At 43.6% G+C, this 120,935-nt stretch overlaps 6 protein-coding genes across 18 annotated transcripts; 2 read left to right on the top strand and 4 right to left on the bottom strand.

Annotated features, from left to right (window-relative positions):
• Nucleotides 1-3,054: 3,054 nt before the first annotated feature.
• On the bottom strand, nucleotides 3,055-6,734 carry LOC128503305 (patr class I histocompatibility antigen, B-1 alpha chain-like). The gene is made up of 7 exons (XM_053473349.1): nucleotides 6,703-6,734; nucleotides 6,206-6,296; nucleotides 5,567-5,830; nucleotides 4,789-5,067; nucleotides 4,213-4,485; nucleotides 3,800-3,898; nucleotides 3,055-3,287 (listed from the first exon to the last, which is right to left on the bottom strand). Exons 2-7 carry the CDS (start codon nucleotides 6,267-6,269, stop codon nucleotides 3,220-3,222), a joined length of 1,047 nt encoding a protein of 348 aa, XP_053329324.1. The 5' UTR covers nucleotides 6,270-6,296; nucleotides 6,703-6,734; the 3' UTR covers nucleotides 3,055-3,219.
• Nucleotides 6,735-10,485: 3,751 nt separating this feature from the next.
• LOC128503894 (uncharacterized) lies at nucleotides 10,486-20,526 on the bottom strand. The gene is made up of 11 exons (XM_053474089.1): nucleotides 20,398-20,526; nucleotides 20,319-20,359; nucleotides 20,000-20,124; nucleotides 19,051-19,308; nucleotides 18,614-18,895; nucleotides 17,900-18,028; nucleotides 13,514-13,675; nucleotides 12,102-12,386; nucleotides 11,623-11,904; nucleotides 11,016-11,132; nucleotides 10,486-10,552 (listed from the first exon to the last, which is right to left on the bottom strand). The coding sequence occupies exons 3-11, from the start codon at nucleotides 20,055-20,057 to the stop codon at nucleotides 10,515-10,517; spliced, it is 1,611 nt and encodes a 536-aa protein (XP_053330064.1). The 5' UTR covers nucleotides 20,058-20,124; nucleotides 20,319-20,359; nucleotides 20,398-20,526; the 3' UTR covers nucleotides 10,486-10,514.
• An 8,724-nt stretch (nucleotides 20,527-29,250) lies between these two features.
• Nucleotides 29,251-39,328, top strand: BRD2 (bromodomain containing 2). 5 transcript variants are annotated; one of them, XM_053472689.1, is made up of 12 exons: nucleotides 29,251-30,382; nucleotides 32,845-33,145; nucleotides 34,496-34,633; nucleotides 34,963-35,101; nucleotides 35,213-35,418; nucleotides 35,585-35,950; nucleotides 36,136-36,264; nucleotides 36,350-36,556; nucleotides 36,870-37,105; nucleotides 37,303-37,610; nucleotides 37,788-37,910; nucleotides 38,001-39,328. In XM_053472689.1, exons 1-12 carry the CDS (start codon nucleotides 30,351-30,353, stop codon nucleotides 38,132-38,134), a joined length of 2,319 nt encoding a protein of 772 aa, XP_053328664.1. In that variant the 5' UTR covers nucleotides 29,251-30,350; the 3' UTR covers nucleotides 38,135-39,328. The 5 variants fall into 5 exon arrangements, with proteins under 5 accessions (XP_053328664.1, XP_053328665.1, XP_053328663.1 ...); XM_053472690.1 differs by having other exon boundaries at nucleotides 29,252-29,521; nucleotides 37,761-37,910; XM_053472688.1 differs by having other exon boundaries at nucleotides 29,252-30,382; nucleotides 37,761-37,910.
• A 12,159-nt stretch (nucleotides 39,329-51,487) lies between these two features.
• On the bottom strand, nucleotides 51,488-56,495 carry LOC128503263 (RLA class II histocompatibility antigen, DP alpha-1 chain-like). Of its 2 annotated transcripts, none has more exons than XM_053473302.1 (5): nucleotides 56,342-56,495; nucleotides 55,067-55,312; nucleotides 53,780-54,064; nucleotides 53,307-53,459; nucleotides 51,488-52,924 (listed from the first exon to the last, which is right to left on the bottom strand). In XM_053473302.1, exons 1-4 carry the CDS (start codon nucleotides 56,478-56,480, stop codon nucleotides 53,314-53,316), a joined length of 816 nt encoding a protein of 271 aa, XP_053329277.1. In that variant the 5' UTR covers nucleotides 56,481-56,495; the 3' UTR covers nucleotides 51,488-52,924; nucleotides 53,307-53,313. The 2 variants fall into 2 exon arrangements, with proteins under 2 accessions (XP_053329277.1, XP_053329276.1); XM_053473301.1 differs by having other exon boundaries at nucleotides 53,311-53,459.
• A 1,118-nt stretch (nucleotides 56,496-57,613) lies between these two features.
• On the top strand, nucleotides 57,614-65,167 carry LOC128503036 (H-2 class II histocompatibility antigen, E-S beta chain-like). The gene is made up of 6 exons (XM_053473046.1): nucleotides 57,614-57,741; nucleotides 60,753-61,028; nucleotides 61,429-61,716; nucleotides 63,329-63,442; nucleotides 63,529-63,561; nucleotides 64,129-65,167. Exons 1-6 carry the CDS (start codon nucleotides 57,675-57,677, stop codon nucleotides 64,152-64,154), a joined length of 804 nt encoding a protein of 267 aa, XP_053329021.1. The 5' UTR covers nucleotides 57,614-57,674; the 3' UTR covers nucleotides 64,155-65,167.
• Nucleotides 65,168-69,195: 4,028 nt separating this feature from the next.
• Nucleotides 69,196-118,158, bottom strand: COL11A2 (collagen type XI alpha 2 chain). 8 transcript variants are annotated; one of them, XM_053472718.1, is made up of 67 exons: nucleotides 117,897-118,158; nucleotides 101,801-101,965; nucleotides 101,508-101,718; nucleotides 101,101-101,263; nucleotides 99,293-99,424; nucleotides 97,728-97,841; nucleotides 96,854-97,063; nucleotides 95,944-96,081; nucleotides 95,426-95,614; nucleotides 94,555-94,614; nucleotides 94,051-94,092; nucleotides 93,548-93,610; nucleotides 93,363-93,437; nucleotides 92,835-92,921; nucleotides 92,663-92,719; nucleotides 91,992-92,045; nucleotides 91,575-91,628; nucleotides 91,327-91,380; nucleotides 91,189-91,242; nucleotides 90,456-90,509; nucleotides 90,321-90,365; nucleotides 89,880-89,933; nucleotides 89,749-89,793; nucleotides 89,545-89,643; nucleotides 89,402-89,455; nucleotides 88,511-88,555; nucleotides 87,838-87,891; nucleotides 87,607-87,651; nucleotides 87,296-87,349; nucleotides 86,957-87,064; nucleotides 86,818-86,871; nucleotides 86,675-86,728; nucleotides 85,877-85,921; nucleotides 85,135-85,188; nucleotides 83,645-83,689; nucleotides 83,132-83,185; nucleotides 82,680-82,733; nucleotides 82,486-82,539; nucleotides 81,962-82,069; nucleotides 81,771-81,860; nucleotides 81,017-81,070; nucleotides 80,074-80,181; nucleotides 79,686-79,793; nucleotides 79,447-79,500; nucleotides 78,780-78,833; nucleotides 77,965-78,072; nucleotides 77,723-77,776; nucleotides 77,581-77,634; nucleotides 77,316-77,369; nucleotides 76,738-76,791; nucleotides 76,531-76,638; nucleotides 76,181-76,234; nucleotides 75,686-75,739; nucleotides 75,360-75,413; nucleotides 74,968-75,021; nucleotides 74,744-74,851; nucleotides 74,336-74,389; nucleotides 74,204-74,257; nucleotides 73,635-73,742; nucleotides 73,493-73,546; nucleotides 73,045-73,080; nucleotides 72,525-72,578; nucleotides 72,069-72,318; nucleotides 71,815-71,927; nucleotides 71,661-71,729; nucleotides 71,260-71,493; nucleotides 69,196-70,299 (listed from the first exon to the last, which is right to left on the bottom strand). In XM_053472718.1, exons 1-67 carry the CDS (start codon nucleotides 118,003-118,005, stop codon nucleotides 70,153-70,155), a joined length of 5,607 nt encoding a protein of 1,868 aa, XP_053328693.1. In that variant the 5' UTR covers nucleotides 118,006-118,158; the 3' UTR covers nucleotides 69,196-70,152. The 8 variants fall into 8 exon arrangements, with proteins under 8 accessions (XP_053328693.1, XP_053328687.1, XP_053328685.1 ...); XM_053472712.1 differs by lacking the exon at nucleotides 96,854-97,063 and having other exon boundaries at nucleotides 101,801-101,968; XM_053472710.1 differs by lacking the exon at nucleotides 97,728-97,841 and having other exon boundaries at nucleotides 101,801-101,968.
• Between the last annotated feature and the right edge of the window lie 2,777 nt (nucleotides 118,159-120,935).

Below are 120,935 nucleotides of genomic sequence, written 5' to 3'. Positions count from 1 at the left end.
TATACAGCGCTGGGGGTTATATTACTGTATACAGTGCTGGGGGTTATATTACTGTATACAGCACGGGGGGGTTATATTACTGTATACAGCGCTGGGGGGTTATATTACTGTATACAGCGCTGGGGGTTATATTACTGTATACAGCGCTGGGGGGTTATATTACTGTATACAGTGCTGGGGGTTATTACTGTATACAGCGCTGGGGGGTTATATTACTGTATACAGTGCTGGGGGTTATTACTGTATACAGCGCTGGGGGGTTATATTACTGTATACAGCGCTGGGGGTTATATTACTGTATACAGTGCTGGGGGTTATATTACTATATACAGCGCTGGGGGATATATTACTGTATACAGTGCTGGGGGGTTATATTACTGTATACAGCGCTGGGGGGTTATATTACTGTATACAGCACTGGGGGTTATATTACTGTATACAGCGCTGGGGGTTATATTACTGTATACAGTGCTGGGGGGTTATATTGCTGTATACAGCGCTGGGGGTTATATTACTGTATACAGCGCTGGGGGTTATATTACTGTATACAGCACGGGGGGGTTATATTACTGTATACAGTGCTGGGGGTTATATTACTTTATACAGCACGGGGGGGTTATATTACTGTATACAGCACTGGGGGGGTTATATTACTGTATACAGCGCTGGGGGTTATATTACTGTATACAGCGCTGGGGGGTTATATTACTGTATACAGCGCTGGGGGTTATATTACTGTATACAGCGCTGGGGGTTATATTACTGTATACAGCGCTGGGGGGTTATATTACTGTATACAGTGCTGGGGGTTATTACTGTATACAGCGCTGGGGGGTTATATTACTGTATACAGCGCTGGGGGTTATATTACTGTATACAGTGCTGGGGGTTATATTACTATATACAGCGCTGGGGGTTATATTACTGTATACAGCACGGGGGGGTTATATTACTGTATACAGCGCTGGGGGGTTATATTACTGTATACAGCGCTGGGGGTTATATTACTGTATACAGCGCTGGGGGTTATATTACTGTATACAGCGCTGGGGGTTATATTACTGTATACAGTGCTGGGGGTTATATTACTGTATACAGCGCTGGGGGTTATATTACTGTATACAGCACTGGGGGTTATATTACTGTATACAGCGCTGGGGGTTATATTACTGTATACAGTGCTGGGGGGTTATATTGCTGTATACAGCGCTGGGGGTTATATTACTGTATACAGCGCTGGGGGTTATATTACTGTATACAGCACCTGGGGGTTATTAATGTATACAGCGCTGGGGGTTATATTACTGTATACAGCACTGGGGGGTTATATTACTGTATACAGCGCTGGGGGTTATATTACTGTATACAGCACTGGGGGTTATATTACTGTATACAGGGCTGGGGGTTATTACTGTATACATCGCTGGGGGTTATATTACTGTATACAGCCCTGGGGTTATATTACTGTATACAGCGCTGGGGGGGGTATTACTGTATATAGCACCAGGGTTATTACTGTATAATGCACTGGGGGGTATTACTGTATACAGTGCTGGGGGGGGTATTACTGTATATAGCACCAGGGTTATTACTGTATAATGCACTGGGGGGTATTACTGTATATTATTGAGGAGGAGGTTGCACTCAAAACAGTTACCTAACGCCTCTCCTCACCAGAAAAGCCGGACATTCTCAGGGGACGCGCCCCCCCCCTTGGCTTTCCGGTATCTTCTGTATGTTTACTGGGCTTTCCAAATAGTTGTATTGAGGCTGATGTGATAAAAATAAATCGCGTATAAACCTCGCCAAAAGGCCGGGGCTGCTGTATGCAAAACAATAAGTGCAAAATGTGCGCTTAACCCGACACAAACACCATCGGCCAAAGACGGGGGACAAATTGCAATCTCGGGCCTTCACGCTTCCCCCCCCACAGGAACTCACTTGATCTTAGCCAAAAGACCGGGACGCAATATAAAACCTGAAAGCTTACTTGGTCCTTGGCCATGATCTCTAGTCAGCGTAGCTATAAGCCAACATCTCATACAACATCTACCACAGCTGCAGGGAGGCTATTCCACTCATCCACCACCTTCTCAGTAAGGAAATACTTTTGTTACACAGAAAACTATGAAGCTAAAACCACTAAAGGTTTAATTATAAAATAAAATCACTTGAAAGGCCGCAGTCCTATTTTTCTGAGTTATAGAGAAAAGGCTCAGTAGTCTCTTGTTGGGTGATTATAGTGGAAGGATCTGGTTCTTCATGCGCGGTGTAGATTACACTGGGCATTTCTCTATACAGTGGCGCCCCCTTTTGGTGGGAATTTTTCTCTTCTTTTCTGAACTAAAAGAATCGACCTGATTTCCCAGAAACGGCGTGTCTCCCAAGAACCAATCCAGGCACGATTTTGCAATGACATCACTAGTTACTAGGTAGATGCTTTTCTTGTGATGCAGCCAGAAACCTGATTAAATAAATCTTGACAGGGAAATTCCTGCTGTTATTTCTACTCCTCGTATCAAATTAAAAACATATTTTCAGAGCTTTTTTCTTTTCAACCCAGTTGTAGTTTTTGCCTCATAATATAATGTTTTCACCCCGACTCCTTATCATACTGCTTGTGAGAAACAATAGAATGACTCAATCTCAATGACCCAGCCAGGCACTTTAATGAAAGTCCATGAAAAAAACAGACTTCATTAGCATCGCCATAAAGCATCAGCTCAGTGTGGTGTTTGAGCTGGGTAAGTCACCCAAAATTTCACATGATCGACAGCAACGGCGGCTCCAGGTCTGCAGATAATGGGAGTTTATTGGAACAAAATGAGATAAAACCAGACATTACTGTATACAGCGCTGGGGTGGTATTACTGTATACAGCGCTGGGGTTTATATTACTGTATACAGCACTGGGGGTTATTCCTGTATACAGTGCTGAACATCTGGACCCTTAAATTTGCCCCCATTAGAACCTGGAGACCCATTGTTTTGGTTATTGTGGTTATTGCCACACAGGAGATGGGCTTTATGAAGAAAAAGACAAGGAGAAAAATGCAGGTTAATCCACCATTTATATTTAAATACTAAAGAAACTCTAGAGAAGCAGGAGTAGGACACGTTTCACATATGATGCAGGCCGTGGCCACCGATACTCATTTCTGCCAGATCCGACGGAGACGTTACCGCGACTCGTGGCACTTTTTCCAGCCCAAAGCCTCTTCAGCCATTGTCACGTCTGCCTCGTGCGTTGCCCCGGAGAAAGATGACCCCATGCTGATTTTTCTTTACTGAATTAATGAAAAGGGAGACAATTAAAATTCTTGTGCCCACAAGTTGGTGCGAGTATGGATAATATGTGAAACCAGTTACATTTGGTACATTCGGTATCACTAATGTAAATTTTCCTCAGATTTTTTTTCTAACCAAAAAAACAGGATATTTAAAAAAAAAATGTCTGCCCATCATATCCAGCATTTTAAAAGGTAAATTATATTTTATTTGCTGTAGTTGATCCTTTAAAGTAAGGACAGTTGAGACGGAGAATTCACCACCATTGGTAAAATGAGTAAAGACGAGAACGTGAGAATACAGGTTTTTAGAGGTTAAATTAAGCCCCAATATTATACCGGTAAAGGAAAAACAAAGTACAGCTGTGTGTATCGAGTCAGCGGGGACACACTGAAGGACCTGCCAATAGCCACCCGTCCATGGGCATTTGCCCGGTTTGGCCAGTCCAGGCCCGATCTTAGGGATACTCCTGAAAAAGTGAAAAATTCTCATATAAAGAGACAAATCTTACGTGGCATCTTCTTGTACATAAAGAATCCAGCAGCGATGATCACCAGAACCAGCACTGGGACCCCAACCAGCTCGTAGAGGAATGATCTCCTAACGGGATCTGGGGACATCGAGAAGGTGAAGAATTACGGCGAGCGGACAATAAACCCTTATGAGGGATTTTTGTGAAGAATGCTGTATTCTGGTGCAAAGAAAGTGGTCTTATCACCATAGCAACCAATGGAATGGCCACACTTGAACCACCCATCAGCGGTGACCCTGTGTCCTACATGTAGGATCAACCAGGGGCATGACCTCTGACCTTCCCCCAGGGGCCGAGATCCCTAGTTATGTCTCTGAAGAATAGATGTATACAGAGAGAGCTCATTTTGTTTGGTTTCTTTAACGTGTCCGATGTCCCTTCGTGGCACTTACCCCACCTAGTAACAAGAACGTTCTGCAGGCCGCAGTGATCCACGTGGCAGGCGTAGCTGTCTCCATCCTGAGGCATAACCTCCACAGTAACTCGGACCTGATAAGTACCGTCTGAGTTGGGAAGGATCTGTTTGGCCTCCTCTGAGTAAAGCTCATCTTTCTCGTTCCTCATCCACGTCACATCCACGTGCCGGGGGTAAAACCCATACACCCAGCAGTGGAGCCTAGTGACCCCACGTGTGCTCAGACTTGTCACCGTCACCTCCGGTGGAACTGATCGAAAAAGAAGAAACGTATTTTACAATATCATTAGTTTATAGACAATTCTAAGAGGGCGAAGGCTGTGTTCAGTTACTGGCAATAGAAGCGGCATAGCTGGCTCCTTGCCGTCAGACACGGTGTAACAATTCACACACAGAGCAGGCAGCCTCCCCTCCGAGCAAACTGGATACAATGTAACCGATACAATGTAATTAACTCTCCCAACACAGCTAAACCAGCATGCATTATGGGGTATTTGCTGGTTTTGTGATGGGTAGGGTTTGTACTCAGCACATTTCGGGGGAATTTGCTTACTTTTCTTCTCCAGTTCTTCTTTTCCATATCTTATATATTTCTTCAGCCACTCGATACAAATCGTTTCCAGGCACGTCTTGTCCCGCTCCGACTGGCGGCTCCTTTCACCGTTCCATCTGTCTGTGGTTATTCTTGCCCGCTCCGTGGCCGGTTCATACAACATTCTGTCCTTATCAAAGCGGATATGTTCCTTCCCTTGGTAGCCAAAAAGATAATATGATCTGGAGCTACCATCCGCATCCAGCTCGCAGCCAAACAGCACCTGGTAGACACATAAACCTGCGTGGAACAGAAAATGAAGGCTTCATATCTAAACGCCGGTAACAGTCCTGCCTGTACAGCTGCATTAACTTCTGCTGAATATACTGGAGTAATACCATGTTCCATTCATACATTCCTCGTCTCCTGGCTACATCTCGTTTGGGGCAATTCCCTCACAGTCAGATCTTCTAAGAAACTTCCCGGAAGGCTCATTATTACAGATCCTGTTTGACATTCAGGTGATTCTGGGTTTCAGGGGGTAATATCTCTCCTACTGCCCCCTGGCCAACCTACATGTACGGTCTTCATTTTAGGTAAAGGCTCATGCGCAAAGACCCACCAGCGGTTTGAGGAGTTAATAGGATGGTTGGCGCTATAGGACCGGATAGGTATCGGGGTGAGATATAACTCATCTACAAGTCATTCTTTAGTGAATAAACCCCAGGGCCCCGTGGGGCTCCATGGCTGAGGGACATTCGCCAAGGTTCTGCCTCGCGTTGGATTCGGTTTCACTCACCCTGGGTCTGGTTGGAAATGCTCATTTCAACCTTGAAATGTTCCCGATATTCAGCCACCCAGGTCTGACGCTTCTTAGTTTCTGTCTCCCAGTATCTTGGGCCCCCAAACAATGACATCCACTCTGCTACCGGCTGGGCCTGTCCGCCGTCACTGTCATATCGGTCGATCTGTTTGTCATCTACATATCCAATCACCGAGAAGAAAGGCGGCCTCGAATCAGACGAAGACAGTCCCGTGAAGTAATAGTTCAACGCGTGGCTTCCTATGGGAGAAGCAGAAGGTTAGCAGTAGATTAGGTGTATTCTAGATAATTGAATTCAATCTCCCCCACCTTTACTGAGACGGGGGTAGAACAGCCTCCCAGTAGATGTGGTAGAGGCTAATAGAGTGAGGTAATTTAAACATGCATGGGATAGGCATATGGCGCCTGATTGGTCTAAGACGAGACCAATGAGTTTGAGTGTGTACAGCAGGAATAACAGGCAGACTAGATGGGCCGAATGGGGCCGATCTGCCAGGAAATTCCTCCAAAGACAGGATGTGGAAATGTTCTGTCCCAGCAGCTTTAAATTATTTAAGTAAATAAGTCACCGTATCTTCCTCCACCTCCTGCGCACATCGACAAATGCCGTCTCACCTGTGTGATTTTCGCACACTGCCACGGGGACCAAAATCAGCAAAATAATCTTCATGCTTCTCATCCAAGTGAACGGCCATGAATAATTTCCCTGTAATAAACAAGAAAAAAATCAACTTCCTTATTACCCGGGAACATGTGATGAGAAACCTCTTCGGTCCCGGCTGATAAAATATATCCAGGAAATGGAGATCCAACCACAAGAGAATGAAATCCGTCCCAGCAGCCCGGACACGATGCTGACAAAGGACCAGCTCAGACACGACACGTTCCAGTAATAAACCATCGTTTTCTGCCCTCTCTATAACCAAGAGAACAGAGGATTATTACTCTACTGAGTGGGTGGTAGATAAGTGGAACGGCCTCCCAGCAGAAGTGGTAGAGGTTAATATAATGAGAGGCTTTAAAGACGCATGTGGCTGCTGAATGAAGATGAGACCAAAGCCTGATTAAGGCATCTGTCGCAGGATGTATCAGAAGAGGATTTTTATACCGACCTTCGCAGCAGAGTCTGCTTCTGCTTGTAGTGTTTGGGAGTTCAGTAATTACAGTAATAATAGCCGAGTAATGAAAGCAGCCAATAGAGAGTCTGCTGCCTGCCTTCTGATCGTTTGATAGAACACCAGTGCCATCTGCGAGAGCGTCCGGTAACGCAGGCTTCGGGACTTTTAGGGCAGGATGGAGTGTGGAGGATCGCCGGGAGGAGGTGGTCCAGAGCTTTTCATATGGAAGCATGAGAATAAAAAAGAGTGCATTCGGGGCAAGATTGGAAGGAAACAGTATTTAACCCCTTAACGACAATCCCCGTACATGTACGGGCTGCCGTTAAATAGCTGCATCGGCGGCTTTGCAGCATCCACGGAAGCCTCCCAAGTGAGGCTGACCGTGGATTCGGGGAGGGCAGCCCTTGGCAGCCCTCCCCGGAAGAAAAATGGCCGCCGCCGCACCGATCATGAAAGATCGCGGCGGCGCCCGGCTAAAACAGCTTAGGAAGCGATCTGAATCGCTTCCTAAGCATAAATGGTGTTACTGACATGCCTCGATATCGAGGCATGTCAGTAACACAACCCCCCGACCCCGATCACCTTGTGATTGCTCCGAGGAGCAACCACAAGTGCCATCCTGTAAATGACGTTGCCGTCATTCACAGGATGGCATCAACAATAGAAATGAGTTCATAGAGGGTCTATCCAGACCCTCTTGTGAACTCTCGAGCTCCTCCTGCAGGTTGAATGCAGGTACTGCATCCAACCATGCAAGGTCAATGGAGCCCAGCTCACTAATGAGTGATTAGTAAAAAAAAAATAAAAAATTAAAAAAAAATTTTTAAAAAAAATTTAAAAAAATGTTTAAAAAAAATAAAAATAATATGGTAACATAAAAATCCCCACTGTCACCAAAAAAAAAAAAAAAAAAATAAGCAAGTCCTAAAATTCTTTATCTTTACAAAAATTCCAGCATGGAAAGAGTTAAAATATTGGCATTACAAATGCCCATAGGGTGTCTCGTATTAAAAAATGCATGAGTGGATGGGATAAATTGAATTGGCCGGGTTCAAAGGTGTCCCAAATATGGGACATGGGGGCAGTAGGATCAGATGTCTAAATGGCCAAAAAATACACACCTCACAAAGGCGGCCTTTTACCTCCCAAATAACCCAACAAACTCATGCATGTGGGGTATCACTGCGCTCAGGAGATGTTGCTGAACACATATTGCGGTGTTGTTTGACAAGGACATATACCAGGAGCGATAAATTTATACCTGAAGTACAACGTGTGTGAAAAAAATACAAAAAAATTTACTACCATAAAGTTTCACAAAGGCTGGTGGTAAAATTAGTGCATGGAAAGGGTTAAATTACCAGCATGTGAAATACCTTGGGGTGTCTAGTTTTTAAAAATATATGACTTGATGGGGTAAATTGCATTGGCCGGCTTCAAAGATACCCGAAATGGCACATGGGGGGAAGAATTACCAGATTTGGAAAAAAAGGTTTTGAAATAGCAAAACGCTACCTGTACTTATTGCCCCATAACGTGCAGAAAAAAGCAAAAAAAACATAAAAACATTGGGTATTTCTAAACTCAGGACAAATAGTAGAATCTATTTAGCAGGTTTTTTTCATTCGTTTTTGCAGATGAGTAAAAGTTTTTTGTTTAAAAAGTGAGAAAAAGTAATTTTTTAACAAAAAATCCCCATATTTTATCATTTTTTTTTATAGTAAATTAGATGATATGATAAAATTAATGGTATCTAAAGAAAGCCCTGTTTGTCCTGAAAAAAACAATATATAATATGTGTGGGAGCACGAAATGAGAAAGAAGAAAATCACAGCTAAACAGGAACACCGAAAAATGTTAAAATAGCCATTGTCCCACAATATACTACGAGTAATAACCCCTATTGTCCTTAAGGGGTTAAAATCCTGCCAAAATATCACGCTGTGCAAAAAGAAACATTTCCGGTGGCACTATAACATAGGCGATCTAACTGTCCGGATACGAGAATGCGGAGAGAGGCACGTTATATGTATATGTCCATTTAACCCCAGGTCCAGGGGGTTAATACACGGGTGACCGGAGCAGGTCCCTCAGAGGTCCATCAGGCGATTAGGGTGCAAAACGTTAACAAAGGAACCGGCGATTCTCAGACTCCGGACGCAGATCACCGGCCCCTCGATACGGGAAGAAGTTATCCGAGAGGAAGCGAAACCAGTGGAGCGTCCCACGCATCCTAAACTAAACACAAATCAATGATAAAGAAAAAGTTTGAGAAAGTTTGGGTTGGCGCTAAAGCTAAAAGCTGATATGGAGCTGCTGCTCGGCCCGGGTACGGCTTTCAGGGGCTTCTTTTAGTATTATTGTATTTAATCCCAGGCTTTATATTTCTGCAGTTTGGGCAAAATACACCGGATAACCGTACGTTATTAATGGAGGATTCGCGTGGTGAAGTTTAAAGTACGCTGCTGTCCTCCCGACCGGCCAGGGGTTTGGGGTCAAACCACACCGGCTTCTCTGCTGTTACCTCCATGTGTAATTATATATCTATCCGTTTCATTAGGGGTTTTCTCACTCTTCTAGGCATTTTCTTCCACTGGTGCCATAAAGTGAAGATTTCCTACAGAACGGTCACAGGAAGGTATAATATACCTGATGAACAGACCTAGCTAGACTCAAAAGCTTGCAATCCGTTAGCCATAAAGGCATCATCTTATGCCTGAATTTCAAGGACGGTGACTGTGCACAAGCTGTCCTTCAATTGTGAATAAGCCACAGAACAGTGAGGACATTAACCACCAAGACACACAAAGACATAAAACAGAGAGACGTTCAGTTTTATCTCCTTTTTACAGATTTATTCTCAAATCACCAACCATTCGGGGTATGCATGACCTTGTGACACGCACAGAACGCACTCATGGAGTCATGTTTCATTTAGTCCGCTACACGCGAGTGATCCCGCCATCCCACAAAAAGACATAAATATAAGAGAAATGGCTGTATTTTGAGAGATACAAAAGGGGTTTAGCCGGACGTCTAAAAGCAGCGGCGCGTGAGGCACTCTTTGGGATACGCAGACATAGAATTAGATCAATCATCATAAACCCCAAACGTTCAGTTTATTGGGTCGCAGAGCAGGTTTCAGAAATTGGATTCAGTTCAAAATAAAAATAGGTCATTTGAAATATAACACTTGTAGAGTGCCTGAGCTGGTGAAACGGATGACTTGCTTGAGGTCGCGCAGGCCTTAGTAGAGCGGGTCCGATCGGTGGGGCGATGGCGTCGGTCGGGGCGCACATATAAACAGACCTGTGCTGCTTATGGAGAGCAGAAGACCGTAGAGAGAGACCTGCTCAGGAGAGAGGATGAAGCTCGATATCGGAAGCCTGTGGAGAAACTCAGTACAGTTCTTCCCCCCCGACACAAATTCTGGAACTTTCTGGAGAAATGGTTTCATTCTGTGACCTGCAAGATTCAGAAAAAAGTCTGCAAAACATCTGAAACAGAAAGAGTCAAACTATAAAAAAACATGGCTCCAACTAACACGTGGTGTCAACAGCTATTACCCCACTATTCCTTCAACTGAGGCACGATCAACGCCCCACAATGGAAGACTACCATTCAGAGATAACCACACTTGCACTCACAATCCACTCAAGAGAAAGCCTCACTTCCCCATTAACCCCGCCCCCGAGGAGCGGCCCTTCATTAACCATAGGGCACTGTTCCTCCCCTAACTCTGCTGAGCACCTGCTTTAACAAGCTTTAAAAAGCTAGAGCTGTAAGAACTCCTACCGAGGAAAGCGTTAGTCCTCATTGTTGTATCCAGGGAGTGGAGTGTATCCTGTAAATGAGAAGACGTGCGGGGTGAGAATACACATTTATACAAACATTTCATATACATACAAACGTATCATTGCTAGCAGGTTCTTCAGCACATGACAACGTATGAGCCGTCACAGTAAATAAGGCGTATCCGTTGACTAGAACGGGGTTGCTACCGCGCATGTGTAGGAAGCATACTTAAGTATGCTCTGAAGATGTTTAGATTCTATCACAGCCGTTTATCTGTTGAAACATGCAATCTCCTGTAATCGCGGAACCATTTTTATTTACAATCAGCCACATCTGTTGTTTTCAAACTCGTATTAACCTGAGCGTGTAATCTGGTGAAGAGGAACGCTATGGGTAGGACGGATCTGCGTCTATAAGGGAGAATCTCCTGCAGCTTCTTCTCAGAATGAGGTTTTATATATATGTTCATACATATATATATATATTATATATATGATTTGCTATTTTCTCACCACTTCTCTTGGAATTCTTCCAGCACCAAAATCCCACCAAGGCGAATATTATTCCTGCGCAGAAAACTACAGTAGCCACGCTGATCTTAATGATTTGAGCGGACGTTAATCCTTGTTCTACACGAAGGATGGCAAAAAAAGACAAGTATTAGGTGATACCCTCCAAAATGTTGCAAGCCCTTTGAGTTTAGCTGTATATATACCGGTATATACCGTATATATAAATATCGATGTATATATTTTTGCACCAAATTTGTATTCACTATAGAATATATTACTATGAGATGTGCTTCTTTGGACACATTGTTGCAAACTGCATAATGTATTATGAGATGCTGATTGTAGGAATAATTATAAAATATCGTCACATTCATTGATTGGTGGTATGATGTCACCCTTATTAAGTCATGTGTGTGCAGTATGTGTGCATATATAAAAACACCTGCCTTGACGAAGACCCCCTGGTGGGCATAATAAAGCCAGAGGCGGATGATGAGGTGGGTAGGGCAGAAGAATCAGAAGGGTGCTATAAGAATGAAATGTAAATGGGGGTCTATAGGGTGGTGTGTGGGGTAAAAAGATTGAGTCTCGTGTATTTCACACTCACTCCAACTCATGTCCATGACAACGTTCTCCAGGGATGAATGCTCCACAACGCATGTGTACTTGTCATCAGGCAGCGCATCTCTCAGGTCTTGTAGGGCCACGATCTGATACGTCCAGTCCCCCCTGGGGATGGCGTCTGTGTTGTTGCTCGTTATAGTGTCATCATTCTTCAACCAGGTCACAGAGATGGAACTGGGATAAAATCCCCAAACATGGCAAACCAGTGTGTTCTGGGTCCTGTCGTGCACAGGCTCAGCCAGAAAGACCTTCATGGATGGCTTAGCTATGGAGAGAGAGCAAGACATAGAGTCTGAGGGTGGTGTGAATGTATATCTCGGAGACTCCATACAGTCACCCGCCAGTCCCTTCCATATACCCCGCTTCCTATACCCAGCAGGTAAGTGAAATAAGTGAATGATAAATACCCCCCGGGCGATACGAGTGATAAAGTCATTAAATCGTTGGATGTTCTTCGCCTACCTGTTCTCTCTACCGTGTTTTCCCAATACTCCACCGCATCCTTCTTACACTTGTCCTCTTTCTCCTTCATGAGCGTCACCATGTATTCGCTGTTTAGTTCGGCACAAAGTTCTACAGCCAGCTCGCTCATTTCTCTCGGGCAGTTTTGACACGGAAAAAACCTCCCGTCTGTCTTGGAGAAGCTCGCCATGAGCATCCGGTTAAAGCTCAGCCCGTATTCAAAAGTAACATCCCCTTCTTTCTCGTCCCCAAAGCTGCAGTATGCTTTCTCGTCAACCACGAACCCTACAAAGAAAAAAATATATAATTTCACAACGACGGAGGAATGACTTAAAAAACCCCAAAAAGCTGTTTCTTGAGCTCGTATGACCCGTGGGCTGCACATAAGCCTCGCATGTTCCTCGTGTCACTCAGACTTGTGTCGTTATTTGACTGACCTGGCATTCATGGTTCTGGACCACGCTGTGTTCCCCTCCGTGTATCACCCTGGCTAGGCTGGCCGGTCAGATGGAGGATTGGCAGTGGACTTACTATTACTATGTGAGGCTGTTTGCCAGCAGGTCCTCCTGAAACCATTAAAGGTCATCCAACAAAGATCTACAACTTCTTTTCACCGCAAGACAGAGACACGGGGGGGGGGCACCTCCATATAAGCAGATCAAGCAGTTGTTTGGGGGCCCCCAAGTTGGCCCTGCCAGGCGATATGAGGCTCGAGAATCTTCATACACAGAAGTTCATTCTAAGCACACCTAAAACCCAGCGGAGACAAACACGTCCCCCCTATCTCTTCCTAAATGTCCAGATCTGTGGTGAGACCTCATGGACCTTCTCATCATCACCATCTTTCTGGGTTCCATTTTATTTTTGTGCCTTTGAATTATTTGTCCGGGGCTTCAAACATTATACCCAGCCGGATTGCCTCGCATTAACTTCATAGAAACATAATCTTTTGGAGCCTCGGAGGTCTCTTCTTCAGATCTCGTTGTTACTAAAGTCTGAATTGATTTACTGATTTGATCTCATCTGTTTCACTGCCCCAGCAGCCTATTTGTATAAACGCATTTAAGAGATACTTCATTTTGTAACATGTCAACAAAAAAGAGAAATCATTTGTCTCAAAAGCTTGCACTCTAAACAGCCAATAAACGTATCACATTGACTCCTGTATTCCCTTGGCTATCATGGTGCTGGCGGCCATGAATGATTCCAGAGGGTGAACGAAACCCCGCACAATAATCTGGGATAAAATCCAAAAAACAATGACAGATACCCCTGAGGATTCACGGCTTGCAGGGGATCATGGGAGTTGTAGTTTAACAGCAGCTTGCATGCCACAGGTTGTCAACCCCCCATTTCCACTAGATATGCATATGCAGAGGCTGTATGTGTATGAATATATATAAAGCGGGTACCTGTTACGGAGGAGAGTATATAGATGATTATATAGATGTACAGTAACAGCAGCGGCCGCGTCCCCCTCATCTCGGCTGTACTACAAAAATCAGGAACTGTTCCGCTAAAAGTACCGCTCCCGCCAGCCAATGGGAAAGCAGAACGGTTCTCGTCATCAGTTACTGGGGAGAGGCAGCACTGGACGTGCACAGTACGGTTCTTTACAGGGGTGGATATTAGAGAATGTTTACAGGCACAGCTGGGTAAATGCTAAAGGGCAATTTAAATACCCCCCCCCGACAGCTACCACTAAAAGGGTAAATAGAAGTGATGAGGGGAGACTGAGGCATCTCGATATGTCCGGCTAGGGCCTTAGACTGAATGGAAGAAAGTTTTACTTTACTGAGAGGGTGGTAGATACATGGAACAGCCTCCCAGCAGAAGTGGAGTTTTAGGGCTAGCGAGCCCTCATACCCAGCAAACATTCTGCGCTTCTAGAAAAGAGGGGCTATCCTTCCTGAACAGAGACACTTGGGAGGTATGGCTGTACTTTGGTAATAATGTATCTGGTAAAAAACTTTACAACCCAAATCATTAAGAGGTAAATTGCCCCACAATCTACCCCACGTGGCACAAAACAGCGCCCCCTGGAGACGAAGCCAGACTTCCCTGCGACCTCCTGAGAATGTAAAAGAGAACTACGAGAATTTCTCTATGATCTGGAAATTCCCAAACACTTTGTGGGGTTCGTCTGGAAATCCGTCAGACGTCTGCATTCAGAATTCTCTCCAAGTTTTTTTTCTTGTTAATCACATAAAATGTAATCAGTGTCGTCTTTTTGAACATCGGGGAGAACATGTGACCATTTATTTTAATCATTTAACCGAAATTGGTCATAACGTACTTTTTGCCATATTGCATTTTTCTATTTATTAATCATAGATAACGAAGACTCCTAAGGTGCGCGAAATTCCTGAAATGGAAGGCGATACGGAAACAACATTCCTCTCCTCGAGCGTAACCCCCAGCGCTGTATACAGTAATAACCCCCAGCACTGTATACAGTAATATAACCCCCAGCGCTGTATACAGTAATAACCCCCAGCACTGTATACAGTAATATAACCCCCAGCACTGTATACAGTAATATAACCCCCCAGTGCTGTATACAGTAATATAACCCCCAGCGCTGTATACAGTAATATAACCCCCAGCGCTGTATACAGTAATATAACCCCCCAGCGCTGTATACAGTAATATAACCCCCAGCGCTGTATACAGTAATATAACCCCCAGCACTGTATACAGTAATAACCCCCAGCGCTGTATACAGTAATATAACCCCCAGCACTGTATACAGTAATATAACCCCCAGCGCTGTATACAGTAATATAACCCCAGCGCTGCATACAGTAATATAACCCCCAGCACTGTATACAGTAATAACCCCCAGCGCTGTATACAGTAATATAACCCCCAGCACTGTATACAGTAATATAACCCCCAGCGCTGTATACAGTAATATAACCCCCAGCGCTGTATACAGTAATATAACCCCCCAGCGCTGTATACAGTAATAACCCCCAGCGCTGTATACCGTAATATAACCCCCAGCACTATATACAGTAATATAACCCCCCAGCGCTGTATACAGTAATAACCCCCAGCGCTGTATACAGTAATATAACCCCCCAGCGCCGTATACAGTAATAACCCCCAGCACTGTATACAGTAATATAACCCCCAGCGCTGGATACAGTAATATAACCCCCAGCGCTGTATACAGTAATATAACCCCCAGCACTGTATACAGTAATATAACCCCCAGCGCTGTATACAGTAATATAACCCCCAGCACTGTATACAGTAATAACCCCCAGCGCTGTATACAGTAATATAACCCCCCAGCGCTGTATACAGTAATATACCCCCCCAGCGCTGTATACAGTAATATAACCCCCCGCGCTGTATACAGTAATATACCCCCCCAGCGCTGTATACAGTAATATAACCCCCAGCGCTGTATAAAGTAATATAACCCCCAGCGCTGTATACAGTGATATAACCCCCAGCGCTGTATACAGTAATATAACCCCCAGCGCTGTATAAAGTAATATAACCCCCAGCGCTGTATACAGTAATACCCCCCAGCGCTGTATACAGTAATATAACCCCCAGCGCTGTATACAGTAATAACCCCCAGAGCTGTATACAGTAATAAACCTCCCAGCGCTGTATACAGTAATATAAACCCCAGAGCTGTATACACTAATATAACCCCCAGTGCTGTTTAAAGTAAAAACAGGCATTTTGTTCCAATAAATTCCCTTTATCTGTAGATCTGGAGGCGCCGTTGCTGTCGGTCATGTGATATTTTGAGTGACTTTCCCGGCTCAAACACCACACTGAGCTGATGCTTTATGGCAATGCTAATGAAGTCCACAGACCTTCAATCAGAGTGCCTGACTGTGTAATTTCCCATAGCCAGTATGATAAGGAGTCAGGCCCGTGAGACTACTATGGCATCCAAGATGCTGAAGCCATCACAATAAAATGCTTACGACCAACAGAGGGCCGCAGACTGTACTGCATGACCAACAAAACAACATGGAGTCAGTGATCGGGAAAGCGATGGAGAGAAAGTAATTGTGGAAAGCACCTGGGAGTCACACCCCGGGCGTCTTCCTCGTAGTTACTTTTAGTATCGGCTATTAATGGCTCTTATGTATATTTTATACCGACCAGGCTGAGGGGCAGCACCAGCTACGACGTATCGAGACCCGAGCACCTCAGTTATAAGAAGTCCGTATTCTGTGTAAGGGTCCCAGAGATCTCAGAAGTTGACAGATAGATCAGAGCTTTACGTTCCAGGTCATCTGGTTGCGTGGATTTTTAACCCCTCCCCACCCCTCCATTGTTTCGTTCTTACTGAGTGTTGAGTAACAAATTTCTGCGTATTTGCTGGGATTAATTACACGGTTATGTCGCCAGGTACTTTATATAGATCTGCATTATCCACGCTGGGCGGCCAGAATGACAAAAGGTCCTGGTTTCAACATTGGACACGCTTCCCTCCCCCTCTCTATTGCTCAGAAAGAAGTGGTTCAATAATCCCCTACAGAAGAGTAAGGAGAGGTGCTTTCTGCTATGGCAAGTAATAATGTATCTGTGGCTACAGGCAAAAGTATATGTATATATATATATATATGTATATATATCCCCTACCCCCTTGGCATCTCTGGTTTGCTGCCCTTTATGTAAGGCTGGACCTCTTGACCAAAATACGATCGGCCGCCAAGTATGGCGGCCGGTACATTGTAGGACGTTGGCTTCATGGGTCTGGTGAGCCAGGAATCCTCTGCAGCAGCTCCTTGTTAGCTATGAGCTGCACCTCGGCTCTCCACGAAATAAACCACAAACAACATGCAACATATTCTCACGGGCTGTTTTATTAGGAATGTAATAAGTGCATGAATTCTGGGTTTCATTCATTAACCTCCGGGTTAAGGGAAGTCTGCACTCAACGGTAGACTACAACTTGACATGGAGACACACACACGCCTTCACACAGCTCCGAGCCGCTCGCATCACAATTTGTAAACAGAATTTTTTGATTTTGCTATATTTTTTAAACATTTTCCTTGATTTATTTACACTTTCGCTGCCCCTGATACGACGCCTGGCATTATGAAGGTCTGGGTAGGGATGAGAAGAGCCTGGTGAGCCTCTCGGGTTTAGTCTGTAGGGTACAAAAAAATTACAAATGATGGAAAATTAGATGGAAAATCCAACCCGAGTATTTTAAACATCAAGAAATCCTTTTATGACATAGAAAGCCACGGCCGCAGCAATGAACGATGATCTGTGATCTGGATAATAAAGTTAGACCTGAGAAAATGCTTCGGTGCTAGTACTCCCAGCAGAAGTGGTAGAGGGTAATACAGCAAGGGTATTAAACATGCATGGGACAGGCATACGGCTCCTGAATCTAAGACGAGACCAACGACTGATTAAAGCTTTATATCACATGTGAAGATTCTAGAATGTCTTGGCGCAGATATGAGGATAATGAGCTTGCTAATTAGGCACGAAGGGGCTTTTGGTGTCAAAAGAGAACCAACAGACATCTGATCAGGAAATATAACCCCTGTAATCTGATTCTCTGTTAACAAAAGGCTTCTTCAAGCTGCGTCCTCTCGGCGTCCAGTCCCGCTCTAGTGAACCCTAACTGGCAGACGACCAGATACAAAGCCGAGCTCACGATACGGAGATATAACGTTCAGGAGGTCCAATCTCACACGGTGTGTTCCTACCGAGGGGATAACCTTTAACTTCCTTTATCTAAAGGACTAACCGTGTAATAGTCCCGCTTTCGGCCCTCCTAGCACACGCTAGACCGTACTCACCGTTGTTTCTCTGCTTCCTGGCCAGGGTGAGGAACGCTACGCCTACCGTGAGGCACAGGATCCCGAGAGCCAAGGCCAGGCCACACAACACGTTCTCTAATAAGTCAGATGGGACGGGGTACATTGGAACTAGTGGTAAAAAAATAAAATGGTTAAAGAAACTGCTTCCCAGACAACAGCGGACAAGTGACAGACGGAAGCTTACGTCTCGCTCCGGATACATTTATAAAGCGATGTGTGTCAGGAAACTAGAAAGTGTTACCAATACGGCGGGTTTTTACGTTATTCTGGGGACTAAGGACACACTCAAGGCTCTGTGTTTTCATGGACAACCTAAAGGGGTTTATTCCCTAAAGCAGGAGTTGGCAGAATGGCCGTGGTTTCAACTCACTGAATTCATAATGCTACCATGGCAGGAAGGCTTAAGCTGGCCCTGCACAATGTATAGTTCAAGGTGACTGTCAAGAAATCGCACTATTTTGACTATGCATCATATAGGGTCAGCCAAGCTCATCCAGTAGAGATTCTTACTGGGGTTGACCCTTCGTAATACACAGTGATGATTCACAAACCACAACCCTCCCGCAAACCCTTGCTTTCGTGAATTAACCCCGAAACAGTAGAGTATTATTTTTCACAAGCGAGTCCATAGTTGTGATGGTCCATGGTTTTTGGCCCTCAGCGAATCGCCAAAGAGGACATCACTGCCCTTACCCCAAAACCCAACAGTGGTGTAATTCCCTTCAGCCGTGTGCACCATGCAGGAGAACTCATCTTGATGGTGAGGAGTGAAGTTGAGGTAGGAGAAGACCTGGTAGGTCTGGTCCAAGGCTGCGGAGTAACCCGTGACTCTCACGCCTTCTGTCACCTCCTCGCCCTTCTTGGTCCAGGTGATGGTTACCACAGGAGGGAAGACATTGCTAACAAAACAGATGAGTGTGTTGGGTTCACCCATGGTGAGGGGTCGTGCGGTAAAAACCCTCACTTCTGTGTTAGCTGAGAAGAGAGATAATACATTGCCAACGGTCAGCCTTTTTATGTACTACTAAATTCACTTAAGAAATAAAGAGTTTCAACCAAATAATGCAAGAATAAAAAAAGTCGAGAAGGGTTGAATTACGGACGCATATTTTTAGGATACGATATCTGACCTTTAGCCTCTGGGGTGAAGTCTTCTAACTTGTTGGTGGAATTGTTCAGAAAGTCTTTACATAGTTTTAAACTTTTTGATATGGTGCTGCGGTTGGGAAAAGTGCTGCCAGCCCACTTGTTAAAATCTGCCATGCGCGGGGCTGTCGAGCCATCAGAAAAATTGTAGGTGAACATCAGATCGTCGTCAAACATTTTTAGCAGGCCGGAAACAGGGGCATCGGGCTGGCAGAAGAGGACCTCTGTTAGCAGATGAGTATCTGGGAAAGATGGAGAAAAAAATAAAAGAAAGAGGTGAGAGGCGAGTAACGGGGATTAAAAACTAAAAAAGAAGTTGTTGGGGAGGGGGAACGAACTAGAAAATCTATAGATCTAAATGGGCCAATGAGGGGGCTCCTTATTCAGACCTAAACACCATACGTTATCTCTGAATGCGTAATGGGATGGGGCATTAAGAGCACTGGCATATTTATCTTAGGCCACCCAAAAGGTCGATCAGGCTCCCTGCAACGGCCCCCCTGCACCTGCTGACCTGGGCCTAGTCAGTCTAGGCTGGAATACGCCACTGATAAAGTGATAATTGATAATTTTGTTTAATTTGGAGAAATTAAATGATATTTTCTAATAATTTAGAAAATAAACTTGTGTCCGCAAAATAACCATGTGAATACAATTCCTGACTACGAAGCCCCCTATTTCCCATACATTACCTTATGCATATGTAAAACTGTATGTATGCCTAATCATTTCTAATAATCATACGTTTGTGCAGTAAACACAAATTAGAAAAGTATTGTTCATATTTACCGTGCAGTATTTAATATGGAAAATCAGAAGTCATTGAATTACATACAAAGGCAGATTTATTTAAAAGAAAATTCCCCTTAGAAATAAACATTTAGCATTTTTTTTTAACAATTTGACATTTTTTTGGAATGTAACTTTATTTACCAGCTTGACCCCTGACGGCCACCAGGGGGAGCAGCAGCACAGCGCAGAGACGCCACATATTGTTTCAGAGCAGCTTCAGGACTTCCAATGCCGAAGAGGGGATATCTGCACACTTCTGGTGTCACCTATGGAAGATGTGGTGAATTGTGATGTATAGATAAAAACTATATGTCCAACAGCATCAGGTCAGGAAACAACATAATGACTGCAGAGACTTTACTATACACAAACCCAACAATACATTGTAATCCATTTCATAAGTGTGTTCCCTTCTTTCTAATTAGACATTCAATTGTTACATTTCCAAGATATATGTTACCTGAACTGTATGTGGCTCATATGGATACACACAGCAGCCGCATCTCCGGGAGTATCTGAGTCAGGGGACTATATGGAGCTTTCAGTTTCATTTACCCTTGGTGCAGTTGTCCAATCATTCGATGATGTATAGGCAAGCTATAGGCACGCTATAGTCCCCATATAGGTGCTCCTTCCAGGTTCTCCTAAAAGCACCGATCACTACTATACATTCTATATCTAAAAAACACTTTTACAGTTTATTATATGACAATCTGCCAATCACAGGAGACCTTTAAAATATCCTCCAATGAAAAGTTTTCTGGGGATAGCATCACCTATTGTTAGGCAGAGACATGTCTGTTGCTGCTTTATTTCTGTTTCTGCATGTGTTGGCTCCCCAGCATAATACCTCTGTGTCTCTCTGCCGCCCTCTGCTGGTGGGCTGATACTTTCACACACTTACACACTCATTCTAACACACACTCCATCTGACATATCTACACTCATGCTAACACATTCACATTAACATGCATTCACATATACTCACTCAACGCCCCCCCCCTCGTTGGGGGGCTTGTTCCTCATCCCCTCTAGTTCCTATACCAATGATTTCCATCCCTTTGAGTCTCATCATTGTATGGTAGGGATCACTACAAATAAGAAATCTAACATTGATTTTGTTACATGAACCCAGCAAGCGAGCACATGAGACCGCCACTCCCCGGCCACGCTGCTATCACACAACATTCTCACTGTGCGGGATGACAAATCCTGCATTATAGGAGAGCAAATGAATGGTGTAGTATGGTATAGTATGGTGTAGTATGGTATAGTATGGTGTAGTATGGTGTAGTATGGCGTAGTATGGTATAGTATGGTGTAGTATGGTGTAGTATGGTATAGTATGGTGTAGTATGGCGTAGTATGGTGTAGTATGGTGTAGTATGGTGTAGTATGGTGTAGTATGGCGTAGTATGGTATAGTATGGTGTAGTATGGTGTAGTATGGTGTAGTATGGTGTAGTATGGTATAGTTTGGTGTAGTATGGTATAGTATGGTGTAGTATGGTATAGTATGGTGTAGTATGGTGTAGTATGGTGTAGTATGGTGTAGTATGGTGTAGTATGGTATAGTATGGTGTAGTTTGGTGTAGTATGGTATAGTATGGTATAGTATGGCGTAGTATGGTGTAGTATGGTGTAGTATGGTGTAGTATGGCGTAGTATGGTATAGTATGGTGTAGTATGGTATAGTATGGTGTTGTATGATGTAGTATGGTGTAGTATGGTATAGTATGGTATAGTATGGTGTTGTATGATGTAGTATGGTGTAGTATGGTATAGTATGGTATAGTATGGTGTTGTATGGTATAGTATGGTGTAGTATGGTGTAGTATGGTGTAGTATGGTTTAGTATGGTGTAGTATGGTATAGTATGGTATAGTATGGTGTAGTATGGCGTAGTATGGTATAGTATGGTGTAGTATGGCGTAGTATGGCGTAGTATGGCGTAGTATGGTGTAGTATGGTGTAGTATGGTATAGTATGGTGTAGTATGGTGTAGTATGGTATAGTATGGTGTAGTATGGTATAGTATGGTATAGTATGGTGTAGTATGGTGTAGTGTGGTGTAGTATGGTATAGTAAGGTGTAGTATGGTATAGTATGGTATAGTATGGTGTAGTATGGTGTAGTATGGTATAGTATGGTGTAGTATGGTATAGTATGGTATAGTATGGTATAGTATGGTATAGAATGGTATAGTATGGTGTAGTATGGTGTAGTATGGTGTAGTATGGTGTAGTATGGTATAGTATGGTGTTGTATGGTGTAGTATGGTGTAGTATGGTATAGTATGGTGTAGTATGGTATAGTATGGTGTAGTATGGTGTAGTATGGCGTAGTATGGTATAGTATGGTGTAGTATGGTGTAGTATGGTATAGTATGGTGTAGTATGGCGTAGTATGGTGTAGTATGGTGTAGTATGGTGTAGTATGGCGTTGTATGGTATAGTATGGTGTAGTATGGTGTAGTATGGTGTAGTATGGTATAGTTTGGTGTAGTATGGTATAGTATGGTATAGTATGGTGTAGTATGGTGTAGTATGGTGTAGTATGGTGTAGTATGGTGTAGTATGGTATAGTATGGTGTAGTTTGGTGTAGTATGGTATAGTATGGTATAGTATGGCGTAGTATGGTGTAGTATGGTGTAGTATGGTGTAGTATGGCGTAGTATGGTATAGTATGGTGTAGTATGGTATAGTATGGTGTAGTATGGTGTAGTATGGTATAGTATGGTGTTGTATGATGTAGTATGGTGTAGTATGGTATAGTATGGTGTAGTATGGTATTGTATGGTATAGTATGGTGTAGTATGGTGTAGTATGGTGTTGTATGGTTTAGTATGGTGTAGTATGGTATAGTATGGTATAGTATGGCGTAGTATGGTATAGTATGGCGTAGTATGGCGTAGTATGGTGTAGTATGGCGTAGTATGGTATAGTATGGTGTTGTATGGTGTAGTATGGTGTAGTATGGTATAGTATGGTGTAGTATGGTGTAGTATGGTATAGTATGGTGTAGTATGGTATAGTATGGTATAGTATGGTGTAGTATGGTGTAGTGTGGTGTAGTATGGTATAGTAAGGTGTAGTGTGGTATAGTATGGTATAGTATGGTGTAGTATGGTGTAGTATGGTATAGTATGGTGTAGTATGGTATAGTATGGTGTAGTATGATGTAGTATGGTGTAGTATGGCGTAGTATGGTGTAGTATGGTATAGTATGGCGTAGTATGGTGTAGTATGGTGTAGTATGGCGTAGTATGGTGTAGTATGGTGTAGTATGGTGTAGTATGGTGTAGTATGGTATAGTATGGTTTAGTATAGTATAGTATAGAATGGAGTAGTATACTACACCATACTATACCATACTACACCATACTACCCCATCCCTTCCCGTTCCGTCAGACTTTCTGCCTCGTACGCAACTTTCAAAACCTCTCTGAAAACCCACCTGTTCATGGAAGCGAACAACATTCCTTCCCAGTACTCCCAACCATCACCATAATCAAACCATCAACAGCTTCAACAAATCATCGGAACCAGATCAACTCATCCCCATCCAAGCCGTCCTCTCCTATTGTCTCACTTCCCCCTCTACCACCTCTAGGGCCCTCTTCTCCTTTGCACCAGTGTGTTATTGTATGTGTTGTTGTATGTGTTATTGTATGTGTTATTGTATGTATTATTGTATGTGTTATTGTATGAGTTATTATATGTGTTATTGTATGTGTTTCTAAATTGTTCTACTGACTGTAAGAGCGCTGCGGAATCGGCCTGCGCTTTATAAATAAATGTAACGTAGTATGTTGTGTAAAATAAAGGCACAACCTCCGAAGTCCTGTCTGGGTTTCAGATTATGTTCTCTTGGAGATCCCCGGTTTCTCTGTGGTTTTTGTTTGTTTCCCCTTTTCCAAACGCAGCTTGTCAAAGCCGCCTGCTGAGCCGTTCTTACATTTCCATTCAATGTATTGTTAACAACAAAAAATGTATGTAACCTCGGTGCCAGAGAATTTAACCCAAACATTATGAAACTGGACCAGACCCGGACCGGAAGACCAGGTGCTGCGGCGTGCGAACAGCGGCCGGACCGGCCTTTTTATCCTCAAATAGCATTTTGCCGCACGTATCCAGCTGCACTCAGTGCGTATCCAGCTGCACTCAGTGCGTATCCAGCTGCACTCAGTGCGTATCCAGCTGCACTCAGTGCGTATCCAGCTGCACTTATATCATCAGGCAGCCACTGGCCTTAAAGCACCAGCGCTGCCCTATCATCACCAGTCCAGCGCTGGACTAGAGGAGTGCACTTTGCTAGTAACACTTAAATAATTTATGATAACGACATAGTGAGCGTCACAAAGCAATAATGACGTAACTGATATGCATTAACATGGGGTATATAAAAAAAAGATATGACAATAATAATAATATTTATCAAGATAACCAACAATCCTCTGCATGTGTGGCGTTTGTTATGATCAATGAAAGCCTTTGAAATGTACTATGGAAATCTATAAAAAAAACAAAAACTGATGAATGGTTTATTGATTTGCTGTTTGGATTTTCTTTTTAATTGCATTTATTGCTGTTGTGTTGAAACATATACATTCGCTGGGGGAGGGGAGTGTATATATCTGTTCTAAGTGTCTCTGGTGACGGTTCCTTTTTCCTCCCCTGATGCCCCTCTTTTCTAGGAGCTCAGAATGTTTGCTGGGTATGAGGGTTCTACAGCCCTAAAAGCCCCAATAATGTGTATAGGAACATGTTTAGAAATTAAAAATAAATTAAATACAATATACTTCTAAATGCCTTACTCAGTAATACCTATCAACAGTCACAAAGCCACATAGAAAGTCTTGTAAAACCACTCCCATTTTGTCAAGCCACTCCTCTTTGACTAGGCTTTAACCGGATGCAGTGCCGTATTTACCTTCAGTGCTACCCTCGCCCTAAGCCAGCCCCCCCCTGCACCACTATTCTTACGTCAGAGCGTTGGGATATGATGTCATATCCGGCACTCCAGCTTTTAAAGACACTCACCACAGGACAGCGATGGACCACTTGCCCTTGGCTTAGGTCCTAAGAAAATGTTTAATGTTGGGCAGAGGCAGAGGTAGAGGTCACGGGCAGAGGTCACCAGAGAACTACCTGGAAACCCCAGATATAGGAAACCATATACAATGATCACCAAGTCTAGCAAATATTACTGGTAACACTTAGCATCTCCTTCTACGGATAAATACTGCATAAAAAAACCCCACATCTCCGACTCTGAAATAAAAATATATTAAACTTTAAAAAGGGGAACCGTGGTGAAAGAACTCGGACCATTTTCTATGAAAATTCCCGTTTCCTAAGAGCCTTGTGCGATGTGATACGCCTGCCACCATCTGGTAAGAACAGATATCAGGGGTGATTAACAAATGTGTAAAGTGTGAAAATGAGGATAAAATGGACTAAACTGTGAACGTTTTGAAGGTTAAAAACTTTTGCAACAATTTATGTTCCCAGAATTTGTCATTCACATCAAATTATAAGGCAAGGTTTTTTTCAGTGTAATGCTTGTCTTATATTCAAGGTCGTCTTATATTTAGATCTGACTACAAGACTAAGATCCAGATCCTCCGCAGCGCTGCAGGGGACCCGGATCCTCCTCTCCGGCAGCCGGGCAGACAACCTCTGCTGCTGCCTGCCCTTCTGCCGGGGCTTCTATGACATGACCTTGCAGTGCTCCACCATAGAAGCCCCAGCGGGCTGCCCCCTTCAATGAATCACAAAAAAGTGCCAGGGGCCCCCTGTAAGATTTATGGTGAGGGCCCTCAATCTTCTCCTACACACACATAACTACACACACACGCTAACATACATACAGTAGCACACTAACATGCATGCAAACACGCTTACACGCAGTGATATACTTACACACATAGTAACATATTTACACACATTTATACACTTACTTACACACACCCATCCCCCGGCCCTCCTAGCTTTGTTGTCCATCCACCAGCGTCTGAGTGCCGGTTTGCACGGCCTTAAGTGGGGTTTGGGGGCTAACATTGCGTTTTCAGCACTTTTCACTTTAGGGACACAGTTCCGAATGTGAGGCTTCCACGGATGCCCACACGGCTCCTCTGCTCTGCGCATGTACAGTGAATGAGCTCAGTGTGGTGTCTGAGCAGGGAAAGTCCCCAAAGTATCACATGACTGATAACAATGGCCGCCTCGAGGTCTGCAGATAAAGGGAGTTTATTGGAACAAAATAAAATAAAACCAGGTTTTTGTCACCGACTGATATTACTGTATACAGCACCGAGTATTATTACTGTATACAGCACCGAGTATTATTACTGTATACAGCGCTGGGGGTTATTACTGTATACAGCGCAGGGGTTATATTACTGTATACAGCGCTGGAGGGTTATATTACTGTATACAGCGCGGGGGGTTATATTACTGTATACAGCGCTGGGGGTTATTACTGTATACAGCGCTGGGGGGTTATATTACTGTATACAGCGCTGGGGGTTATATTACTGTATACAGCGCTGGGGGGGTTATATTGCTGTATACAGCGCTGGGGGGGGTTATATTGCTGTATACAGTGCAGGGGGTTATATTACTGTATACAGCACTGGGGGTTATATTACTGTATACAGCGCTGGGGGTTATATTACTGTATACAGCGCTGGGGGGTTATATTACCGTATACAGCGCTGGGGGTGTTATATTACTGTATACAGCGCTGGGCATGAAAGGAGGCATATCCCATCCGGATCAGACATCGTGTTTATTAGGTTTGTTAGGTTGTGCTGTAGAAAGCCTCTCGCTGAATATGAAATTAGGTTTCAGAGTTTTGTAAATCCCCAGCCTGGCAAAGAAAGGCGACAGAGAGAAGCATGCGCGGGGTGACCTTGGTGTGAAACACATGTAGACATTCACAGCTTTCTGGTAGTAGGTGACCACAGCTATTAACCCCCCCCCCCTGTAATGCTTGTAGGGGCCAATGGGAGATACAAACCTTACGTTTATTTATCCTGTAAGCGTGGAATGGAGTGACAAACAAATGCGTCTTCAGATTGCTAAGAATCCCAAAATTGGACAGAAACATTTATTTATTGTTGTGTCTGAGAATGTTTATAAAATGCTCTCCGCTACACATAACCTCTCGCTGGCAGAGAAGCAGGCAGGGGGCTGTAGCTCAGAGTTCTGGTGGGCGGCCGCGATCAGGTACTCTGCAGCTGCGTTTTTCAGCCTCCCCCCCCCTGGGCCACACGCTTCTACCTGTCCTACTCCCGGCAGGTATCCGAGACACCCAGCAGAGGGAGACAGAGAGTATATGTGCAAGTATATGTGTGAGAGAGCTTGTGAGTGTTAGTGTGTGCGCCGGCGAGCCAAGGGTTAGAGGGGACAGTGTGTACTTGGTGGGTATTACAGTCTGTAGCCCAGGACTTCCCTCTATCTTCCTAGGGCAAGAAAGGACACCAATCTACAGGGGGGGCCTATTCCACTTCCTACCATTATTATTATCTGTTATTTATATAACGCCAACAATTTACTCAGCACTTCTTACTATACATATATTCCAGCGGTATGACAAGACTAAGACAAACCGATTAGTTTAGGTGCCCCCCAGCTGCACAGGACCCCCGGGTACTCCTGCAGCCGCCATGCTTTCATACAAGGAGGGAAGAACAAGCGGTAAAGATAGAAAGGGCTCAGAAAAATAGATATTCAGCTTTTTATTTCACGCTTATCTTTACATGAAAAATATCAACGTTTATTAAATATAGAAACGGCAGATCAGCCCCGTTCGGCCCCCGTCCAGTCGCCCGTTTCTCCAGCTTTGGAGACTCCGACCTTAATCAGTCATTGGTCTCGTCTTAGATTCAGGAGCCGTATGCCTGTCCCATGCATGTTTAATACCCTCGCTGTATTAACCCCTAACGCTGTATCCATCCAATAGCGGGAGCGGATCCTGTGATCGTTCACCTGGTAAGCGTACAGCTTCTCACATTCAAGTAAAGCGCAGGCTGCCCACATTAACCATTTGTCTCCCGGCCCACACAAAATGCAGCCCCACAGTATGTGGACTAAACCCCCAGCAGGAAATCAGCTCTGTACCTATTGCCATGCAATAAAAGGCCAGGGCGCCCCCCCTCGTCAACTAGCATATGATAAGAGAGCCGGCGGGGCGGCATTCATATGCAGAGATAGACAGAGCTTCAGAAACCACCATGATTGTTAAACTGATTTCCCTACGGCTGCATGTGAATACCCGCGTTATCGGGGAAGGGTTTCCGCGACGCGCATGAACTAGGGGGACTTTAAACCAGAAGAAAAAAAAAACACGGAAAAGCCGGATGCCCTGGGCAGGAACACAGAACCTGCCCGCAGATCAGACCCATCCGCCCGTCTACTCGCCCGACTCGAGCCTTATTCCGTCGCTGGTCTCGTCTTAGATTCAGAAGCTGTATGCCTATCCCATGCATGTTTAAATCCCCTCGCTGTATTACCCTCTACCACTTCTGCCAGAAGGCTGCTCCATTCATCTAAGCTCCCGGATAGAATGAATATCAAGATGGTTATGTAAAACGAAAATAAAATTACTTCTGCAAAATACAAGAGAAATTGCGTCTTAAACTCGTATTACAACACTTCAAAACACATATTTTAGTCCAATACATGCAAACTCCCCAGTTTCCTTGCGTAATCATATTGGCTAAATCATGATTAAAATACACAAAAAACCCGGAAGCCACGTAGATGGATACAATCCGCATTGTACCCCCGGGGCAGATGACACACACGCGAACGGTAATCACCGGTGGGTTCGTGTAAGATCCGTGTAAAGCTGATCTGGGTGGAGTTTACACGAACGCAGAATCCCATTCCAAGTTCCTTTTACAGGACGTTCGGATCCATTAATTCCAGGCACCGATCCTTTGGCTGATTGCTCGTTGGGGGAAGGTTACCGGAGGGGACGCAATAGAAGAAAGAAAAAAAAATTTATTGCGTTTCATACCCGCCCTATGGCGTTTATTAAAACGAATTCGCCGAATATGGCCGTAGTCGGTCACCGGGGATCAATTGGTTATGCTCAGATACAACAAGGTTTATCGACGAGGAGCTGTTAAAGCGATGGGGCGGTAGCTGGAAAAGCACGTACTGAATGCCTGAGGAATATGGCGATCGAAAGCCTAACAAAGGGCAGGCGCCATCTTGTAGCTATGACTGTGCACAAACGGGAGGAGAAGGAGGGGGGAGAGAGAGGAAAGGGGGAGGAAATCATGAAGATGCAGCCGGTAGGTGGCGGAAAGGATCACTCATCCGGGGGCCGGGGCCTCCCTGGAGTTGCGGGAGAGGAGAGCCAGAGGAGGAGGATGAAGAAAGACAGCGTTGTTGCTTCTGAGCTGCCTCGCAACAAAATGGCGGCGGGTCTATACAGGCGGGGGCGGCGTTTGCCTGCGGGGTCTAAGGCCACTTTTTTCGACTCCAAACGCCACGGAAAAACTGTCATTTTTACAAGCGGAATTCGTTTTGCCGAAACACGGGACTCGTTTTACGTCAAGATATTTCGTTTTGTGCCAGGGTGAGGAGGTAGTGGCATGAAGAGGATTGGGATAACCTGAGAATCAATTGGGATATATGGCGCCTAAAGGTGAGGATATAAACTTAGAACTGACCGGCATCTTCCCGCTTGTTTTTGGGACCGAGGAGTTTTAGACGAAATTAGCGTTTTGTCTTTTAAAGATGTGGAACACGCATTTTGACGGAATCTCTATATCTGATAGGGAGCAAAATGGGGAGAAAGCTCTAGACTTGATATGCCGTCCCTGTACGCTTTTTATTTTTGAAAAATGTCCTTTCACGTATTGCTTGATTAAACGGTTTCTGTAACTGCGCAACAAAATGGCGCCGTCTCCTTCAAGGCGCCAGAAGGGGAAAACAACGGCAAGATCGCGTGACTTGTTAGGAACGCCCACGTCTAAGCTCGGCAGCCTAGTAACAGCCAGTTGGAGAGTTCGTGGCGCATGGACTCCACGGAGCAACAGCCAATGAAAAGTAAAGCAAATTTGGGTGACGTGGAAGCCCCGCTGAGTCACTAGTCTTGGAGTTTTCTAAAGAGAAGGGCGCGTTCTCTTTTGCTGCTGCAGCTGTTTTTCACCTCACGACCGCTAGGGGCGTGTGAGTAGCCGGCTAAATAGAAGCCAATGAGAAGCCTTCTTTGTTTGTATGGGCGGATGAGGTCAATGTGGATAAGCGAATCGACCAACTGGGATGCTTGCTTTGCTGAGGGGGCTGACTATCTCCAGCCAATCCTTAGCCGAACATGTATTTATATAAGACCGGCCGCCGCTTTCGAGGCGCCATTTCGCTGAAGCGGAGAGTCGGAGTGGGAAGGTGGAGAAGCAGAATTAGTTTGCTCAAAAGACACCGCTGCGCCCCCAACCGGAAAGCGGGCGTTAAATCAATCCGTATCCATCCGCATGGAGACGGCCATTAACCCGGCGTTTAAAAGGTACACGCTCAGGATGTCATCCAGTGCAACATTTAACCTTGGCTATTTTTGGCTTTTTACTTGAGATGCTTTTTACTGAAATCGCTGGGATTCTGCAGCTGACCCCCCTCCCTCCAGCTACCATAGAGATGGCGTCTCTTTTCCGTAACAACTCAACGTAAAATCCACATCCATCCTCGTCCCCCGGGCCTCTGGACCTCCGGCTGGTATAAAATACAGATAGAGGCCGCGGTACTCCTACGAGTCCTGCCTATATCTCATGGCTGCGGGTGTGGGGAGCGCTCGCTTCGGAGGTTTTGCTGGCTGCGCCCTCTCAGCTCTGCGGCGCCGCCATTTTCTTCCGGCGGCCCAGACTTATATATCCCCGAGGGAGGGGGCGCTGCGTATCCCGGCAACGGGGAATCCCTGCCTCAGCCGGCCCTGTATGCGCTGCTTCTGTTAATGTGCGGCTTGCGGTAATGTTTAACAGTAGCCATGGTGATTATTTTTCAATGTTTTCATTTTATTTTTTTCCTGCAGATACAACCTTAGTATTATGAATATTTTGTGTATATAATATACACACATTTTAAATATAGCGCCTTTATTTACGCATACAGTATTTAGTGTGTAAAATATATACACTTTGAATACTGTATTTGTGTATATTATATAGAACAGTGTTATATTTTGTAATGTTTCAAGAATAACTGTGTGTGTGTGTGTGTATTACACATGCGTTTTATTTATGATCGATTGTTTGTGTGGACTGCTCACTCTATCCAGGCCAGAGTTAGAGATTGGTCTGAAAATACGCTGCAGGTTTTGTAGAAGTCATGAGGATCCCCAGTCCTAGATCATGCCCTGTGAAGGGTTAAATACATGACGGTATATTATGAAAGCATTACTGCCGCTGTGTTTAGATCCTGTGCAGCCGGACTTTAGTGATGACCCTATGGAGTGTTTAAAGATCACTGAACTAAATCAGGGGTCACTTTCCTGAAAGCCCCAGTTTGACCTTGGTCTGGTAGCTGGTGGGAATTTAAACTTGTTGGTAATCTTGTAGTTCTGTGTAGTTTACACGCAGAGGAGTGGTTTATACCGGGAAGGTCCTACCTGCCCTGCTGGCCCATATATAATTAATTTCTGCGGTTACTTAATAATAGCAAAGAGCGTATTCTCTGTGGGTCGTGGTCTAAATCGCTGTCATTGTGATTTCTATAATATCGTTAAATCTCGCAGATAGGGGTCGCGTCTCTGCCGGCTGCAGTTTCCAAACCACGTCTCATAGGGTGTTTATTATTTTAATAGCTGGCTTTGGCGTTGCGTATAGACGGGGCTCTGCGTCTGGAGCGGTTACTAGGAGGCTGTGTTTACCCGGTGACCCCCTGTACGTGGAGCTATTGGTAGGGGAGACGTGTTAATGGTTGTATGTTGTGTAAGGCTGGCTGGACGGAGGTGAGCGGTGATGTGTTCTGGGATCACAAGGTGTGAGTGAGGTCACTCTGCATTCAGGAGTGTTTGTTTAGATCCGGAGATGGGGGAGGGGAGGCTGATGAGTCAACACTCACTGGCTGTATAGGAAACAAAGGCTGAAGCTCCATGCCGCTCTCACTGAAACTATACGGTTAATAGTACAACTTCCTATAGGACGTATTACCTGTGCGTAAAGCTACCTATAGAGGCTGCGGATTGGCTCTTCCCTGGACACCCGGCCATCAGACATCTACCCAAACTCGTTAGAAATGAATGGGGCGATCTCTTGCCATGTCCCCTGCTTTATTTTTTTACCCTGGAGTCATTTCTTAAGACATTGAGATTTGCTCGTAGTTCTGCGTTTTCCAAGCTGTATATAGCTGATGTTTTATTTAAATATTGCACCCGTGGTCTTCATAGATTGCATTGGTCAGGCTTTTGTGAACTACAAAGATGTCTGGTTTTAGGGATCCCTTTAGATCGTAGGCTGATCGTTAACAGCTTCGTGTTTCATGTTCTTTACGCAACTGGGTTTGTTTACGATGACGAGGCGATCACCGGAATCTATACTGAATGAACGAATTCGCAGGAGCTCGCGGTCATTCATTCATCTATTTGTTACCATCTGTGTTACTTTACGGCTTTATAACCATTTCTGGTTTAATATTCTGAAATAATTGCACTACAGCCAGTACCTGTTACAGAAATACATAAATTCACCTGAAGTATTGCCGTTCCTTTGCTTGGAAAGCGGTTTTTCTGCCACCGATGGTTTCTTTCCTATCTGTGGTACGGAGTATTTAGTGATGGCGTCGGATCTCTAAGGCTCGGGGTTTATATGATCGTTCCCGGAATGATTTCCTTTCATCTTCCATGTAAACGGGTGTTTAGGAGCTAACGTTCTGCTCGGTGATGTTTGTAGGATGCGTTCTTATGGCTACGATCAGGAAGTGAGGAAAGGCCGTAAACCCTATCCATGTCTGACGTCTTCAAACCTTTGTTCGCAGGCCTGCTTTGGATATTAATAATGGTATGATGGGACAGACTGTGGAGGGAACGCCAGGAAAACGTATCCGTAAGCCCTCTCTGCTTTACGAAGACTTCGAGGGCCCTAACATGACGTCGGGTGTCTTTCACCACATGGTGCCAGCGAATCCTCCGCCGCCTGAGGTCAGCAATCCCAAGAAGCCCGGCCGTTCCACCAACCAACTGCAGTACCTTCACAAGGCGGTGATGAAGTCTCTCTGGAAGCACCAGTTCTCCTGGCCTTTCCGCCAACCCGTGGATGCCGTGAAGCTGGGTTTACCGGTATGTTTGTGAATGCTTTAGGGGGGATTTCAGGATAGGTGTTGGAAGTTTGTATGTTCCCTGTCTGAAGCAGAAACGCCATATTGTGAATAAAGGTATCTTATGTTCCCAACTAGAGATGCATTCAATGACTTTATAACACAGGAAGGTAGAGCGGCTCTAATTCCCTGAACACGTGCTGTGAGAAGCCTTAAACCCTGAAGTCTGTATATTTTCACTGCCTGGTGACAGCTCTGGGATTGGGGCAAATTTTCAGGAGTCTGGTGCTGAATAGGTCTGATTTGTGAGGACCACGTTGTTATCTTTAGGGTTGTTAATGCTCATTCATGCACAGTGCGGACAAATGAGTTAATAAAGCGGAAACCATGAGGTTTTTTTTGTTTAATTTTGGACTACGTTTGATAAGGATTAGGGATTCACTCATACCTTCACCCGTACGGCCTTCCCATACATGCTACAAATGTGTGGATGTCTCCATGCACACCACGTACCTCTGACGCTGTAGCCACCGCCCTTTATAATGTGAACTGGTTAATTATTTTGTGAGATGCAAATTTCCAATTAATGCGTTTTGCAGATCTGCACTTCCACGAATTTGTACAGGACCCAAAGTGTGAAAGTTTTAAACGCTACACATACTGAGATGTCTTGGATTAGAAGTTTGAAGTTACATTAAACTGGTAGGTGTCCTATTACTTAGCTTCTAGATTGCAGTCCTAATTTTCCCTGTGCCGGCTCTTAGCCTCGTCGTTCACCATTTGATGAGGTTTCAGGGTCCTTTGACGCGTTCATCCGGTAGATCTGCCCCTGCTCATAGTTCTACCGATTGCTTAGTAGCCGAGTTCTTTTGTCCATCTAGGTTTTCGGAGGCTTTAGGTTTTTTTTTTCACCTTTAGTAAACCAGGCTCCTTGATTTGGTAACAGTGTGTTTAAGACTTCTATGCGAGGGTTTTCTTATCCAGTGTTTATAAAGCCGTGACGTGCTTTCCAGCTGTATCATCGCTTGGTGGGGGTTTCTTGGGTAAGACGTAAAATATCCCCAGAGCTGTCATCAGGTCCCATGTACGCAGAAGCCGCCTGTGTGTTTACGTGGTGGGCATGTGCATTCCAGGGTCTGTTGTACATTTCAGGGAAGATGCAGCCGTTATGTGGATGGAAACACTTTGGTTTCTGGGGTATCTGTTGGCCGGTGGAAGAGTAGCTTATGAAGACTTTTTGTATGTTAGACAATCAGTGTCTCTTGCTTTAAAGCGTAACTATATCTGCTAGGTAACACTGATTATAACTATCCGATGTGGAAAAGACCTTTGGTCAAAAGTAGACTTTTGTTTCTGAATGTTGTCACTACAGGATTATCATAAGATCATCAAACAGCCAATGGATATGGGGACCATAAAGAAGCGGCTGGAGAATAACTATTACTGGAGTGCGCTGGAGTGTATGCAAGACTTCAACACCATGTTCACCAACTGTTATATTTACAACAAGGTAAGACCCTGCTGTGCACGTTTGCTTACAAACCCTGTGCGTGTGCTACATGTTAGTGTTACGTGTGCTGCGGTTCCTTACAGAGGAATGAAGTGTTTTATGTGTAACTCCCCAGAACTCTACATCGTGTATGTAGTCCATGTGATCCTTGTTCAGGATGATCGTCCACATGCTGCCGAAGCTTGTTTCTGTGTCACATGCACTTCTAGGTGCTTTTAGTTTAAAAACAGTTTAGGTTTATTACAGTGAAAGAGGCGCACGCTAAAGACTTCACTGCTTTTAAAAGCGATGGCCTTCCTCCCAACATCTATCGTTTCTTCACGTTGTAGCCGACTGATGACATTGTTCTGATGGCTCAAAGCCTGGAGAAGATGTTCCTGCAGAAAGTGGCCCAGATGCCCCAGGAGGAGCAGGAGATTCCGAACACCGCTACGAAGAGCAAGCATGGAAAAGCCTCTAAACCCCCAGGTAAGAGATGCTTAAAGTGACAGCGCTTCGTGTGGCATCAAGAACCAGAGAAGAATGATAGAGGTTTGCAAAACAATTTCATGGTAACTGAATGGTATTTTTTACTTGCAGCAGTCACTGGAGGCATTACAACAGCCCACCAAGTACCCGCTGTCTCCTCCATGTCTCAGTCTTCAATTTATCCGAGCTCTCCAGAAGTGCCCACCACCATCCTTAGCCTTCCGCACCCTGCTGTTGTTTCCAGTCCCGTTGTTAAATCCATGCCGTCTCAGACGCTGCTGCCTGTAGTTCCAGCAACCACGCAGCCAATCACAAAGGTATGTGGACACTGAATATTTTAAAGTGATACTTCAGGGATTCAGGGGTTTTTTTGTTTTAATTTATTTGTGGGGGGTCCTGACCTTAGTTTCAGTAAAGTGGCTGTAGTCACGTAATCGCCCCTTTTTTAATTTCTTCTTCATTATCCTGTTTTTCTGTTGACAGAAGAAAGGTGTGAAGAGGAAAGCTGACACTACTACACCAACCACCACAGCTATTATTGCCACCAGTGGAGATTCTTCCCCCATAACACCCGACATCAAACCTGCCAAGATCCCAGCTCGCAGGGAGAGCGGGCGCCCCATCAAGCCCCCACGCAAGGATCTACCGGACTCGCAGCAGCACCAGACATCCAAAAAGGGTAAATTGACAGAGCAACTCAAGTACTGCAATGGGATCTTGAAGGAACTTCTTTCCAAGAAGCACGGAGCCTATGCATGGCCTTTCTACAAACCTGTGGATGCTTCGGCCTTGGGTCTGCATGATTACCACGAGATCATCAAACACCCCATGGACCTGAGCACCATCAAGGTGGGAAGAGGCTGCGCGCCTGGGTTACTCAGTAGACTGTTACGAGTCTACCACTAACAAAAGGGTTTTTAAAAACTATTTGCTATAGAAGTCGTCTTTTAAACTGCTTTATATCTAAGGCACAGCATGGTTGGGGGGGTTCTACGGATTAGGAAAAATATTCATGGATCCTTCCTTATCTGCAGAAAAAAATGGAGAACAGGGACTACCAGGATGCCCAAGAGTTTGCAGCTGATGTACGGCTTATGTTTTCAAACTGCTACAAGTACAACCCTCCGGACCACGATGTTGTAGCGATGGCAAGGAAGCTGCAGGTGAGGACTTGCTTCCTTCGGCAGCGGTCACGATATTCTTTGCTTTTCTACCCTTGTCTATAACTCGTTCCCTCTGCGTCTCCAGGACGTTTTTGAATTCCGTTACGCGAAGATGCCCGATGAGCCGCTGGTGGTCGGTCCTCCTGCAGCCTCCACGCAGCTGCCGCCTTCTGACTCCAAGTCTTCCTCCGAGTCGTCGAGTGACAGCAGCAGCGAGAGTTCAGATGGCAGCGACAGTTCTGACGACTCTGAAGAGGAAAGAGCGAATAGACTCGCAGAGCTACAGGAGCAGGTAGTACCGGAAATGTCTCTTAATTATCTGCCGGTTCTATGTTCAACCCGACGCAAAAAGACTTTCAAAACACGGCTTGGGTTTGGCCGTAGACTTGGGTAGAGTCTGCGTATAGTGACTCGCGTAAGCTAGATTCTTCCTGATTTTATAATGCAGCCCATAATTACATAGCACCGAGAAGTAATTAATGCAGCATTTATGATACAGTAATTGCTCTAGGTGTTGACCCCCCCAATAAGTTATACGCAAAGAGATGGAAAGTCCTTGCCCTGTAGAGCTTACAATCTAAATTCTGCGTTTGTTTTTTATGTAGCTTCGGGCAGTGCATGAGCAGCTAGCGGCGCTCTCCCAGGGTCCAATCTCCAAACCCAAAAAGAAGAAAGAACGTAAAGAGAAAAAGAAGAAGAAGAAATCGGACAAGAAGAAAACAAAAGATGACGATGAGTGGCGCTCCAGCAAGTCCAAGCCCTCCCAGGCCAAAAAATCCAAGAAATCCTCCGGAGGGGGTGCAGCGAGCACCAGCAGCTCGACCACTCAGACTGTCTCAAAGTGAGTGAATACGGTCTCTGAGGGATAGCTGGATCGAGCCTTTTGTTCGTTTAGTTCTTATTTTGAAAGTTTTTCTGTTAGAGCGAGTTTAAACGTAGATAAACCCACGCAGCTCTGCTGTTCTGTTGCTATTATAGCATTGAGATGAGCGAGAATTTATCTTAATGGCCCTTATTTTTTTTATTTCCGCCACTCAGGAGTTCTAAGAAATCTTCTTCGAAGTCCCTGCCGTTACTTCCACCTGTGCTTTACGACTCGGAAGAAGAGGAGGAATGCAAGCCCATGACCTACGATGAGAAGCGCCAGCTCAGTCTCGATATCAACAAACTTCCCGGGGAAAAGCTGGGTCGCGTGGTTCACATCATTCAGTCGAGGGAACCCTCGCTGAGAGACTCAAACCCCGAAGAGATTGAAATTGATTTTGAGACTTTGAAACCCTCCACCTTGCGAGAGCTGGAAAGATACGTGATGTCGTGTCTGAGGAAGAAGCCCAGGAAGCCCTACAGTAAGTACCGTCTGAGCTAAATGTAAAACATATAATAATAATAATAATAATTAAATTAATGACCACAGACTCCTTAGACCGTATATCTGTGCTGATTCCAGGTTTGTCCTCTGTGTCTGTGTTAACATTTTCCTTATCTGCTCTCCTCAGCTTCCCTTAACTCTGTGCTCTCTCCAGCACTTAAGAAGCCGGTGGGGAAAACAAAAGAGGAGATCGCTTTGGAGAAGAAGAGAGAGTTGGAGAAAAGGCTACAAGATGTCAGCGGGCAGTTGAATTCTGCGAAGAAGCCCCCGAAGAAGAGTGAGTAGTTGTCGCCCGGGTGTTGTGTGTTGCTCTCCGTGTCTCCTTGAAGAGCTGCCGGTAACATCTTCTTGTCTTTGTGTTTCTTAGCTCACGAGAAGGTGGAATCGGCCCAGCAGGTCTCCGTGTCTCGCCTCAGCGCCTCCAGTTCCAGCTCGGACTCGGACAGCAGCAGCAGTTCCACGTCGAGCTCCTCGGATACCAGTGACTCCGATTCAGGCTGAAGGACATCGAATCCGCTGGCGCTGGGGAGGTTTCATGGATATATTTTTCAAAGGAGGTTCTAAATGGATCTGCAGGAACAGAGCCCACCTGAACCAGACTTGGCACCCTTTTGGGGGTTAAAAAAAAACAAACAAACTGAGGCCTTTTGGAAATGGGAATAGGTGGATTTGCTGTTCGGTTGTATAAATGGACGACCGCGCGGCTGGGTTCCCACTCGTAGAGCTCGAGGCATCAGCCCTCCACCCTGTGCTTATGAAAGGAGCTTGTGGGGAGGCACAAATGAGGCATTAAACTTGTGTATGATGGGGAGGGTGGGGGTACAAACCTGGTGCGTGTCCTTCTTACGCTGTTTACAATGTTCTCAAAGCGCACAGATATCGGGACGGGGCAGGGTCCGGCTCCCCCGAGCTGAGCGCTGCCTCCAAGCGCAACAAGGCTGTTCCAGGACGGCTCCTCTGATGTAGCGGATGACTCCGTGCAGTGTTATTAATCTTCCTCTTTAGGTTTTCTGTTGCGTTACGGCACACTACAGCCAAGCTCTTGTTTTAACCGTTCAGCTGCTAGAGGCTTGCTGGCCTGTGTGCTTCGAGCGAGGAGGAGAGAGGGCTGCATGTGGTTTGAGACACTTTGACTTTATTGTTTAAAGCACTTTGGAGAGTTTTAAACCTGCAAGTGTTTTGTTCCTTTGAAGCTGGTGGACTGACGGTCTCGCCCCCTTAAGCCCTCTCCTGCATGACGTGTTTTAGGTGGCATTGGGTAGTTCTGTCCCTCACCGGATTCCATCGTCTGTATCCGGATCCACCGTACAGAACGCGAAGCCTTTATTGTGGTTGCATTTCTTTTTGTTTTTTGTATTTATTTTAAATGAGTCTGAGAAGGAACGCGCGTCTTTCCTCTTTTGTTTTATATTGTAAAATAATTGCAGAGGGCCACCTGTTGACACAGGGGCCGGTGTAGATGTAAGATTTTATAAACCCTGTATATAAATATTCCGAGTTGCACAAGCAGCATGTTTCTCAATGTAAAGGGTGACTTTATTTTTTACCTGAAAGTTTTTTTTTTTTTGTTTGTTTTTTTTTATTTCTAATATTCTGTCTGTCACTATGATCTGTTTTTTCTTTTTTTTTTTGTCTCTTGTATCTGTTGAAACCCTTTAGTTCAGAAACATGTAAATAAAGAAAATTATACTTGCATTTAACCTTGTCTTGGTCTATTTAATGTGTCGCCAAACAGTTTGTGTGAAACTGCAAGAAACTGCTGGGCCGATAAACCGGGGAATGGATGCAACGAAGAGAATCCGCAGCGGTTCTCAGCATTAAATTCTAAGGGCGTTTGCACCATTAAAAAAAAAATGACCGTCAATACATCAAACGTAACGTTTATTTCACAATCGCATACTTTCTGCTATTTGTGGGGTAAAAAAAAACTACATGCCATCCGGATCCAAGTTCTCTCTGAGGTGAGTGATTACAAACCAGGCATGTAAATTAACTGTTAAATTATGTTGGCTGGGCAGTGTGTTTTGTGTCCCTAATAGGACTCGGGAGTCGGGTCTTGTTAATGTGAAAATGCCATGAACTGCGCATGGACACACACACCCCAAGCAACAGTTTAACCTCATAATGTGCCAGACATGTCAGCTGTTGAGGGGTTAAAAGCAGTTTTACTTCCAGAGAAATGGCATGATTTGAGATACGACGTACACATGAGGAAGTTTGTGTTTATACCAGTAGACCTGAGACAATAGTTATGGAGGGTTTGGGGTCCCCGGGTACTATAGGGTCTTAACCGTTCCAGGTGTGTTAGCTGTCCGGTGTCGTGTTGGGTGAGCGTGTGAGAGATACTGGGTCACGTGTAACGTTACCTAGGGTCTTCATCCCGCGTGCAAGACGCTGACCGGTTTCTCTCGGGCAAAATTCCATCCGGTGGCTTTAAGGCTGAGGACGCTTAGAAGCTTCTAAACTGCTAAACATTTACAGATTCCTGGGGTTTTCATAAACTTAAAAATCTGCTTTTATACATTAACCCTGAGGAAAAAAACACAAAAAGCAAAGCCTTTCACCAAAACACAGCCGTCCGGGACAGAATGAAGATCCGAGACGTAAAAGGACAGATTGTAGGCAGCGTAGAAAAAAAATCCAGAAATTGTCTCTTTCTCTGGCTGTTAAATAATTCAGATTGCGGCTGCCTCCGTATTGTAGAATATATGATGTCTTGGAGAAACTTTAATGTAGGACAGACGGACTTCTGCGGACAGCTGGACTCCCCGGTGTGAAATCGCGTGGCGTCGCTGCGTGTACGTGATACCTAAAATGATTTATTAATATTATATATTGCTTATGGTGCTGACAGAACTAGAACTGATGGTTACATAAATAACGATGGCGCACTAATATTCATATTGCCAGCATATTCAAGTAAAGAATGAAAGATTCAGACCCAGGAGCACCCCTGAGAAACCACACGGGGGAATTAGCCGCATGCATTCAGCGCATGTCACTGATTTGTCTTTAAAACACGTGAGCCAAAAAATAGGTCTAAGGATGAAAATACCACCGGGGTCTAAAGCCCCCTCTAGAAACAAAGAATCTTCCCGGTTCGCCCCATCTAACCAAAGCTAAGCTCCTTGTGTTTGGTGCTCGACGCGAGACAAATGATTTTCATACGATAAATTAATTTGTACGTTATAGATATTTATTGGTTTTGTGTATGATGTTGCTGATAATATCAATTACTTTATACATTTAAATTCATTCCACAAAAATATCGATAAGATGACCATTCGGAGACTTAAACCAATGAACCGGCTGACGACCGTCGCAATATCGCACTTGGGTGGCGATGGGCGCTGCAAGACGGACCGGACCCCTTCTGTGGTTGATGATAACATCCCGGAAACAGACAACCAAAAGGAGAGCGGATAATTCCGCCGGAGATGACGTAAAAAGAGTCTTCAGCGTGAAGCCGGTTCTGTGCTTCCCTTAAAGAGACAAAGCCCACCTGCTCAGGATGGGATTCACTGTCACTGATGGGAGAAGAACGTCAAGAGACATCGTCGGACTTTATTAGCTGAACCGCAGCTCAGTGTGATGTCTCGGTAAGAAACGCCATCACACCTGGAGACGAAGTCTATGAGAACAATATGAAGCGTAAAGAATGTGACTCTTCGCCTAATTCTAATGAATCCTCTTCCTGCCATCACATGTTCTCTGGGGCCAATAAGTAACCAATCCTTAGTACCTAAGTTTAAAATGTAGTTGTGTTTACTGTATGTGGTTCCTATATGCTTCATATAGGTCAATCCACCACATAGTAATCATCTATGGCACCACATGGTGGCCATATTATCCACCCAATAGTTTAATATTACTTACATCACCTATCATTTACTTTATACAGCTAACACGGTCTCAATCCAGTTCATTGTAATTACCAAGAACCCACCATTGCCCCAACTCTCATGCTCTCTTTCATTCTCTCACGCTCTCTGTCTCATTCTTACTCTCTCCTACTCTCAATGTCTCTTACCTTCTCCGCCAAAGGCTTCTGTGTCTCCCCAACTCCACTTCTTCTTCTCTGCTTTCCCCCTTCTTCTATTTCTTCCGCTTCCTCTTCTTTCTTTAGTGATGATGCTCTCCTGGCTCAACGCTGCGTTACTCTGACCTCCTGACAGTGACGGCAGCTCCCGGGGGCTGCAATGCGCCTGGTACTCAGCATAAAGATGGGTGCATGAATAAACAATTATACCAAACAGGTGAGAAACAGCCAAACTCACTAAAAAGGTCAGGGGTGTAACTAAAAACCACTGGGCCCTGGTGCGAAAATTGCCCCCCCCTCCACAACAGCTGGTATGTGCCATCAATGCCACCAAACAACTTGTCTGTGCCTTATTTGCCCCACCTTCCAACATACACTCTGGCACAAATATGTAGATGCACTTACAGAACTTACACACACACTTACTCATACTCACATTCGCACACACAATTATACATGCATTCTCACACACACATTCACAATTGTACATTCATGCTCACACACACAATTACATATCCATGCTCACTCACAATTACATATCCTTGCTCACTCACAATTAAACATCCATGCTCACACATACACACACACATCGCTGCTGACACACACACACACAATTAGACATCCATGCTATCAATCAGACATACATAGACAAACATTCCTGCCCCCACTTACCTCTCACCGTTCCTGCAGTCTCGATGACCCCAATGCGCTTCTTTTATTTTTTTTCCCAGTGCCGGTTCAAAGGAGTTTAGAAAGGGCCCTTACGACCTGGAGCGATGTGGTCCAGGCGGAAAGGGACGTTTCTAAACTATTGTGAATCGGTATGAGGGGACAGGAACAAGGGATTGCAGGGGTCGCACCGTGCCCCCTATAGGCATGGGCCCCGCATGACCGCTGCAACCCCTGTAGTTATGCCAGTGGGTGAGTTTGTTTGAGGCAATTTAATGCTAATACACCATAGCAAGACAGAGCATATATATAACAGAATGCCATCCAGTGGTGACACCTTAACATAGCATTAATGCCGAGCACGTTACACGGTATTATAATGCCATCTAGTGGTGACACCTAAACATAGCATCAAAGCTGAGCAATTACACAGTATTATACTGACATCTAGTGGTGACAATGAAGCATAGCATCAAAGCCAAGCAGATTATGCGTTATATGCTGCCATCTAGTGGTGACACCTAATAATAGCATCAAAGCTCACAGTATTATACTGCCATCTATTGGTGACAATTAAATATAGCATCAAAGCCGAGCATATTACACAGCTTTTTCATGCCATCTAGTGGTGACACTAGAACATAGCACCTAAGCCAAGCATATTATACGTTATATGCTGCCGTCTAGTGGTGACACCTTATCATAGCATCAAAGCTGAGCAATTACATCGTATTATACTGCCATCTATTGGTGACAATTAAACATAGCATCAAAGCCAAGCAGATTACATGGCTTTCTAATGCCATCTAGTGGTGACACTAGAACATAGCACCTAACCTGAGCATAGTATACGTGATATGCTGCCATCTAGTGTTGACACCTAAATATAGTGTCAAAGTCGAGTATATCCCATGGTAGTATAATCACATGTAGTGGGGATACCTAAATGTAGTGCCAAAATCAGCCATGTTGCACGGTATATACTGCCATCTAGTGGTGACACCTAAACAGAATCAAAGCTGAGCACATTATGATATCTGCCATGTAATATGCTAGGCTTCGACGCTTCGTTTAGGTGTCACCACTAGATGGCAGTACAATGCTCGGCTTTTGGTGCTAAGTTCAGGTGTTACCAATAGATGGCAGTATAATACAATGTACCTATTTTGTCGAATATAAGTAAAGGTTTTTTTCAGAGCAAATGCCCTCAAAAATACCCATCTTATAGTGGAGGTCGTTATATAATCCAACCTCAAATAGCGGTCTAACTATAAGACTAAGATCCAGATCCCCCGCAGCACTACAGGGGACCTGGATCCTCCTCTCTGGCAACCTCTGCTGCTTCACGGCACTTCCGTTGGGGCTTCTATGTCTATGTGCATTGTGCAGACATCCACCGCCTGCCCCCACTAGAAATCAGGGAGTCTGGAGTACCAGTCTGGGGATGCATTGGTAAGTCTTGGGGGGGGGCAGAGTGGCATATAGGTGGTATAAGGCATATCTGGGGGGCAGAGTGGATAATTGGCGGCAGATGTGCATAACTGGGGGTCAGGTTGGCAAATAAAAGGAAATAAAAACAAGAAATGCTTCTTTCTCAATCATAGTTTTTACTAAATATGAAAAAAATGTTTATATGTGAATTAATATTTACTAGTAAAACTTTGTTTGCTGTAGGGTAGTCTTATATTCAGAATTTTTATTTTTTCCTAAATTAATATTAAATTTTTGGGGCGGGGGTCTTATAATAGGAGTACGGTAATTTGCTCGGCTTTGACACTATATTTAGGTACCACCACTAGATGGCAGTGTAATACCATGTGATACGCTCGACTTTGAAGCTATGTTTAGGTGTTACCACTAGATGGCAGTATATACCATAGAATATGTGATATGCCCGACTTTAAAGCTATGTTCAGATGTCACCACTAGATGGCAGTATAACATAGTGCGATTTGATCGGCTTTGGGGCAACGTTCACCACTAGATGGCAGTATAATGTCTTGTGCTGTGCTCAGATTTGACACAACGTTTAGGTATCACCACTATATGGCAGTGTAATACAATGTGATATGCTCCACTTTGAAGCTATGTTAAGTTGTCACCACTAGATGGCAGTATTACATAGTAGAATTTGCTCGGCTTTGACGCTACGTTTACAATTCACCACTAGATGGCAGTATAATACTGTGTAATATGCATAGCTTTGATGCTACGTTTAGGTGTCACCACTAGATGGCAGTAAAATACAGTATAATGCATTTGCTCGATTATAAAACGACCCCCCCCCAATTTGAATATAAGACTGGAATACTATGGCACTAAATCAATCAATGAATAATAATATAAACTCATGACTTCACTGCTCCTGATAACTAATACTAGCCAGCCTCATTGAGCTTCTTCTGTAAGAAGGGCTTAGGTGACCTGGTTGATTGCAGCCTCTGTTATGTTATTGTCTTTGTTCTTGGAGGCTTCACACACCACATTGTGACCCTGCTCTCCTTTAGTCCAGGCCCCTCAGTTTACTTTGGTCATCTCACCAAGAATTAAAGAGATGAGCCCAAAGGCCCTGCATTCTGGGGGCCCCGTGGTGAATCACATTGCTGACAGCAATGTAACTCCCCACAAAAACAAATTGTCCTTTTAATGCAAATGGATATATGTTCTACCTGTAGTTCATAAGTGCATTCTCTGACAATGCCTCTACCTGGTAACAGATGATCCAATTCCATCCCAGTGCTCTAATTGGTTGTCTGGGTTTAATAAGTACAAGAAGTCATGTGATTTCCCCTAACTCTCAGGGTGGAGTTGTTTGGTTTCTTGTTTTATTTGTTCCCCGCACCCCAAAATTTCACCGTCCTGTTTACAGCAGCATTTTAACCCCCCTGCTCCGATCGCTGCCAACAAAACCTACCTGCTGCATCATAAAAGTCGCCTCATAGCTTAAAGTCTACAAACAAATACAGGCTTGCCTGATTCTCGGTGCTTTTACTGTTTATATGACCTACTGTAACTGCAATTTATAATGTCATAATAAAAAAAATAATAAAAAGAAAAGCAAAGGCGAAGGAAAAGGAGGTGTTTTAAAGGGGTAAAAAAAATACGGAGGAAACATTTATGAAGGAGACATATGAGGGGTGAAAGGAGTTTTACATTTTAATGCCCTTTTTGTGAAAAGACTTGATTACAGATCTCCCAAGTGCCCCGATGAGAAGTGACAGTCCTTGTTTGAGATCATCTGTCCCTCTTTCCTCCCCTGATGCCAACTCTTTTCTAGGAGCTCAGAATCTTTGCTGGGTGTGGGGGTATCACAGGGTTCTACTGCCCTAAAGATCCCAATAATATGCGTGGTAAAGCCCCACCCCTAGGCAGGACTTGGAAAAGACCCTATATAAAAGTGACCCTTTTTACCCATTAGAAATGTTGGGAGGAAAGGCTGTATTGGCCATCTGGGAAACGAGATAAATCCCCGGCGGGCTGGTGTCTGACGGCCCCGTTTATATCAACTGCTGCTTAAGCGGCAAATGCCCTCTTTCAGCGCGTGGCTGCAAGAGATGATCATTACTTCGCAATAGGTCCCGGGTAGGTAGATTGGCCCCTGGCACATAGGTTTGACATACCGTATTTGCTCGATTATAAGACGACCCTGATTATAAGACGACCCCCCAAAATCTGAATATTAACTTAGGAAAAAAAGAAAAAGCCTGAATATAAGACGACCCTAAAGGAAAAAAGTTTTACCAGTAAATGTTAATTCATGTAAACTATTTTTTTTAATAAAAGCTATGATTGAGAAAAATATTTTTTTTTTGTTTTTATTTCTTGTATTTTCCAACCTGCCCCCCAGTTACGCACATCTGCCCCCAGGCTTGCCACCCCAATATGGCACTGTGGCCCATGATATGCCTTTTAACCCTCTATATGCCACTGTGCCCCATGGTATGCCTTTTGACCCCCTATGTGCCACTCTGCCTCCAGAAATGCCTTATACCCCTATATCCCATTCTGGCATTTAGGGGGTTAAAATGCATATTATGGGGCAGAGTGGCATATAGGGAGGTATAAGGCATTCCAGGAGGCAGAGTGGCATTAAGGGAGTTAAAAGGCATTATATAGAGCACTCTGCCTCCAGAAATGCCTTATACCCCTATATGCCACTCTGGCACTTAGGGGTTAAAAGGCATATTATGGGGCAGAGTGGCATATAGGGAGGTATAAGGCATTTCAGGAGGCAGAGTGCTCTATTAAATGCCCCCTTAACGCCACTCTGCCTCCTGAAATGCCTTATACCTCCCTATATGCCACTCTGCCCCATAATATGCCTTTTAACCCCCTAAGTGCCAGAGTGGCATATAGGGGTGTAAGGCATTCCAGAAATGCCCTACACACACACACACACACACACACACACACACACACACTTACTTACTTACCGGTGCTTCCAATTTCCTGCTGTATTGCCGGGGCAGCGGGTTAACGTCTCATTCCGCGGCAGCCGGAAGGAGGTGGAGTTGGCAGCGGGGGGTTTGTATGCGTCCGTCGCAAATACCTTCCCCGGCTGTCAGAGATCAGGAACTCTGGAACTCTGATCTCTGACAGTCGGGGAAGGTATTTGCGACGGACGCATACAAACCCCCGCTGCCAACTTCACCTCCGGAAGCACCGGTAAGTGGGGGGGGGCGACGACAGGAGGATCCAGGTCCCCTGCAGCGGTGCGGGGGATCTGGATCTTAGTCTCCTAATCAGACCTCTATTTGAGGTCTGATTAGAAGACGACCCCGATTATAAGACGAGGGGTATTTTTCAGAGCATTTGCTCTGAAAAAAACCTCGTCTTATAATCGAGCAAATACGGTAAATAGCAGCGGCTCTCGTCCTGGCCAAGGTTGACGTTGTTGGCCACCATGATGAGACACGATGGTTATTTTTGGACCTCCAGCTCCGTTTATAGACCCGTTTGGGACTGTAATTTCATCTTGATATTTCCATCCCTCCCCCACACAAAGCCTCAGCCACTCGCTTCCTTCTGGACCGTGAAGTTTCGTTGTGCAATTTAAACCTCAGAAGACGCCTTCAGAAGCTTCGGGAAGCCAAACAAGAACATAGATAGAGACATGCAGACATTTCCATACGTAAAACGCACCGTGATAAATATATTTAACCTCCGTGTCACTGAGCTGGTTCAGGAGAACATGTGTGGGATGCTGGGCATTACACATTACCCTGGTCATGGAGGCACAGAAATGATTGGGGGGTAAAAAGGGATTTGGAGTGGAAAAGAAACAGCGCTGGGGGTTATATTACTGTATACAGCACTGGGGGTTATATTACTGTATACAGCGCTGGGGGGTTATATTACTGTATACAGTGCTGGGGGTTATATTACTGTATACAGCGCTGGGGGGGTTATTACTGTATACAGCGCTGGGGGGGGATTATTACTGTATACAGCGCTGGGGGGGTTATTACTGTATACAGCTTGGGGGGGTTATTATTGTATACCGGTCTTGACCCAGAGAAGCTATGCTTCACCCGGCAATCTCCAGGTCAAACATGTAGCAAAGAGCACCCTTCTACTATATAGACCTGGGGCAAGTTTCTCCTGATGCCCGTTCATCCCATTTATACTGGAGCACACTGTAGGTGGAAGTCCGTGCAGCAGGTGGCACAGACGTCTCCACTAACATTTCCCCTTCATAGTCGCATTACCCCCTTCATAGTCGCATTACCCCTGCTGCTGGGAGGCAGAAATGTGTGTCACACTCCAGCACTCATGTGTAAGCTTGTGATCAGAGCCCTCCTTACCTAATGTATCGGTTTGTCTTTCAGTTCTAGTTTTTTTCATACTCTATGAATATATATGTATCATAACAAGCACAGCGTAACTTGTTGGGGCTTTAAAATAATAATAATAATAATTTATATTGAGGTCTCCACCAGCGGCTGCCCCTTTTCCCCATGTTACAGATTATCATTACAGATGCCCAATACAAACCCAAAAAGCAGTGCTGTATATTTTTAGTTAATCATGGAATATATTCATCATTTAATTTACATTTTTTGAACGTTCTTCTCATCATGAAATCTTTATTATTACATAGAGTGCTATGCAAGACTCAGTTTAAGCAACCTGCTACTGTGTCTTACCCGGCAACTGATGACCGCCTGCCAGGGGCAGCTCCCATTGGCTGCCCGTCTAGGTAGGAATGAGGTCGCGGCTTGGGGCCGCGGCGTTTGTTTGTGGAAGCTGTTGGCGCGTTTTGTGCCAGGGGATTTTCAGCTTCAGAAAGTCCCTTCCTCATAAAGCGAATCACGGTTCATTAGAAATTGCAACCGCTCTTTTTTGTGTTGCGCAAACAGAGAAATGAAAGTAGTGGCTTTATTCTGCGTGTCCTATTCAGGGATCTGTAACCAACAGGAAAAAATTCAGCAGGTCCGAAAAGACAGATTAAAAAAAAAGAAGAAAATAAAGGTATAATAAAGGTTATTGGGGAATAATACAAAGGGACAACGCACTAAAACCAAAAAGAGCTTTTAATCCAAGGAGAACGATTCATCCCAGTCAGGTAGCTCCAGATATGCCAACGTTAGACGTTTTAGCCAACGTTTTGGTGAAGCCTCCACTAATCGCAAGTCACCAAGTTATGGGCACCATTCCCTGAACACTCCTTTAATTGAACTGTTAAAAAAAGAACTATTACAAAGCAAGGGTGAGTCTAGCGTTAGTGGCACCTGAGCGTCGTATTTCTTTGGAGGCCACCATAACCAACACGCATACACACTAACACACAAACTCTAACGCCATACGCTTACGAACACACACATTCTTTCTCCTGCTCCTCCACTTCATCTTCCAGCAGCCACTAACCCTAGGCTCACTTCTGACACAATATCCCGACACACACACTTACACTGAAACTCATACATGCTAACACCAGATAGTAAAAGACACACACTAACACCACATTCCTGTACACGCACACTGGGGTAAACAATCTGTTTTTTATGCCTGTAATATAGTATGTCCTAAAAGTCACCTATTTTATTCCCGAGAAGAGCTTTGTCTGCTCTTACTGTATACAGGTTTATACGACAAGCCATGTCAGACCAGAAACAGCACTCAGTAAAGATCCCCGCACCATTTAAAGATACTGGCTAACTTATTTCCGCTGTAGGATTATTATTAGCCATAAACTACTTATATTTATATTGGGATAAGTAAAGCAGCGGCGTGTCGTGCCCGTAGTATTCAGAGGGCGGTGGTTGCAGGTCAAGGTGATATCCGTGCTGTGAAAGAGATTGCTCTTCTATTGAAGGTCAGGTTAAGGTTTTCTCCCCATGAATATGGCTTCACGCAGCCCCGCGGATTGTGTAATAATATGGATAAGTAGCAGTAGTTTGTCCTCTGACTGATGACAATTATTTTTGGAACATCCATTGTTTGGTAAGAAGGGGAAAAAAATATTCACTCAGGGCAGCTCCTTACCGCGTGGATATATTTATTCACTCGAAACGCCAAAGAGCCCTAGGCAGGTACAAGACATCCACCCTCCGCTCTGCTCAGTGTGTGAATCTGTGTCGCATGAATGGAAAAAGTGCAAGCTGGGTCTAATTTTGTTTCAACGAAACATTTGACGATATTGTAAGTTAAAGAGGGTAAGTATTATGGTATCACCAAGTTCCCACCAACACTGCCATACATCCTTGGTATGCGGTAGGTATCTGCGGTGACACTGTCTATACTGTCTATATAATATACATTAGCTCACAAAAATATTTATATTGGGGAGTGAATATAGCAGAAAAGCGGAAAATAGTAAATGAGCGGTATAAAGGAGAATATGCACATACGGCATTAGCCCTTTTTCTCAGATTTAGGTTTCAGTCAGCACTCCACTGTCTGCAGTTGAACGCTACTTCTGATGTGTGGGCTTAAACGTGTGTCAGAGTGAATCATTCAATTCCACGTAGCCCCAAAACAGTACAAGTATGGGTAGACTGTCAAAATACACACATATACACATACATACACTTACACATACTTACACATACATGCACTTACACATACTTACACATACATACACTTACACATACTTACACATACATACACTTACACATACATGCACTTACACATACTTACACATACATACACTTACACATACTTACACATACATGCACTTACACATACATAAACTTACACATACATGCACATACATACACTTACACATACATGCACATTCCCGCTTACCATTACACACAATGGCATCCACACGCTTACTTGACCTCAGACACGCTTGTCCTAACATACACACACACAATGCCAACACAATCTCTCTCCCTTTTCTCCTTCCCTCTCCCCTTTTTATTTATCTCTCTTCTTTATCGCTATTGCTCCTATTTTTTATCTATCGCTATATCTCTGATTTCTCATGATCTCTCCAATTTTTCATTGTCTCCCCCACTTTTTCCAATCTCTGTCCTTTCTCATGATCTCTCTTACCTTTCTCCCTCTCCTTTTCTCTTGTTTTAGTCCGTGATGGGAGTGCAAAGTCTGTTTCTTCAGACCTCTGCTCTGGTGCTCCCCTGCTGGAGGAACAGACCTTGCTCTCACTTAATTTTGGGCCGGTTGGAGGGAGACCTGCACCCGACACCCACAGCTCCAATTATTGACTGTGAGCATTGTGTACTCGTGTGTTTGTGGATGTTTATGAACGCTGTGAGTGTCCGAGCGATGTTAGGTATTTAGGTGTCTGGCTGTGAGTTGTGCGAATGCTGTTAAGTTTCTGAGCGTCTATCATGCTGAAAATATTTTATTTGTATTTGTTCTTCGTATTACTAATAATAACTGTGAAGCCCATTTACAAATGTACAGCCCCAAATAGGTGTTTTTTGTTAAAATCCATCCCTCCGCCCCATTGAGTGTGTTGTAAGCTCTGCAGGTCACTGGGAGTCGTAGAGAAGTGCTGTCTATATACTAGAAATGGCTGACAGGAACTACAACTCCCATCATTCTTACTGGGAAACGCAGGCTGCCCAGACCTGATACAGAGTCTACTGTCGGGATATTATTAATTATTATTAAGTGTGAATAAAGATTGTACAGAAATCCTATATGAAAACATGCTGTAGAATTATAGAACAAACAGATTTTGAAGGAAAAGGGATTTTATTTATTTCATTAGTTCCGTTATACGATACAAAAAAGAACATTTGCAGATCATTAAGTACTGTTCAACCGTCTCCGCTAACCGGGGGCATTAATCTCAGCATTAAGCTATAAGCGATAGTAAGGACGTCCTTAACATTTTATTCTATTTACAACAATGATGCGATTCATTCTGTTTTGTGTCCTAATCATAGAATTACAGTTTTTTAGATGCTGTTCATTTTACAGCCTCCATGATTCTGCGGGTTCTGCGAGCAATTAACGCTCATACAGAGAAACGAGACAGAGCCCAGAAAACGGCCGTTTCAGTTCTGGTATCGTTTTGAGAATGATATCACATGATCAGCGATAAATTATTTCATCCCGGAATTATTTGGTGACTCGGACCTTGTAGTAACTGCCGCTTTAAGGTTGTCCCATCGCATCTGATACAGATAAGTGTGAGAATTTCCCAATTAGAATATGTGCTGAACGGCTGTTAGAATATTTTGGGTCACTATCACAACCTGAATGTTTTTATTTTTCACTTGCAGTTCCAGGTAACCACAGCTGTGGTCTTTAGGCGTCATCTCCACCAAGACTGGATCCTTTCTGTGCAGTTTTTGATGAATGTCAGACAGGACTGTATAGTTTACATGGAAGAAGATGCCTGCCAAACGTGTTCTTGGGTCATTCTATTCCCAGCCTTCCCTGTTATGCAGGTAAACGCTGTGTGATTGCTTATGATAGGCAGATTTCATTGTATTTAAAATAGCGTCTTAACAAATATTGCAAAAAAAAATACATAAATGTTAAAATATATGACTCCTGCCCCATTTTAAGACATGTTCTCGCCATAGACAAACATCCGCTGGAATTAGGAGAGCAGTTTGTTAAAGGAGCGAAAACAATGCAGCAAAATACCTTAAAGTGAGCTTAGCCTGCTCACTTATTATCGCTGTTTGATCATGCGCTGGGATTAATACGATGCCTGTATGCATGGGTCAAATATTTTATTTGGGCTCAATTCACAGAGAATTGGGCAAATGCGCTGTCAGAGAAGGACGATGAGATTTACCCTTTAACTACAGAAGCAAATAAACATTTCACACAAAAGCCGCATTAATGGTATCCTGTACGGTGGGTAATCAATGTACTAATTAAAGGGCCATACATAAGATACTGGAAAAATGAGGGGGGAAATGGAGTGTTTAATATTTGTAATGCTGCTTCTAACAGAAAAGCAAGACGTTTAAGAAAAGAAAAAACCCTCCAGAAATGTAATCACAAAACAAAGAGGAGCCTCCTCGGCTGGGTGTTGCAGCATTTGGTTAGTGAGTGTAACACCGCGCATGTATTTTCAGTATTTGGGTGACTTTGTGTAGAGTTTAGGCAGATGTGGCCCCGAAGCATCAACGAATATTGTAAGAAAACCAACCCTGTGAATAGTAATAAAAATAACCTCAGTATTGCAAGTAATCATTTCCATAAAAATACCCAAATTATTCCACAATACGGTACAGTGATGTCAGATAAAAGCCCATTACTCATACATGTGATTGGCGCGGGGGTTGTGTGAATATTATACGGTACTTTGTATAGTTATCCCCTTTGTGTTTAATTTTTTTTTTGATTGGTGCGTGTGCTTTACAAGAGGGAAATGTTTAGATAAAGACAAAGTGTTTTAAAATAACCTTTCGAGACTCTTTAAGACTATCGCGTGTTACGATTGGATAGATTTCTATGCCCTGGATGAGAAGGAGCCCTGTTCTAGTATCGTCCTATTTTAAGCCGCTACCCCCCGGCTGGGTTCTGCGTTACCTACAAATCAGTAACCGCTGCCTGGATTGCTGCGTCTAAGAGCTTTAAAAATCAATACGATCCCAGCGACGATCCCAACGATTCCGACAGCCAGACCCAGGCCACAAATGATATTCTCAGATGTCTCTGGGTGGGGAGACGAGGTCTCTGGTCCTGAAATTAAGGAACATGAGCTTTATTACAAATAATCAACAAATCTTAATATTATTTACTCAGTGAAAACACTAATTATTGGAAATCAACGGGATATAATTATCTTACAGACTCTAGAATTGCTTGTTAATAAATAGGGTCCATCACGTGACCTCCCCAGCTGTCGCAGCTCTTCCTTAAATGTCTGGAGTCTTCAGTATTATATTATATATCAGTATTATATAGTATAAATTCAGTTTTATGCCAATGCTGTTTTTTATCAAAGTTTTTCTTCTCTACTGTATATAAAAAGTGTTTATTTTATCGGTTTGTATACTTACTCCAAAATTGGTTTGTGGGGTTGGTGGGCTGTCCTGCGTGTTCCACAGAACACGTGTAAATATCGTCCTGTTTTGGGACAAACCCTAAGTACAGGAATTTTCGGAAGGACCCGTCTGGAGTCGGGTAGAAGTCGGTTTCGGAAACCCCATCGGTCACAGGCTGGTTATTTTTCATCCAGCTCATTTTGACAACCGGAGGAAAGAACTTGCTGGCGAGACAAATCAGCGTGTTGGGCACCTCGAAAACCACGGGGTTCTCTGGGAATAAGTGGATGTCGGGGGCCACTGTGGAAAAAAGAAGCCGGAATTAATCCAAATGGCACCGAGGTATTAACTAGATGTGTCTGATGTGTCCTAAGAATAACCAAACACAAAGAATATAATTAGATCCATTCTGACCTTTATTTCTGTCATTATTTCTATGTTAATGATGGTTAACGATGTGCTTTGTTTATTTTCGTATGGACTTAAAATCTACACCCGCTAAATCCATTAGAATCCTGAAATAAAGCGCGCCCTCTTTTATAGTGTAACTGTAGGAGGTGTTAGGGCGTGGCTTAATGTTATCCCCACCCACTATTAACCATACCCTGCCCATTTTTGCCAGTACCCACCCCTTTTCCTATTTGTGCTGCAGTTTTTTTTTATAGTCAACGTTATAAAGAACTAAAGATATGCATTTTTTATTTTAAAAAAACATAATTTTCAAATAACAGAACTGACCAAATCTTAGCCGTCTGAGTACCTATGAGATGGAAGCAAAGGTAATTGGGACGGAGATCACTAAGAAAGCTTTCCGGGTGAATAGATGGAAATCTGTGCTCTGTGCTATGTGTTTGGTGGGTTCAGTGAGGATATGTCTGTGGGATATGGCGGTTTTATAGAATAAAGATTAGCACCAGATCTCTTGCATGTTCCTGTCGTGAGATTATATTCAGGTTTGAATAACTGGAATAGCACATTGGCAAAAGGTGTAGTTATCCACAGAGATCTGGGTCTGTTACCCGGCAGCCATTCCAAGCTTGGCCACCAGGGGACACAACATGAGTGACTGTAAATACACTTTTTGTGGCTTGTGTTATTATAAAGGGAAAATGTACATTGATATTCAGAGAAGGATCCGTAACTGATGGCCCACTCCTTATCTCATTCTAACCGACACCTGTAGTAATCCTAAACCCTCATTATATTTACTGATAATAAACCATCTCCATCTAAAGGTCCCTCTATATATTTGAGCGGTTGATGTAAATCTAGTAAGAGAAGCTCTAGGTGATCATCCGTTACCGTTTCTGGCGGCCGTCATGTTTGAACGCTTCATCATGATGTTCAGATTGTGCTTCATAATTCCAATATTCTGCAGGGCGCCCGCTGCCTCAAATGTGGCCGTTTCTCCAAACTGAGGAAGCCTCCACTTTGTCTCTTTTTTGTCCAGATCCACATAAAATATCTCATCTTCATCAAACTGGAACATATACTCCCCCGTGGGCTCCTGAGTCTGGTAGAAGTTTGATTGAGTCAATACATTCTCCACTGCAGAGAGAAATACAGACATAGAAAGAGTCTATTTAATGCTTATTAGCAGCAATGTCCCCAAAAACCTCTTCAGATGACAAGCGGATATTCACTGCCCTCACTGCTAAGAAGATTCAGGGTCCAGAGCGATGAATTACAATCCACCCAGAGATTTATGCATACAAAGTAAATCCATCCACGTTAAAACACTTCGGAGAAATAGGCAAGAGACAAATACAAAGTTTCTTTTTTTAACATTAAAAACTAAGAGCGAAATGATGCCGATCACCCTGTTGGCCTGCGGGAAATGGGAATCCATATAAATATCTGGTTAATATAACGAGTAACTCCCAGCCTTAACTGTATCTCGACCTGGTCATAGCGTGACGTGTTCAGGACGGTTCCGATAAATCTCCGCGTTCCACCTCTTATTCCTGTAGCGTCTGGGTATTATCGTTGATGTGTTGGTTGGTAGGATATTGACCCCAGTTTGTTGTCTGCGTAATGAATTTGCACCCAAAAGCTTGTAATTTAGGGTAAGACCACCATGTATGTATAAATGTGCCCCCCTTCCCACAGTTTCTGCAGCATCTGGCGGGGTATCTGTTAAAGTTTTGCCCGTGTATAGAACATCTATATATTAACCGAAAGAGTTTCTTTATGGATTATGCAGCTGGTAGTTTTGCAGATATTCAGAAATATCCATCTTCTTGTGAAAGGGAGGTTTGTAAGTCAGTTTCCCATTTATGTCGCCCCCATAACATGGCGTAAAATAGACAGAGGAATGAAAGCCAGGGAGTCGGTGGTGGATCGGAATCCAGGTTTTGTTGCCAGTAAGCTGGTTTCTGTAGCTTGGTAACGCCAAACCTGCCAATACTTATAGCGATCCCTTCTGTGGATGCCATGACTGGTAATAATTATTATTGTATGATGGGGCATTATAGGGGATCGCGATGTTCATCTCTCAGCATTATGGATACCGCAAAGCGATGTAATATAATTTGGTGTAAAACCCCATGATATAATGAATTATCTGCTGTCACTTACCTTTGACTGCCTGACTGCAGTGGAGACGCACCGCACAGATCAGGAGCAGGGAACACGCCGAGAGGCACCATCTCTCTGACATGATGCTGTTTTCCCAGCGTACAGGAGACTTCTGTGTCCTCTTTAAACTTCTGATCATTGTAATACCCCAAGACGAGCTACTAAGAGGAGGAGCTATCAAAACTCAGCCAATAGGAATATTCCTTGCACGTGATGTAACAGTTGCCAGGTAAGCATCTGCTTTGAAGTGCTCAGAAGTTATGCCTCTGCGTGCTCGCAGTGTCACTGGATATATTGGGGTATAAATAAGGGATTATATGTCGGCGTCTTCACCCCGGTTGTCAGTATGGGAGTAAAAATACAACATTCCAGCAGTTTAAAGTAAAATCAACAAAAGTGCAGCGATTATTCTGAGCTTTCTATACTAATACATTCCAGCAGCCAAAGCATTAACCAACCTTTATTTACTAAACATATTCCGCATATATTGTTTTAAATCATCTTTAATTTTTTCAGTTGATTGGCTGCACGCTGTGGGGGGTTCAGCCTAGGGGTATAAACCGCCCATCGGTGCCCCGATTAAAGACCCCTGTGCTGTTGCTTCCCCTGCAGAGCTGTGATGCCTCCTATGTATCCGTGTAATAACTAAATATCTACAGTAAATGCTACTTTTATTAATATGTATCCACATGTGTCGAATGTGCAGGGGTGGGGCTACCGGATAAGCAGCTGCGTAAGGACCCCATTGGTCTACGGGGCCCCTTCCAACAATGTTACAGAGATGATGGGCAGGTTTATTGTAAGTTAATATTATAATGTATCTTGTCCATTAACAAACTAGCGATTATGTTCCTTTGTGTAAAATGATCCATTTTCATCATTGTACCTAAGATGGGCCCCCAAATCTTTTTGCTTAGGGCCCCTAAAAGACTCAAGTCCCAGAAGGCACTTTCACAGGGGCGGCAATTTGTGGCTTCACGCGCCGGTATTCGTTCGGAGCGCAGCATGCACACAGAAAGCTGTCATTAGCTGTGGACGTCATTCCCCACACCCTTTGCTTTTTCGGTGGGCGTGGTTTATGTGGGGGAGGGGCATAATTTTATCCTCGGACCCAGACAGCACAAAGTCTTGGGCCGACCCTGTATTTATAACAAGAGCACTGAAAACTACGTCTCTTAAAAGACATCCTCCCCGGAGACAAGTGATGATGGTGAGCGCGTCTTCTCATTGGCCAGTCCTGTGATTTGTAGAACGTCCCCCATGTATTTTATTGTAATCCCTTTCTGTAGAGCTGAGAGTTGTAGTCGCCCAGTCGTACAGATCAGGCAGCGGGATGGAAGCCGGGGGACTCTCTGGGACTCTTCTACTCTGCGTGTGGCTGCTGATAGCCGACTGCTCATGTAAGTAGATCCTGAAGTACCTCTAGATTATAAACTCGTTTGAGCCGGGCCCTCCTCACATGTTGTTTTTGTAAGTCAATTTGTTATGTTACATACTACACGTTATGTCCTGTCTATCCATTGTACAGCGCTACGGAATTTGATGGCGCTATATAAAACAGGAAATAATAATAATAAGTGTCCAGACGCACCTGTTAGATATTCTGTAACTATATAATACGTAAGAAAAGTAATCCCACGTCATGCGGTCGCAGGGCTTTATTCTGATGGGTTTACCCGGAAAGAGCAGAGGGATCATTTCAGAAATCATAATAATAAAAACACACATTAAGGGTGGATCTCCAGTCCTCTGGATAGACGGGCTGCTCTGACCCTGTATAATGTATACTAATACCATCGACATGACAAAATGTAACAAACATTACACAGGGCTGGCTCGGCTCTTCCTGCCGAAGCAGCTTTTTGGGGTCGGCCCTCCATAATGAATAGTGAGCTATCTCTACTCCTCTGCAAAGCCAGACTTTAGTGAATAAAGTCTACCAACAATACATTTCCCAGCGCGCAGAAATGTGTTAATGTGCTATTTATCCCTCAATCGTTCAAGAGGATCTTCTATTATCTGTGCCCTGTGCAATGATTTATTTATAATCATTTATGGCTAAGGTGGTCAGCAAGTTACCTATTAGTACCCCTAATTGCCCAGCGTCACTTTACCAGAAAACAGGTAGAAGTTGTTGTCTGAACCCAATGTAATTAATAGAAATGTTTGGCTGGTGCAGATAAAATATAAATTAAACCTCAGGAAGAATATTACATCCCAGCAACAGGGAATCAGAGCCAGCGGGGTCACAATAAGAGAGAGAGTCAATAACGATGTATTAATGATGAAGGCGAGTGAGAAATGGAGATAATAAATCTATATAATAGTTACATAGGGGGTTGAAAATGTTCCTGAGAAAAACTATAAGAAAAATGGTTAAATAGAACATATATACAGATTCATACTCAACATTAACAAATGGATTGTTATCTTTATATTGATTCCATAGCCCGGTAAATACACAGAGCAATGACATACAGAGAGAGAGATCCTGGAGGGTGTCGCACCTAATTACTGCTCTGCACACCGTCGTATTTTAATAATACAGTTATGTGACTGCGGAATATGTCAGCGCTATATAAAGAAAAAGGATGGGATTCTAATATATAAATCTACAAAAAACAGGGATGGCAATAATGTAACTGTAGATGAAGTCATCAGAGGCTACCTGGCTGTTTATGCAACATAATGGAACCCAGCTCGGTCACGGTTTTGCGCTCTTCCTCGGTACCGGTTCAGATGACGTATAATCGAAGTCTGCGACCGCTAAAACAAAATACAGCGTTAGGTAAAGCATTAGCAAAAGCAGCTTGCGAGTCCATATGGCGTCTTACCAAACACGGCCACTAGATGTCGCTGAAGGCATAGGAAATGGTACAGTCTATGGGCTTAGGTGCGCAAGAGTGATGTTTATGTATTTATATAGCGCCATCATATACTGCAGCGCTGTATAATGAGTAAACAGCACATAACAATTTGGACCCAAACAAGTTTACAATCTGGTAAAGTATAGAATAGCGTTAATTGCCTCCATTCCTAAAACGCTGTTTTTGGATATTCCAGACTTGATTCCATCTCCTGTCTCCCATAACGAGCGCTAAAACTCCTTCAATTACAGCCAATGGAAGAATCTGTATTTCAGGGACTCCGTGGGGTCTGTAGGAAAACAGCGCAGGTTAAACTGAGGTGTAGAAATTTCCAGACAGGTCTGAGCTCAATAAACGCTCCCTTACAGGATAAAATTAACACACGGCGGCAGCGCCGGAGGAGTCTAAATACATATAACCTTTTCTAACATAAAAAAAATCAGATACAGTAACCCTTGCAGCGCTGACAGTTCTCGCAAAGCCTTTGTGTTATTATTACTCCTCGACATGAGTATTAACCCCACACCTGACGGAGACATTTGTCCGGCCAGAGACGCAGGAGCCGGATAGCGTTATGAGGAGTTTCTTGCCTCGGCTCAGTAGCCGTTACCCTGCAGAGCTCTGTGGGCCCGGCTGGGGCTCTATCAGTAATACCGGCGGCTAACGAGACACCTTATCCGACCTCCGTCTCCGGCTACAGTCTGTGTTACAGCCGCTCCACACAAGGGGGCGTGGCTATGGAGGAGGGCGGACACAACAGGAGAGCCGGGGCTTCATCCTGTATTGCCTGAGACCCTCCCAGATACACACCCCGCACTCATACTCACTGCGCACTCACAGATTCTGCACCAACTCACCACACACATTCCATACTCACGCACCCCGCACTTACACGCCCCGCACTCACAGATACCATAATAACACACCCACACTCACATATCTCACACTAACGCACCCCACACTCATATATCTCATACTCGTACTAACAAACACACCCCAAACTCATAACAATCCACACTCAAACATCCCACACTCCCAATAATTCAATCCAGACTCACAATAACATACTCCACACTCACACTCAGATACCATACTCACACACACTCACAGATACCATACTCAGAGATACCATACTTACACTAACACACTTACATTCACAGATACCATACTCACACTAACCCACACACGCCATAAAATCTCACACTCACCCACTCCGTACTCACAGTCACACACCCACAATAACACACCCCACACTCACACATTCCGTACTCACAATAACACACCTCACACTCACACATGCCATGCTCACAGTAACACACCCCACACTCACACATTCCGTACTCACAATAACACTCTCGCTGAAACACACTTCACACCATCCTCGCACTCAGACCTCTCACTCACACTCTGCTTCGCTGTCACTGCACATGCCCGGGGTGTCTAATATACAATCCGGCCCCGATGTGGGAATTACCCCCGTCTGCTTTCTGCCCCTGTGATGGGGGAGGGGTGTGACCCGGGGTAACTCTGCTCTCTCCCCACAGCGGCCGAGGATTATGTGCTTGAGGGGAAGGCGGAATGTCACCATATGAACGGGACCGAGAGAGTCAGGTTTTTGCGAAGATATTTCTACAACGGGGAGGAGTTTCTTTACTATGACAGCGACGTCGGGAAATTCATCGCGAAAACCGAACTCGGGAGATTCCAAGCGGATTATTTCAACAGCGATAAGGAAATCATGGAGTACCAGAAGAGTGCGGTGCAGACATTCTGTGTGTATAACTATAACATATTCCACAGTGTAACCGCGGACAGGAGAGGTGAGTGCGATCCCCACACCGGCCGGCAGCGAGTGACCGGGGCCCCTGTCAGCGCCCTGTGTCCGCCATTAATAATACCCCAGCTGCTGCTAGTTACCCTGATGTACCCCGCAATCTGATCACTGACACCCCCGACCCGGTGTCACCCCCTGACATCCCTCCGCGGTATACAGCGGGCCCCGGAGAGGACGCAGGAGGCTCCGTATCAACAATCCTCATATAATCGCACATTTTGTGTAACTGGGTTTCCGGCGCTTGTGTTACAGATCGGTCCCGATCACCTTTACATCCCATAATAACCCAGAACCGCCCCGCGTACCGATATCTACCCCAATTGCCCCATCCCGTGGCTGCCCGTTGTCGCCGTTGGTTACGCTCGCTGCGTGTTTCTGTGTTCCAGTGGAGCCGCAGGTCAAGGTGTCCGTGATGGGGCCGGAGGACGATTTATTGCAGCACCAGCACACCCTGATCTGTAACGTTCACGGGTTCTTCCCGTCCGAGATTTCCGTGAAATGGTTCCGGAACGATCAGGAACAATCGGAATCGGTGAAGTCGTCCGATCTCTTCCCGAACGGCGACTGGACCTTTCAGATCTTAGTGATGCTGGAGACCGACATCCAGAGAGGCGACTCGTTCACCTGCGAGGTCCTTCACAAGAGCCTGAGGAGCCCCCTCCGAGTGCACTGGAGTAAGTGTGCCCCCCCCCGAACCCCCCAAATAATAGGATCTTCCAAATAGAATACTTATTAACCCCTGCGGGTCCCAGACTCTTTTACTACAGGACTTATTGCAGCCGTTATTCTCTAATAATTAAAATAAATATCAGGCACTAAAAAAATATTGCACAAAATATATAGTGAATAAATGTTATAGTCAGTGCTGCAAACACTTGAAGTATAGCCCCAGATACCACCAACAATAATGATAAATAAATAGACTTTCAACTTTTAGAGTGACAATTAATTAATTTTACCACCAACAATACAAAATGTGTATCATAAGAACATTTAAATAATACTAATAATATATTATATTTCTCTCAGTTGTCAAATTGGATCTTCATCCGTTGTATCACAAAGACATCAACATGTGAAGAATAAAAAACAAACAAAAATAAACAAAAGTCATAGCGCTTCCCGTAAAATAAATATATATATCGAGTGTTTCCCCTAAGTGGTATCGCACTCGCATAAACTTGAGCAATACCGTTTGCTCTAACTTTTTCCAACACACGGCCAGAGGTTCCGGCTCTGTTTTCTTCTGTCGGGTTGCTTTGGAAGATTCCCTCTGGATCTCTATCTCAAGCGGTTATCCGTCCACACGGCAGCGAAACGAGAAGAAGGATGCGCATGGAGAGGCAAAAGGTTAGGTATACAAAAGTTTTAATGTTTAGAACAAAGTGCGGGATGTTCACATTAAAAATCTGCCTCTCGAGTATCGGAGTCTCTCTGATTTTCTCCAACCCAGCAGCTTCTGGATACAACGCGATGACATCGACACGCAGACGCGTTTCGCCCAATCAGGCTTCCTCAGTGGCGTCACAGTCAGTGGCGGGAAGCACTATGATTTTTCTTTGTTTTTTATTCTTCACATGTTGATGTCTTTGTGATACAACGGATGAAGATCCAATTTGACAACTGAGAGAAATATATTATATTATTAGTATTATTTAAATGTTCTTATGATACACGTTTTGTATTGTTGGCGGTAAAATTAATTAATTGTCACTCTAAAAGTTGAAAGTTTATTTTTCTGTGCAACACTTTATTTATCAGCCATTATTCTCGTTTATTGAACCCACACAAATTATATATTTTTTTTCAGAACAAAAAGGACTTTAACCCCTTAATGAAATTGTTTTCAATGGGTTTTGGGACCGCCCATTGTCCTTAAGGGGTTAAACTAAACGTATATATGTAAGACATTACTTTTTATTCAACAGAGAGAAAAAAACCCCCACAAAACTCCTGCCCTAACTTAACAAAAACCCGACATTTATATATAATTTTTCTAAAAGGAAGAAGGGAATAAACTTCAAACATAAAATTCACTAAATGCTGGCCCTGCCACAGGCTGCCACCAATGTCGGCTTTCATGGTGTGAATTTTTAAACTAAAATAAACGTCTTCATGTGAAAGAGGGCGCTGGGAAGCGGACGTTCTGCGGTTTTACGCGGCTGCTTTCTTCATCCGTGGAGTTTTTCGGGCAGAAGGCGTGATAAATACCGTCTGGGAATGTCGGGATGTGAAGTCATCGCCGGGTCGTCGTCTCCTCTAACGAATCCTTTGTTGTTTCTGCAGAACCCGAGGTGTCTGATTCGGCCAAAAACAAGATGGTGACCGGGATAGTTGGGTTTGTACTCGGCGGCATTTTTATCACCGTCGGTCTTGTTATCTACTGGAGAAGCCAGAAAGGTAATTAGAGACGACAGGAAGAACCCAGCGATACAGGACGGCATCGACAGCTGTTTTTTGACAATATTGTTTTTTTTTTCTTCTAGCGAGATCTTTGCAACGGGGGAATTACTCGCACCGTAAGTTTATGATGTCATAGGAAGTAACACCCCGGTTTGTATGTTCCCATTACATCAGCCCGCAGGTTATTAAAATGAAAAGCAGTGACCCACCAGACATTTAACCGGGAATACAGCTGCTGATTCTGTACGGGGCTCACAAGAACCAAAACACTAAACTGGGGAGGCATCTTAAACTTGTTTTTTCTCTAAGAAGGGAGAGAACAGTAATTGGAGAAAGGGGTGTAAATTGGTGAGTTGTAAGGAAGTTTAACTTTACTAAGAGGGCAGTAGATAAGCGGAACAGCCTCCCAGTAGAAGTGGAAGAGGTTAATACAGCGATGGGATTTAAACATGCATGGGACAGGCATACGGCTCCTGAATCTAAGACGAGACCAGCGACTGACTGGATACACAGAATGGGACTGATCTCCCGTCAATTTCTATGTTTCTGTGTTGGAAAATGATGTAGAAGGCGTGATGTTGTGTCCCGTGTTCTTGTAATGCCCCCCCCGGTAAAGTATTCTGGGGCTGCGATGCTGAGGACACAGCCACCAACATTAATTGTCTCTCACATTTATCCTACAGCATTAAACCCCAGCGAGACCCACTGACGACCTTCAAAGCACCTTCAAGCCTTTTCCTCTGCATATCTGAATCTGCGCAAGATGGCGGCAGTCATGTGACCCGAACCGTAGAAAGCACCCTAACAACGTATAGATATATATAATGGGGACGCAGCTTCTATACTGTAAATAATGTGATTGAGTTATTAAAAAGCTTTTTTTATCTTTTTTATGATAAGGAAGGGGTTAATTCTTAGATTATAGAAATAAAATGATTTATTTTCCGGGTTGCAGGTATTTGCGGTTCTGATTATTAAAGTGCATCCCAATCTAATCCATATAGTCTGTACATACAGTAAGCGTGTCGCCTTCCGCTGTATGATGGAGGGGTCCCTGTGTAATCAGGGGTTTCCTAGATTGAATGCCCTGGATACAGATACAACCCGTTGCTATGCCGATAATATACAAGCCGTTGCTATGCCGATAATTGGGTTTCTAGCACTGGTTTGGGGGTCAGAGGTCGGCGCGTCCCAAACTTATACGCCAGAACCCCAGACGCGTTTCACCAACTGCTTTATTAAATGGGTGAATGGAAGGGCAAAGAGGTTTGAAGGACCGGCTCCCGTCAGCGCATGTATATAACTGAGGGAAACGTCTGCGTCTCGTCTGTCGGTTTACATTTTATTTGAGGAAGAGATAAAAGCCGAAGATCTGCAAAGAAACGCAGAAAGAGGGAGACGATTTAAAGTTTTTTTTACCTCTACGTAAGTGATCTGATTGTGCCGACGGATATGCAAATAATCCGACACGGCGCAGAAGAGGTGATTTGCATATGAGCCTGCGCTGTGATGTCACAAAAGGAGCATAGCGTGCCAGGCGATGTTTAACTCTTTGCGTGCCAGATTTATGCTGAATTCTGCTTTATCACCAATTATGAAATGCTGTTTTCTGAATAGCTGCTGATTGATGTTGAATAATAAACTCCTTTCTTTCTGTATTTTGCTTCCGATACTAAATCTCTGCCGTCTCTTCCAAAGAAAAATAAAATAAGTGTCGTTAAATGCGGAGGTCAGAGGTCACTTTATTTCTTGGGATCTTTTGAGAGGATATTTAAGTCTGAACTGAATCCCACCTCATATAATTTTCTGTTTCAACGTTATTCTGTATTATAACAAAGATCAGTATCTCGCAGGGATCAGGAAAGACCAAATCTGCTTACTTTATACAGAGAGACCCCCGGATATACCCGTGGGGAATGCCCCCCCCCCTGAGATAAACGTAGGCATGCTCTTGCAGTGACTCGGCTTACCCGTTCATCTCCCCAACATATCAGGACATAACATTAATCATCTGTTCCTTAGCAGGTGTAAAATTTTGGAAAATTGAACCTCAGATGAACGACAACACATGACATGTTACACCGTGTCATGATTTTTTCAACAAAAATAAAGTCAAAATGGATAAACCATGTGTGAAAAACAAAGTACCCAAAGTTTGGCGAGTCCTGTCTAATTTTTCATGGCTATATTGCTTACGAGGGAGCTGAATCAATGATGCTGCATTTTAACCCAAACGAGACTCAATGTAAAGCCTTCTCTGGTCTCCCAGGAACATAGCCTAAGTGATCTGCTTTCTAGAAATATGTAGTTTTGTGGGTGCTTTATGGCTTCTTTGTTCAATATTCCAGTTACAAATCCAGCACACTAAATAGTGGGGGGGGAAACACACTTTTTTAAAATATATGGAAATTCTACCCAAATTAGGTATTTCTAAAATAGCGGGTGGGGTGGGGTGGCCGGGCTCGCTATGTGTTATTTGGGGAGGGGTTAATAATAAACAAGACTTAATTTGCCAGAATCTTATGTTTATTGGTTAAATGGTATTGAAGGTATTTCACGGTTACAAGTAAGAGCCATGCCCGGGGGTACGTAGTGGGGCATATGCACCTTCTACAGTGAGGGTATTAAACATGCATGGGACAGGCATACGGTTCCTGAATCTAAGACGAGACCAACGACTGATTAAGGTTTGAGTCTTTACAGCAGAAAAAAAGCAGACTATACGGGCTGAACGGCTCTGATCATCCATTGGTTTCTATGTTGGACGTTGATCTTAAAGTTGTGATGTCTGAATTGGCGCAGGATGGAGGGAGTGGCAGTCATGTGACCCGAACCATATAAACAACCCTAACAACATATATATATATGGGGATCCATTTTATATTCTATAAATAATGTGATGATGAGTTATTGAATAGCATTATTTTTTCAGAACTTGACTAGGCAGAGATGGAGCTGGATGTGGCAGAATGGGCTACAACCTTGTACAGCATGCATATGGCTACAACACTGGGCAGAAAGGCCATACACCAAAATATTTAGGTAAAAGCCATTTATGTAAAATAGTCATTTTTATTTTTTCACTGTAGTATCCTTAATCCAGTAATCCATGATGAAGATGAAGGTACCGGTTTGTTCCCTGTAAACGGCATCACCGATCACTTACAGCACTCTGGCGCCACCTCTCTCTGCTCATTGGTATTGATAATTGATTCGTATTTGCGCTCTGCGCCAACTTCCTGCCCAGCTACAGATGACACAATAACACTAAAATCTCCCATTGGCTTCCAGGCTGTGGCTGGGCACGTGACATTTAAATATAGATTGTAACTTCCCTTTATGGCGGGGACTTTCCGCTTGAAAAATTACCTGATCTCGTAACCACGCGATGACGGAATAGAAAGCGATTTTTATTCTCAGTAAATTTTAATTATGTCTATAGCTAAATAAGCACATTGAGTGCTAACCCCCCAATTGCTATATTAAACTTAAATAAAATAGACTTTTTTTTAGAGAAGTTACCAGCAATTAAAGCTTCAAACATTCCTTAAAAACCTTAAAAAGTCCTGTCAGAGGCTCTCTTGCAACCTTAGGATATATTGCAAATTATACTTCTCACTGGCCTTTCGTCTCATGTCTCTTATTACACTGTGAGCCCTCTGAATCCTTTAAGGGTCTCCTTTCTGGCGGTTGCCATCGAGTAGCCAGTGGTCCTCATTTTCCACAGGATAGCCCAGCGGCTGAAGCTTCAAGTCCCCCAAATCTTCTTAAGTGTACAAGAAAAGTCTGTACCACAGGTGACAGGGTCTTTTAAACTGGACGAGTTAACTTGGCACCGTCATTTGACAGTAACAGTAATTTAGGCTGGAAAAAATTTATAAGACCATCAAGTTCAACCCTTCTACCGATCCTTACTGCTGTTTATCCAAAAGAAGCCAAAAGACCCCATTAAGCTATTTTTCAGATTTTGCCACTATCCGGCATGTATCAAGGTCCTTATCTGAGTCCGAGGTGCATGTCCCCTATTCCAATTCTGAGGTGCCAACGAGCCACAACGTTCCTCAGAAGACTTCGGCTGTGCTCCAAGCCACAGTGCCCTGTGAAGAGACTTTCCATCCCTTGTGTACGGCTGTATAACCAGTCCTGTTTTTCTTACCTGATCAGCCAGCACTAGTCAGTATAGTCTTATCTTGTAAACCAGCCTTTACACTGTGAGAGTGTAAGAGCGTAGCGTGTGGTCATGTGTATGAATGTGTAAGTGTGTGTTAGCAGGAGTGTGTATGTTTGTTAGTGTGAAGGGGTGCGTAAATATGTGTGCCAGTGGCTACCCCCCTCCTGAGCCAACAAAGTAGGTGTGTATGAATAATAATGTGTGATTGGAGTGATGTGTGATGGGAGTGGGCTTTGATGTGTGATTTATAGATGTGATGGGAGTGAGTTGTGATAGGTGCGAGGGGTTGAGTGGTTATTTGTGAGGGAGTGAGGTGTGATTGTGTGATAGATGTGAGGGAGTGAGGTGTGATTGTGTGATAGATGTGAGGGAGTGATGTGTAATGTTGTAGATGTGAGGGAGTGAGGTGTGATAGATGTGAGGGAGTGAGGTGTAATGTGGTAGATGTGAGGGAGTGAGGTGTAATGTTGTAGATGTGAGGGAGTAAGGAATGATTGCCCGATACGAGGCGTGATGTGTGACACAGTAGTTGTATGGGAGTGATAGATATGGCAGGGAATTGTATTGTGTAGTAGAGCTGAGGTGTGATGTGTAATAGGTGCTAGGTGGTGAGTATGTTAGTGTATTCAAGTATTTTACTGAGTGTGATACAGTGTGTCTAACTATTTTACTGAGTGTGTGTTAGTGTGCCTATAGGTATGTTACTGTTTTTTTTAGAGGTGCTTAGGTACCCCAACCTTATGTCTTGCGGGGTGAGTCCCGGCATTTTTTGGTTACACAGCTGGTCAATGTTTTGCATCAGTTTGTCCGAGGGTTTATCACTGGGTCAGCTTAAAAGAAGTCCACACTTTGGAACCTCTTTCTTTAGTAAACCCAATGGCGAATTCTCCTCAGTGAATTTCAGTCTATGTGGTATTATTACTGGTATTTAGTGTTGTTAGTTCTTGGCATAGGAACCTAAACATATAGGGGATAGGGTAACTTTAAATATTAACTTTGTTAAATGATTCATTGTTTTCTGTCCAAATCCAATTCTCTTTCTGTGTTATTTAGGTGAATGTTCCCGTTGACTTCTCGGCCCCCGAGTCCCGCAGAAATGCTTAGCTGGGAATTTGATACAAGCGCCTTTACGCTGAACATTTAATTCTATACACTGTGCCAGGGACTTTCTCCTTCACAAGCCTCATTTGTCATGATGCAACATCTGGATCTGTCTTATTCAATATTAAGGAGCGCCAACCCCTTCACTTCTTCTATTGTATAAAAATGAACATTTTCAAACATTAAAACACAAAAAGTCCAGCTCTATCCAGGCTTCTCCTGCATCGCCGCACGAGGAATATTAAGTAATAATATAGTTTGGAATTTAAACTCACTAACCTTGTATGATCCACATTTTATACCAGGGCTGCCACCAGAAATGGTGCCCATTGCAAACCTAGAGATGGCCTCTCCCTGCCCTGACCTCACCCCGGTTGAGCCACCCCTTTATAATCCGTTTGGACAGGCCCAAAAGATTGCAAATTTTTGTGGTTTGCAGAATTGTGTCCGCTAACTCATAAGAAATGCACCCATCCTGTTATTTTATTCCTCTGTGGGATTCACCTTTTGCACATCATTTATTTAAATAAAAGCGGAGGAAACAGTAGATATAGGTAGAGAGCAGGCTAGAGGTCAGGAACTGATGCTAACCAATCAGAATAAGGGGTGTGACAGAAGAGCAAACAGGAAGTTGAGAGGCAGGAAGTAATGCATGGACATGCGCAAAAACAGGAACAAAAAACAGGAATAAAAAAGCAGCAAAATTATAGATTATATATTACAATACAAAAAATACTTACAAACATTACACAGTAATTCTCTGAGCACCTGTGAGGTTTTTTTGATCTCCTTGGTCAAATAATAAGTATTATCTCTGAGCACCATAGTGAAATTTCATTCACAGAATTTTTTCCCATCATTTTCAGGACATTTTTTTTTTAAATATTTATCCCAGGTTTTGTGTGCAAGGGAGAAGGGGAATCCATAGCATTTTTTATTATTTTTAAATAATATTTAAAACTTTTATTTATCCACAGAAGAAAAAAAATAGAGTCCTGTTTTTTTTTGTTTGTTTGTTTTTTAAGGCGCAAAAGAGCTCAGGGAAAAGGTTTAACGATAGATAAAGCTCTCTATGAATGGAAAAAAGAACGGCTTGTAATGTCTTCATTGTGATCTTATAGGATATGGCATGGGGACCCCATTTTTTCTCTGTGAATGATGGGTTTTAAAAAAAGCCTCAAATAATTCTAGCTAAGAGTCTATCATAAATCTTTCTTTGGTCATGCGAGGAGCCACCCAGTTTTTTGGTCAGAGTCACGCGTTGAGTGGGGCCTTTTGGTCTTTTGTTCCGCCTCGTCAGTGGGGCGATGCCTTCTGTTCCTCATCGGCTGAGTTTCTTGAATACTGGTGTACAGGAATAAAGGGGGAAGGGAGCTTCTCCGTTTTATTTTCAGAAAGGGGAGGAATTGTATAGGGAGAGGAGTTATTTTTTGCCTCAACCCCTAAAACATACAGGTCCCACTTCAAAGCCAAATTTCTGGTTGGGTTCTCCAAAGTCCATGAACATAGCGTCCCTTAAAGGAAGCTGATCCACGCGTGGAGTGTGAATCTCCAGTACAGTCTTGTCTGTGCCTTTCCTCATCTGTAAAGAAAGTATTCAAATATTATGTGGAATTCTCAGTACTATCGCAATGAGCAATGTTACCAAATGATTGACAGTACAGGCAGGACAGATGATATATTATTTAAAATGTTGGTGCTACAATCTCTTTTAAATTGTCACCCAAAAATATTTCTAGTAAGCCTGCAAATATGCCTCTTGTTTAACCCCTTCAGTCACGAGCGTTTTCATAACCAAATGATCAAAATATAAAATGTTGTCATTTTTACCATGTTTACCATGATTCCCCTTTTCCATATCTGATGGACATGCACAAATTTAGCATCATTTTGTTCAGAATTAGGGCCTTTTTAAGTAATAATTATTTGTGATAATAGATACATTTATGTTCATCTCCTGATTACAGCCAAACTCCACATACATGATTTTTTATGTTTTAGAGGGCCACATCCATGCTTTACATATTACCCTATATTACATATATTTAATACTATTGACTTAATCAGTTTTGTGTAGTTTTTTTTTTGTTTATTTTTGTACTTATAGTGGAAGGGGTGCTTTTTTAGATTTTTTTTCGTTTTATTATTTTCATTTTTTTGTACTGTTCCTAGTACAAAAGTGAATTTTCTGGTGGGTTTCAACAGTTTTAGCAAAGTACTATTACCAATACCCCCATGTAGTTGTATAGTTAACATTGACCACTAGATTATCTTGGGTTTTTTATTAGGCCTTTGCAGATTAAGACTGTTGCAGTATTTCATCTCAATGAAAAGGTCTTCAAGAAAGCTTCGGGTAACACCATTCTTCAAGGAGCCATTTGGTTTATTTAGTAAGCCAAGAGAGTATGAAACAATTAACCTCAATGAGTTAAAATGAATTGGGAAGAGCCAACACCATCATATTTTTCTGAAAGAGGGCCAAATTAGTGCGTGATTTATGGTGAAATCAATGAGTAGAAATTTCAAGAAATCTTCCACTTACCGCACAGCCATCTCTTAGAGCCTTGATGTAGGGGCTGTTGTAGAAAGAGAGGTCCTCATCGTTTGAGCCCATAAAGTGCAGAGCCTTCTGGTAGGTGTTGGAGGAGGTGAGGTGCCAGGCAGCTGAGCGGTGGCAGTTATATGTGAAGTTCTGATGGGCAGAGACACTCAGCAGGCGGAGGAAGGTCAGCTGAACCACGCCAATAGGGATACCGTCTGAGTCGACATATGAGAACTGTGGAGAGATATGTTTACGAAAATGGTTGACAAAGCAGAAGAAACCAACAAGGAAAGGAGAACAAAGCTCTGGAACTGGTTATAGAAACATAAGAAAGTGTTAGATTGGTAGGTTTGACTTTGCTCAACTTTCTGAGGAGCCATAAACATCTACTGTGTGCTCACCTTCCTGCCATTCCTGAATTTGCTGTACCAGGTCTCCTTCTTCTCCGAGCTCCAGGGTGACATCTTGACCTGTGTGAGATGAGATGCAGAGTTAGCAAAATATTTGGCTTGATTGCCATGCAATTCGCTGCTTACTTTAGACTCTTCATCTAACCTTCTCAATGTCTTTGCTGGGGAAGATGCAAGATTCTGCTCCAGCTGTAAAGTTACAGAAGACCTTAAAGGAGTCTCGTGTGCAGCCCTGGTTGGGGTCAATCCAGTATTCGCCTGAAAGAGAAGGTTGGGTTTAGGCATCAGTGTTGTAACATGGCAAGAACATGCTTGTGCTATAAAAAACCCAATCCTGTTGACCTCATATTATATTTGACTGTAAGGTCCTATACTCTTGGGTAAGAAGCCTCCACTCACCGTCTGGCATCTCTGGATGGCACAGTATCAGCTCCTGGCATGTTCTGGCTGGATGTTCTTTGGTGCCCAATGGTGTCCTCATAAGCTCAATATCTTTCTTGATTGCATCAAGAGAACCATAGATCTCCTCCATGCCATCAGCATATTCTCCAGCTGGCTCATCCAACATGATCTGACTGGCATCGATTGAACGTTTGTTTTTCTTGGGCATCTGGAAGGGTAGAGGCTGAATCACCTCACCTGGAGGTCCCTGCATGGGGCAAATAAAAAAACACACGAGTGATACTCTGTTCATGTCATGTGATGTGACCTCATCTCAATAGCATGGCTGTTGGGTGTAGAATAAGTAGACAAAGCGCTAAAGGCACAATCCCAACAGGAACGCTGACATACATGTCTTACAACATTAAAACTCAGATGAATGTGAAAAAGTGAATTGCTCAATAAATAGCTTACCGGGGGCCCAGGTTGACCCGGTACTCCTTTCTGTCCCTTGGGTCCAGCTTGTCCCTGTGTGACAAAGGAAGAGAGAAGGATGACTAAAGAAAAGATGTTTGCTTACTTGCAGTTGTATTCAGAACCATTGGAGAAATAACAGGGAGCTATAGAACACCTCCATACTGCCACATGATGCTAACAAACCCAGGTAACAGTGTCAAACGTTTAACTGTCCCGTTACAGAGATCAAAGAATGGAAAGTTATGGGTTGTGGTCTGGAGTATGCGGAGTGGAAGAGATGGCTAATTTGGCAATAGTGTAGCTTGAATGTGGGTAACACATTGTGTGCATATAACATTTACAATTAACCTCTAAACAGAAATGTGGAATGTACAAACCATTCTAGCCCAGTGGAGCCATCAAACCAGAACAGAGAGATAAGGAATCGCCAGACCACAAAATATATATTGGCGGTTCTTATATGTCATTAATAAGCACCCAGCCCTTCCAGTCTCCTGGTGATAGATATATTACTCACCGTAGCTCCTTTGGCACCCTTAGGACCTTGAGCACCCTTTGAAGAAAAAGAAATGCAGATTAATATGTGAAATGGAAACATTGTACAGGAGATACCTGGATCAAAAGCAGGAAGAATAGGTAGAAGGTTTGAACCTGACAGACTTTTTTCCACCTAAATTACTATAGATATAACTACTAAGATACTGTGCAAGGAAGGTAGCAAACGTACTTCGGGTAAAACTGAGTTCATCTACTACATTTACTGTCTAAAACAATCTACTTGTCACCCAGAACTTTCTGAATAAGGGAAACAAGAAAAAAAGAACATTGTGGAAGGGCAAGAGATATCCAGCATCTGATAGACGAGGTGGAGAAGGAGACTGGGCACCAAGAATTAAAATGTTTAGGCTGTGTAATATATATACGGTATATTTAAAGAGGGATAGGTGTAGAGAAGAGAAACTTACAGGGACACCAGCAGGTCCACCGGGTCCAATGGGACCTGTGACACCAGGAATACCCTGTAGGAAAAGGGAAGGGAGTTTTATAAAACGTATCAAACAACATACAACGTAACCAATGTCCAGCCCAGGATCTAATGGTGCTCACCGTCTCTCCTTTTGATCCAACTGTTCCGGAAGGTCCAGGCATGCCCCTGTCACCCTTCTCACCCTGCTCTCCTGTTGGTCCAATCAGACCGATAAGTCCAGGATGACCCTGTCAGGAAATAGAAAATGGAAGTCACTGCATGGGAATCTGGGGTTAAGCGATGCTCCTTTCATACAGCAGGTACAGGGATTTATCCCACATTATAATCTAGTTATCCTATATGATTTTCTATGGTACATATGTTAGAGTTTTCAATGTTATTTCTCCTCGCAATGGCGCAAACAGTCCGTTCCTGGTCCCAGATGGCGCACAGGTCTGGAGGACAGGCAGGGATTGGTCTACCTGTGCTCATCAGGGGAGATCCTGAAAACCTGCTGTATTGGAATCACCTGAGGACTGATGTTGAGAGTATCTGCATTCAGGACATGTGTTTAATTACATGTTGTGTAGTCTTTTACATGTATTTTAACAAATCTGGCCATGTGGATAGCATGTGTTCATAGAAAAGGTGCCCTCTAACACACTAGGTCTATGTGCGAAGGTGCATTCGTGTACAATGGGCTGCTTACCTTCTCTCCCTTGGGTCCAGTATCTCCCTTGAGTCCTGGCAATCCAGGGGGTCCCTATAAAACATACAGTTTAGTTTGTATATATCTTGTATACATCTGCACAATACATACACCTGAAGAACTCCAGCTCACCATGGGGCCTGGAGGTCCAGCTTGTCCAGTCGCACCTGGACGACCTTGTTCACCCTGCAAGTAATGGTAGGATTTGTGAGTAACTTTATTTAATGGTATCTTACAGTATTAACCGGTCTGTCTATAAAAATACATCTATCCTTTACGCAAAGAAAAAAGTCACATATAAATAGTAGATGGTCCTGGAGGTATTCTGAGTGACCTTGTCTGATAACGTTTTATGACACCTCTGAAGTTTTAATACAATGTGATTCCAGTGCAAACTTCTGAATATGGTTTATTCACCATAGCAATGGAATTACCCAAATAAAACAAACATTTGGAGCTAAAACCCCAGAGCCGGATCCAATCATAGTAAACATATAGCCACCATCTCTCCTGCTGCCTTGTTACATATCATTCACTCACCACAGCTCCTGGGATCCCGCGCAGTCCCTCTGTGCCTTGTTTTCCTTGAGATCCCTGAGGACCAACTGAACCGGTTTTACCAGGAGCGCCAACAGCGCCATTCCCACCCTGAAAGGAGGACAAAATGGAGGCCATGAGAGCTGCATCCGGTTAAAAATTGAAAACCAGCCACAGTTAGGGAGATCACTAGTGTCAGGCTTTAGAGAAGGTGCTGTTGACCATACCTTGGCTCCTTTCTCTCCTTGGCGACCTTCAGGACCAGGTGGACCAGCAGGACCCTACAAGAAGGATAGACTGTGATAGATGTCTGTACAGACTAGAATGATTATTAAGCAACACAATAAAGAATTTCAGAGACAATGAAACAAGAGAAAGCTTACAAGAGACATGGAGAAGGAAAGAGCCAGAGGAGAAGACACCAGAATAGACAGTAAAAGGCAGAAAATCATCTGTCTAACCTTAAAAAGGGTAAGAATATTGTAATAACCGCTCTAAAGAAGTGAGCGGTCCAGTGGCCCATCTTCAGATTTATTCTCTTTAAATACACGATAATGATGGAACCATGTAGGGCCACTTTGGGCACTATGGTTAGCATTAATCTTGAATCCATACTCACCCGCTTTCCTAGTGGTCCCGGTGGGCCGTTCTCTCCAGTAGGACCAGGAGATCCCTTAACAAGAAGACAAGGAACTCTCGTTACATTGTGTTTATGAGATGCTGTATCTATGCATGTCTCAAATACCTCAATTAACTGACGGTCCCATGGAAGCCAGCAGATAACTAGTTACTAAAATTGGTGGGATATAGTCGCCATTGGTGCTGGCATCCTGCTTTCCATCATCTAGTGGCTTCATGTCCGTGTGTTTTTAGAAGGGCAGTAATTCTTTAACACATGTATGAGTGAGCTATGAGCTACACTTACAACACGATAGGACCACTTACCGCCTCTCCTTGTTCCCCATCTTCTCCTCTCTCTCCTTTAGCTCCATCTTGACCCTGTATGATTATAAAGCAATTACAGTAATATTATTAATAATAAAAAAAAGCAGTCAGAGCATTACAGACCCCTGCATTATTTAAATATCCCTTTGTATATTTCTATGTGATGTGTACACACAAAACATGCGCGTTTCACAGCCGGAATGGGTGTAAAGGACACATGAAGGTTAATTGTACTGACTACTTTAATATCAGATGTTAGCTATAAACTGGCTGAGGATAATGGGAACTTCGGAGCTGCAAGTTGGACACCCCCGCCAGCAAGCCATGAGTCCAAATCAAACAGAAAAAGAACTGGAAACTCAGATCTTCTTTCATATACGGAGATCTTTAACGATCACTAATCTCATACTGTTATATAAGAAATGTAGCTCAATAAGTGATATTCCAACAGATCCCGCAATCTCTGTAGTAACAAGTGACACATTTGGCACTTACCCTGGGTCCCATCTCTCCTGGGGGGCCGGGATCTCCTGGGAATCCAACGGGACCCTAAATGCAAGAGATACCAGTTACTTCCAGTTTGGCATCTTAATGTGTTGTGTTATATAGCCCAATATACCACGTTATCAGTTACAACTTAATAATAAAGCTTTTGTTACAGGTATCCTACAGACACAACTATTAACCATCATTACACTTATTATACTACTGTACCATACAACTATTAAGAGCATAGCATTATTTCAGCGTAAGAATGAATTCATACATGGACTTATTTTACGTCTCCAATGAGGTGAACAGAAATGGGAAATGTAATCCCTACCAGAATCTTGGTAAATACTCACAGGATTTCCTTTGGGTCCATCATCTCCATGTGGGCCTTTTCCTCCCGGAGGTCCGGCCTCTCCCGGTTGTCCAGCTTCTCCCTTCTCACCTCGGTCTCCATGTGGTCCCTGTGAATACGATGAGTGTTACAGATTTCCGGAGAATGGCACCGGCTGCGTCCTACAGCGTAAGAGATCTGCGGTTCATGAGATGATCAGATCACTCACCTTAGGTCCAAGCTCTCCAGGGACACCAGGGACGCCGCTCTCACCAGGTTCACCCTAAAAGAGTAACACGGTTCCATTAGAGCATTTGGTCAAGTAGTATGCTTCTTTAACCAATAAACATATGATCGACTCTTTGGAAAACCAACTGATGATCCAAAATGTAAGCACCCACATTAAAAAAAAAAGTTCACTCCAGCGAGGGAAGCCTTTCTCAGGTTCCATGATTTTCTGTCTACTCACTTTTGTAAAGTGTCTCTTTCTTTAGTTCGTGGTCTTTTATTAGTACCGTACATGTCTTGATTGTATTGGTTTTATTTTGATTGGTTATTTTATAACGTGGCGCGTCTATGTATAAATAAATCTGCATTTAATCTATGTGTTATCATTTATACGCACGGCGTGTGTAGTGATTCTCCAAAAGAGTTCACAATCCATGTGTCAGTTTTATGGAAGCCCTCAATAGATTCTCAGATACGTTCGTTGCGTCTACTGGCTTCCCAGCCAACAGTTAATAAGTATCAATGTCCGCTTTATTATTTAGTGGCAGGGCAGGTATTTAAATCAAAAGGATCATATACCTTCTGTCCTGGTGGGCCCAGGTTTCCTATTCCTCCAGGAGGTCCTTGTGGACCCTGCAGTAGACAGAAAGTAGTCAGTACAGAGACAGCAGGAATGGGAAGAAAAAGTTGAGACACAGGGTAAGAAAAAATGGCGTTATCTCAAGTACGAGGAAGGGTCATATATAATAGCATATACTGAGTGTATAGGGTACATATTAATGTGGCTATTAAATTAACTGAAAGTACAGGGTAATTCGCTATCTAATACTAGGCAGTTACTCACATCGGCTCCAGAAGGTCCAGCAGGGCCACGTGGTCCGGGTGGTCCAGGAGGACCCTTATAAGAAAGATATGTAAATATTTTTCAAAAAACACAATTTGCAAATCAAATATAAATAGTACCATGTCACCTAAAGTCGACATACCAATGGGCCAACATCCCCTGTCTCTCCCTTCTCTCCAGATGGACCTGGTAGTCCCTGAAAAAGAAAAATGTGTTTAGCCAACATGCATATAATAAGCTGCCGGTAACCTATAGAGTGAGAGCACTTCTGAAACACATGAAACCCGTTTGTGCCGAAGTATGCGACACTGGTGCCCCCTTATCTCAGCTCTATATCGTTATTGTATATTGCAAACTCCTCTCATGCCATATCTGCCCCATTACCTGCAGACCAATGGGTCCCGGAGCTCCTGGGAATCCTCTGGTGCCTTCATCACCCTTTGCTCCAAATATTCCTTGTTGACCTCGTTGACCAGGCTCTCCGTCAGCACCCTAAGTGGAGAGAAATGATTAAAACACTTATTATCAAATATTAATAGGTATATAATTAACGAATGTCATTTATGCGTCATTGGATGGATAATTGATCTATTTAATGTGCAAATTGAACTTCTTGCCCCTTCCATTGGCATTCCTTCCATTTTTAAATAATTCTACCCTAAGACTGCTGAGTCTGATCTCACTATACGGATAAGGCCCTGGTAATGTATCGTCTATCGGAACGCACGTTGACTTATGTTACTAGACGTTCTGTAGAGCATTGATTTGGGGACAATAAATGGAAGGTATCCATGGATGCACATTTCTTTATTACAGCTGATATCGTCGTGGAAGGTAAGAACATGAATCTAAACAATAATCTACATCCTTGAAAGGTTTAAGGGCATTGCAGAATATGTTTGAAGAGATATATATATATCGCTATTACAATATGGGAAATTGAAATGAACAATAGCTCTAAAAATAACAATCTTAATAATGAATACATGTGAAGAATACCGGTAACAATGGAAACGAGGGTCCTTGTCTTGTGAGCTGACAGCCTTTTGGACTTAAAAATCATTATACCGCCTGAGCTGTGCCTCAGTTTTTAATATCAATAATTGACATAAAGTGTTGCTTATTTACCAGCCGGTATTTATTTCATCGCTGGAACCTCTCCTTTCTAAACGTTATTAATCATTTAGTGAGTTACTTACTGCAGCTCCTGGTTGTCCAACAGAGCCAACTGGACCAGACGGGCCGGGGGGACCCTAAGAAATAAAACAGATTCAGCGTATTAGCAGAGCCCAATTATCACAGTAGGCAAAAAAAGTCAACTTTTAAAAAGCTTTGTAGAAGGGGCAAAGGTGTGAAGCGCTTTGGGTAATTAAGGTAAAATGTATTTGGGAGAGGCTTAGAAAATACCCCAGTTGGTGGATGGGGCTGTCGATAACTGCCCCAGAGGTCCAGGTCTGGGTATTATGAACTATTTGTGCCCCATTCTAAGATTATTATCTCTAGTTCACCATTTACAGTGTGTGTGTTCAGCCAGTCATCGTCTTTGTGTATCGTGAATCATCTTCAATACCATTTTCCAAAGATAATTTAAAGAAGAATATATGTGGAAATAGGAGAAAATATTGGGAAAGGATAAGATAATGGTGTCTGGAAAGGGGGACATAGTTGAGGGAGATATGATGAGGTGGGGAGGTATTTAATGATGGGACTGGCTGAAAGGAGGCAGAAATGAATGTATGGGGAGAGATACAGTGGTATAAGGTATATATTATACGTGAGGTGACATGACGGTATCTGAGGATTGAGGATAAACCTGTCCTTGTTTAAAATGAATTTACAAGGACAACATTACAGAAAGCTACTCACGTGTTCTCCTTTGTTCCCCTTTGCTCCTTTCTGACCATGGTCTCCAACTTCACCCTAAGAACATCAGAACATATTACTACTGAAGCATGTTTAGAAAGACACGCACAATACACACAGAGACAAAAGAGACAAGTTCATACTAAACACACACACAACATACGACATATAACAAACATAAACACATGCGGACACAAACATGTTCCACGCCCAGCATGCAATGTCAAAATAAAACTCCGAACCTTGTCTCCATCCTCTCCGGCTATCCCAGGGGGTCCAGCGGCGCCGGGTAACCCTACAGGCCCTTGGACGCCATCTCTACCCGCAGGGCCAATGGGACCTTTCTCTCCCTGGAAGAAAAATCATTGAAGAGACAGTAAGTATATATATAGTAGTTACAGTAATGTGTAAAATGAAGAATAAATGAAGTCCTGCGTTCCCAGATAAAAGTTTGATTAAGAATATGTGAGCCCATTAGTGTACAAGAACCCCGTAGCTCATATTGGGATAAATGCACCACTAAGGAAGGAAGGCGATCCTTTACATTTAATGCACGGAGGAAGCGTTACATGATTTTATTTACATGTTTACCGTAAGTTACTATGAGCCATGGTTACAGAGTATACGTACCGGTACTCCCTTCTCCCCTGCGGAACCTGCTGGTCCCTGTGGTCCTGGTCTTCCTGGGGGTCCAATAGGTCCTCCTTGGCCTGGTCCACCTCTCTCTCCTGGGGATCCCTGCAAGGGTAAAGAAGAGGTCACGTTGTAGCATCAAGAAAAGACAGTCTTTTTCGCTGGGATTCCAAAAATGATTGGCCAAATCTTTTTTCGAAGACTTCATCCATGAGTCCTTTATTATCTGCATTTGTAGCCAGCTTCCAGAAAGAGACTATTCGCAAATATTTAGACAGGTGGCATTTATAAGGCCAAAGTCCACCTCCCCAACATTTTTAAAAAGCATAAAAGTTCAAATAAAAATTACTGGACAACATCCATGGCGCTCGGTTCCAGTACCAAAACATTGGATTAGCGATCACAGCGTACCAATGGAACCCAGGAGTGATGGAGTGATAAAGGGCCGCTGGAACACAGGAGTGATGGGAGTGATAAAGGGCCATTGGAACACAGGAGTGATGGGAGTGATAAAGGGCCATTGGAACACAGGAGTGATGGGAGTGATAAAGGGCCATTGGAACACAGGAGTGATGGGAGTGATAAAGGGCCATTGGAACACAGGAGTGATGGGAGTGATAAAGGGCAGCTGGAACACAGGAGTGATGGGAGTGAAAAAGGGCCATTGGAACACAGGAGTGATGGGAGTGATAAAGGGCCTTTGTACGCCTATGATGATTTTCCATTAAAAGTTGGTCATTTCCAGCTACAACAGTTATTTACAACATTAACACCGTCTGCGCTGAATTTCTGATCTATTTTATGTTATTTTAATGGACAAAATTTGCTTTTCTTTAAAATACATGTCAACATCTAAGTGACCCAAACCTTTGAACAGTAGTTTTTTTTGTACATGAAAAGGCTCCATCCTATCATTAGACTCTAATAAGTAGACACTTACCGCAGGGCCAGGGGGTCCTGCAGGGCCTTCGTTACCCTTCAGACCTGGACCACCCTAAAAGAGAAGAACAGTAATGGTCGGTTATCAGTAATTTTTGGATGCATGTTATTACTTGATCTTCTAACGAAAGGTTTGTTGATTGCACACAGTCCGGTACAGAAGCTGATCTGCCCCAATCTTCGCGGGTATGCAGCAGAAGCTGATCTCTAACAATGTGTAATTGAGGGGTATTTTATTTGGGTGCTGCACCCCAGCTGCCCCCTCCACTGCTGGGTCTGGGGTCTGTCTGCATGTGACTGGGCATAAAGCTGCCACTGCCTGTCTGTTACACGAGACCTAGCGGGATATAGCAGACTATATCGGCCTGATGCTAATTCTGATACTGAAGGAAAGACAGGAAGATATGGGATTTGTTTTAAAGTCATTATAACATTAACCAATAACAAGTATGACATCATACATTGCTAAGAGACGCTACAATGTAAATTGCCATTAGAATAGAAGATGTGATTGAGCTCTACTTAAGACCCAGTAACACATCAAGTTGCGCAGACAATTACCCCACTTTATAATTTTGCATCTTTTTCCAAATGATCTCTAACAATATGCTATGCTTTGGGTACCTGCTGTCATAATGTATATTTTGTATATCTGTATTGATAATTGTTTGATCTCTGGGATCTGCAGATATCTCTCATTAAGTCATGAAGGGCACCAATTTGCAAATGGGCGACGTTCAGCCGTTAACACTTACCGGGGTACCAGGCAGGCCTCTCTCTCCAGGGAATCCTCTTAAACCAGCTGGTCCATCTTTTCCGGGAACACCAACAGTCCCTGGGTCTCCCTAAGAATGGAGGAGAGAGAAGTCAGGACAGCACCTGGAACGTGCAATATAGGAAGAAACCTAGAAGGAGGAGAGAAGCCTCGTTCTGCCCCAACACTCACCTTGGTACCCTCCTTCCCAGACGGTCCACTCAAGCCTTGCTCTCCTGGAGGTCCGGGAGGGCCAGGATGTCCTCTCTCTCCCATTGGACCGGATTCACCTTGAGCCCCCTGGAAAGGTACGGACAGGTATGTGTCAGCAGTTCATAATATATAATATGTATACACACTGGGCACTTAAACCAAGCGGGACGATCTGTGAAATCCGGCTGTTACTGGACCAATAGGACGGGACGTTTTACAAGATACACCTGAGACAATTATTAGCAGACAAAAAAAGTGAAACAGTCCACGGACAATCCCATTGATTGCGATGTACAACTGATTATAATACAATACTGAGAATGCCCTAATAACATAATGCTTAGATACTCGCTGTCATGTCACCAGTATTATCTACATTATCAATACCCAGATTCAACAAGATGCATTCCTGTCCAGCGATGGGAAAAGATTTTATAAATAATAATGCCGAGTATCCGTACAATTAATGGTGAGAATATGTTATTTCGCCGCACGGATCTCACCTGTGCTCCTACAACACCGGGAGGTCCTGTTGTTCCCACCTTTCCTTGGAAACCCTACAAAGCAGAGACGCGGATATTATTCTCACAGTTGGGTCCATAAAACATTTACCAAAAGAAAGCAATTCTATGAAACCATTTCATTTTAATCCATTTTCTCACCATACACACAGTAACGCTGGGAAAGATCTACTCACCACTTCACCTCTCTGTCCGGGGTGTCCTGGGATCCCGTCTTTTCCTGGTGGTCCCTGCGGGAGAAGAAGACAATTTTCAGTTGAAGGCTTAACCTCGGCAACAGAAGAATACGTTGGTCACTGAAACAACTCCCAAAAAGTTTCAAAATAAAGCTGGAATTATTAATGCACTCAGGAAATCAGGATAAAGTTGCCTGTTTGCAAACATCTCACTTGGTCCTGTAGGACACAACTCAGCAGAGTAACGCGCATGGTACCTCGTCTAGAGTATTGGGTACAGAGGACAGTTCTGGAGTACGATTCTGAAGACCTCATCTCCAGAAGGTTATTCAAAGAGTTCAGAGAAGGGCAACTAAAATGGTGCATGGTTTGCAGGATAACAATTACAAGAAAAGACTACAGGGTCTCCAAATATCTGGCTTGGAGGAGAAAAAAGAGAGAGGAACACTTACAGGTGGTCCTTTGGGTCCTGGGAAGCCGTTAGATCCTTGTGGTCCAGGAAGACCCTAAAAAAATGCAGAGAAATGATTTACGGTAATACGAATTAACAAAAAAAAGAGACACATTCCAAACTAGGATACATAAAGAGTTAAAAGTGCTGATCAGTTCTACAAAGCATTGGGGTCTGCAGCTTGTTAAGCATTAAATACACAGAGACTTTGGAAAGGCCTTTTTGATTTCTATGGCAACAACATATTAATGCACGATTTTGTGTCAATTAAGCTTTCCCTGACAAATTATAAATGAGGCAAAATTCTAAAGGATTACCCATTTTGGGAAGTATTGGGAGGAATGTTGATAATGCTACATTTAGTTTATTATTTTAGGTGAAACCTTTTAAATAACATTGTGTGTGCAAGTTGTGAGTATGGGGCATGCGAGAATATATGACGGTATGAACATGTGCCGGGGGATGGGTATACACAACATAGGAGATCTTTACATCAAGCATGAGGGTAACTTACTCTTTCTCCTGCTGGCCCAGATGGGCCGTCACCACCAGAGGTGCCCTGGATTTTGGAAAACAAAAAGTGAACATATTAGTGCCAGACACAAGTGCACAGGCAGCATGGGAACGTATAGAAAATGCAAGCAACAACTATACACACAGACACACAGCTTACACAAACAGCCACACAACAAACCACCTGATACACTAACAGAAAACCACTGGGGTCGACTTACTAACCCCCAAAATTGCAGAAACTAAACGTTGTGGGGCTCGTGTATTGAGGTGGGCTTGTTAATGGTGATAACAGTAATGTCTGTGAAAAGATACCGAGACTGAGACAGCAGGAAACAACAAATTGCCCCATCAGTGATGGCAGAAAATTAGGGAAGAAATAACCATAAGACCGGCTATTCTGTGTATTGTTCAGTTTTACAATATTTTCAACATAATTAGAGAGATTGTGATTTTTGCTATTGATAGAAAACCTGGTGGACATCAACCAGCACTATGTATTGTGTTCCCCTAAGGCCGTGTAGAGCCAGACCACAATATCATATCACAATATCATATCACAATATCGTATCACAATATCATATCACAATATCATATCACAATATCATATCACAATATCGTATCACAATATCATATCACAATATCATATCACAATATCATATCATGTTCAAAGGCTCCCCAACTGTGCATCCATTGGGAAATAAAAAGGTAAAGCTGAGGAGCGGTATCATTCTGTGTGTTCTATAGAAGAATTCTGAATATAGCCTTCACCGCTACGACTGCGGTCACTAAATTATTGGGAAGTACTATTTACCATGCCTGTATTAATAGAGGAGCGGAGGGCAGAGAACTGAGCCCTATGTTGGAGGGGTTTGTTGCCTGCTGACCCAAAAATCAGCCAACACGATGCGATTGGACATATTTTGAGCAATAACATTTTAGGGAGCGATCACAAAACGCAGACACGTCTTATTATAGAAGTAATCACAAGATATGTGGAAAGAAATGCATAGAGATCCGCAGTGGATATTTTTTACCCGCTGTGGGGTGTTGGTCAATGTGAATAAAGGGGTATTTTCTGAGATGCTGATTTTAATTAACCGAGGATTCCTTGCGAGGGAGTTTGTGCCTAATTAGAAATGTCCTGGCTATAAAGACACGTAGTAATAACCAAGAATAAAACGAGTATATGACGCTGAGAGGTGTCCGGAGGTGCGCAGGCAGACAGGCGGTGCGTACACACACTTACACAGCGCTACCCGTGTGACACAGATACACTCGGTATACACAACCCTGCAAACGCACAAACATACAAACCCACCGATCACGCACGCTGATAGTAATTGGAACACCATACATAAAAAAGGACAGATAGATTAGGACGTCTTCCACGCACACTGCCCATGTTAATAAGGGGGTAGGATTTCCACACAAAAATTGCCGTTAGGCGCGTCACGCAGACTCGTGGGCAAGGAGTGGAACGTTACCCACCTTGGGGCCTGATTTCCCAGTAGCTCCTCTGGGTCCTCTCTGACCTCTAGGGCCCTGGAAGATTAAAAGTTATGCATATTATATTTCAACGTACGGAAGGTGAGAGCGTGTATTGTAACTCTAGCCTGAGTCTGCAGCAATAATGTCTGAAGAAAAACAATGAAATGAGGCCGGGAAATAACGCAGTGTCTGTATTCTTCATAACACATGGAGACTTTATTAACGAGACCTGTAGGGGAGACGAGTAATAATACACGGGGACTGTGCTGCTGGGATCTGTAGAGAAAGCTGAGCGGCAACACACATGGGCCATACTATTTAGATCTGTAGGGGAAGCCAGGTATAACACACAGGTACTGTGCTTTTTGGATCTGTAGAAGAAGCTGGGTGGTACCACACATGGATCATACTATTTAGATTTGTAGGGGAGGCCAGGTATAACACACAGGGACTGAGCTATTGGCATCTATTTTGCAAAGCTGGATAATAACACGGTGATTTTATTAATGAGATCTGTAGGGGAGGCTCACCGATAATAGTTTTATTGGGCTGTGTAGGGGAGGCCGGGTGGTAACTGGGATATATGAAATAATTGCCGGCTGGTTAGCTTGCTTTGCACGTGAGTGGGTACTTTAATACTGACTTGATTAATAATATCTACAGTATACTCGAATAGTCCAGGTGGATAGTTTAATGACTTTGATAAACGGCAAAAGATGACTGACTGTGACGCGTTACTCACCGATGGTCCCCTCTCTCCTCTAGGGCCGGATTTTCCAGAGAGACCCTGTGAACACACAAGAGTGATAATAACATTAAAAGACAATGTGACTGTACGGGCCCACCATCAACATAAGCCTAGCTTTGGCTCCTAATAAATTATAGCGCAGAGACTGTTTGGGAATATAATAATGTTTATGGAAATAAAAAGCTTATATCCCAAGTGAGACAGAACTGTCCTGTGTCGTTGCAGAATAGGGACTGTGGTGGCGATATGCGTTATTGATTAATTTTCCTATATAATAAGACAATTAGGTTTATCTGTGCCGTACGTGTACCCTACAGATACAACGTAACACGGCCACCTGGCAGACTTCCATATTACTGCAGCCAAACACCATCTACTGGCAGAAAGTCCTGGGCTTATAGACAAAGACTAAAAAACTAAAAAACTAAAGTTAAAAGGCTTTTTAGGTGGGGCACAAACTAGAATAAAATATGTGGGGTTTTGTAAAAATGCGCAGGGCATAGATAAGGATGGGCAGAGCTACCATTAATTTTAATTTGCTGCCAATGATACCCCTAGAAATATGGTGGCCTTGGCACATAATATATATAGCGATATATTGACACATCTTCATCCTATTGGGTATACCGTTATTAAGTATACCTAATATTCTGCTTTTAGCGCTCTTTCTTTACACAGAGAATATGGGCATACTATAAGCACGCAACGGACATTGAAATGTGAATATACAATATATTGCTCCTATAGTATCAATCTAGCCCGTCAGTGAGCGAAAGACCAAGTTGCTCTTACCCGGGCACCTTTCTCTCCATTGGCCCCAGGGAATCCTGGGAATCCGAGTGAGCCCTGTAACAATGAAGACAGGACAGGTTACTACCCACAACAATCCGTTTTGGTCTCCCCAGCACTCATCTGCTTCCGTGCCCTTCCTTCACCTTTGCGCCCTGGCGTCCTGGGTACCCAGGCAGTCCAGGAACTCCAAGTTTACCCTGGAAAAGAGAGGAGAGAAGCATATGAGCAACAGGTCAACTTGTCTTCATATGTGCGTGGACACAAGACTCTGCCACATCTCACCTTCTCACCAGACAGTCCAATGGGTCCATTGTCACCATTGGGACCAGATCTTCCCTTGGGACCCTCAGCGCCGTCTTCTCCCCGTGACCCTGGCACTCCGATTTCACCCTATAAACAGAAGAGGTACGCAGTTGTGAATAACAAAGCGTGTGCTGCCAATGTTAAGTTTTATATGACAAAACATACAAAAAGCATGTACAGTATGACTGTGTATCACAAAGCGGACAATCTACACATGCTATTATTATGTCACGTATTGCTGCACCCCGTTTACATTTAATTAGGGATTTAATTTCTTGATGCAGTTGCTATTTTTTATTTTTTTAATGGAATACTCACCTTGTCACCTTTCACCCCCACATCTCCTTTGAATCCAGGAAATCCGTCTTCTCCCTGAAATGAATTAAAGCCACATTAAGAGTTTGGTTTTCTGTAAAACTCTTTGAAGTTTTTGATGCGATTGTAAGGGTTGGTCTCATAAGATCAGAGTAACTCTTTGGGCTATTGGCTTCTTGGCTGCTGTAAAATCCCAATGTGGGGTATTATACCAAGGGTTAATAGGATGCATAGGAAGAAAGCAATGTGCTGAGACCAATGGAGGGAACCCAAAGCTGAATACATAAGGAGGCAATAAGGGCATCGTTTGGTACCTTTTCACCTTTGTGTCCTTTCAGACCACGGATTCCTTCTTCACCCTGTAAAAATATACAGAACAAGAAATAATTGGAGAGAGAAGAAACACCAAGTAAGCCAAGAGTAAGAGAAACGAAGGGGAAGGAGTAAGAAATAAGATCCATGAGAGATTCTATAACATATAAGGTAGAGCGTGAGGACAGAAGTTCCAATAGAAGAAATCATGATATTTAGTTTGGTTACTGTACCTTCACACCACGTGGCCCGGGATAACCAATGTTACCTTGTGGACCAAGTGGGCCCTGAAAGAAAGGGGTGCATACAGAATTTTAGGCTGGCGTCCAAACGATTTTCCTACTATTGTCACTCTATAAATTCAGGTCGTATTGGAAAGGTTGGAAAGATCATTATTATTTATCCTCTGCGTCCCACCCTAATTATTATTATTATTATTATTATCATCATTAGAGTGGGATGTAGAAGATAAAGCTATAGGCCACTAAAGAGGTAGCGCAGTATGTGTGGGTCTATATAAACCACACAAAAAATGGATGTATCTTATGTTTATTGGAACAAAGAAAGTGGAGCAGGCTGTATGGGTCATATGGGACATGTTTGGACAGATATGGAACCAACACCAACCATGGGTCATTGGTCTACTTAGACGAAGGGGTCGTGTGTAAGGTTGGACAGACTGGATGGGGCATGTAGAGATCATAAGCTGTTTGCAGGGCAAGTGAGAGTTTGTGGTTCAAATGTTCATTATGTTAATTACTGTGAATTATGCCTCCGAGGTCTGGATGGACCAAAAGCGCTTTTATGTCAAAGGAATGATAATGTCTGCATGGACCACAGGTGTCCACAATATAACAACAAAGAATGCAACCATAACCTCGTGTCCCAAATCCCCACAGCACTCACCTGGTTGCCTTTATAACCCGCTGGGCCCTCTTTGCCAGGGTGACCCTAGAAAAAGAAAGAAAACATTTGATGATACTGATTATTATGCTGATATTCCCATATAATATTTAATTCACATACTTTGACATCAATTGTGGTTACTTATCCACTTATATCTCCTAAAATGCAGGGACTGTTCACTATCTATATTTTATATGATGGTTTTGATTAACATAAACAGAACTGATAAGATGGGTTTTGGTCTGGTACTGGTGGAGGAGAGCTCGGCCCATCAGATGTGTAGTACAGTCAATAGCTTCTCTTATATCAGAAAGGAGGCAGATAATAACGCATTGCCCAGGAGGCCAGGTCATGGACCTTCATATGCAGAGATTATTGGGACCAGTTCCAGTTTCATCACAATGGCTGTTTTTGTTACATTTGTTAATCTTATTGCTGTTACTGAAGTGATTGATTTCCACCACATTAAATACAATATATAGTTTCCTCATATTACATACAAAACATGTGCCTGTGGCTTTGGTGGGTTTATTAAGGACAAGTGGGGCATCATAAAAGCTAAGACCCCTAGCAGCGGATACTGCTAGCCTTAAGCCCTTTCTGCTTAAACACATTATTAATCTACCTTTTTACTTGGTGGCGATTCTCCAACTATGTGGAAGAGAAAAAAAATCCCACCAACTGGAACCAAGCCTATAATTTTTACGCTTGTGAAAGTCCCCATCTGTGGCTGGGGATGAACTGGGTCTCAAAGTAAGAAAACGTGAAACCTGGTGATCATTTCATGACGGAGGAACCTGAAGCACAATTGTAACCTACTGAAAACTCTTAGCCTTTTCGGCCCCCACACTGGCATATGCTTTAACTAAAGAGAAGAAGATTAATACTCACAGGAGGTCCATCAGAACCAGGAATACCAGGAAGACCAGGTTTGCCTTGTGGCCCCTGTAAAGAAGTACATAAGAGTCAACCCTTGTGCCGTTGAAACGTTGCATCCTACGGCATTGTAAACCAGTCCTGTGGGGGTTTCTCACCTTCTCTCCAGGAGGACCCTGTGGCCCCTGTGGTCCTGAAAGCCCTTGAGTACCAGGAACGCCTTGTTGTCCGGGAGGCCCAGGTTCACCTTGTGGACCCTATGGAATAGAAAAATAAATTACATTGGCGCAAGGCAGATGCTTTGTGACAGGCATACTACAGTCAACATTATATCGCATAAAATATAAACATATATCTCTTACCAAGTTTCCTTTAGGTCCCACAGATCCATCCATACCTCTAACACCCTGCAGAGATACAGAGCGCGATGTTAAACGGATAAGAGCTCCCCGCAATAAAAACCCATCGTATGGAACAGAGCGCAGATACTCACAGGGGGTCCGGGTATTCCTTGGGGTCCTTTAGGTCCAAGAAGTCCTCTGACTCCCTAAAGGATGAAACCCGAACACAAAAGGATGAGGCACCCAAGAACATCCACTGCAAGCTGACTACAAACGAACCTACCCATACACAGCTATACAGACCACTTACAACACCGGTTCCACTGGTTGCTATGGAGATAAGACTACTTTTAAACTATGAACAAGAACGGACATTTATTACATTTATTGACCAAGTACAGACAGTAGAGAGGACACTGATTTTTTAATATATCGGTGGCTTATTTGGAGCTCCTGGTTTTCATGGCAGTGGAATAGCTTGAAGTAACAATGTTTCTAACCATCTCAACCATCATACAAACACAGTCCGGTTTATTTAAATTGATTTATTGTCTACTATTGTGTTTGTAGCTAAAATATAAAGTGTTCCTTACTGGCTCGCCAGGAAGTCCACGGGGGCCAACATCTCCATCTCCTCCCTGGGTTTAAAATACAGAAAAAAGGGTTATTAATCCAACAAGGAAATCTATCTCTAGATTGTCAGATTCCATCCATCGATGGGTACTCACCCTTGCGCCATCTTCTCCTGGTGGTCCCTGAGGGCCTTGTGTACCGGTGTCACCCTGCAGAAGACAAACAATCTCGTGTCATTTGCAGCTCTGTAATATTTCCTGATTTTATTCTATAATCTTTCCCGCGGAAGAGATGATAATGATCCATGGAACGGCTGAGGATCACAGGGTGCTGCTCAGAATGTAACGTTGATGGGATATGGAAGTTAGGAATTCAGCTCTGATAAGTAGATTCCTCCAGATGCAACAAATTATATAACCGTTCCTTCATGAACTCAACCACTTTGTGTACATTAAGAATATTTAATTTAATTTGCATGTAACGATTATGTGACCACATCTATTAATCTTTATGATTTTACATTCTGCAATTCGACATTGTTGTTTGCAGGGCCGGCCGAAGAGAGTAAGCGGGTAAGCGAAAACCACTCGGTGCCCCTCTCTCTCTCTCCTCCGCTTAAAAAAAACAAACAAAAAAAAGCGCTTGGGGCGGCAAAGTGCCGCCCCTTCTAAAGTGCCGCCTGGGGCAATTGCCCCAGTCGGCTCCATTGTAGGGCCCTGGTTGTTTGCCTTAATATTTTGGTGCCTGAAACTATTTATATACATCTATGGAAATAATATTTTTTCTACTGGGTTTGTATGCATGAATTGGGTGTGAAAGCTGCTGGAATAGGTATTAAATGGGTATTAATAGATATTAAATAACATCCATATTATCGACTTGACTTACCCTGTTGCCCTTCTCACCAGGAAGTCCGGGAAGTCCATCGAAACCTCTGTCTCCCTAACACAACAAACAATATCAGTCGTACTTTGATCCCAAAGAAGTCATACATAGTCTTAATAATGTCAAAAATGAAAGATTTACCTTAATGCCAAATTCACCAGGAGGACCACGAGCTCCGTCTGCACCCGGCCGGCCCTGTGATAGACAGAAGATGTGAGAGAAGGACAGGAGACTTAAACAGACAGAGGGTGATGTGAGATAAGAAAAGTAAAACTAAGAGATGTAAATGAAAACTAAAGAGGCAGAGGAAGGTTTAAGAGCGAGTGAGAAGATGAAGAGGAAAGGTCATGGTCCAAGTGGAGAAGGAGAGATAAAGGTGAGATCCTCACTCGTCTGCCAGCTTTTCCATGAGGTCCTGATAATCCCTGGGGTCCTCTTGGCCCCTACAATATGTGAAGGGAACAAAAAAAACCAATTATATAATCTAATAATACCTTCATAACAAATTCACGGACAATACAGACATTTCACAACATTCTGCCCTCTTTGTGTCTAAAATAATACAACGTGGGACAGACACTCGCTAACAGAGCGATTCCATTCGTGAGGGGAAGATGTTCTGTTCCTTGAGTTCAGCGAGGTTCCCACGATTGAGAAAATGGGAGAATTCCCTGCATTCCCACCAGCGAGCGGAGAACACGCGGGGTTCCCATATACAGAAGCCGTCGCCGCTGCTCGTGACGCTCATGGGACGTGGTAATAGGATGCGCTATTATATTATGTAACAATATGAATGTATTTATTACCTGAGAACCAATATCTCCCGATTCACCTTTTATACCAGGATTTCCAGGAGGACCCTAAAAAAAGCAAACAATTAGCACATCGCAGGTTAAGAAGAACATCAAACAACAAGCAAACTTTATTTTGTAACACGCGTGTACAGTGTCAGCAGTTGCTAATTTCAGATAGACAAGGCTTAGTACCGGATGTTAGACAATACTCGCTATTACTACGGAATGTTCCATTATGGTCAGTGTTACTATATGATGTTAGACAATGCCTATTATTACTACGGGATGTCAGACAGTACATTACCGTATACTGTTAGGTTCAGTGTTACTGTATGATGTTAGACAATGCCTATTATTACTACGTGATGTTCCATTATGTTCAGTATTCCTAGCAAATGTTAGCGAATATTACTACAGAATGTTCCCTTACGTTAAATGTTACTACAGGACGGCAGACAATGCTCAGTATTTTTATAGAACGTTATGTTCATTATTACTGCAGTGTCGTATGATGCTTAGTATTAGTGCAGAATGTTACAGATTGCTCAGTATGACTATGAGATGATATCACTATGGAACGTAGCACTCAGTACTATTATAGGATGCTGCCCAGCACTCAGTATTAGTATAATATGTGTATAATATTATCAGTAGTATTGTGAATACTTTCTGTGCCAACTTACCAAGGGTCCGGATCGCCCGGTATATCCCATTGGTCCTGGGGGTCCGCGAAGTGCTTGCTGTTGGGAGAGAGGGGTCATTAGATGATATGAAATACCCCAGGAAGCAGAAAGCTATGAGGTGCATATGCCCCACTAGGTACCCCTAGGCATGGTTCGCAGTCGGCAGACTTACCCTGGCCTGCTGCAGAATGGCCTGAGCTTGAGCTTCTTGTGCCGCGATCACAGGACCTTTACTACCCCCACTGCTTCCTAAACGGAACTACGGGAAAAAATACGGTTACAATGAAAGTAAAGGGGAAAAAGTTCTAGGTGTGGATCCTATGGGTGCAGAATCTACAGAATATCCACAGAAATAGAACAGGAAATATCATAATATCTGTGCTCCAAATTAGAATACTGCACAGCCAACAGGAGTTTCTTTGATATGCATTCTTTACATAAATACTGCCTATATATATATATATATATATATAGAGAGAGAGAGAGAGAGAGAGAGAGAGAGAGAGAGAGGGAGAGAGGGAGAGGGAGAGGGAGAGGGATAGGCTATACATATGAGGTTTCTGAAGTGGGTCAGTAGTTGGAATGGCTTGCAATATCACACTTGAGAGTATTCAAGTTTAATTGGACATAGTACCAGTTGCCCAAATGCCCCCAGTCCCACCACCAGTGTTTAAATAGCAGAACTTGTTTTTCGACTTACTGGAATCATGATGGAGCTCCCGGGCTGTCCTGGCAATCCATTGGCTCCATTGAGCCCTGCGCGCCCAGGAGGTCCCTAAAACCAAGTCAGATTATTACTCATAGCTTTAGCAATATAGAAGAAGACAAGCAGAGATCCGGTTATACATCATTTGGATTCCCGTCCCGAGTGCCTGCTCGTCTTACCCTCTCTCCGGGATCACCAGCTGGTCCAGGAGGTCCTTGAGTTCCAGGAGGTCCTGAGAGACCCTAAGACAAAGCAGAAGCCATTAACATCCATTTAACTTTATCCTACCCACGTTAACAGCTTATTCTCATTCAAACCCTCACACGTTCCTACATAGACGGCTGTAAAGTCCACTTCTTTCTATCCCACCTAGCAATGCAAGACAGAGATATAACGTCTAATGTATGTTTGGCGCGTCCAATGTACAGAAACTCTGTTGCTTTATAAACCAAGTGGGTTACAAAGTAACACAAAATCTGTAATTCTCACAATAATTCTTAGGTTTTTCCTCCTAACGTAGTTGCTAATATATGTCTTTATAATTTCTTCTATAATTATATTCTTTAATTTCATTAACCATCCATACGCAGTAAAGCCGCTATTATTACGATATCTGTGTGTGAGAAGAAAACAAAAGATGGAGACGGAAAGAGAAGGAATGGAGAAACCAAAGATTACTTACTGCGGGTCCTTCTGGTCCTGGAGGTCCTTCAACAAACATTCCCTGAGAGAGGAAGAAAGGGGAGCAGATGAGATTGTTTGTAAGTATCGATATTATTATTATTTAGTGTTTTATATAGTGCCTTCATATTCCGCAGCGCTGTACAACGGGATATCAATAATAAGTTTGTTTCCAGAAGGTCAAATGTTCTCGATGAAATGCAGAAGCAACCATATACTAAACAATCATCTTTGTATGAAATAGATCAGCTTTTTTATTTATGGCCGAGCGCCATTCTTCATTTTTATTTAAAATGTGATAAATGCGGAGTAGTTTAATTTCTGTTTGGCGAGTCGCCTATGGCACAAATCAGGTGTTTAGCAGAAAACCACAGAGATGATCCACAAGAGGGATCTGAGCCATTTTGTCCCTCACTGGCACTCTGGAAATCAATGATAATGATTTTCTTTTTCCAGCAGAAATGTTCCCAAATCTCACCAAAATGCCACCAAAAGCTAGACTTACCGGCTCAAAGACAGCTGACTCCCCTTGATCCCCTTTCTGTCCCCTGGGTCCGCTGATTGCCTGCGGGTAGCACACATATAACCGTAAAAGACGCCGTTATTTAATATAATTGACACCAGGAAGGCCTCGCTTGGTTATTTCTAATGTGACAGACAGTAGAAGAAGGTAATATCTACCAGAAATAGTAATATTGTATTATTTGTACCCATATTTGTGAACTAAGCTAAGTTACATTAAGCATCTCAAAGCATCTGGACCAATGGAATGTCAGATCATAAGATCCCAATGCATGTTGGGAATTCTATGAATCTACATACGGGAGTCAGAATGAATCCTATGGGAGTCAGAATGACCAAGTTGACGCTAAGCAATAGGGTAACTCTGGTCACTAAAGACACCGTTAGGATTGCTCTACTTCTGACATCACACACAATAAAATCATGTCACGGTGACATCAGAATTGGCATTGGTGCACCATGGAAGAATATATTAGAACAGGAGGTTTGAGGAGGAACAAAAACAGAGAGTGGAGAATTGTTTTTTTTAGCACATACTTCAAGAAGGAAGTGACATCAGAGGAACACAGAAGACACAGATGACATCACACGTGCTGTTCCATAAGAGGGATTCAAGACAAGACAACAACATTGACACCAGGAAGGAAGAAAGTGACACGCGTGAACAAAAGACACGTGGAAAATGAAGAGTGGACACAGAACGTGACATCACAACATTGACATCAGAAAGGAAGACTTGAATCAACGAGTAAGAGCAGACCTTGGAGAATAACAGATTTTGCTAAATGTTTCTCACCATTTTTTGGGAGAAAATTTTGCTTTTAATGACAAGGACCCTAAAGTTTGAGACTTACACCTCCGCTCTCGGGGGTCTCTGCTGAGAGGACTGGGCCCAGCTGCGCGCTTTCCGAGCCCTCATGGTAATCCTTGTAAACATATTCATAGTCCAGCTCGGGCGCTGGAGTGTCCTCCTCCCCGGTCACATATTCCTCTGTGAAGGAATCACTACCCTTGACAGCCACTGAAGGAGCGTTTTCTTTTTTCTTCCAAGGGGAGGAAATGAAGCAAAAAATAAAGATAGATGCAGGAAAGGGGGCAGCAGAACAGGGACCGGGGTCAAACACATCAATGACATCATCACAGAAAAAAAGGGGGAATACGGGGGGAGAGGTTCACTAAAAATGCAAACATTTCCCAGAAGCCTTTGCAAAACAGCTACCGAGTAAAGAGGGGGTCATTTTGTAATGATTAAAAAAGAATGGCTTTTTTTTTACAAAATTACTGATATTTTGTATTTGCTAATTTGTTGCAGAACTTCTCCGTGTATCATAGAAAAAGATTGACGGCGTGCTGCCGGTGCCGCCGGTTTTACCTCAGGGGCGGGCGTGACCTCGTCCTCCCAGACCCCGTAAAACTCTTCCTCTTCTGGGGGAGGTGCAGTGTAATCTGGATTTTGTTCTAATATGGTGGGCTCGGGGGTCATGATGGGTTCAGAAGTGAGAGCAGGATCCTTGGTGACCAGAGAGAGGGTAAAGGAGGGCGGAGTTGAGGAAAAGGGGGATCAAGTAAGAAATGATGGGAAGTGGGGTGGAATAAAAAAAAATGCAAAGAAATCCAGAAATGTAAAAGAGGAAAGCGAGAGGAGAGGATAAAAAACGAGAAAAATGAAAAGCATTAGTGAGTTACCAGATGGATTCTCTCTCCAGGTGAGAGAGAAAATCGCTGCCCCATCACAGATTCAAACAGAATTAACATTATCGCCCCCTTTGGACAGAGGTAGGGGCAGATAATGAATCCCAGATGAATCGTCGCATGTGATGATCAGTCATCCACAACCATGTGGATCGGGCAAGGTCTGTTCATTCATTCGCTGTAACACCATAAGTTACACAACAAGCAAAACGTGAGGGTTCTGAAGAAACAGAACATTGTTGCAGACAAGTGGACCAATCATATTCTAAGAGCAGACATTCTATGTCTATCTGTAAGCCCCCTGCCCAACGTAGCAATAATTTCCCTATAATTAACCTAACGATTCCCGGAGGAGACGCACAATGTTCTGATACCTTCACAACTCTTGCGTTTTGCATTTAGGATGATGAATGAGCCCCAAGCACGGAGCGGCACAGAACAGATGAAAATATCTCTAGCAAGACACAATGCACAGCTGAGACAAACACAATCTCGGCACTCATTGAGGGGGATTTGGGGAGCGGTGTGGGCTATAGGGGGGCATGTATGTCAGATCTCGCTCCTGGGATCTGCATACTTTTTTGCTCTACCTGCTGGTAACCATTTCCCACGTTCTTCCTCTTGGCGCCAGCGAAGTTTTTCTTGGGCTGGACTTTGCCCACATTGTTTTTCACGGGGGTGTCGCGTTTGGCGGGGGCCTTGCCCGCTGCGCCGTTTTTCACCTTGCTGTTATTCTTGGCGGGAGGAGGCACCTTTGGCTTCGGCTTTGCCGGCTGCTTGGGGCTTTTGGCTTTGTTTTTCTGCCGTCGGCCAAAGCAGGTTGGGTAGAACGGGCGGGGGATTTAGGGGTGTTTTGGGGGGCAGGTTGTGATAATGAAGGGCACGTAGGAAGTGGTACACACAGACAAACAAATGAATTGGAGAGAGAGAGAGAGAAACACGCATGAATACAACATGTGATGGACAAGCAACATACAGGGAATGCAGGAACATGGCGGCGCCCAACAATGGAAAAAGAGGGTAACACTATTTGCCCCATATACCCTCCACCTGCTAAATCATTAGTAATAAAATTATAAGGAAAAGGAGGATTTAGGGTCAATTAATGGAATCCCTATAACTAAAGAGAATGGCGTGGTTGACTTTTGAATTGTAATATTACTAAGACGGGAATAACGGGAAAGATGTGAAGATATCCATGCTTGAACACAGGTATGCAAGTAGATAGCACTTAACTGAGATCAAGAGCAGCTGTGTCCCTTAAGCTGGGCCGACCTGTTTCAAAGTCTAGCGGGCTCTAACGCAGTGACATGGGGGGTCAGTTTAATGGGGTGACAAAGAATGTAAATGCCCCCTCTTCCCCGGCTGGGCAGCACCATGTTCCTCAGTAACAAACGCTGGATGGAAGGAGATGGAGTGACAGACGACACCACGGATGGACACAATGACACATCCACCGGTTACCTGCGCGGCTGCCCCTTCCTCGGGGGCTTTTGCAGTAGGTGGGGCAGGTGTCCCTTCCTCTTTATTGTCATAATAGTACGGATACTCGTAATACTCCACCTCTTCCTCTGTGTACTATAAGCGGCAGGGACGGGGGGGAGGGGTTCATAAGCACGGAGTCGGGGAGAAGGGAGAGAGCGTTATTATTCGGAAATGCTAAGAGGTTGTGTATTAGAGAAGCATGGGGGCAGAAAGCGATGGAAAAACAGGACAGTACCCCCCCCAAAAAAAACTCTTTCCCGAAAGACAATTCCAATTAAAGTAATAATGATAACTCTTCACGTGCCGCCTGATTGGACCTTTTATGGGTCAACTCCAGGAATAAATATCTAAAAACTCTGAAACTCAACCAAAATAACATCCCCCTTCCCGCCAGACACTAAAGACGCTTCGACCTTCCATGTTTTAAGGTTCAAAAGGCTTCTTTTTGCCTCCTTACCTCTGACTGATGGACGCAGCTGCCTAATGTGAGTTCACAATATAAGAAGAGCTCGTGACTTTAGCATCTCTACAGATTAATATCCGATACTGGTCCTAGTGGTCGGGTCACTGATATTTTACTCGGAAATTCTACATCTTTGGTGTATTAAAAATAAATGAAATGGCTATTAATTCAGTAAACTCCTTGGATCACAGTCTATGGCCGACCTGATGACTGTACAGAGCGCCCCAATTCATTGACCAGCGCCATTAAGAAAGACCAATAAGAAGATCCCATTCAACATCTTAACGGGCGAGAGAATGCCAAGAATCCCCGGAGAGGAGGACAGGTAGAGGCATACGCAGGAATGGGAAGGAAGTTTGGGGGTAAAAAGCCTGGGCAGCAGGGGGCGATATTGTTAGTCAGAGACGTGAACATTTTTGGAAAGTGCGATAGATATGACTGTGTTCAATATACACGACATTCACGTTAGGTACATTGTTCATATTATAGCCTGATGGCAAAGTATTGTAATGGATGCTGGGGTCATACTTGATAAAGGACAAATGCCCTCAGCGGCACTAAAACCCCACAATTGCAGGTGGGGGTCACAGAACATTCGGCTTCATTGTCACGTTTGAAGGAATGTACAGAATAAATCGCAATCGGAGTCACAATCAGAATGAATGCTCACGAGGGCGTATTGTATGGTGTAGGAGGAAACTCATGGCGGCGCATGCAGATCTCTAAGTGGCCCCGTGGGCTCTAACCTGCTTTACAGGCAATACGTACTGGGCGAGGTGCATCCAGAAAAAATAAGCCTATAATTCAAATGAAGGACAATATTCCCCGGAAAACATGGAGCTCACTGAATGCATGGAGCTCACTGAAGGGTCTGTGTTCTCCTGGCCCCTTTTATTTGGTACGACTGGGCATGAAAAGGTGGTCCAGCTTTCCTTTTAGAAGGGTAAGTCATACGAACTAAGTGGCAGGCGGAAGAAGAATGGGGAAGTTAGACGATGAATCAGTGGCTCCCTGTTTGGTGTTATAGTTTCTATATCAGTGTATATCAGACCGGCTGTGTCCGGGACCCCACCGTACTTACATCTAGCCTAGTGTTAGGGTCCTGCGCCTGAGGAGTGTTGGGTAGCGCTTTGTCGCAGTCCGGGCTGTAGTGTTCACAGTAATCATACGCTGCCTGAGCATTAGATGCTATGAGAAATTGCTGTATATCGCCCTAGGAGGAAAAAAAAAGGTAAAATGCTTTCATTCACCAGGAAGACATATCAGATGTTACATAGTATACAATATTAGTGTTTTAAAATCACTTCCATCTGATGAAGAGATCCCTGAGGCCCCGAAAGTTTATGTAACTGTGCATAAACATTTTTCAATGTTTACCCAAATATCTTCAAAGTAATCACCGGATTCTTTAACTGGTAAAATTGAGGTTATGTATAAAGGTGTCACAATCGCATATGAATATTCTTTGTCCAGCTAGGATACGTGTAACACATTTTGCTTTGGTGAAGCTTGTGGTGCAGTGCTCCAATTTGCATAGAAAACATTGGTTTATATATAAAACTATGTACAGTGGCTAGGATTATATGAGAGTAGCTTGTAGACCAAGATATGTTATGTTAGTGTACCTTTAACGAAAACATATTGCATTTTTTTTTTTAAGTGAAATTAATATGTCCTGGGTTAAGTTTCTGCAAAACTTTTTTTTTGCACATGATTAACTTATAAGTTTACAATAAAAGAGCTGAGATTGCAATAATGAGTTAATAAAGAAAAACACAGTGGCAGAGCTCCCTCTGGTGGTAGTTTTGTGTAGTGGCTCAAGTGTCTTTTGGTAGCGCATAGTAGAAATGTGCAAACAGCCCCATCTAGTGGTGATAGCGGGTAATTTTTCCCAATCCTCTTCTTTCAAGGCAAACCATTACAATGATGTATACTTCTTAACAAAAGACAATTAGAACAGCATAAATGCATCTTTTGTCTGCATTGGATTATTTTTAACTGGAGATTATTTAAAACATTAGAAGCACATTTCCCACGTGGAAAGCCAATCCTTAAAATGACATGAAGGGCTGGGGAGGATAGCAGGGGACAAGGGGGAATCTGGGCTGGTTTGATTTTTAAAGGTTTGGGCCATTACCTGAAGTGTTACTACCACCAGGATGTCTAAAAAATGTAATTGTGTTTTGTAAAGGAATGGATACGTCTGGAGCTGATTTATTACAGAGCCTCTTGGTTGGACTTGGCCCCAGACTGAATGCTGCTAGACCTCCCATGATTATAGGAACATTGCAGACATCATATGCACTTTATTGCCTATGATAGCTGAGTGCCCCCTTTGTTATCTCCCTGCAAATGTATTTCCCCTCAGGATTACCCCTGTGCATTTGCACTACTTCCTCTGTCCCCAGCTCCTTGGCTCAGCCCAACACATTTCTGCTTGCCATTTCATATGCGTACTATTCTTGCCATCAGTCAGCACCAGCGCTTATTTATCAAGCGTTCCAGAGAGGGCCAGATTAGATCACCAGGCTCTAGGTTAGCACAATATGTTTCCAGCGTGTTTGTGTAAGTGTGTGTGGCTGCAACAATTGGGTTTAAGTGGGGCTATGGTGGCAATAAGGAGAAAATCTTTTCTTTTTGGCCTTGACATGAGTACCCTCTAGTGGTGCAATATGGTATTGCCTGATGACGGGGAGAGACAATAAGACTGTTACTATAAAGCTGAGTAAGAGCGCCCTCTTGTGGTATTTACTTGATACAAGCCAGGTGTGAAAAACTTGCCTAGCTTCTTGTAGAGAACAGTTGACATCTTCCATGTGTATCGGGGTACCTGACGTTACTGAGCCTAATGTGGCGGGCTGATGACACAACAAGCAGAATTGTTTTTACCTCGAATGATTCCTCATCCAGGATACGAGTCCCAAATACAGTGATTCCTTTGGTGTCAACGATGGGTTTATTCCCACGTGGTAGTTTCTTAGTTATTTGCTTCTTACAGTCCAATATCAGGGTCACTGAGGTTTTCTGTACACTTAAAGCAATGCGGTGCCATCTGTGGATGCAGGGAGAGAGGTGAGGAACTCACAGAGAAGATAGAATGAGTGGTCATGGTTAAGCTGCAGGAGTCAGTGGGTGTAGCTATTGTCACAAAACAGTTGGTATCCAGGAAGAAAATAAAGTGAGAGAATAAAATATGGAATACAAAGGGAAATTGACATATAATTTGTAACCCAACCAGTGAGTTGCTTCCCCCGTCTGGCACTTTAAGAGTTAAAATAATGGCAATGTATACTGACTTTCCATCTGCCAGGTTGATCCCGCTGAATATGGGGTAATCCTCGGGGGCCGGCTTTCCATGCTGATCCTCGTACAGGAAGACCGGGGAGCGTCCTAACTCCACCCCAAGCTGCTGGACTCCCTGCTCATTGTATATGGACAGGAGGAAGGCCTGCAGTCCGCTCTTGGCCCTCACCAACGCCATGATTGAAAAATCCTCAGGGAATTTACCTACAGGGCATAAAAAAGGTTTGAGTAAGGAACAAGTTAATGTATCTGTTCATGCATCACACGATGAGGGCTGCACAAGTACCTGGGAAAAGCTGCCTGGTGGGGGCGCTGATCTGCGCCTGCTTGGATATCCTGTAGGCCACATCAGAGCCAGTGCTAGAGCGACGTGCTGGGCAGAGGCCAGTTGTCTTCTTCACCCCCTCGGGCTGTGTGTGGAGCTGGAGACCCTTTAATACATCCACAGGGTCTGTTACAAAGAGAGGAAAAGAGGGCCAAACATGAGAAAACTTAAGAGAAATCTATCCATGTCCTGTAAAATAACGTTTTCTCTCTGTTATAGTCTGCCCCCTAGTGGCCCTGCCTGGTCATAGCTAGTTATGGTGGCCCTGCTCCCAGCCTCCAGCTCAGTCTGCTAGGTAGCCTGGGGCAATAAGACCAACCACACCCTGGCATGAATATAAAATCAATAAAACACTTTCTAGACGGGTTGGCTCCCCGTTCCACTAAACCAATGGTTCGCAGCCCAGTCTTCGAGGCACGCTAGTAACCGGCATATTCCATTCCAACAGGGAGCTTCATAAAACCTGGAGCGCCAGTATGTCTCTGGGACGGGGTTGAGAAGCATGTCACTAAACCAGTCAACGGTAGGTGGGCTGACTGCGTACGGTGATGCTGCGACCGCGAAGCCATTACGGGCTTTTCAAGGAGACAGAGCAGTTTAAACATACGCAGACTTCCACGAAGCTCCCCATAACATCGCAGCTCCTCGCAGAGCATCGCAGGTGTCTGGAAGCAGCCGGACTGAGAGAATGGAAACTGGCAGCCGGAAATATTTCACAGTTAAAGCGCCAGCGATGTCTGCTATATCCATCAAGCTGGGCCTCGCTTACACCCATCGTATAACCATCCACATATTCCCATTTATACAAAATCATCAGCCGACGGCTTCAATACATCCGTGCCTGAATATACACCAGTCTACCCTTTATCTGTATACACCGAGGGTAACGGGGGCACAGAGCGTGCGGTTACCCGAATACACAGAGGGGCGAGGATAAAGAGGGCACAGAGCGTGCGGTTACCCGTATACACAGAGGGGAGAGGGTAAAGGGGGCACAGAGATCCCGGTTACCCGTATACACAGAGGGGCGAGGGTAAAGGGGGCACAGAGCGCGCGGTTACCCGTATACACAGAGGGGCGGGGGTAAAGGGGGCACAGAGCGCGCGGTTACCCGTATACACAGAGCGGCGAGGGTAAAGGGGGCACAGAGCGCCCGGTTACCCGTATACACAGAGGGGCGAGGGTAACGGGGGTAAATAGAAAGGAGAGAGTAAGGAAGGCACGGAGCTCCCACTTATTTGTATTGTTTGTATATACAGAGTAAGAGACGCCGAGGATTGTGTATTTAGACGTCTCTATCACTAGTGGAGTGAAGGCAGCAGAAGAGAATGAAAGGTCAGAGAAAAGGGAAGAATGGAGAGAGACCGAGCGAGGAAGGAGCAGGGGACAGGCGGGGGGCGCAGACTAATGAAAGGAGCTGATGGGAATCGCAGACTCCCCGTAATATGATGCTCATTCAGCCTGCAGGACTTCCAAGCAGAAGCCAGGGAGGAAAAACTCATTACCCTCGGCATACCTCAATCCAAGAGGGACCAAGAAACAGAGGGAGAGGAGGAGAGGAAAGCGAGCAGGACAGAGAGAGAGAGCGAGGGAGAGGGAGAGAGGGAGGAGAAAATAGGGGTGAAAAGGGAAAATAAAAAGACATTGCTAAATCCACCGGTGGGTCTGAGGTGTTTGATGGATAGCAAGGGGATGAAGGGTCGCATCCATGGACCACCTTTACGCACACGGTATACTGCCTGGGCCCACACAAGAAGCCCTGGACAGATTATTATTATTATTTGAACAGACTGTCCGGTGTCTGGGGGTCAAAGTGCATTTCCCTTTACTAAGCGGCGGGTAAAAAGACCATACGCAACCTGCCATGTGGGTGAACGGGGCGAGCGATTACCTAAAGCACCAGCATAGTCCACAGCGCAGTATGTGTGTCTAATTCATACACACGCACACATTTAAGCACACACAGACACGCACACACGCACACACACAAACATGCACACACACACATTCAAATGGCCGGAGCAAATCTTCCTTACATCCTGCCGATGCCTTGTAAATCCATTGGAACACAACAATAAAACCAAACCCCAGGCAGCCTGCACCCCAGACCAGAAAAAATGATGGTTTTCCCATTAATGGACAAAAAAAATACTATGCATATTAAACTATCCGCTAATTTACTCCGGGTAACGTAAAAAAAAGAACCCTGAAAATATATCAACACTACCTTCTACAGAAGCTGTTACTATATAACCTTATATAACCATATATATATATATATATATGTTATATACAAAGTTACACAAAATGTATCCAGAACTTAGAAATCAATGACGGTTACATGCAGAAACATTGTTACATATTCCAGATTATGTATATAAAAAGTGATTCTGGTACAAATATTAAAAAGTGGTCTTATCACCATAGCAACCAATGTAATTTTCCTGATTTTGTCTCAGCATTTGATCAATCAGATTATAAACTGTTCTACATGTCCATAGCTGTAATGAAATTTAATTCAACTACATATAAGGTGGCCTTATATCGGAGGTAGAGCGTCACTAAAACTAGCAGCGCGACTGTGCATGCGCACAATTCTGCCCATGCACAGTGTGCATTCTCAGGATTGTGAGACAGAGGGAGAGCTTAGTGGGACAGTAGGAGTGGCAAAATCAGGACTGTGTTGCACAAAGCGGGACAGTTGTGATGCATGCCCTAGACCATTGGGGGGGCTTAATCTTCTTATGTGGTTGCAGCGCGTCTCATGACCCTTTCCAGACCTACCACTCATGGTTAACATAATTGTCCTGCCCAACCATGGGTATTCCTTGGCCAACCCCATATGGGAACAACTACTGCCCCAGGGTCCATCATCTCATCGCTGTGTATCCAGATGCCCCCTACTGCATGCCATCATAGGGGGCAATCTAATGGGGGTGCTTCCATCATCTCAGGGCTCTTCTCTGCTGCCTATGCCACCTACATGGTGGAGCCAGTCCTGTTTGCGTGTTTATATACACGTTATCCTTTCTCTCTCTCGCTTCCCTCGGTGCCTTTCCATCCAGGGCACCAGAAGCAGACACTTTGCATGTCAGCGAGAGGCTGCGTCCTCTCACAGGAGGATAGGAGCCGTCTGGGTTTTTGGGAGAGGCTGCAGCGCCGGGGAAGTGACTTCTCTCCTAGAAATATTTGCATTTGGTTCTGATTTGGAATGCAGGCAGGAGGCAGCAGAATTCTGGGATGTGTTTGGCTCAGCAGGACGGTAGCAAGGGGCAAACGGACGGGGGCAAGAGAAAGGAAAAAACAGGAAATATAACGAGACAGAGGGTTAAAGGTGAGAAATGAGACCGTCTTCACCAAGAGAGAAGTGCGAACTCTCTCCCCAAATCTCTACATATTCTATATTGGTCACTATGTAGGCAATACAGCTATCATCTTAATAAATCATATCGTGGGGCGCTATATGGTAAATAGTGCTACTTTAACGCGGTACAATTTAACAGGATAGACATCTGCGGGATGGAAAGGAGACATTGATGGAGGAGAGGTCCGTATAAAACCATGAGGTCTTCACATTAATCGTTATAGAATAAGAGAGCTATGTTCGGGATCAAACAGCGACTGCAGCTACCGTATTCAATTTAATGCATATAATAACTTAGTGGACCCTTTAGATTTCTGTGTGGTCTTCCTTGCAAATTTAGAGCCCCCCATATGCTCTTAGGAAAATGAGTTTGATGGAGCGATTTCCTGCCACAAAGGAAGTGAGGAGCTGCAGCTTCTCCCTAAGGTAAGCAGTTATATATATATATATATATATATATATATATACATATATATTTAAAAAAAATACACACATAACCTGATCTTATCACTGGTTTATAAAGCACATACTTTAAGACTATGATTAGAACAGATCTGAAGTGTAATAAGTAAAACATATCCATAGGTAGGGTTTCCCCCTCGCCACGACATATCAATCTTTGGGTTTCTTGATTTATTATATTAAAACAAAAAAGCCCCCAGAATTTGCTACCCCCTCAGAACCCCCCCCAAAAAAATATATAGTGTGAATATTATTTAACTTCCCATATATCACGCCAATAAACTTATATGGGGGGGTCGCACCATGTGAATCACTATAACTGATTATCCAAAAACCAGATTGGACAGATGGAGCCTCCCACAAATACACTTTCATAATACTACTACTAATAAATTATTATTCCTTAATATTGTAAAAGAAAACCACCCATTACTAACGCTCTGTTATCTTTAAAGATCCAATGCATTCCACGGGAAAAAAGGATCTGAAACAAGACCAGAAGAGGGGATTAGAGGGGATGAGGGCTGAGGGATGAGGGTTATATTTGGTGTAAATTAGAAAAGAAAAATGGGGACTTAAAGAAGAGACTGTATCTCAGAATGATAAAGAGGATATGAGACGGAGAACACTGTGAACATTTTAGGGATTTAGGGACGGATGAGAAGGGTTAAAAGCTGCGGATGCCAAACCCTTATTTTCAAAGCATTCATTCTGGAGGACGTGTTGGGTCATTTTAGAGACCTTGAAGATGCCGCAGATGAAGATCGGGGATTATTTAGTCTATAGCCTGCGGGGGGGTCACGTATTGGGCGTCAGGCCATGTATTAAGAGTAATAGTCAGGTCAACAAACCTTACATATCTAAAGTGTATTTAACTGAATGCAGCACTCTCTTTGAGATGACCGGATCATTCCATTAAATGCAGGGTGAAGGGCTGCGTCACAATCATCAGAAAGTCCACTTGAATTGGGCAAGCGTGCCTGGCAGGGCTTCCATCGCTGACTCCTGGTCAACCTGGGCCGGGAAACCTGTGGCCCTCCAGCTTTTGTTGGACAACAACTCTCACTATGATGTGAAAGCTATAGTTATAGAGGAGGCATCTGTTACGGGTGGCGCTTGGAGAAGACACACAGCTCTACCGGCCCTGGGGAGTTTCCGGTTGCCTAATCCACAAAAGGTTCAAGTAACAGAGGTAATTAATTTGACTTAACTCGAAACCACTCAACGAGAAGAGCAACTTGTCAAGCTGAGTGGAGTGCTGATGAGCTATACATTGAGTGGGGAGTTGCTGTCTGATTCATTATCTAGTGTGTTGGCCAAGTTGATGGTGCAAGTTTCTTGTTGAGTTCTTTGGAATCAAGTCAGTCTAAGTAGAGGTCAAAACCCTTTTTTGACTTATTTTGAAGTCAATGTATGTGAATATATGCTTTTCATAGAACGTTGAGTCAAGTTGACTATAACTGTGGTTGAATTGGCCATCAAGTTTGTTACAGCAAATCATTTGCTCATTTTGTAAATGGTGAATGGCCACCTACTCCCATCCGTCCCTCCACCGAGTGTTCAAAAGACTGACTCCACTCAGCTTTGCCACGAACTCATGAAATGCTGAAGTGTGACAAAGTGGCAAAGCGTCCGCGGAATTTCTGTAATGGGAAGTATGTGAAAAAAGTGAAGGAAAACAAAAAAAAACCAGCGAGACGGAAAAAATGTAGATACTGTAAAGAGTCACGTCAAGCGGCTGTCTGAAGGCATCGGAATACTTCGACAATTATCCTGCACCCCGCATATAACCGGTGATCAGGGGTATTATATAAATAAGACACAGACGTCCAAGAGGTAATGGCTCATATTACTGCTCTAAAACACATAAAAAATGTAAAGATATATACATGTCTGACAGAGCGTCTTCACCCAACCGGAACCCAATCTCTGCAGAAAGAAGCACTGCTGGAAAAGAGCTTTATACAACGTCCCCAAATCTTAAACAGATGGAAAAATCCTTCCAGCGAGAAGAAAGGATCAGCGAGATGTTATTATGAGAAGAATTCAATAAAAGTTAAAGAACCAATCCGGGGGGGAGCAGAAGGAATTAGTGGAAAAAAATTATTTTCTCCTATTATTTATTTATAAAAAAAAAGGCAATCCCTCCTATAGATTTTCTTGTTTATTTTATTTTTTTATAATAAAGCTTTATTTCCCCTTCCCTTGTGGTTTTTCTGGTTTTATTTTATGATGCCGGATATAATGGCGGCTGGAACTTGCCGTAGACGGCAAGGTATTTGCTGCCAGACCGGATTACGGGCATCGAGTGGCCAATCAACACGCAAGCCTTGTGGTAAAATTACAAAAACCAACATTATTGTACAGATTTTAACCATTTGTAATTAAATTAAAACCTATAATATATTGAAAGCCAATATTACAAGGCATTCAAAGTCCGCAGAGCCAGGTGATGCATTAATAAAGCATAATAATAATAATTAAGCTGCTGGGGTCCATAAGATCCATAAGGCGCCTGGGTGGACCCGGTGAAGGCCGGGGTATTGTGCAGCAGGAATAATTTGCCCCCTATTTAAAGGGATTAGGAGGTGGTCCTCAAATCCATACCTTGCCTGGAGCCTATGGAGTGTTCATCTGGCTCTGGAAGTCGGTAGTCGGTGTGATGATTTAGCTGGGGACACTTATAGGAAATTAATACATTAAAGGCTGTGTTAATATTTTCTGCTGCCCTGCATGGTGCATTTTTTAAAAGCATGCCCATCATCATCCAGTTATCCAAGACCAGGCCCCGACCGGTCATCGTGACCATACCTGGGAACTCTCAGGGTTTCACCAGGAGACTCCGGGTCAAGTGTTGCTCTTTCAGGTCTCTGTGTCTTCCCCAAGAAAGGGAGCAATGTGGCGACACGCTCATCACACTGATAATTGCTTTCATGGCCTAGGTTGAGATGAAGAGACCAACAACACACTCTTGCCACCATCACATTTCCACCATCAGAAGGAGGCTGTGCTCATGGAAATTTTAAACGCTTGGCATCATTATTATTTTTAATATCAATATTATGATGATTACCCCATTTATTACCCTATTTATTTAAGTTCCAACATTTTCCACAGCCTGACTGCGCTATCCCCGCCCTGCAGATGCCTTTGAGTGGAAATGACCCTCGAGGAGCAGCGGTGGCCATTATGCCGCCACTCATCAGGCAGGTGTGAAATTGAAGGACCTTCAATTATTTGTGATTACATATTTATCAAAGTCTGCAAAAAATGCCAGGCCTTTGTTTTCGGCGGCTCTTAATACCTGCTCTTTCCACGGGGTAATAATAATAGATTCTGAGAGGGCTATGTGAGGACCCTGTATATATTTATGGTCGCCACCAAAGCTCCTCTTTCATAGGGTAAATAAATAACATTTTCACCAGATGCTATTCTGACCACACATCCCATATGTACCAATTTGCCTTAAGAAATAGTCAGGGTCAAACTCTTTTTCTCAGAGAAGATCACCACGCAGGATCTGGCCACATTTAACCATGCGCAACACTTCCCAGTGGACATTCCACCAAACAGGGTGGTCTCCTCGGCATCAAAGAACCGCATAACTTTTCTTTTTACCCCGAGCTGAGCCTGAGTAAAACTGAATGAATCCCTGAGGGGATAATTGGCAACTTGTCACCCACGATTTATCACATCTTGAATCCACTTGCTGCTTAGTTAATAAACCCCAAGGTGATAAATCACACGCAAACACAAGCCCATTCACACACATACACACAAACTAACTTAAACTGCATGGGGACAGAATTATGAAGGGCCAGGTTTCTCCATTAAGAAGGTCTGAGCTGACCCTGTACAATGCATAATTCAATGGGTGAAGAGATGTCTTCTATACATTCTATACATTCTACAGGGACTGCCAAGCTCTTCCCGCAGTAGAAGCTCCGTTGGGTCTTCATAATGTTTAGTGAGGTCAAGGAGCTCTTTCTTTCAAGAAGGACCCCGAAATTTACTATCCCTTGTAAAGGAATCCAGGAAGCGATCTCGATGTCAACGAGAGAACCAGGCAGGCCAGATGGTTCTTAAATGTATAAAACACTTGATATTTCTATGATGAGAATATAACAGGAGAACAATAACAGCCGCCTTAATTGAGGTTATAAATAACAGAGACTATTAAATAACACAGACGTTCCGTAATGTAAGAGAAACGTTGTGGCAGCGAGTACCACGCTGGCCTCGGAGCCTTCCAGTGGCTTTACGTGCCATTCGTGTATCGTGCGATGAACAGACCGGGCAGTGATACTCCGAAAACGATCTCCTAACTTCTGACACATACTTTCTAAAACCAAACTAAATATTTACCTCCCTCCTCTCTCCCTCGCTCCTTTCAGCGAAGCCCCCCCCCCGGCTTTTCCCAAAGCCGTTCCATAAACAGAGGAGACACGGAGCGCTGTATGTTCATTCACACAATGGCCCCTCTGTGAAAGGCCTTCCTTGGGTTTCAGACAGAGGATGCTCTTAGTACACAGAATAACACCGGATAAAAAGCTCGCTCCGCGGAGAGCAGATTTCGCAGGGTGTGGGGAGATTTAAAAAAAAAAAACTTTTTTTTTTTTTTTGCTCTAAATGTTGACTTTTACAATTAAAACGTAACATTTCTCCACCGTAGTTCTTTTTTTTTTCAAGGTAGACATTCCAAGAATTCCAGACTACAGTGAATACAAAGTGACCCGTAATAAATGATAATTCTAGATCGCTGGGGTTCTACAATGAGCTCTGTGTACTGTATGTGGTGATGTGGCTTCAATCACTGATGAAATTATATAAATTACAGTATATTCCATTACATGAACTTCAAGCGGGATTAAGACAGAATTTTTTTCAAAAATTATATGAAATTCCCCAAAAAAGGCAATAAAAAAAAATATTTAATTACACATTTAATGGATATGTGCATTTCTGACATTGACATAAAAAAATCTAAATGTGATATAGAAATTAATAATAATAAAAATTATATAAGCCGATACGTCTTATATATGATACGAGAGAGCATAAAGGGCAGGAATCCATGCATTATACCCCCACTCTGGCACAGGAAGGGTTAATGTTCTGCTATTCTGTCCTTCTTGCTATTGCCCTGCCGGAGGGCCCTCTGGAGCTCTGGGCTCTGGAGCAGACGCACGCCATGTGGCATTTATTTGCTCTAGCACCGTGCAACCTTGTAACCTTGTTTTTTAAGGGTGCTGTTCCATTACTCCGTTAAATTAGAGAACTCAGACTCCTCGGAAATAATTTTTCAATCGTGCCAAATATTTCCTCATTCATAATTTTGCAGGGAACGTGTAATTATCACGGGACACAAAAGCCGGCTCCGATAGGCTGATACGGAAAAAAAAGCTTAAAGCCTAAAGGTTGTTGCATTGCTTGTATTTGATTAAAGAATCGAGTGCCTTATTTGCTAAATGCTCGAAGGCTCAATTAAAGTGGAACGGCACCTTTAACACAGAAATGTGTCAAGATTAGCGTTAAGGACTTGTAATAAGTATCACAAAGCTGGTTTGGACAGGCGCCAGAATGACACAAGTGCGCCAGAATGACACAAGAGCGCCAGAATGAAAGTGACTACAAACTGGGGTGATTCCTTTTCAAAGGCGAATGACAACACAACAATGAGGGTTGCGCATCTGTCTACTTAGGACCGAAAAATAGAGTAAATAGAGAAACACAGATTTAGAACCTGCCTACAGTATAAAGGATCACGAGGATCACATGAAGGATTTGGAGGACTTTCTAATAGCCAACCTTGCTTGATGATGGACCTTAATAATAATATAGAAATTGTGTCAGGTCCCGCAAGTGTCACCCTTTCCCCATCTGTACTTATTGGGCGTTTTTCATCGTTACCCCGTAAGGCTGCTGGAATTCCCTAATAATACTTGAGTTCTCATTTTTGGAACCATATCATCGTTCTAATTGGCCAACCGAGGCCAGATGATACTTTCGTTGTAGCGGAAATTGCCCTGTCCCAAAAGTCCAAGGTTCAGCAGGACTGACCCAGTATGGGACCAGTGTCCTTTATTACCAAGACCCCTCTCTTGTATTTTAGGGGTACTAGAAAAAAATCTTTACATGTGTTTTTATCATTATCCGAGGACACCCATTTCACTGAGTATCCATCTTTTCTGCCAGCTGCATGTCACATGCGACATGGGCACACGTGCCACTACATCATGCAGCACATGGGGACACATGTAGGAATACAGGGTCATGCGCAGAAATGAAGACACAGTCACCCCTAGGACTTCAATCAAGGACTTCAAAGATGCTTGCAGACCCCAGTATACATTTTACTAATATGATACTATAACCAAGATATAACATGTTGGAATGCATCATGAATGGGAGGTCTGGTGGATTAACCATGCTAAGGTCCAAGAGGACTTCATCGGTCTCCATTGCAATAATGCAACCTCAAGGACGAAAGCCACGCACATTCAAGTTAACTGGTGTGTGTCAAAGTAACAGATGGGTCCCTTTATTCTTCTCACTTAGGGCCCCTTCCAACCCAATTCTACCCAATACAATTTATGTGAATACCGTTTATGACATCATAAACTTAGTTTTAGATATCAGCCAACTAGTCGGTGATATAGAACGACCGGTATGGCTGACGCAAAGTGTAAGCATAAAAAAATAAACGGTTATGTGTCAACGTTCCTTCCCTTCCCGTAGCAGTTAACATCGGTGCGCTGTCTGTATGTCCGACGAGGTGTAATAAGGAGGGGAGTGTGAATGTTTAATTATATGTCCCTAAACGCTGCTTCCTGCCTCTGTGAATATAATCCCTGCCTTATGCCGGTGAAAGGAGCTCTGTGATGGCGGCTCGCACCCACATTCATTTCCGAGATGACGTTTCACCTCGCTCAGCGCTTCTTGCCTTTATTCATAGCGCAGATCTCCTCGCACTCCATCGGCCCAAATTGGAGTAAAGCTCACATGGTGCGTTCTCGGCCCCGGTTACATTTATATAATAATATCGTTTTTAAAAGTTAGTATAGAAAATCTAAGACGCAGGATTCCAACCGGGAGAAGAACGCCACGGAGCGGCTCACGCCACGGCGCCACCAGAGTGACCGCTCAGCTCCACGCTTCGGGGGAGACCGGGGGGCCTGCATCTATTCTAATACCACTAACTCTCAGAAAGAAATACAAATAAAAAGATAAATTCATAAATAATCAGGAAATAATAATAAAACATGAAACGCTTCTAATTTATCCATGTCTTGAACTGCATTTTTCAATATTCTATAATATTGGAGGGGAGTCTCTATAACTCCCCCTACATCGTCATCCATATAGTCTCTACTGTCATTCATTATAATAATGTTATCACGCCCTCCCTATATACCATTAATATCTCAATATACCGCCATATTGTCATCTGTTAGTCATGGTTGATCCTCCTCCATATAAATCCACTAGATCTCCATCCTCTCGCTCCATATGATCCCCTCCTTAAACTCCTCCCCTTACTCCATATAACCTCTGGGTATAACTCCTCCTCCAGCGCCATAGTACCCCCTATATCCTCCATATAACCCCTCCATATAACTCTTTCATATAATACCTATCGCTTTAATAGTAATTCATATTTTACTTCTACATTCCATACATTCGTTTAATTTGCTGTTGAAATACTCAGAGCTATACGCAGCGACATGCTCCTTACTAACGTACAGAGCCAACAATACTGAAAGGAGTTAAGGTATGCAGCATAGTAGGGTGCGGATACTCGGCATCATTATACAGAGCATCCATCGCCAGTGTATGTATACTCTGCTTTATAATACAGTACAGAGTATTCATCACCAGAGTACAGATACTCAGCATCACTATACATCAGATACAATATCCATTAGAACTGTATGCTCAGTATAAATGTACCGCTCAGGACATTGTTACTATTACTTTAGAGATACTCATTACCTGCGCACTAATAATTAACTCTTTGATATGATGATATAATACCGAGTATGTACAGCACTGATCATTATTGTATTTATGATTTAAATCAGTATTTAAATGTCTGGAATCATTAAACACTGAAGCAGATCCCTTATCAGGTAGATACTCGGCATTATTATACCGTGTGATCCATGATGTATAGAGGATCCATGTGATTGACATGTGGAGGTTATGGAACTATGGAGGAACCGTCCATATGAAAGGCTTGCCGTTCCTACTACACGTGAACCTCGCAGCGACACAACCGTCCCCCTCTGACAGCTGTCAAACTATCATGGGACGGTGTCCTGTCTTCTCCTTTGCTTTGTGAGGATCTAGCTTTCAAAAAAAGCTAAGAGCCAGACATTTGGCCATCTCTGTGACTGCTTCTCCGAGTGTCCTCCAGAGTGAGATTCATCTACTTGACCCCAAAAATGTCTATTGTTTGACAGGTTTATTATTAGAAAACTAATTTGTAATTCCAAGTAGGAAGGAAATGAGAAAGTACACAAATAAAGATTGAAGCTAAAGTAATTCTAGCCAGGAATGTCAATGGTTCCCACTTAATATACTTTCGGTTAAAGGTGCCGTTCCAGCTACATTTGTAACATCAGAAACATCATAGCACTGCTGAACGAGAATTACTTAGTTACTAAAAATAAAATTCTACTTCCATAGAATAACAATTGTCATAAAGACCGTCCATGGTTAGGTTGTCGCATTGTCACAAACTATCTTCTCACCTAAGCTGGTTTTCCCTGTAATATCCTGATTTCTAGCCTAGAATAGCGTGCCTTCTTCATACCTGCCCTGAAACTTTAGCATTTCAGATGTTCTTGGAGTGAGTAGACCATTCATATACCATCTCTGCTCAAAGAGAACCTTCATCCAACTTGTCAACATTCATCAAGAGAACTTTCCCTCAGACCCATAATTTAGTGACTAGAAAAATTTGTGACATGGAGCTTTGTCTCCTCTGGTAGATCGCAGTCCAAGACTGTCACCTCTCCTCAAGAAAGTCTCTGGTTGAGAACTTGTCTGTACATTCTAACCCCTCCGCCAGGAATGTATGCCACGTCCTAATTCCAGATACAATGTGTACATTTTGTAACAAATCACCTCCCAAAACTTTTAACTACATAATATCCCATCTTTCTACCAAAATAGATGCTCCACAGTGGCCCTTGTCAAGAAGACCACTACTACTCAACCAAACCTGGCACCTCTTCCGAAATAGATCTGTCTACAAAGTCTTTTATTAGTAGGTCACTAATTCAAACTGTCACGTCTTGTCAATTGGATCCCTTCCACCAACTCCCACTTAAAAAATCTGCCATCTCTCAATGTATAGGCAATGTATAGATCAAAAGCCCCCAGCTCTGTCCCCTTACCAAGAACCTATATTCAATGAGTGTATTTAATCTCCAAATTGCCCCATTCTATTAAACTGCCAGTAGTTGTTTTTTTTTTTTTTTTTTTTTTTTTTTTAGAAAATCTTCCAGGATTTGACAAAGCCTTTCATTGGTTGAGATTTTGGGTCTAGACGCCCAGGCTCCAGAGTAGCACCTTTTTAATAGACGTGTGCTGCTCTGAGACACTGCTGTTTTCATGGAAATTCTAGTTAGAATTTTATAAAAGTTTTCTTGTTCCATCAGCCAGCGTGGAGCTCATTAAATGCAAACCAAAAAAACTATTCTGCTCATTGAAAACAATAAAATATCATCACTGTTTTTCTCGGGAAGAGATGTTATGGAAAGAAAAGAAGAAGCCAAAGGGTATTTTTTTTCTACCCATGATTTGAAATTCCAACTTTTGATATCCAACACTTTTTGCAAATAAAAGAAATCTGGCTACGTTTATTCAAAAATATTTAAAAATTAGAAATGGCAAGATATTCCACATTTGTTTTCCAAAAGCCATTTCAAAGATGTGAAGCTTGTTTCTTGAAATTAACCCTTAATCCTTACTTTTGGCCTTACCATATATTTGTGCCCCCATTGTATTAACCCTTTCAGTGCCAGTGTCTGCTACACAATGCAGCTCTGGTTGTTGAACAGTTAAATTTGGCCGAATGATGAAGGCCTATGATAGCACCCTGTAAATCCCCACATTTCTAGGAACACACACACAACTGCATTCACTATCTATTGTAAACATCTCGAAAATATATTACCCCATGACCGTGTCCTCTACCTGGCCTGGCAAATCAAGGGTTAAGCTACGAGTGGTGTGAGTGGTCCATTCACTAAACACCAGCTCCAGTCCTTATGAGTACCCGCTACCTGGGCTCCCTTGGTGCCTGCTTCCCCTGCATACCACCTTCACACACACACACACACACACACACACCCTGCTACACACACACACACACCCTGCTATACACGCACACCCTGCTATACACGCACATATGCCACTATTCACATGTGAAGGCACAGCTGGAGATATGCACTGTCCTACACAATTATTAAATGCTACACAATACCTACACAACCAATGCGGCAGCACACACCCAGGCAGGTGCGTGAATAACCATCCTTTACAGCATTGTGCTTTCCCGTAGATTTATACACAGCGACGTCTGTGCTTGCAGAATCCCTAAAATGTTTGCTCTGGTCATTCACACTCATGCTTAAAAATCACACCTGCATAGTAAATAATACAGTGAATACTCCTCAAAATCCACCGCAAACTAGAAGAACTCACGTCTCTGGGTGGGATAGTGGGTGAGTGGGATCCCACCTCAATGCCCCACACATCCTAAACTCAGTAACAAAGACACATCTGGCTCAATAATGTCCCACCACCCCAAATCATCTGGACCATCATAATCTGGAGACATCACACTAATCCCAAGAATGTATCTCAACCTCAAATCATCGACATGAAAATCCTATATCTTCTGAAGTGCCTCTTCCTTGGGTAATCCCTTACATCCTAAATTCCACATTCTTGCCACTCAAAGTGATCCCCTCTGTGACCACAAGGAATAAACAAATAATGCATACATTCCGAAATCCGAGGACCTAGACCTTACGGGGCGATCAAACAATAACATCAGCCCACATCAACGGGTCGTCCATACATTCTAATCAACAGATACACTGGAATGATACCAACAACTTGCCCCCATCTGATGTCCCTCAATACCATTCCGTACATCCTAGCCATAACAATCAGCTGATAAGAGTCTGAATTTAATACCCGCAGGAGCAGATTCTAAACATTATCCTGGGGTTCTAATTCTCACCAAGAAAGCTGACTTCTGGATACGCTGGAATAGTCACTGACGGAACAATAAAATTGCCCCAATACCCCACCCCGACCTATGTGCAAACCCAGACGTATCACTTTTGTTAGCTGGCATCTGACATTAGCTGTCAATGGGATCCTCTCAGAAGATCCCTTGATCTCCCTCCAGTCCATCACTTCTGCCTCAGTTTTTTTTCTTTTTGAGGAGCAGTCAATGACACATTCCAGTGGCTATATCCCAAAAGCCATCTCTACGCGAAGAACATGGGCATTCCTTCATATCGATTTACAAAGATATCCCCTAAACATTTCCATGCACGTTTGATCTATCAGCTTTCCATGGGCGCCCCATGGATCTGCATTCAGAGAAGCCCCCCAAAAAAACAAGAACGCTTTCAGAGGAGACAGAGAAAACTCAAAAAGACGCACTTTGGGCAAACAAGACAGATAAAGAACCTACTATACAGAATATACAGGATTTCTATCAATTAACAAAGTAACTGCTGAGCACCAACAACTAAGAAGTGTGAACTTAATATAAACATTTCACCTGCCCTTAGAGATGTTCATAATCTAAAAACTCAGTCTTCTAGAACGCAACTCCCCAAAGCTTTCTTTTTAATTAGTTTTTTTTAAGCATGCTTTATTTTTAGACACTTGGTCTTCCAAGTTCAGGAAGGGACAGCTTTTCTGCTACGAGAGTTCACAGTTTGTTTTGACATCTCTGCACAGTTTCTGACAGTCTAACACATTGGTGGGATCCAAAATCTTGGACTGACTAAGGATGGACTTCATTCATTCGTCGCCCATGGGTGCTCTGCACAGTGGGTGCTACGGTTAAGTAACTAGATTGGGTCCTAATTTTCCAACACAACCCAGAAGGTGCTACAGAGAGTCTACTCGTTCCGAGAGCCCGCACAGAGATAGCGTACTGTTTCCCCCGAGTGTATGGCATGGGGATGCCAGTCTTACCTGCTGCCTGGGTCCTCACCAGCTGCCAGAAGAGGAGCAGCACCAGGCTGCAGAGAGGTGGCACCCCGGGGACCCCACATCTCCTGGGCTGCCGCTGAGGCCGGGGCATGGTGCCCAGGTAAAGGGAAGGGAGGGGAGAGGAGGTGGGCCGCAGGATCAGAAGGAGCAAGATGCGAGGGAGCAGGACAGGAGAGGACAGGAGAGGACAGGCTGCAGCTACTGCTCAACTCTCACTACTTACACCATGTGCAGGCAGCCTGAGGAGGAGAGGGGAGGGCTGCCCAGCACTGGGAGGGGAGGAGGAGAGAGAGGGGGGTGCCTGAGGTGAGACCCTGTCTCAGCTCCTTTCATAAACACACCCACTCTCACCCACTCTTTCTTTTTTTCCCTCTTTCATGAATTATCACCCCAAAATTCTGCTACCTTACATTTCTTCCAATGTTTCATTTTCCCAAGCGGTTGTGCCAACATCATGCCCTCTCCCACCAAGCCCCACACTAGCCATCCCTCTCGCCCTCTCCTCCCAATTATTTCACTCTCCCCCTTGTAGTCACCTCCATCTTCACCCATTTACCACCCCGATCTAGCTTATATTTGATCAGTCATCATACCCCATCTTAATTAACCCCACTCTCTTCCCCATCACTTTTTGCTCCTAATCTCCTTTTCTCCCATCCTGTCACTCTCCACGTTCATACACCTTCATTCCTCTCCCCCTCCCCGTCTTTCTCCCCTTAAAAGAACATTTGTATGTGAAATTCCTCAATACCCTCATGCCACAAGGCTCAGAATTTCTAAAAAAAATAAATGCTCAGCAATATTTACCGGGGAGAAAAAGTTTCCAATTAATTTCTACTTTCCTCACTTAATAATTTCACGGGTAGAGGTCTGGCTTCTGTTTACAGGGCCTTCCTTGCGTAGTAAAGGTGCAGTTCCACCTACTCTGCTGAATTGAAGACCTTTAGATCTTAATGAAGCATTAGAACTACCCACCCCTACTCCAGCTGAACGTTCAAATCATTCCAAGAACGGTTCTTTACTCATGTAAAATTTTGCTTCATTTATATTTTTTAGGGAACGTTGACACAAGCAGCCCCTCATATGTCATTGCCGTAGAAACTTCTATGTTGGGTTTTTTTATGTGATTAATCTTGGAGGAGTTGAGCCGGACCATAATGTTACAAATGATTCAGCCCTTTGCTACGGGTTGTGTGATGATCTGTCAGAAGGAACTAACTAAAAATTAGACTGAAAATACATTTAGGAGCACGGAAATCTCCAAAGTATACTGAGAATTTATCCTGATCTTTCAAAAATAATTTTCTACATTATAAATTATATAAACCCAAACCAAAGCGTCCCTAGGAAAGTTTATAAAGTGTTTTTATCACCGTAGCATCCAGTGGAATTGTCCTGTAGAATAGACCATTCCATTGGTTGCTATGGTGATAAGAATACCAGGGAACGCTCTGGGTTAGACTCAGCGTCTCCGGGTGAATCATTGCTTCCCTGGGTCTGCAGGTCACTCTCCTTTTTCTCTGGGGCCCACTCCCCGCCCAATTCTCCTCCCACTCTCAACCCATTTACTATATTTGGGGGCTAGTCCAATCATACCATGGCTTTTACCTAAACCTCTTTAGTTGGGGATGTGACTATGTACAGGTGAGAGGCAGGTGCTGGGGCACCTACCTTCACCTCGCGAGGCAGCGAAACTGAAATAACAGTGAGATATGATGTCATAGATCTCAAGGCAGCCACATGGGAACTGTGATAGGCACCTATGCTGTAATTGCATAAACCTCTATTGATGTCACAGCACGGTGGGCCAATAGAGGAGACCCAATCATCCCTCCAACCAGCCCATTATCCCCACCACAGGCAGGCACCTTTCACAATTATTGGGAGGGGCAGAATTCAGTGCCAAGACTCCATCTTCTATCAACCCCTAGGAGCCCCTTAGATTCGAATGCATTTGGGAATAAAAAAAAAATCAAATTCTGAATTTAGAGTTTTTATTTTGTAAAGACCTGTTCTGGTAAAATGATTTAAAAGGGGTTTTGTTACTATAGCAACCAAGGGTATTTCAGAATACTCACACTCATACCTGGACACTCTCTGGGTTTGACCCGGAGTCTCCAGCCCTGGTCTCTGGGTCCGTCTCTTTTTTTTTCCCAATAAGGGAGGGGTGTTTGGCCACACCCACTTCCTCTACTACCAGATGTCCATTTAAGGCTGTCTTGTGCTAACCCCACCCCACACATGGTTAGCCCTGCCCCATGTCTGGCTAGTCCCACTTCTGCACACAGCTAGCTCTACCCCTGCCAAAACCACTGCCCCAGAGGAGGGAGAGCTGCAGGGAGCAGGTGTTATAATACTGTTAATGAAGAGCTGCCTCGCTGAGTGATGGAGATGGAGACAACTGCACTGGAAACGAGGACACTGACCATGCCAGAGAAGAAGAGATCAGATCATAAATAATGCATAAAATATAGTTACAGATTATATATTCTTTAAAGAGGGTGGGATCACTGACAGAACACTGCCCCCCAATGTTATATTTATATGTTTTATGTCCCAAGTGCATTATTTTACATTTATCAACATTAAACTGCAGCTGCCGCACTCCCGACCTCTCTTCTAATTTACTTAAATTATTTTGAATTGTTCCCTAGAGAAGGTCTACCCTGTTGCAGATCTTTGTATCATCTGCAAAAATGCATACCATTAATTAGTAATATAACTAATAAAAATATAAAAACGTACAGGTCCCAGTCCTGATCCCCGAGGTGCCCCACTAGTGACAAGTCCTTCCTCTGAATATACTCCATTATCCAAAACCTTCTACCTCCTTTCACTCGACCATTGCCTCATCCATTCAACTATTTACCACCAAAACCCAAAGACTGGAATTTATTTATAAATCTTCTATGAGGTCGAATGTCTTACCAAAATCTAGATATCCACAGCTCCTCCCTGGTCTATTATCTTAGTTACCCAGTCAGAAAAAAATTAAGTTAGTTTGACGGGATCTCCCAGAGG

The sequence above is a fragment of the Spea bombifrons genome, chromosome 8 (genome assembly GCF_027358695.1).
Source record: "Spea bombifrons isolate aSpeBom1 chromosome 8, aSpeBom1.2.pri, whole genome shotgun sequence".
Classification (NCBI taxonomy): domain Eukaryota; kingdom Metazoa; phylum Chordata; class Amphibia; order Anura; family Pelobatidae; genus Spea; species Spea bombifrons.
Note: the sequence above shows the minus strand (reverse complement) of the source record. Positions and strands in the feature narration are given on the sequence as shown.

What these genes read in the sequence shown, in the direction of transcription:
- LOC128503305 (XM_053473349.1), bottom strand. Translation starts at nt 6,269, where the DNA reads ATGAGAAGCATGAAGATTATTTTGCTGATTTTGGTCCCCGTGGCAGTG. An exon ending in CATTTCCAACCAGACCCAGG is followed by an intron (nt 5,068 to 5,566) that starts GTGAGTGAAACC and finishes TGTTCCACGCAG; the next exon opens with GTTTATGTGTCTACCAGGTG. An exon ending in TATGTACAAGAAGATGCCAC is followed by an intron (nt 3,288 to 3,799) that starts GTAAGATTTGTC and finishes TCATTAATTCAG; the next exon opens with TAAAGAAAAATCAGCATGGG.
- LOC128503894 (XM_053474089.1), bottom strand. Translation starts at nt 20,057, where the DNA reads ATGTGGCGTCTCTGCGCTGTGCTGCTGCTCCCCCTGGTGGCCGTCAGG. An exon ending in GGCCGTCAGGGGTCAAGCTG is followed by an intron (nt 19,309 to 19,999) that starts GTAAATAAAGTT and finishes CATCTTTCCCAG; the next exon opens with ATACTCATCTGCTAACAGAG. An exon ending in CAGGAAGCAGAGAAACAACG is followed by an intron (nt 13,676 to 17,899) that starts GTGAGTACGGTC and finishes GCCTCTCCCCAG; the next exon opens with TAACTGATGACGAGAACCGT.
- BRD2 (XM_053472688.1), top strand. Translation starts at nt 30,351, where the DNA reads ATGGAGACGGCCATTAACCCGGCGTTTAAAAG. An exon ending in ACCACTCAGACTGTCTCAAA is followed by an intron (nt 37,106 to 37,302) that starts GTGAGTGAATAC and finishes TCCGCCACTCAG; the next exon opens with GAGTTCTAAGAAATCTTCTT. An exon ending in GAAGCCCAGGAAGCCCTACA is followed by an intron (nt 37,611 to 37,760) that starts GTAAGTACCGTC and finishes TGCTCTCCTCAG; the next exon opens with CTTCCCTTAACTCTGTGCTC.
- LOC128503263 (XM_053473302.1), bottom strand. Translation starts at nt 56,480, where the DNA reads ATGATCAGAAGTTTAAAGAGGACACAGAAGTCTCCTGTACGCTGGGAA. An exon ending in CTGCAGTCAGGCAGTCAAAG is followed by an intron (nt 55,313 to 56,341) that starts GTAAGTGACAGC and finishes TTCTCTCTGCAG; the next exon opens with TGGAGAATGTATTGACTCAA. An exon ending in CATGACGGCCGCCAGAAACG is followed by an intron (nt 54,065 to 55,066) that starts GTAACGGATGAT and finishes TTTTTTCCACAG; the next exon opens with TGGCCCCCGACATCCACTTA.
- LOC128503036 (XM_053473046.1), top strand. Translation starts at nt 57,675, where the DNA reads ATGGAAGCCGGGGGACTCTCTGGGACTCTTCTACTCTGCGTGTGGCTG. An exon ending in GCTGATAGCCGACTGCTCAT is followed by an intron (nt 57,742 to 60,752) that starts GTAAGTAGATCC and finishes CTCTCCCCACAG; the next exon opens with CGGCCGAGGATTATGTGCTT. An exon ending in CTACTGGAGAAGCCAGAAAG is followed by an intron (nt 63,443 to 63,528) that starts GTAATTAGAGAC and finishes TTTTTCTTCTAG; the next exon opens with CGAGATCTTTGCAACGGGGG.
- COL11A2 (XM_053472718.1), bottom strand. Translation starts at nt 118,005, where the DNA reads ATGCCCCGGCCTCAGCGGCAGCCCAGGAGATGTGGGGTCCCCGGGGTG. An exon ending in ATGGAAAAGCTGGCAGACGA is followed by an intron (nt 91,381 to 91,574) that starts GTGAGGATCTCA and finishes TGTCTATCACAG; the next exon opens with GGCCGGCCGGGTGCAGACGG. An exon ending in CTGGGCCAGCAGGAGAAAGA is followed by an intron (nt 83,186 to 83,644) that starts GTAAGTTACCCT and finishes GCATTTTTTTAG; the next exon opens with GGTCTTCCTGGACCACAAGG.